The sequence below is a fragment of the Ammodytes marinus genome (genome assembly GCF_949987685.1).
Source record: "Ammodytes marinus genome assembly, chromosome: 21".
In the NCBI taxonomy this organism is placed as follows: Eukaryota; Metazoa; Chordata; class Actinopteri; order Uranoscopiformes; family Ammodytidae; genus Ammodytes; species Ammodytes marinus.
This window is the reverse complement of record NC_137225.1, coordinates 19,137,871-19,259,766: the sequence shown is the minus strand read 5'-3', so window position 1 is coordinate 19,259,766 and position 121,896 is coordinate 19,137,871. Positions and strand designations below refer to the sequence as shown.

Below are 121,896 nucleotides of genomic sequence, written 5' to 3'. Positions count from 1 at the left end.
CACCTGAACTCAGCAGGTAGGCTGCAGTCAGTCTGGTGCCAACCTCATCCACCACATAAACATCTCAGGTTCTGCTTTTTACAGTTGATGTGCGAGACTGCGGCATGTATACATGTACTATGTGACGTTTCTCTCTTTTTTTTTCTCCCCCCTTCTGTCTTGTGGCTTAGTCCATTTATGCGTCAATAATCACACAATAACATTTTATGAAGACAGATTTCAAGATCATTTCATATGTTTTGCTGCTATTTGCAACTACTGACTGACTTCCTAATCCAAAGCTGATGAGCACACAGTCAAACTTTCAAATGTTGGGTCCCTTGACCTTTTAGTGTGTAGCTACATGTGGGCTGTGTTGATTTGTTTTGCTTCATGTACAGAACAAGTCGTGATGCTGACCTCAAACCTCAGCTTTGAGTGTTTATCTGTATTGCCTATTGTCAGATTTATCAGATCGATGGCAGCAGTTTCTACTCGGAGGTGTCATGAAACTGTGATTATAGCACACAGAGCTTGTCGCCCACGGCTCACCTCACCCGTAACAGAGGAAAGCAGAAAACCATGTAGGACACTCAAAGGAGGAGTCAGCGATTCTGGAGCACGCTTGTTGACAAAAAAACAGTGAATATATCCTCAGTCTGCTAACTGTTTGACTGTGTGAGCGCTGAAAAAAATATCAGGTGTTAATACACCGCTTAGGCTCTGTAAACTGGTAAACAAAGGGGGCCCACCATAGCTAGCAATATGCCAGTTTACAGTGCCTAGGCTGTGTTTTAACATGAGGAGATATTCACTTATTTTGACAAAAGAAAATGTTTGACAACAAGCATGCTCAAGAATCGCTGATTCCACCTTTAAGTAAAAACAACTCTCCTGCTAGATTTAGCAGGGAATGTCAGGCAGATGGTGCAGCTTTAACTTAATGCATTGACGCCTTCACCGTGTTGCTGTTTTTTAAGTTGGTAAAAAGTCCCACGCTACGAAATTGGTGGCAGCACATGTAAAGTTTATGAGGCAGTAACAGTTTTCTGTCTGCCACCTGTCTGTCTGAGCTACTGCTGTTGTGAAGCCATTGTGGGAAACTTCTGTGATGCCAGTTTGTATGGGCATCCGCTACCATCCACTGTGAAACCGCCAAGTCATAAGCCAAACTGAGACAGGGTTAAACAGTTAAGAGTGTCGGCCCAGACACTGACACAGACAACAGGAGAATGTCTAGTCAGACCGAAAACATTGTGGATAGAAGTCTGCCACATTGTTTCCCACCACATTAGGTACGTTACACCAGTGAAAGCATTGAAATACTCTCCCATGTATCCTTAGTATCTGTTGATCTCATCACTTGCCACTGCTTTCGTTCATAGTATGTACTTGAAACTACTGTTGCATCTCTTTACCGCTTGTTTTTTTTCTTCCAATGGGGACAGAATAGCAATGAAGAAAACTGCAGTATGTTTGAGGTTTATACTCTTTTTTTAATTGTTGTTTTGTGTCTGAAAATCAAAAGTAATTTTTTTTATTCAATTACAGCAGCACGCAAACATTGTACAAAATGGAACGAATAGCAAAATACAAACACTTAAAACAACAGTATTTACATTAATGTACAGTTTATACAGTGAGGAATGTAATGCATGGAAAATTTAAAAAAAATAATGTTTTGCTTTCAGTGTTGAAAATGTAATTGTTGCCCTGCTGTTAGCACGTAATGCACAAGGAACAAAATGAGAGATATGATAATGTTGAACAAGGCTCCGGTCTCAGGTTTAGGATTATCAGGAAACTGGTCCTTTATATGGAAAGGGCAGGGGTAGTATCAGTGTCTGACATGACAGAGGGACGTTTGGGAACCACCTGTGTTTTACTGAGCCCTCCTATGCCCAGCCACACAGCACACGTCTTCACAATCCTCAGGAGGTCTTGTCTGAACCGAACTCCAATGAAGACGTAGAGGAATGGGTTCAGGCAGGCGTGAGTGTACGCCAGGCTCTTGGCCACCTGTCCTGCTACATCAAAAGCAATTACAGTTTCACAATTGGTCTCAGTCGTATTAGCTGCCTGCGCGGCCTCGTATATTAGCAGACTATTGAAAGGCAGCTGAGAAAGAACAAACACAAACACCACGGCGAAGATGACACGTAGGGCCTTATGCTTTTCAAAGCTCTTGGCCTGCAGCAGCGTGCGAATGATGACGGAGTAACAGAAGATCATAACCAGGAGGGGAAGGCAGAAGCCCATGCAGATCTGCAGAGACAGCACCGTGATCTTGGTGGTGTTGTTTTCGTTGTTCCAGTAGACCAGAGCACAGGAAGATGGTCCTCCGTTTGGGTCCGTCTTGATCTGGGCAAAGATTAACTCAGGGAGGGCCAGGAGAAAGGAGACAAACCACACACCCAGGCAGGCCAGTTTGCTGTAGAACAGCCTCTTTCTCTTCAGGTTCTGGGCCTTGGTGACTTGGACGATAGCGATGTAGCGGTCCACGCTAATGCAGGTGAGCAGGAACATGCTGCTGAAGAAGTTGATCTTATAGGTGGCGGAGACCATTTTGCAGAGGGAGATGCCAAAGTCCCAGCCCTGGTTGACGTCAACAGCCAAGACTGGCAGCATGCACAGGAAGAGGAGGTCGGCCACAGCCAGGTTCAGCAGGTACACGTCGGTCATTGTTTTCAGGCGGTGGCGCACGGTGGTGTAGATCCAGACCACCAACAGGTTGCCAAAGGCTCCGAGAATGAAGATCATCCAGAAGAGAGGGGGTTCGTAGTGGCCACGAAACGCCCGGACCCAGCTCCTGTCACACAGGCCTGCACCTTCAGTCGACCCTAGATCATACTCTGGGTAGTCAGAAGCGTCCTGCAACCAAAGACAGAAAAACTGATCATCTAATGTGATACTTAAAGCTATAGCATGTAGCTTCTGTCATCCCCTTATCAGTAATTCTTAGTTATTACAATAACACTGTCGGCACACCTACATGAGGTAAGCCTTAGGTGATCACGCATGGATTGCATACCTTCTGCAGTAAGTCCAGGTTTTTTCTTAGCAGCAGAATCAACAACTAAAACCTTTCTGGGGCGCTTCTTGGGATTTTTTCTAAGCTCCTGCACCAGTTTGTAAACGCTGCCATACTGAGAAATACAGAGAGAGTTTTGTGGAGCTGATAGGCTTAATCAGCTTTCTGTTGACTTGTTTTAATTCATTCATGTGAAAAAGTTACGCACTGTTGCTTAAAGATACTCACGTGCAACATATACCTTGATTATTTTTAATTTCCTGTCAGGCTAAGTTTTTCTTATTTGGGGGATACGGTGATGTGACATCAAAGGCTGTCTGTGACGTGCACGCTAACCAGAGCGAGCAAAGAAAAAAAAAATGCTGTCAGGTGCAGGTGTTGTGTCTGTGCCAGAGAAACCACACCACTGCACAGCTTCCTGCTACTATATCATTGCCTAGGGGGGCACATACTATCCCGAGGGGGCTCCAGAGACGGGGGCTTTTAAGCAAGAACTCAATACCCCCAAGAAGCATCAAGTTTAGATTTAGGGCAGAGATAAACAGCGAGGTGAAGACGGGGATTAAGTTTTGCGTGCGCACAATGGAAATGTCGATGCTTCTATGACTGCGGCTGTGGCATTTGGGTATCTTACAGATGTCTACCTTTGAAATAAAATAAATAAAAAATATACACATAACAAGTAAGAACACAAATGATGTCATATTTTTCTTTTGAAGGGCACTTAAATGATTTAGTTCACACCGCAACCTGCATTTGAACTTTTACAATATTAAACTCTCCAAATTTATACTCGAAATACATCACTGTGAACAAACATTGAAACACAGGCAATAAAGGCACAGATGTGGAAGTAGTTTTTTCCCTATATGTGATTGTAAGCTGTCAGCACAAACTGTGTCACCTCTTCAGCTTTGTTCCAGGCTTTAACCTACTCAATCATACACCCATCATCATTTTCAATTTTAATAGTTAATGTAATGGCACTGATGTCATGGTGACATAACATTAATCCAAAATAATACTTACAGTTACACCGTAATCAGGCTCTGTGGTCATAATAGTTGTAAATGCCTCGTCCATTTTTATCTGCAAAAAAAAACAGAGGATGTTAATATAAGACAACACACCACAATGTTGCTGCCTTGAAAAAAGATTGAGATAACAAGGATATAATATACCATGACATGTGGCTAACATTAAGCTTAAATGTTAAAAGAAAAAATGCCCGTTAAATGTTCTACATATTTACAGCAGTGCAACAAATGACTTACGTACTCAGTGATGAGATGTGGAGAGCAACCTCTCACTCACAGTTTTTGAATGTGGGTTGTAGCCTAAAACTGGTAACATTACATCTACACTTGCTTATATGGTTTCCCTTTAACCACAGGGTCACGTGCCGATGTACATCACATGTCTCTCTCAGCTTACTGAATAAAGAACACCGCGCACACACACACACACACACACAGTTCCTCCAAATTCAGCTATGTGGCACTGCAGAAAAATATGCTTCACATTAAAAGTGAACTTGTTTCAAGGGTGATCTTTGAACAGTGACTGTAAGGCTGTGCTAGTTTCACAGGGTGGCTGTGACTCTTATAGACTTAACACACTGAACCATGGCCGTCCTGTTGCAACCAAAACAATACACCCACATTCCTGTCACAGTCGATTACATTTGATCAAGTATATGTCCATTTTCGACACACGTTGTGTACACAGGTGGAGCACTCAGCACCACAGATGAGTGATGCATGAAACTGAAAACCGTGATCAAAGACCAAAGCTGGAGGAGGTAGTCGATGTTCAGGTGTTGTAAGAGATGTATCATAGCTCAGGCAGTGTGCGCCTTAAATGAGCAATCATCAAATTCCCTTTCAAAGTGTCCTCGTTCAGAAATAAAATGTGTTCTAACAATGTGAGGCAAGTCTATTCGTGAGGTTTTGTTTTTTTTGGAACTTTCAAGTGTAGGCCTAAGCGGTGATGACATGCCTTGGACTTGGAGCAACCAACATCCCCTTTTTTCATAAGGTTGTGTTGAACTTGTTATAAAACATTTGGGGAAATGCAAATGTTTCCTTTCTTGTTGAGAGTAAGATAAAAACAGTGTTTTTTAATGACCTTACAGTAGGTAAGCCTATGAATCTCAAGTCAGGAGATGTTAGCTTAGTTTAGCATAAGGACTGGACGCAGACGAAAGTTATTTCAATTTGTGTTTTTGAACAGATAAAAAAAAAGATATATGGAGTTATTGAGCCAACTTTAGAAGTGATGAAAGTTTTTAATACCTTTTCCACCTCTTTCCCCTTAGGTTTCCACCACCTATGCTAAGCTAAACTAACGAGCAGCTACAGCAGTCAATTGGAGTGCTATTGATATTCTAGTCTAACTCTCAACGAGAAAGTGAATATGCATATTTTCCAAAACATCAAATTACGCCAAGTCATCCAAGTGAAATTTAACCAGGAGTTCGGTCCAAAAGAGTGGTATAGGCCCTCCAATATAAAAACCAAGACCTTTCTGTGAAGACCGGGAACTAGAAAGTTCATTGGCACCGCCAAGATTAAAGGGAATTGAATAACATGACAAATAGTCACATAGCTGACCACACTGATACATAACATGTCTGAGCAGAAATTCCCTGTTATACCAACTGCTTGACATATGCCCCAAAATAACTGATAACAATAAGCAATCTGATCTTGAGGCCATGAAGGCATGGGATAAACTGACACAACAAGTTAACAAAAGCACATGGTTTGGCACGTGGCATTTTAATTAGGGAAGTGTTTAAATCCACTTCTTGGTTGTTGTTGTTGTTACTGTGAGAGTGTGTCCTACTCTTGTGGGGCTGTATATGGGCTTGTGAAGGCTCTCTGTAGAACAGAGTAAGGGGCTACATCCTCACAGTTTCACTTCCCCAGTCGGAGACATGTATTTGGCTCTCAGCATATTGTGAATGCTTGATGCAGAGCGTGGGGGGTCCTCAGCTCTTCAGATTTCTACCGAATGCTGGTTGCGTTTCTCGGTTTTGATCACAGAGAGGCGCAGGGAAACGGCTGTGTCATGATCAGATGAGTGATTTCCTTCTGGGAACAAGCTTTTGAAGAAAGTGGCAAACCAAGAGGTTTCATTCACACGGCATGTTGGACTAACTGCCATAGTTCCCCAACATTGACTCTATTGTTCTGATGATCTGTGGGCAGATGAAAGGTTGTTTGAGGGCAAAAAAGAAAGTCTGACCTAGTGTGGCAAGACAGAATGGCAATAAACTCACTCGGATGCAAACATAGAAGACCATCATGTTTCAAGTTGTAAATTATAGACAAATAATTAAACATTTAAATCTTTGCAAGAGTATTTACTAGATAAGACTATTTGGCAACACCTAAAGTTATGCATCCATATTATTCACATATTATTTAATCTACATATACAGTAATGACATCATGAAACGTGTTTGAACTAGGATTTTGTCTTGGTCTGTGATGTACACAAAACATCTATGGCACATATGTCTGTCCCTGGGAGAGGGATCCCTCCTTTGTTGCTCGAAGTTAAGTTACTTCCACTTTTGCCACGTTAGATTGCTGAGGGCTAGGGTTAGGGAAAAATTTTAAAATTAGTTCAAATTAAAGTTAGAATTGAGTTGACCTGACATAAAATGTAAAATAACTTTTTATAAAAGTTTTTCAAATGTCTGATCATTCAAGTATGTGTGAAAATAAAAAAAAACGTTATTATTTGCATGACATGTATGGCCTAACCACCCTCTAACTGTTGAGAAGCCACATATTAGTCACCAGTGTAGGACCATGCAGGCAGTGGTTTTAGCTACATAACAGGGTGCAGTAAGCAATGAAAAAAAGAGGGGAAACAAGAGGGGAAACCCTTGAGTCTGTCTAATTAGTTCAGCACAGCATACTGTAAAGGACATTTTCAGCTATAGCTTGATCTCATTTAAAATGCTGCTTCATTAGGTTTCACAAACAATAACCATTATGAGATCGAAATATGTAGCCGCAGTGACTCAACCTACACCTCAAGTCACTTTCACCGAACAATAAACACATTTTCCTCATATCATCAACCTCACGAGGTTAATAGTGCAGTGTTCAACTGCAAAATTAAATATGTGTGTGTGTGTGTGTGTGTGTGTGTGTATGTGTGTGCGTGTGTGTGTGCGTGTGTGCGTGTGTGCGTGTGTGTGTGTGTGTATAGAGGTTTTGTTGAAAATGAATTGCATGTAAACTCATTTCTATCAGGGGAAAGTATGCTGACTCAAACCTGAAACCATGCAGTATAGCAATAAAATGTTATGAGTTGCACTGTGCTTATTTAAACTACCTGCGCTTAAAGAAGTATTAATAATTTGATAAGGTTGATTATAATGACGTCAAGTTTTTGGCAGTATCTTCATGTCACCACGAAATAGCAGACCACACAACACATTTGGCAGTTTTTTTTAATCAGGTTTCACATTATACTCATATACTCTACCTGTTGTGCATCACAGCTGAAAGATCTGAAGGCTATACGTAATTTTCCGAATGTGCTTACGCTGTTTTTTTGAAGATGGGCTATTTCAAAGGAAGAAATCATTGAGCAATTCTTCTCAGAAGTTAGTGACTAAAGTATGCATCTTGATAGGTGTTGCATCTTGATCCGTGCTTTAAAATTGAGTGGCAGACTCTGGTTATAGAGTGATGTTGCGCAGTCCCTGGGATCTGATCTACGTAAATGCTGACACACGTAACCTTTCACAATCTTGATCCCTTGCCTGCAGACTGTCATAGGCCTGTTACTCTGCCACATGTTGATAACCAAGGCCGCCTGCTTATCAGGAGAAAAAACTCAAGGGTTGAAAGGTGAATCACAGAGATGACACTAAAGAAAAAGCCAACTATTCTATCAGTTAATAGATCATCCTTGACTTCTTGACTTGGAAAAAGTTGACGGAACAATCTAAAGCAAAAGCGAGGGACCAATCGACACACTGACCAACTTTGCAATTCCTTCAAAACTACGCCGCTAGACTTCTGAGTGACCCCAGTGCCAATATTTGTACCTAGTTATTCTTAAAGAAGCATGAAGACACTGTGATAAGTAATTTAATGACTTAATAAACCTTCATTTTAATGTGAAGTCATATAAGGCATATAATGATGTTTAACGGTAATGCATAGTGCAACAATAGAACAGGAAGAGGAGGGTCACCAAGGGTCATCGTCCATTGTATAGCTTAATGTATCCAAAGTTTGCTAACACTAGCTAAAGTAGCAACCATAGGCTGCTGGTCATACTAGATAGGGAAGGCTGAAGCAGCAAAACCGTTGAGTATGGAGGATGGTAGAGTGTATTCATCGTTTCACTTTAACTCAAGAAGTAATTATACTATATGCTGTAGGGCCTACAATTTTCCCTAAAGTAACAGTAGCTTTGTTGCCACACAATACGTATATGCGTTTATGGACTTAAAGGTGAAGGCTTTCTCTTTTCCTCAAGAATCACACTATCATTGTCCTTCTCATGATGAGGTAGCCTACTCTGGACATCACGTCATACTCAGAAACTCTGTGGAAATGTGGGTAGTTTCTCAAATAAAAGTCCGCTTAAGGATTCAGGAGAAAAAAACAATCACAACAGAAGCATTCGTTTTGCCAGTGAAACTGAGAAAACCCCTTTGATGCCATGTCAGTGAGTAGGAAGCCACCGTACACCTACACTCTGCTATATTAACTATTTGTGGGAAAGTACTGTCACTCACTGTAGAAGTTCTCAGCAGCGCCAGAGATTGAGTTTGCTTCTGAGAGACACCCGTCACCACTTCCTGTGTACCTCCTCGCTGTGATTTATTTTTCATGTACTGATATCGGAAGCTGTTCTGCATTTGCATCCTATAATATCATCAGATTTCCCATGAGACTTACTTTGTAGCTGCTATAGTAGTTGTATAGATACAAGTATGAATTACCACAAATACCATAAATAAGCAAACAAATGCAACACAATAATATTTTTTCTTTGTTTCTTTACTTTGATATAGAAAAATGTTGGATAAGAACTTGTACAATTTTTAACATGTACCACCCTTTTTATGCTTTGACAGACGAATAAAAAGGTTCTATGGAATATTGTTTTCATAACAAAATGTTTTCTCATTGGTGGCATTTTGTCCCGCCCCTTTTTTTCTGCACCTATAGGAATAAAAGTACACCATGCACACAACTGATGCACACGGTGCGGAAACCATCACAGGCTCAGGATACACTGTGGCTTTAAGAGTTTCACTGAAAACAACAAGCAGGGTTGACGGTTGACTGATTGGTGACCACTTTGTTTCTCACTATCTCACTATCAAGGCAACCAAGGCGTAAACAATGAGCTTGTCTCTTTCTAGACACTTGAGAGAGTGGGGTTGGCAGATGGAGTGATTAAATGTCTTTTGTCAAAGTAAAAAACACATTCTCACACAGACCCAACAGATGTCCTACAAGCGTTTTGAAATGTGGACAAAAAGCCACTTTTGTGTCGCTTTTGTATTGTTTTCTATATGGTTTCGGTTGGACTTATCTAAACAAATTGGTCAATTTGTCAGTATCACTGTAAGGTTATACAGAACCAATTAAGATACCAGACTGATAGGCATCTGTACTGAGGAGAAAACAAAAGCAAAGCACAGGCCTTGTTTAAAATAAATACCAAGGGAAATGATGGGCCTTGTTAATATTATATTGCCATAACAGGCTTATGGTTATATTTATATATGGGTAACGGCACACATTGGAATAAGGGGAAATGAAATGGCAGATAAGGTTGCAAAAGACGTTACAAAAAGAAACCAAATTGATTGAAGTATTAATATAGGTAAAACTGAAACTATTAAGCAAAAACTGAATAGGAGATGGCAACAGCAATGTGAGGAAGGACAGGACAGGACGGTGGTTCTACAGAATCCAAAGGAAAGTGGGAGAAGAGAGTCAGTTCGATCAAGACTCAGATTTGGGCACACAGGTTTGAACAATAGGCCTAGACTGTTTTAATAGGAAAACACGAAACAGGCAGATGTGACTGTGGGCAAGAAGAGACTATAGAACAAGTTATAATGCAATGTGAGAGGTATGAGCAGGACATAAAGCAGATGAGGGAATATTCCAGAAAAGAAAAAGTACATTTTGATTAAATAGATATTTTACAAAAGAATTCCAATAAGTATCATCAAATTCAATTTCATTTTCTTTGTTTGCAAACATATAGGTAATTAATTATTTTAATTATTCTAATTTTAATTTTTAATTTATTTTGGTAGGGAGGTTGTTATTTATTTCACACTCCATGCCAGTAGATGGCAGTAACGCATCAATAAGTTGTTTGCCAACCGGAAAAAAGAAATACAAGAGAAGAAGAAATAAATACTCTACACGTCAGACCCGGTCAGAACACAACACAACAATGAAGTCGAAGGAATTGTCTGTAGACCTCCGAGACATTATTGTCTCGAGGCACAAATCTGGGGAAGGGTACAAAACAATTGCTGCTGCTTTAAAGGTTTCAAGTAGCACAGTGGGCTCCATCATCCGTAAATGGAAGACGTTTGGAACCACCATGTCTCTTCCTAGATCTGGCCGCCCCTCTAAACTGAGTGACCGGGGGAAAAGGGTCTTAGTTAGGGAGGTGGCCAATAACCCGATGGTCACTCTCAAAGAACTCCAGGGGGTTTCTGAGAAGATGGGAGAACCTTCAAGTAGAAAGACCATCGCTACAGCACTCCACCGATCAGGCCAGTATGGTAGAGGTGCCAAACGGAAGGTGATCCGGTCAGAACACAACACAAAAAGGAAGTCGAAGGAATTGTCTGTAGACCTCCGGGACATTATTGTCTCGAGGCACAAATCTGGGGAAGGGTACAAAAAAATTGCTGCTGCTTTAAAGCTCTCAAATAGCACAGTGGGCAACATCATCCGTAAATGGAAGACGTTTGGATCCACCATGTCTCGTCCTAGATCTGGCCGCCCCTCTAAACTGAGTGACCGGGGGGAAAGGGTCTTAGTTAGGGAGGTGGCCAATAACCCGATGGTCACTCTGAAAGAACTCCAGGGGGTTTCTGAGAAGATGGGAGAACCTTTGAGTAGAAAGACCATCGCTACAGCACTCCAGCGATCTGGCCTGTATGAAAGAGGTGCCAAACGGAAGGTGTTGCATTTACAGAAAAACAGACACACACAGTAATAACTCGGTATATGTGTTTTAGACTATGAAATAACAACCACCATTTATTTTGTTGAATCTTTACTTTATTCCCAGATAAACCAGAAAACAAGCAAACCCAAGCTAGCACCACCGAATGAGTGTGGAGTGTCTGAACTTCACGAGGTAAAGAACTATGTAGCATGTTTTCCATAAACAGATACAGTACATTGTAGTACTGTATGTTGTGCCCTCATAATCACATTGATACACTCCTGCTTTACACCTATCTTTATATTTCCTCAGGAGATAGCGAGACTACAGGAGGAAAACGATAAACTGAAAACCAGGCTGTGGTCTTTAGAATCTCAGGTAGAAAAATAAATGCATTTTCTTAACACACAGTGTCTTGTCTGGTTTATGTTGCTAACTCTCTGCCCTGGTTCACTTTTTTTCTCAGGCTATGAGCGCACTAGAGGAGAAAGCCGAGGCGGAGAGAGCTCTGGAAGACATCCAGAAGGTGCAAGGTGAAAAACAGGTACTGTTTGGGGGTTTGACCTGCTAGTAGCATCTTCATTTGTGGCATTTTTAATTTGCAATCCTTTTTTTCCACTTTTTTATTTTATTTTATAATGTGAACATTTGCTGTCATTTGGTTTTACCTGCTAACTTGGACCCCGAATGGTATGTATCCAGCTGACCACAGCGTAGCTTTTTTTTTAACTGTTGACTGAGTTTAGAGATAGGGTCTACACTGTGTAGTGAACTTAACTTAAACTTCTACTTAACTTGTATGTTGTTTCTTTTCCCCATCAAAGCTGGCGGCTCAATCCAAGGAGATCAACAGTCTTGAGGACACGGTGGCCGCTCTGAGGGTGGACTATGAAAGGTCTCTCACTGCCAACGCAGACTCACACAAGGATCTGAAGGAGAACCTGATCTCTTCCAAACACGAGCTTCTGCGAGTGCAGGAGCAGCTGGCCATGGCCGAGAAGGTACTGAGGTCTTTACCTGCAACTGACACTAACACACATCTGTAAATTAACTTGTATAGTGCCCGCCGGTTATTGTTAAGTTGATGAAGCAATTTGTTAGGTGTAATGATCTTCTGTGCTGTTTTCACGTGACATTTGTGCAGGAGTTGGATGAGAAGTTCCAGCAAACGGCAGCCTATCGCCACATGAAGGATATCCTAACCAAGAAGAACGAGCAGATCAAAGACATTCGAAAACGATTGCAGGGGTGAGCATTTATCAATAGATGTATTTAAAAAAATTATCAATAGATTTATTTTGGAAAACGGTATGTTATTGAAATAGTTTGACAGCTATGTAAAACAAGCAAAAACATTGACCCGGCCCTTCATGTGGAATGATATTCAGACCGTTTGTGTTTTGGCTTTCTTTCTAAGAAATTGTTTTAATTCCAGGTTTGTTACGCTGTTTTTATTTTATTTTTTTTGCTTTGTTTCAGATACGAGCCCAATGCATGAGCTCTACCGGAGACAGCTGGATAAACAGGTGTCCAGAGGGGAAAGACGGGTACAAAAATGTACGACTGCAGTTTGGACAAGAAAGAAACCACTCCACTCTCATGTCCCTGTTTAAAGAGGCCTTGTCCATTTGCTGAATTGGACAGATTCGTACTGTCTGCCCGAAGCTTTGTAGTTCTGTCTATGTGGTTGTCTATCTGATGGTTGCAGGTGATGTTTAGCTTTCTAGCACCAGTTTTTGATGGTCGATATGTTGCTGATCAATCTTAGTTCTGAATCAACAGAATAAGAATACAGTAAAAAAAATATATAATCACATATCAACAATACTACAAAGATTGTTTTTCACCTGAGAAACATTGCTAGAGTCAGATCTTACTTTTCCATGGAAGATGCAAAAAAAATGTATGCATGCGTTTGTATTTTCACGTCTGGATTACTGCCATGCACTTCTCACTGGTCTACCCAAAGAAAGTATAGAGAAACTGCAACTTGTACCAAATGCAGCCGCCAGAGTTTGAACAGACATCACTCCAGTTCTAGCTCCCTGTAGCATTGAGGATTGATTTAAAAAATGATTTTACTGGTTTTAAAAGCACTACGTGTGCTATGTATTTTAATTTTAATTTTCTCATCTATGTATTATTTCTAATGATTGTTTTTGTGTGTATGAATATATCGGGGTGTGTCGTGGGAGGGGGGGGGGTTGTTTTAAGCACTTTGTGTTACATTTACTTGTATGAAAAGTGCTCTATAAATAAAGTTTGATTGATACATTGTTAAGCACCCTTGTACCTATCTGACTGCTTGTCCGTATATGTTGTTTAGGTTGTTATCTCTAATACATTTGTTTTATGCTCTGAACGTGCTTTCATTATTTAATTATTTTTTGATCTATGCTTTTGCGGGTTTCTTGCCGGTGATGAATGTGTTTTGTTTAGCACATTATGTTTCTAGAGTGCTTGTATTGTATTATCTTTATTTTGTGCACGTAAAGCACTCTGAGCTGCATTTTATGTATGAAGGGTGCTATACAAATAAAGATTATTATTTTTATTAATTATTCATTTGAGAAAGCCCGCCCCTCTTTTAGTCAGATTTTAAACATTAATGACTTAGGGCTTCAAGGAAAACCCAAGCCAGTTTGTTTATTAATCGTGAGAAGCTTCAAAGTAATGTTTCCAGGCCCTTTGGGGTCAATCTTGCTATAACTTTTTTCACACAAAAATATTTCAAACCATCTGACGTTCTGTGAAAGTTTGATCATCAGAAAAAAATCCAGATTTCTTGCATTTCAATTTTCTGCTCTTTCACAGACACAGACAGTGATCGTGAACGATTTCCCTTCTTCCCCACATAGAGATCATAGAATATTTTTGTCTGGAATCTTTTAACTGTGTACTTTTCGTATTGCTGTTGCTGATGGACTGTAAGAGATTTAAACTCTTACTCTCCAGACTCTTGTAGAGTATGATACATCTATCCTCTATTACACTAGATGTGCATTTGTTTGTATTGTCCAAAGTATGGGGTAATAAAAGCTGTTACCAAATAAATGTATGGTCATTTTTAGTGTGTTGTGTCAGTGAAAGGGCTCATTGTCATATTGGTTTATATTACAGTGATTCTTGAGAAGTGGGACAAAACAGGGTGCAATGTTGAAAAAATACAAACCCTATGTTTCGGCAAATTAAATAACATGTATGTATCCAACATATACTCAGCTACTGAGCTAAGCTTTGACACAACCTCCCAGCTTTTTTTTTCTTTTTTTACCGTCATTGGCCAATCACCACCGTCAGATTTCCTGTCTGACAGTGTTGACATATTTAACGTTTCCTAAACATAACAAATGGAATTTATCTAGTAGCCATTTGGTTTTTCTGTTGATGTTAGGTGCAGGTATGAACTACTTCAGGAAAATAAAATTATCAAAAAATGTCAAATACATCTTCAGAAATTGTAAGTCGGTGTTGACCTGTATCATGGTTGTGACACAGGACTTTCCAGATTCAGAATGTAAAATATTCTAAAACTACAACACTTACCAGAGCCTGTCTGACTCTAATATACTCTGCAGAGGTAGAATTTGACAAGAGGCCCTTCAAAGTGACAGCTGCCCCTTATTTCGCCTGATTTTATTACATTTTACATAATGAAATGTCTGACGGTGTTGACTTACAGTAAAGTGGTCCCACCACTTAGAATCCTTATAAAACATGAATGTGTTGTAGAAAAACTGTTTTTGTTGATATGAGAGATATTTATTTTGTGTTGCTTTTGATGAAAAAAGCTATTTTTAATCATTAAAGTACATTTTTAATAGGTTTTATTGCATGTGAAAGATTGAAACCCTCTCTGTGGACACTGTTTTGGACGTCTTGAGAAGATAACAAGTGTCATATATTTGACATTATAATGATAAAATTAAATTTAAGGGGATAATTGTGCTCCAGACATTCTATTCATAATCCCTAATAACATCGACAATTTTAAATATTTTTAGTTTTAAACATAACAGCAGCTACATGTGGAAGACGGCCTTTTGTCCCGGTTCTCAAGAATCACTGATTAAAGTGTGTGGTATATTTAATCATCTAAACATCAAGTGAATTGAGTAAATATTGAAAATGGCACTAAAATTTGAGCGGTGCTCCATGTTGTATCAAATGTTAACTATAGCCTATAAGGTGTGAATAGAACATATCCATGGTGTATCTATGATCCCAGGAAGTTATGGGGCAAACAACCTATTGATGCATTACCTCCATCTACTGGTATGGAGTGTGGAATAAATTACAACCTCCCTACAAAAAATAATAATTCAAATTAAAATAATAACCCATTAGAATTTTGAAGAAAAAAATACATTTAATCCAGCCGTATTCCAGGCTGTAACATTGAAATGTGGAAAAAGTGAAGCGCTGAGAATACTTTCCGTATGCACTGTGTCACTCGCCTACACTTTAGCCTACATGATATTCTCCTCAGAGCTTTGTTACATCAGGCAGACATGATAACAATGAAACAAATAGACTGCCGTACTCATACTGGCCTGTTAAACCATAAAGTGGTTAACGCATGAGGCAATATTGCAGTTTTCATTTGAAAACTCATTGTAATGAGTCCACATTCTCTTTAATACTATGAGTATGTTTTTTTTAACCATAACTGCATTAATTGAGGAAGAGTTTATCCAGAGATACATTCCCATGTCATTTGAGTGTGCAGCTTTGAATGGTTTATGAAGTCATAATTTGTAGTCTCATCATAATCAGTTTCAGACACAGTTGTGTTTATAATCAGTCTTTCATCTACTTTAAGACTTAAATATATACCATCTATTGCTATATCTATATGATTATTTCATATTTCTGTTTTAATCTCCCATCTTCTATTTGTTACATTTTCACATCACAATGAGGAGGCCTATCCAAGCATGCAGTGGGCCCAGAGGAGGGACACACCATGGATATGTTTTCAGTCCTTAATAGGCTGTATTAAACATTTGACACAACATGGAGCACAGCTCACATTTTTGTGCCATTTTCAATATTTAATCAATTCACTTGATGTTTAGATGATTAAATATACCACAAACTTTAATATAAACCAATATGACAATGAGCACCTTCACTGACACAACCCACTAAAAATGACCACACATTTATTTGGTAACAGCTTTTATTACCCCATATTTTGCACAATACAAACAAATGCACATCTAGTGTAATAGAGGATAGATGTATCATACTCTACAAGAGCATTGCTTCATGAACATCATGTATATATATATATATATATATGTTTTTTTTTTAAATCTCTTACAGTCCATCAGCAACAGCAATACGAAAAGTACACATTTAAAAGATTCAAGACAAAAATATTCTATGATCTCTAGGTGGGGAAGAAAGGAAATCGTTCACGATCACTGTCTGTGTCGTAAGAGCAGAAAATTGAAATGCAAGAAATCTGGAATTTTCCTGATGATCAAACTTTCACAGAACGTCAGATGGTTTGAAATATGTTTGTGTGAAATGTGTTTGGGTAAAAAAAAAAGTTATAGCAACATTGACCCCAAAGGGCCTGGAAACATTACTTTGAAGCTGCTCACGATTAATAAACAAACTGGCTTGGGTTTCCCTTGAAGGTCAATAATGTTTAAAATCTGACTAAAAAAAAATCAAATGAAGACTGATCAGCAACATATCAACCATCAAAAACTGCTGCTAGAAAGCTAAATATCACCTGCAACCATCTGATAAGATAGAACTACAAAGCTTCAGGCAGACAGTACGAATCTGTCCAATTCAGCAAATGGACAAGGCCTCTTTAAACAGGGACATGATAGTGTTTACATAGAGCACTGAGAGAAGTCTGCTAGCTACTGTAAAAGACGTAGAAAAAAAGCACAGCTGAAGAAAGGCTCTTACAGTATTTGTCACTACTTAGTTTGCATGTTCAGCTGCGTGTTGTGCCAAGCTCCCCGCTCCCGTCACTAAAACCAATAACTACTGAAGAAGCCAGATAGAGCAACAATTCCCTGTGGGAGAGCTTTCTTCTGTCTCTCTTGTCCTACAGCAGTGGAACCGATGGTTTCTTGTACAAACTGCAGTCGTACATTTTGGTCCCGTCTTCCCCTCTGGACACCTGTTTATCCAGCTGTCTCGGGTAGAGCTCATTCATTGGGCTCGTATCTGAAACAAAGCAACAACAAAAAAAATAGTGTAACAAACCTGGAATTTAAACAATTTCTTAGTAAGAAATCCAAGGGCCATGTTTGCTTGTTTTACATAGCTGTCGAACAATTTCAATAACATACCGTAATTTTTTGATAAATCTTTTGATAAATGCTCACCTCTGCAATCGTTTTCGAATGTCTTTGATCTGCTCGTTCTTCTTGGTTAGGATATCCTTCATGTTACGAAAGGCCGCCGTTTGCTGGAACTTCTTATCCAACTCCTGCACACCATACACAAATGTCACGTGAAAACAGCACAGAAGATCATTACACCAAACAAATTGCTTCATCAACTTAACAATAACCGGCGGGCACTATACAAGTTAATTTACAGATGTGTGTTAGTGTCAGTTGCAGGTAAAGACCTCAGTACCTTCTCGGCCATGGCCAGCTGCTCCTGCACTCGCAGAAGCTCGTGTTTGGAAGAGATCAGGTTCTCCTTCAGATCCTTGTGTGAGTCTGCGTTGGCAGTGAGAGACCTTTCATAGTCCACCCTCAGAGCGGCCACCGTGTCCTCAAGACTGTTGATCTCCTTGGATTGAGCCGCCAGCTTTGATGGGGAAAAGAAACAACATACAAGTTAAGTAGAAGTTTAAGTTAAGTTCACTACACTACACAATGTAGACCCTATCTCTAAACTCAGTCAACAGTTAAAACAAAAGCTACGCTGTGGTCAGCTGGATACATACCATTCGGGGTCCAAGTTAGCAGGTAAAACCAAATGACAGCAAATGTTCACGTTACAAAATGGAAAAAAATTAAAGTTGTAAAATGGAAAGCAAATTAAAAATGTCACAAATGAAGATGCTACTAGCAGGTCAAACCTCCAAACAGTACCTGCTTTTCACCTTGCACCATCTGGATGTCTTTCAGAGCTCTCTCCGCCTTGGTTTTCTCATCTAGTGCGCTCATAGCCTGAGAAAAAGTGAACCAGGGCAGAGAGTTAGCAACATAAACCAGTGGATGAATTAAAAAACAAGATGCTGTGTGTTTCGAAAATGCAATTATACCTGGGATTCTAAAGTCCGCAGCCTGGTTTTTAGTTTATCATTTTCCTCTTGTAGTCTCACTATCTCCTGAGGAAATATTAAGATGGGTGTGAAGAAGGAGTGCGTGTATAGAGGGCACAACATGCAGTACTACAATGTATCTTTTTATATATAAAAAAATGCTATATAGTTTTTTTACCTTGTTGAGAAGTTCAGACACCCCACCCTCATTCAGTGGTGCTAGCTTGGGTTTGCTTGTTTCCTGGTTTACCTGGGAATAAAGTAAAGATGCAACACCTCAAAAAAATGGTGGTTGTTATTTCATAGTCTAAAACACATATACCGAGCTATTACTGTATTAGTCTGTTTGATGTAAGAGAGAAAATATGAGACCTTTTTATATCGGTCTAATATTTCTTAGATACTGTATGTGAAGATGTGAAGACTAGTATCTAGCTTTATGTGTGAATAGCCAAAGCAATGAAAGAGCAAAGTATTGCATTTCAAAGTGGAATTGTTTTTCTTTAACAGTGCGTCATGAAACCACATGTCAACCTCAGTGAAGTGTGACTACTGAACCGCACGGCTATGTTTGAAGGGCAGGTGGCCTGCCATATAAATCTACCTAAAAATGCAGAGGAATGCTGCACTGATCTCTAGTTACTGAATTCCATGTGGGTATACATATACTTTGAACACATGATTGATGAAAACGACATTGATGGTGAAGTTTAAAAGACTATGTTGGATAGTGCTGTGCATTTTACTCACCTTATCCGCGCTTTTAAAGTCGGTCTTCTCAAATTCAGCCACTTGTTCCAACAGCTCCCTATATGGGCAGAGAAGAAATTTACAGAGAGGAGATTACGCTAAAGAATGCAACAACAAAAAAAGCTTGCAACCTTTTATTTATTTTAGGCATTTATGAAACCTTTGTCTATTAAATACGAGGTATGTTAAGGGAATATTGTCAATATTTTGTGTGCAACACTTAAAGGGATAGTTCAGTATTAAGTGGGGATAGTATGGGAACTTAAAGGCCAGGACACACCGGTCCGACTACCGACCGTCGCCCGAAAATGGAGTCTGCCGATTCAGGCAGCTCATAAGTTGTTCCTCGATTTCTTCGGTCCTCATGATCCCAAGTAGCCTGTTAAATATCAAGCCAACTGCGCGTCACTGTTGTTTGTGCTACCCGCCTCACTTTCGGGCTTCACTGATTCGCTAGCCCTCCACCAATCAAATTGCTCCGACTGAAAGACTGCCCGACGCCGATTGAACATGATGAATCGGCTGAAAAGAAGCCCGACGACATCTACGACGGCCGACGTCACCGAACACACCAAACAGATTTGTGTCCCCGCCCCCTCTAGACTCTCCGACCATGTCCGATGGCCGATTATTAGGCCGGTGTGTCCTGGCCTTAAGGCATAGTAACAGTACAATGCTGACTTCTGCTACAGCGAAATCTCCGCCAAACTCCTTAAAATTACTGCTCTGACCGCTAGCTCCATGAGGTAGCAGTCTTACTAGTCTATGCCCAAGAACTCCATACAACCCCACTTCAAAACTACTGAACTATCCCTTTAAAAGGGTGCAATTGATCTGATAATCTGTGAAATCCCCTCCCATAGCCGTCAATTCAACACCTTAATGTTGATGTTTTTGTTTTTGACAATAATCTTCTATTTGGCGGTTACATGTCTTTGGCAAGAAAACAATCAACAAGGTGGTTCTTGATGGCAGTTTGGCACATGTGCTGAAAGATTCATGCTTGTGGTGAGCAGAACAGCTCTCTGAAAAGCTTAAATGTGGTTTTTTAAAAGCAGCTGAGCACACGTAGACTGTGACAGAGGGGCGTACTCCACCGCTTTAGACGCAGTATCTGTCACGTATATAGGGCTTTTCTTATCCACCCATTGTGTGCATATTTCAAACAAAAGAAAGTTTCGAAAAACAGTCACACGCTCTGTGTTTTAATGAGGTAAAAGGTTACGGAGGTCAGAAAGTTAAATGAAGTTCACCCGATTATTATAGAAGAGCATTCAATACATGTGGGGTTTAACAATGCTCGCACTGGCCCACAGGATTAGTTCACAACATGTACACACAGGTCGGATGCAGAAGTGTGAATTTTCTGACCTTTTCTGACACTGGACCAGCATGAGGTTTGCTGTGAGCTTTAGTTTGTGACGCAAATCTCGACTGCCACTAGTTTCCACTCACTGTGAATTATTGTTCAACCTCAAAACAATCTTTACGCTCTAAGATTTGACTGTATTTGGGACAAAAAACCTTTATATATCCTTTGCTAAAATGTCAAGAGGGCAAATATATAGTGACACCAAACATATTGTGTGATTTATCGTTATAACTGGCATCACACATTACATGCCTGCATTGCTCTTTGCTCAGACTTGTTATACGAAGAAAAAAACAAGTGTCTTATTAACAGCAGCAAAAATGGCCTTTAATGTCATTCTGTTTAAATGTATAGAACATTCCATTTTGCCAAGTTTAAGTATTAAAGACTTAGTTCTCCCAATTCACAAAGCACGTTATTATTATATATAAGCATTTGTGTTTATTATCTCTGTTTACTAGTAATGCAGAGAGTTTAACTTTTAGTTGGAAAAGCTATGATATATCCACAGCTGACACCAAAACTTTATTGGAAACATGTAAAAACTTGAAAGAATCTTTTCATAACCGTTATCTTGTTCACTTAAGGTAACACAAAGGTCAGCTTATCAACAGGTTCATCAGAACGGTTTCCTTCCGAATGTTACACCAAAAAAAACAAGAGTTCTGCAAATTATCTTAAGCAACCGTGACATTGTTTAAAGGGTGATACATTGCGGTTACGTTTTAAATTTTTATTTTATCTTATTCCCCCCTGTACTCATTTATTGTATTGGTTTGAAGGCAGAAATCTCAAAATAAGGTGTCTTTTTTGGGTGTATAGTACTACTGACCTTAAAATGTTGTAAGCAGGTGGCAGAAGTTGTGGTTTTCAGACTAACTGAATGTGAGAACAAAAAGGAAACCACTGTGATGGGAAGAGGGGGTTAAATTCACATGTGCACGCGAGCATGGGGCTTGACAGTGACCTTTTCTCATGGCATGTATTGAAAACACGCAAGAGACCTACACCTGAAAAGTACTGAGGAGGAAGTGGTACACAGCGTTGGAGTTTTTCCCATTAACATGAAGGTGTATCGTGTGTTTCAGAGGCCTAACCTACTTTGGTGTGGCCTTCTGTTAGATTTTGAACTTGTACATCATTTTGAAGCAGTTGAATTTGAAAATGTCTATTATTTAAAGGGCTACAACATTGTCAACAAAATCTGCCAAGTGGTTAATTTTAATATAAAAATTAAATTAATTAATAATAAGAAAAAATCATTGAATATAATTTTAAAAATAAAACATTAAAACAATGACAAGGAAGAGTCTATTAAATCTACAACGAAGAGGGAGCCTTCACACACTCCCTTGCTGCCCTCTCACCTGTTCTCCAGCTCTGAGATGTCGCTCTGCAGTCGAAGGTAGAACTTCTCGGCCTGGGAGAAGAGCTGCCGGAGCAGCAGCACGTTGGTGTGGGCCGTGTTGATGAGCTCCATCTCCACCTCCCCACGCACCACCACCTGAAGACCATCCAGCATCTCCCGAACCTCGTCCACCGTGAAGGTCTCCTCCACCAGCCTTCAAGGACAAACGTACAGCTCAACTGACACACATTTCATCGTTATGCTATATATATCCCTTTTTGTTGAATATGAATATTTTTTTTTGGGGAGGGGGGCATTTTTATGCTTTATTGACAGTGTAGAGACAGTTGAAATGGGGCAGAGAGGGGAGTGGCATGCAGAGAACGACCGCGGAATATGAATCTTAAGAGAATTAAGAGGGTTCTTCCAGCTTTGGGCAAGTTAGATTCAAGGCTTGTTTAATGCTACTCTGAATTACACATTTAATTTAGTTTCCACTTATATGAGAGACCGATTTTACAAAGACCAACATTTTAGAGAAGAACTACATTACTTTTGGTTAGGGACAATTTAGAATAAAACATGACTTACTTGGTTCAGTGAAGAAGTAAGAAAATCTACTTCAAATGTTGAAAAAAAGGATTTATAAAAATAACAATGTGTCAATGTGACCAAACTGGATCAAGACATGCTGGTCTTTGTTATGTTACAAGGGGCATTTGCAAACAATTAATATAATAATGAATTGATTAAATCCCAGTTTTTCTTTTAGAAATTTTAGAAAGATTAATTTAAAAGTTAATTTTACATGCAAACAATTTATTTATTTATTTATTATTATTCTTTCGGACAATTCCACACAATACACAATTTTCTCTTGCAAATATTCATACATCATACTTTGTGTTGTCCGAAGGGAGACGGAAGAAGCCAAAGGCTTATCAGGTCCCACAATGACACCACAAATTGAAACATGACCAGTCACCTGCTCTCTTTGAGTTCCTCAAAGCATGAGTCAATAGTCTTAAGTCTCAGGACCCTCTTTGAACGTGCAAATCGCATGTAGTTGATGACTTCATTCTGATGCTGTTCATTAAATCCAAACTCAGCCTACATGGAAAGAAGGAGAGATTGTCAACAATGGTGAAAGATGGACAACGAGTGAGAGAGAGGAACAAATAAAGTCTGTAATTGAAATCATAACTAGCTTTTAAGCTTGAAGGGAATTGTCCCCCTGCTAATATGTGACAGGGCCTATTCATATGAGCTGGCCAATACAACGTGCTATCCATGGGGATGCTTCCTAGCTGTGTATTCGTCTTTGCATAAAACAGAGCGAGACGTTTAGCATGCTAACACAGGTGGCCTGGCTATCCATAAACATTAACTGGTAGCAGCTACTTACCATGATGGCTGTGGAGCTGACGTTAATGTTACCAAGTTAGCTAGCTTCCAGACTCAGCTGATCCAAAGGGGGAAAATGGGTGTTATAGCCTCCAATTTAGGCCACGTATCGAATAGACCAGAAGCTACAGTCGCTGAAGCTGCTGCGTAAGTCGATGATTTTAGTAAATTATTTTATGTTTGAAGTTTAACTCGGTTTACACGTTCCACTTGAGTTATATCATAGCTAAAAGATTATCCTGCAGATAGGCTAGCCTAGCTATGCGGCTAGTGTTTGCCTTGAGAGTGCCTTGGTAACGGAGAAGAGCGTCATTACCTTGGTTACGAATGGTGCGTTCAATGGCGCCACGTACATCACGGAAACCAAAAGTGGCATGGAGTTATCACAAAAATAATAGATTATTGCAAAGAATATTGGCATAAAAGCCAAGAATCAAACAATAAAAGTGACACTGAGTGGTAACTATCATCTTTAAGAGATTCCACAGAAGCAAAATCGTTTTTCGTCAAGGTCAAAAGGGTGTAGTATAATTTAGATAGATTGATAGATTTTTTAAAACGTCTGGCATCCAGGTTTTTTTGGAGGTCTACCATAAAAAAAAGTTTTAATTTTGATTTTCATTCAATGCTCTGACAAGCGTGTCTGTAACATATCTGTAAGTAAGTACTGAAGAGGACATGTGCATGTGGTACTAATTGTGTCACCGAAATGTTAATTAGGCTTTCTGCAATGTATTGTAGGTTTTGCAGCAGTAGATGGCAGTATACAGTTAGAGGATAATTGTGTGGAGTACAGGTCCTGAGATTGTGTAGATTTACTACAGAGTGTCATCAGCACGGGAGGACTCTGCACTTTTCCCTGTGCTTTTAAGTTCTTTTTCTGTTTTAACAACTGGTCCTGCTGCAAATGCGTTCACAGCAGAATGTGTTCACAGCAGAGCCAAGCTCACAGCTAACCTACAGAAGAGCAGGATTTGAGAAGCTATTTTAGGTCACTTCACTTCAAGTTGTGGGTTTAGATTTGATTTTACATTGTACTGACATTGAGTTTGTCAGATCTTTATATTCAATATTTAAATGCACTCATTTAGGCTATTACCTAAACCTGATTGCCCTTACCTTAAATGTAATATGGCATTAATTATTCCAAAGAGTGCAGTAAACAAAGTTGTAGCACACTGGCTGTTGTAATAACAGTAAGTTAAGATTTAAGAAGTCCCATAGAAAAAGGGGAAAAAATACAGTTTCTACTGTAACTTTAAACACTTTACATAATCATGTATGCTAATATTCATATCTCTCCAAATTCCTAATAACAGATTATCCTATGTTTATAACTAACCTAAGTATATTTAAGTGTTTTTATTTCCATATTCATCACAACACAATTACCCAGCTTGTATCCCTTTGAAACATTTAATTTTAATTGAATAACTGAAGAGGCTCGGCATGGCTGCTTCTCCATCAGTTAACTCATTTGACTCCATGTGAGCCAATTAAAAACTTCATGGAGAGTCTGCTGCACCTTCTCCTTATCTTCTGTCTGAAGCCCGAGGGACACTACTCTCTGTTTTGTGAAGGAGGTTACAAAGAAAAGAAGAAGAACATATTTCTTCCGCCCCTCATGTCTCTCTCTAGCTGTAATTCAATTAGACTAACAGGCAGCGCATGGTTGGTCACCTAATCAGATGCTTCATAACGTGACCACTCTGTGCTGCCCTGCTCAAGTTCTCTGTGCAACATCAGTCAGTCACAGAGGCCAAGATGTTTCCCCTTTACCTTCAATCGCGGTGAGTCAATTACAATTTCAGTATAAGGACTATAGACAACACTGAGTTAAAACCATTTTCTGAAGGGGTACAAGTATCGGTAATAGATTACTTTTTTAGAGTCCCATTCATTGGTGCTGGTGTTCCACGGTGGTCGTTAGATGATGGCGGTTACTATTGATTGTTCACATGTCTTTTAGCTCTTGTGGCAGAACCAAAAGTAATGGACGTTGATGTCATATCGTCAGCTGGTCAATGAAATACTTTAGCAAACTAGCACAGAAATGATATTATAGGAATTTCTGTCATTTCAAGATCAGATGTAAAGAAAATAACTGAGTGAGAGCACAAAAAGTTTACATAATAAAGTTGCATTAAAATGTTGTCAGGAAATGGATACAACAGAAAAATAGAAGAATTTACATAAAGTTGTTCATACTACATTTTGAAAGTACAGAGGGTCTCATTTGCTATCTTAATCAATTTTTAAAAAGTCAAACATCTATAATATATACATACTGTATTACTATGGTGGACCTCAGGAATTTTGATTTTGCAAAGTGATACAGATTTTATAAGTTCATACCCGTTCATACCTTGTAAATTACTTCTTTTTTTGACAACACGACTTTATGCATGTGTGTATGTTTCCACTTTAAATGCTAGCTGACCTTTGACCTCCTGGTATTCTGTCTTCACGTCAACCAATTGGTCTTAAACTTGACAAAAACTTAAGACATTGACAGTTGAATTCTTACCCTGCCCAGAAGTATTGATGCATTGGTGTTTTTTGTCCCCAGAGGGCACAATAATCCTTCTAACCTACAGGCATATGTTTTTATATAGCAGGGCCGGCTACTGGCACCTGAGAAGTTGCAAAAAATGAAGAGGTTGAGCTACTTTATGAAGTATTAGTTTCTATTGCATCGGATCAATTCAAGAAGAAAAGTCCATTTTAGCAAGGTGATTGTCAAAATTGAATGATTGCCAGTAAATCTATATTTATCCTTTTATATTTGGTAAATGAAGACTTAAGCTATAATTGATGTAATTTGCGCAGTTTTCAAACTGTCTTTTATTCATTGATTCCTTTGTTAAAAATTATCTTAAGCCGAAGATTTGTCTGTTCAACCAAGCCTGCAGTAGCATCGCACAATAAACCGTTCCCAGGTCAGTTTAGGGCCGCTAAGCTTCAATTCGAACACTAAAAGAATATGAATGACAACTGATCTGGGGTCAGGTATCGCGATGACTCCGCGCCCCGACAAACCAATCAGCTGACAGCCGCATGACAGGCAGGCCTCGCGCCTGCGCAGTAGCCCACTTGGTGGTATCAGGAATATGGCAGCGTCCTGAGCCCTGTTGTGGGGAATAACGCCGTTTAACTGAGCACCTTTCTGCATCAGCGTGGAAACCCTGAGCAGCACCAGCCGCATTCACAGGAGGGTGGGGGGCTGAGGGACGGCTACGAATAACACCCGTTAGTGTTTTTACAGGTAAATACACCCGCGTCCACCTGCCACTTCTCTGAAAGCCATCTGATTAAAACCCTGATGCTAATGCGACGAGCTAGCTCTCCCCCGTTAAATAACCTGAGGGATGAGCTAGTTAGCCGCTAGCGACACATTAGCCTGCCACAGCCCCTTTTCTGCATTTGGCAAACACACAAAGCACAAATGTCTGGGCTGTCTTGTTTTTATTTTAGTTAGGAGGAGCACTAGCGTCGACTTCGCAGCGACGGTGCTGTCGTGCTTGTTTTTAGCCCCCGACAGTTAACCACGTAGGCCCGGCTGCAATGAAGCAGTTTCTAGCTGTCTTGAGAGCGAGAGCCAGGTAACGATAATGCTGCTTGTCATGGATTTACTTGACAGATCGAAAACCAGCGAACATTCTCAACAACGGATTATTTTAAAAGGCTTTCTTCTTGCAACTTCTAGGCTATATGTTTGTATGTCAAGGCACGTGCAGAAACAATATGATGTTTAGCAAGAGATTGGTTCATGAACTCCTTGCAGAAACCACATAAGGTGAAGTGTAGTAAGTTCCTGACTTTAAAGTTCCCCCCTCTTGGTTGAGCGATTGCTTAAATAAAAAGAGATGACATTGCAACATATGTCTTTATGTGCAGAAAACGCTTTCAAGAGGAAAACCACACTACAAACCAGCATTCTTCTGGCCTCTGTTAAGCCTATATGAAGTATTTTGTCAAACTACTTGTGATATCTGAATGTACAGATGTCAAGTTACTTTATATTCTCTGGTAGACCTCACTTTACTTTTATTGACTTGTCAGTTCAGGTATGGTAAGCTTTATATTCAACATAATTTTAACTGGAGGTTGGTTAGGGGCCATATAATGGTGTAATAATGGCACATGACAGTTTGACCCTTGCACCTTCAATGATGCTGAAGTAGTAATTCCTATTCTTTATCATTCTCAAAAGGAGAACAGGTGATCTAGCTTTTTTACCAACAGCTGTGTGGGAAACAGACAGACTTAAGCCAAACAGATGTGCCTGGCAAAAAGAGCTGTTTGCACAGTTTGAAGAAGTGTCCAGTAAACTTGCCTATGGATCTAGTCGGTATAGCTCCTTTGCGGTCTGTTTTTCAGATAGGTCCCATTTAGAGGTCTGATAAAATCCTATTAGCAGTTCTACTTGCTTGAAGAAGGCACTGGTGTACAATATGGGATTGTACTGACTGTCACAGTTGTCCGCATAATGGCATCAGCTACGTTAGCAGCGATCAAAAGCTGTTTGTCAAAATCTTTCCTAAAAGTTGATGGACGCGTTTGAAACAAGTTTTCATGTAAATGTTGTGTGCTTTGGGCTTGGTACCATCTAAATAGACTTCACTGTCATCCTGTTTACTTTTTATCTTCCTTTTTTTTTGGATATCCATCCAGTGAATAATTTGCCATTGATCTGCATAAAGGCAGGAAGAGCTCGGAGGGGCAATCACATGACCCAAATCCTGGAATCTGTCAAGGCCTTTTTTTCTTTTTTGTACAATCATGACAGTCACATAATGGGCAAAACACTCCACTGCCCCCTGCAGAAGCAACAACCACACTGTGCACTGCTTGCTGCTATCATCTCCTATTGTTCAACCTTTCAGCCCCCCCGCTATGCATACGATTCATTATACAAACAGCACAGTGAATGAATGCATATTTGAAAAACTAAATTGTTGATGCAAAACTTTGGACTGTTCCTTGTGCCTTTTTTGTTCATCAAGTACAGGCATCCATTATGGAGATTTCAAGAACTGGCTATTTTTCTTCATGTCTTTGCCTAGTGTTGTGGAACTTGAACGTAGCTGCTTGTATATTTTGCATCGTGCCCTCTTTGAACACCAGACGGTTGTCCCCTTTGTGAACGGTGTATTCCATCATTTTGGGGCCATAACGCTGCCACCAGCAGAGGAAGGAAAACTGGAGTCAGATATTTCCAGGATCCTGGCAGAGTGCTGACACAGGTTCCCCTTGTCACAGTGCAGCTGCCAGCAAACTACTGCACTGCAAGGATAGAAGACGGCAGTTATTCTCTCTATTTGCTCTAGTCCGCTCTGTGGACTGGTTTGTCTTTGATGCATTCAAATTCAATCTTCTTGAAACAATCTCTCACAAGGTATCCCTATTATTTAACCCAGCAATGCTTTGTGTTTGGTCCCGGTTGGATGAAAAAGAATCTCTTTGGATTTCAGTGTCATCAACATGGATCCTCCTAGTTTTTCTTTGTTGGCATTTTTATGCTTTATTTATAGTGTAGAGACAGAGTTGAAATGGGGCAGAGAGGGGAGTGACGTGCAGAGTACGACCGCGGGCTGGAATCGAACCCGGGTCCGCTGCTGGCCGAGGCCCATGGGGGGGACGCCCTACCAACTGAGCTAAGGGCGCCCCGGATCCTCCTAGTTAATCTATTGTCCAAGTTTGAAAGCGTCCAACTGTCTCAAAGTGAAGTTGCAGTGATTTTTTTTTATTCATACTTGGCCATTTTCCAAAATAGACATATGCCTAACCCATGTTTACAGTATCTAAAGCAATCAATAGCCAGACTGGCTTTTGCACCAGACCTTATTGACACATGCTCAGCTGGTGCACTGTCTTGTTGTTTTTGTGCCTGTTACCGGGTTTTGAATGAGAGGCCTTTACTTTTTTACTCACACTCTGTTTTTGCTGAGTAGGTTGAATCCCAGACAGTGTTTCCTTAAGTATGCATGTGAAATTGCACATGATGGAGGGAGGATATCAAAGAGTGGTATAATAAACTGGAACTCATGTGCTAGCAGCAATATAGATGTTACTGCCTGTGTTGAGGTAATGAGCGTGAAGAATCAAGTCGGTCATGGTCTGAAGCGATGGATGATCACAGTTTACTCTGTATTAGATGTGTGGCCGAGGGAGCCTCTCCCTTAGAGCTGCAAAATGTTGAAAGACTGTGCGAAGTGTGTGTGGCAGTATATTGGAATGTTTGTGTTATATAAGTTCGATGTAGTTTGGACTTATAAAGGTACAGGTTATTTGGTGACTTGCTATAGAGTTTTCATGTAGATAGGGCTGCTTAATTAAGGCAAAAATCATGATTGCAATTATTGTGATTTATATTGAGATCCTGATCATTTAACACAATACTTAATTTGACTTTGGAAACATCATGCATTTAGTCACTTTATTTGAAATAGTTTATAAGTCGATTATCTTATTTTCATGATTTTTGGAAAGTCAAAATTGTAATTGCGATTAAATTTCAATGAATTCCACAGTCCTACAGAGCCATTGTTAAGCATCCTTTTCCTCTGTAATGTAACTAAAAAATCCAACACTTTCCCTCAAGGAATGGTCAAATGAAGATCTCCACCCTTTTATTTTTGTGAACCCTTTTCTCTGTTTACTTTTTGATCCTGCTCATACTAACTTTCCTTCATGTTTTGTAGGTCCTGTAAAAAGATGAATGTCGTCAAGGACAACCAAGACCTGGCCTGTTTCTACACCACCAAGCACTCCTGGAGGGGAAAGTAAGAACACAAACCTGTTTAGTTTTTTAACCTCACCTATTAGATTTCACGGCTGCTGGTTGCATTGTCTAAACTCCTTTGTGCTGACTTACGAAGCAAACTTACTTAACCTTAACTCTTCCCCTCATCGCCTTTTTAAGACACTTTGGTAAAATTCCTGAAATCCTGACTCAGTGCTTCCATTGTGTTGACTTCCTCATCATAGTCAGGGAGAGGAGGCCTGCAGTCCACCGTCAGATGTCTCTGGTCAACACTAGTTACGTGTTTTATAGCCGCACTGCTTTATGAAATATAATCCAGAGAAACAGATACTGAGGGTGAACTGGCTGTTTTAGGCAACATGCCGTCAACAAACTGGTATTCATACATTTCAGTAGGTTTCCAGCAATTTCTTACATGTTAACACATTAAACTGTTTGCTATAAACATGGTATTACATCTGGAGTCTGGCTTACACATAGTCATTATCACAATAGAGCACAGTGCACTGTTTTATTGGTACAGTAGCAAGTTTTCACAAGATATACTCAATTTAAGACGTTCAATAGCATTTCAGATTAGGTAAATGTGACTTCCATGTGTATAATCTTCATTATAAAGATTAAAAATTGGGTATATTTTTGTGAACTCAGTAATGTAGGACAAGTAAGTATTTTTTTTTTCAATTTCTTTTCATTTACCTATATTTTTTCTGGATTTATTTAAACCACAAAGCAAGTTTCTACACACATGTGTACAGTAGCCTATGTGTCATGTGAAATCTTTATAATTTTGTCTTTTTTTTTTAACAAGATTTGAGGTGTTGACCTAAATGTGAATCGGTCTGTTGTCTACAACATCTGATCAAATGTATTATTACCCATTGTGTTCTGTAGGTAACACACTCAAGCCAATATAGATTAGATCAATATAAATTGAACCTGATGAAGATACTTGGTGGTGGCCTTCAGAGCTGGAGGATTTGAGCTTGGAGCCAGTGGGGATCACATTACCAATACCAATACCTGCTTTCTAAGTGTATTTGTCCCATTAAGGCCAGCCAGCCAGCCAGCCATTGACTTGGGTAACTTAAGGAGGGGCTGCGGAGCATTAGCCATCATCGGAGCTTCATCTCACTAATGTTTCCTGAAGGCTCCGTCAAAGACCAGCATTGATGTTTGAGTGGTGCACAGTAACATGTCAGCTGACCTGGCTCCATACATGACCCACCCACGCCTGACCTGGGTCGCATGCAGGCCGGCTTTGGTTGAAATTCATCTCTATCAGCGATTAATAAAAACAAATTATTGATGTTAACATTTGAAGGTCATTAAATTGACTCTTCTAAGATTGAAAGTGTCAGAAAGATGAGAGGACACAGGACAGTATGAGTAAAGTGGGCAGATGAAGAATAAGACTTAAGTTTATTTAGTGTGTGTGTAATGACATTCTCTGGGGTTTTATCAAGCTTAACCACAGTTGCAGACAGTGTTGCCAACCAGTGATACGTTTTTGACAGCGATTCTCATATGAATGTGTCAAATGCAATTCATCTGCTCGTCATGCTGCTTGATAAGGATACAAGCCAAACACAGCTTTAACTGAAAGAGAAAGGGATGGTGTTATAAAGTGTCCTCTTTCACCCTGCTTTATAATAACAGCCCCAGGTACTGTGGGCTACTTTGGTCTTCAATGTGGAGGAAATCATGAAACAAGCGTGTATTTATTTGATCCTTTATCTTAGATCGAGGACCCTGTTTCAGTAGCTGCAGGGTAATTGCAGACTTACTGTAGAGCTATTCAGTGTGAAAGTAAACTTTAAATAGACTCATATGTGATTAGAAGATTATTTTAGCCACTTCTAAAAGGTATCTCTGGCATGTGAATTTGTTTGCCGGTTCTACTTGTATAAGTTGATTTTCTATTAACCGATATCTATTTCTGTCTTTCTTAGTGTGAGTCAATCGGCCAAATCTTTTCAACTCACCGGATGTCTTCCGTGATTCTCCTACTCAATCATTCCCCGGACTATTTTCTGTTAAAATCACAGTAGATCTGAACTATCGCTGGGTTGCTTTGGTGTTATTACTGCATTTTCCCCTCTCTCCGCGCTCATGATCATGTTCAATTCAAGTCTTGTGACTCTGGCCGGTAGAGAATATTAGATTTGTCTCAGTGTGTTCTCCTAATGATGGCATTCCCATGCGTTCAGTGAATGCATTCTCTTTGAGTGTTTTCTCTGACATGATTTAACCTTTTCAAACACATTATTTGTCTTTGTCTTTTTCACTATCTCTTTCACATACCATTACATGTGTTTTTAGGTGTTCCTATCACAGCATGGAGACTGGGTTTCCCCCGCATTCAGCTTTTCGTCCCTGTTTGCGTCAATGGAATCTAGTTTCTAGCGTCTTGTGTAGTGGATTAGGTGGTTGTTGACTTGGCTTTTACTGTATGCTGTCAAACAAATCTTAAAGCTTGGGTTTCTTTGTGAGAAATTCTACTTAAAGAGGAGAGGCGGTGGTTAAAGAGGCTTTAGTCAGATACAGGAAGTTGCCTAATGTGCTAGCGCTACATTATGAAACCTTGGAAGTGGAAGCTCTAATGCTGTACTGTACAACTGAATGGGGAGTCATTACCAGTGCTGTAAAATGTACCTAATACTTGATGGAAGATTTAAAGGACCATCCCACTGTTTTTGATCATGCTCTTTATTTTATGTCACACAGTCAATAAAGGTGGAGTAAGAGATTGTGGAGAATGCTTGCAGTCAAAATCAGTTTTTGTGTAAATCTGTTTATATCTCCTCACCATCAGCTAGCTTTCCGTACTGTGTGTGCGCGCTGAAAAAAAATGATGAGGTTATATTCACTGATTTTGACAAGGGGATTTTTTTGAAAACAAGCCAGCTCCATAATCGCTGACTTGACCTTTAACTATGTGATGGCTTACCTAACACAAGGTAACTTCAGGTCTCTGCTTGCTTAATTTTCATATTTAATCTTTTTTATGAATGGAAATCTGAACCACAGCGTTGTAAAATGGTCAGCAGTCTTGTCAAGTGCACGTGATTTGTTGTAGATAAGCCAAAGCATGCTAAAAAAAAAACCTAGTAATGTGATTTAAATTCCCATCGTCTCTACATATTATAGTGAAGATACACTTATTAACTCTAGCAAACCCACTTTAATCTCAACTCATCCCACCACCACCCTCCTGCATTCAGCCATGAATGTGTTTCATCATGTGACTTTGGCTTTAAACAAAGCTCCAATCTCCTCCTCCGTACCTCTCTCACTGCATCACTTGGTCACAGAGTTGGCTGGAGAGTGACACTTCTATTTACATTGTGATTTAACATGCAACACAAACTGATCACAACTTTGTCCAATTTCTACAAAATCGTATTGTGACTTTTAAAAACACACTAGCAGGAGAGGGTTGGATATTGACTATATGTAAAAAGTCAGCCCATATAGAATGAATAATTAACTAGGTTTGTGCAGACACCCATCGAAGCCAGCCTCTTAGCACCAAGGTTAGTGTGTCCGATTAGTGTGAGGAGACATGGTTTAGAAACAAATTAATACATTTGTACATGGTTTTTATTTTTAATGATGAGGTGCACAAAGAAGACATTTGTATAACTGTGAAAAAGGCATTGGACCGACTATGGTAATGGGCCTGGACTGAATTTAACACTTCAACCTTGCCTCAGGCCGCTGCATGTCCTGTCTGTTTATGTTAGTCATGTACCCCGTCCATACACAAGTACAAATGCATAATGCGGAAGTACCATCTCAATTTGACTTCCTTTTACGCTTCTTGTTTTTGATAGGACTAGCTGGTTACTACACTACACGGCCTGTTAACGTGGCCCAGGCCTTATGAGGATGTGTGAGATAGAAAGGAGCCGAATCAGCATGTTCAGTGTGCAGGCTTATCGTGCACTGGAGGGGCTAAAAGAACATGTTGCACATGGATGAAATGAACATACATGTATAACATATACAGTACCAGAAACATATACCAAAATCTTTAAAAACAATACATGACCAAAACCCTAAAATAAAACCCCACACACACACACACACACACACACACACACACACACACACACACACACACACACACACACACACACACACACACACACACACACACAGAATGACAAAATAGAATTTCACACTTCCTTCCTACTATGTGAGAAAGACCCACAACTGCAACAGTTCTGATGAATTAGCGTGAGTTGTTTCAGTGTCAAAAGAGTGACTCATTAAAGAACTGCTAGAACTAACACATAATAAGTAACATAGTAAAATGACTGAGAACTGACCTAAACTAAAGGGAACTATTGTGGTAAATATATGGAAAATATAGTTAATTCCTTTAGTATTAATGTCAGTGTGTATAAATAAATCACAGCTGCATTAATTTGCCTCAGTTTGGTATTCCATATCTATATATTAAATGGAGATGCTGATAATGAATGAATCCTACATGTTAATCACTTCAAGTCCAGCTCACTGTCTGGCAGTTGCAGCTTTGAAAGTGGCATTTAGTAATCTTTTCCCATCATCTTTTCACCCTGTTTTGCCTATTGTTTTTTAAGCTCTTGCCTGATAAAAAATGTCTGGTGGCCTATCTTTTCTGTCCTCCATAATATATGTTATTGCTTTATTTATATGATGAGATATATTTGAAATATTGAGATCACAAGTTATTAATATCAGAGCTATCGGGGCTGACAGGATCTGTTAGTTTGGCCTTCAGCTAACCCTCCACCCACATGTTTGAAAGACAACCACCACATTCAGCCTTTTGCCCACATTTCACTGCTAATGTTTTGTGACTTTCCGTGCTGTTGGCGGTGTCTGTGATAGGGTAGGCTGTGTTTCTCTGACTCATCCCATCTCTTTTGTTCCAGGTACAAGCGAGTCTTCTCAGTGGGCACGCATGGCATTACCACTTACAACCCTGCCACGCTAGAAGTAACAAATCAGGTCAGTAGTAGTATTATGTATGCAGCGTGCATAGAGGAACTCCTGGGAAATTCTTTGCCACAGCTATCAGCCCCTCACATGTGCTTGTGGAACATGCTGTTCTCCATGGGACTATTGAAAACCCATTAGAGGCGCATTGCTCTTTTGGTAAAGGCTGAAGCGTAGTGTTTATTACCTTCCTGTGCACAGCTTTTTGAATATGCTAAACTAACAGTTCTGCAGGGAACATGTCATAATCAATACACATTAAACATGGAACACTCAGTCAAGAAAATGACTGAACAGAAAATAGAGTCATGGCTGTTTTACAGGAATAACTTAAGGGTGGCTGTAAAAATTGCTGTATAAATGTATTTTTGATTCTGTATAATTTTATGAAGACATATTCAATAATATTACAACTGTGTGTTATTTTACTCTCAATCATTATTGGTTGACCAAACAGGCAAGGTGCACACAGGAGGATCTACAGTTGTTAGCAATTACATTCATAAACACTTAAATATGCTTACAGCACAACTACATTAAATGTTCAGATAATCCTCATAAAAGGTAAATAGGAGAGCTTAACGTAAAGTTTTACCATAGCATCTTTGCTCATGTTTGAACTGTTTGTGTGTGAATACAGACATGTCTTAATCAATGTGCTGTCCCTGTCTGTGTTGCCAGTGGCCTTATGGAGACATCTGTGGCATCGGTCCGGTAGGGAAGGGTCAGGGAACAGAGTTCACCCTCACATTCCGCAAAGGCAGCGGCAAGAAGTCTGAAACGCTCAAGTTCTCCACAGAGCACCGGACTGAGCTGCTCACAGAAGCACTGGTGAGGACAAAATACACATGTTTAAAAGTGGGCTCAGGGACTACAGGTGGAAAATAGCAATTTGCTAAAAACCTGGCACACTACATCTCTCCTTGCTCTAAACAAGGTTGATGTTTCTTTTGTACATTGTCCCTGTTCAAATGAAGTTACTTTACACAAAGTGGCGTTAGAGGTCATAGCTGCGCAGTGTGTTGTTTGAAAAAAAAAAAAAAACTGCAGCAGTGTTTGATGGTGTAATTAGGCTCTTTGACTCACTGTTGGTATGTATCACAAATGTATTCGGCAGTTGTTGTTGTGAATAAATAAACTAATTATCATACTTTTGGGTTTGGTATTTCCCCATAGAGCTAATTAAATGTATTTGTAATTTTGCCATGAAGACAAAACTCCATAAGTGCTTGAAGGGGATGATGAAGCAGCTAGTTGTGTGTAAGTGGTCGCTAAAATGTAATAACTTTTTGTGTCTTCATTTATCTTGTCCACAGAGATTCCGAACAGAGTTTTCAGAGGGAAAGATAACTGGCAGGGTAAGTACGGAGATCTATAAAGAAAAGTGATCCATTGGGTTTTGTTTGCCTCTGTAGTTACAGCTAATTTAATGTCTTACAACCCATGTGCTAAACAGCGTTTCAACTGCTACAAGCACCACTGGAGCGACACGCGGAAGGCTGTGAGTCTAGAGGTGACGCCTGGGGGCATAGACCAGATCGACCCTCAAACCAACCGGGTGGTGTGCTCCTACGACTATCGTAATGTAGAGGGCTTTGTCGAGGTCAATGACTACCAGGGAGGATTCTGCATCCTCTATGGGGGCTTCAGCAGGCTGGTAGGAATACACACTTTGTTTGTTTGTCTATGTTATGTGTTTTCTTCACAAACTTTAAAAGGAATACTTCACCCATAGGGAACCGGCGTTCTATCATTACAAAATCACTATTATTATATAATGAATGAGGTTTTTCTCCCCTCAGTCTTCCCTCAGTCTTCCCTTGACCCAGCTGTCCTGTTAATCCTAACCCTACATTTTCCCATGCGTGATGTCACTCATGGGAAAATGTAGGGTGAGACAGTGAGACCATAAAACACTCTTTCTGCCTTTTCTCAGGCTAGGATGAACCGATTTCAAAAAAAATGTGTTGCACATTTATACTACAGTACATAGGATCTCAGAGTTCAATACACCTTCATATTCCCACCGGTGAAATAGGTCTTTAAGATTTGCGTTCTGTTTTCGCAGCATCTGTTTGCCTCGGAGAACCGGGATGAGATCATCCGCAGCGCCATAGAGCATGCTGGGAACTATATCGGTATCATGCTGCGACTGAGGAAGGAGGCGCTGACCTACGAGGACTTCCAGACGGACCGGTTGGGGAAGTACAGCTCAGACGAGAGCATCACTTCGCTGGCCGAGTTCGTGGTGCAGAAGATCACCCGGCGACACGCGGTGAGAAAACTCTGCTTCTCCTTCCACCAGGACTCGCAGATTTGCAGAAGTTATATTTTAATTTATTTAATATGACACCTTGTTTTTAACACTAAGACGGAAGAGAATTTTTTAATGCAATGATTCTACGTCGATGCCGTACTTCCAATAAAAGGGACAGTGCAGCAGAGTGAAATGTATAACAAAATGAGTAAACATGCCATGTATAGTAAAATAGTAACAGACAGAAACAGCTTTACAAAAGGAAGTGAACCAACGAACAAAACAGCCTGATATAAGAAATAAGTAGAAAAATGGAAGAACAAAAAACTGTGGTATTGCACTAGGTGAACATTGAATTGTGATATTGCACGTGAAGCTTAACACTAGTGATATTGCATATGTTGAACAGTAAGTATACTGTATATATACTATATAATCAGTTGTGTTAGTGTTGTGACCTATCTCTGGTTGTTTTTTTCCTCAGGAGCCTGTAAAGCGTATACTGTGTCTGACAGAGACGTGTCTAGTGGAGAGGGATCCAGCTTCATACAACATAGTAACCATCAAACCCTTCGGAGAGGTGAGCGCTCAGAATATACAGTGACACGAAGCCATAAAAGCTTCAGACTGAAATGTTCACACTAAAAACCATTTTGTTTCGTGTAGGTTTACTGCTGTGAAGATAAATGTTGATTGAGCTGCTTGTCTTTGATTCATTATGTATGAACCGCATCGGTGCAAGTTTAACAGCTCTGATGAAAGGCCCAGAGAGTCTGTGGGAAACGAGTAAACCTTTCCCCTCCCTCTACTCTCTTTTCCTCCGTTTCATCTCCCTAAAGGTATTTGCTCTCATCTGTGATGTAGACAACCCTCAGGTGTTTACAGTCGAATTCATCCGAGGACAGATCAGGAAGTATTCCTCCACAGAAAGGTACACAGACATAACATATACACCCTTTACAAGTCCTTTGTGTTAAATAATTAAGCATAGTTTTGGCTCTTTTTTATAGGCAATTTTAATTATGTATAATAGTAATAATCTATCTATCTATCTATCTATCTATCTATCTATCTATCTATCTATCTATCTATCTATCTATCTATCTATCTATCTAATTGGACTTTTACTGTACTGTTTACCTTATTTAAAACATGAGTAATGTGTCTGCAGCATGGCCTCAACTATTTCCTGTTATTGTGTGTGTGCTCACTGTTCATTGTCAACAACACAGATCGTTTGTAATGTGCTTAGCCTGAGTCTTTCTTTCTACGTGTGTCCGCAGGGACTCCCTGTTGGCCAGTCTACTGGACGGCGTGCGTGCGTCAGGCAACAGGGACGTGTGTGTCAAGATGGCGCCCACGCAGCGAGGCCAAAGATGGGGCCTGCTGAGCATGCCCGTGGACGAGGAGGTGGAGAGTTTGCATCTCAAATTCCTGGCTGCCCCTCCCAGTGAGTCCAAGCTTTTCGTTTCATGAGATCAATGAACTTGAAATTCATTTTCTTTTATAATTTAAGGTTGTTGTTTTTTTGTTTTAATTTTGATGGTTTTGCCAGTAGTCTCCAATTTAGCTGGGGTTTTTATTTTATTTTCAATTTTTACTCATAATCTCAATTTATCCAATACTTCAGTTTTTTACTAGATACCACTGACATTAAACTAAACATAATGCCTGCATCAGCACATTAAAATGGTTATTGTGAGAATGTCAACATGCTAACATTAACATTTACGTCAAGACACTGTTTGTGCCCCTCATGTGCTCCGACCATTACACACAGACCATCCTTTTTTATAAAATTAATACCTTTTGAAAAGCCCAGGAGCTTTTCTTACTATGCAAACTGCTGTTCTTAAGGTTTCCCTTAGTCCTCAAAGACTCCTCTTTAAGTTCTATATAAATATCGTTTTTTAATCCAAGTAGAGGCCTTTAACAGAATTAACTTTTTTTTTTATTCCTATGGTTAGAGGAGAATAAGTTATATGGCTCTGTTTGCTTTTCCTTTTATTACATTGGGTGCTTCACTCTGTGTCTCGAATAAATAGTTATACGTGATTTACAAACTCAGGCTACATTGTGCCTTAGTACAGTGTCGCAGTGCTCTCTTTGAGGTGACATATTGTTTTATTCAATTGTTTCCCTCCCTCCTTCCTTTTTGTTAGATGGAAACTTTGCAGATGCAGTGTTCAGATTCAACGCCAACATATCCTACAGTGGAGTGCTGCATGCAGTGACCCAAGATGTGAGTGTTTTAATGCCCGTGTGATTTATGTCAATCCATAGGCCTAAGCAGGATTTACACTTATTTCCCCCCGTCTTCACCTCTCTGTTTCTCTCTCTCTCTCTCTTTTCCCTTCAGGGTCTTTTCTCTGAGAACAAAGAGAAGCTCATAAACAACGCCATCCTGGCTCTTTTATCCCAGGAGGCCGAGCTGCCGGCTCTCAACACCGAGCTGGAGAGCCATTTCCAGGCCATCCGACGCTTGGTGGCCTCCAAGGCTGGCTTCCAGGCCTTCACTCAGCTGCCTAAGTAAGAACGCAGACGTTATCACACTTAAGGGTGGAGTAAGCGATTCTTGAGAATGCTTGTTGTCTAAATCACTTTTTGTCAATATTCTGGACGTATGGTGTGTGCACTGAAAAAAAAAAATCCAGTGTTCATACACATCTAAGGCTCTGGAAACAGGCACATTTCCAGCCATGATGGGCCCACTATGTTTACATTCCCTTTGCTTACGTACCAGTTTACAGAGCATAGTCTGTGTATTAACACCAGATTTATTTTCAGTGCACACACAGTACGGACAGGAGATATTCATTGATTTTTGACAAAAAGTGACAACAAGCATTCTCCAGAATCGCCTACTCCACCTTTAACCTACGTACTTTTGTTTCTTTAAAGAGTGCTTTTTTATTTGTCGAGCTGCTGGTAACAGGCATGCTCTGTCATTCCAAGGTCTGGTCAAGGGTCTGGAGTCACAGATGCAACGTAAATATGAATCCATACATCTCAGTCTGCCCTTCTTTTTCTTGCCCGTGTCTGTCTTCTAATCCTTCTCGTTTTTTTTTCTCCCAAAATGTTCCTCGGCTGTTCCATCGATCAGCCTTCTCCTCTTTTGCTTTCATCTCAAGCTTTTAGGCAATAGACAGGCACTTCAGAGCGGAGGTTATGTCACTCAGTCGAGCTGTCGGCTTCGATTTATTTGTCTTGACCTTCCTCTCTTGCCGTCTCATAGTCTTTTATTTGTGTTCCTCCATCTCTCTCCCATTATCCACTCTGTCCGTATATCCTCTTTATTTTTTTACAGCACAATATATATAAGGAAACCCTGTAGTATTTCTGGGTCACTGAGATGTATGAGAGGAACTGTATTTACTCTTTATTATTTCGTTCCTGTCACGCAAACAAGCCATAATTGGTTTTTCCTGAAAAATTCATTGCTAGAGTAGTTTGTTGGTGTTTCCCCTCACACACCACCACTGATGCAATACACAGATGACTTTAAACACATGAATTATTTATTATTGCTTTAAGGAAAGCCTCTTTTATATCGTTACATCCACTCTACTAGTTGAGCGTTAGATGTGAAACAACAAGCCACTTCTGAAGCAATGAATTCTTTGTGTATCCAACCCCAGACCTCCTGTTTCAATAATACAGTATGTGTTTGGTTTGTATTCTGTCATGTTTTTCTTTAATGTGTTCCTTAACCTTTTCCAAGGCATTTGTCGTTTTAGTTGTGTTGGTACATTTGGTGAACGTATGTTTCTGTGTTCCAGGTTCAGGGAAAAGTTGGGGGTAAAGACGGTCAAAGCTTTAAAACGAAACAACAACAGTGTGACACATGCTGCCGTAGACATGCTCTGTGCCCTTATGTGTGTAAGTATCCTCTAAATATATAGATATTAATTCACCAAATACATACAAAAATATGAACCATTTCAAATATCTCAAGTTTGGATTTTTTGGACTTAAAACGCTTAACTAGATTGACTGGTATTTTAATTTGCTGTCCGCCTGTCATGCTTTCCTTGCAGCCGATGCACGACGACTATGACCTGAGGCAGGAGCAGCTGAACAAGGCTTCCCTGCTGTCCTCCAAGAAGTTCCTCGAAAACCTCCTTGAAAAATTCATCACGAATGTGGTACGTTTTCTGTTTATTGTCAGAAATAGGAATTAGAAAGTCTTCTTGTCCCTTTTTCATGTTTTGAGATTTTTCTTGAATCCAAAACCATAGCTCTTATACCACTTTTTTTCCTTTATATGTTTCTCTAGGACCATGGGTCAGGAGCTTTGGTCATCAGCGCCTTACTGGACTTCTTAACCTTCGCCCTGTGCGCCCCTTACAGTGAAACCACAGAGAGCCAGCAGTTTGACATGCTGCTGGAGATGGTTGCCTCCGATGGACGCACTCTGTTCAAACTCTTCCAGGTGGCTGACCTGTGTGAACATACTGTCAATTGTAACCTTTTTTCTCTAATAATAATGATGATATAGATGTAGAAAATGCATGAGTTTTAAATAACTTTGTCCTTATCTCTAGCACCCTTCTATGGCGATAGTGAAGGGAGCAGGCCTAGTGATGAAGGCCATTATCGAGGTATGTCTTTCTGTGTGTCAGGTGGTGTTACAGTGTGAATACTCTTGTTTTGACTGGATTTTCTGCAGTGGTAATGCTTTATGATGATAACCAACCTGTGTGTATTTGAATACAGGAGGGAGACAAGGAGATAGCCACTAAGATGCAGGAGCTGGCCTTGAGTGAAGGGGCTCTCCCAAGGCACCTGCACACTTCTTTGTTCACCATCAGCGCCGACCAGCGGATGCTCACCAACAGGTCTAACCTCAACACATCCACACACTCACGCACACTATTTAAGTCATTTGGATGAGTTGGTTTGGGCTGCTAGTGAATTCTCTTTATGTACAGTTTCCATAAACACCCATTGCATGTAACAGTAGAAAAAGCTCAGCTGCTCATGTCCGATTGTTTCCTCATCAGGCAGCTGAGTCGTCACCTGGTGGGCCTGTGGACGGCAGAAAACCCCATAGCCATGAACCTCCTGAAGAGGATACTGGTAAGGCTAAGAATATGCTCCTTTTAAACGTCAGGCGATAGTTGTAAGACGCTGCTCATGACTGATTTTTATGCTCTTGATTTGAATTAAATCCACCCTCTATTTATTTTAATTATACCCTCTATTTATTGTATTTTATGCTATTGTTTTAAATTTATTCTGCCCTCTTTTTATTTCATTGCATATTAAAGTTATTTCTTATAAACAAGTCTGCACTTGTGTTGCACTCTCGCCTGTATATGCATAAAGGTGATATACAAATGTATTTCCGGTTAGATATGCTTGGCAGAAGCTATTATTTGTATAATAATGATGATACAGGCAAAGTACTCCAGGATGTAAGCCAATGCTTTTCTCTGGCAGCAGAGTCACCCTGTTTTATGTGTTTTGTGCTCTTAGCCAACAGGCCTGCTGGCATACCTGGACAGCCCGGACCCAGTCCCGGAGAAAGATGTGGACAGAATGCACATCCGGGACAACTTGAAAATTGCCTCGGTACCTGGACAAACGCATCACACCTGTACATTTTTGCACAACGAACAAAAAGCTTAATAAGAATGTATTTGATATTTGTAATTTTTTATACATTTTTCTGCAGGACCAGTTGAACCGAAACAAGGTGCCTGATTGGCAGCGGGTGGCAGGCAAAGCAGCCAAAGAGGTGGAGAAGTTTGCCAAGGAGAAGGCAGATATAGTGTTGATGCACTGGAGGGATAAAATGGGAATAGCTCAGAAGGAGGTGAGGATTTCTTTGGGGCTGATTTACATCTTATCTATCAGACAAGCTGCTGCTACTGCTGCTGACTCTGACTTGTTGCCCTTTTTGCTGATGCGAAAGTGAACTGCAGAGGCATAACACACTTGAAGCTACTGCTGTTATTTGGCATGAAGGGTGAAGCCAGCTCTGATGACGCCTGAATTTGAGGATGCAGCACATAGAAATGATTCTGAGCTTTGCATTACTTGCTTTTTCAAATTTCTTGAGCACCTTTTTTATAGCTGATTTACAGATTTTTTTGAATTAGCTATGACAGGGGAATACCATTGCAGGACTTTCTGGGTGTTATTTTTGGAGCCATTGTCATAATTACACATAGTCTATGGATGGTGTTCAGGTTGAATGTGTGTGGGTCCTTCTATTAGAAAGAGTGTGGATGGCTTGAGGGGTTAGTGTTACCATATGAACTCCTTCCTTGCTCTTTCATGTTTCTACTAAAATGAAATCTTTTGAATAAAGCTAAAACCTTGGAAACGTACCTAACCTGAAAGTTGCCGGGATTCCTCTTCCTTTTCTATACTTTCTTTTTGAATGGCTCAAAGTGGCTGGAAATCTGCATACTTTGATTGGCTTGCTTTCACTGAATATTTCCCTTTCACATCCATCATGTAGTTTTTCGCCTCTCTTGCTCTATGCGAAGTTGTTATTAGCAATTCATCAGATAGCCTTGATTAATATATTATTCTATTAGATGGTTGGCTAATAATTCTGAATGATTTAGACATAGTTTTGTGTGTCATTTTCTTAGTATGATTTAATCTAGAGATCTGTAACCCCTGTTTGATCCGAGGAACAATAATCTCTCTGTGTTGTCTCCGCCCCCCCACCCTCCCCCTTGTCTTGTGTGGTTTCTCTGCTGTCAAACAATGCAGCAAGACAGAAATAACCTGGTAAGTAGGACTGACCGATGGGATCCATCTTGTTTTCATTTCATGTTCTTTTCCAAAACCGAAACCATTTCTCCACCCTCATGTGACACATTGAGTGCTTTTTTAATTTGAGCCAGACGATGACCAATTACCAAAAACCAGGGGATTTCCGTGTTTCCTCCAAATGGATGCCAGAATACAAAATAATTCAATTATATATTTTACAGGAGACAGTAAAAGTATAATTTAACCTGTACTGTTTTATTATCAATCAATAGTGTGTAGAGTTAGCGGGAGACAAGAGTATAATTGACATAAACAGAAGGACCTTTGCCAAGCAGCCTGTGGGGCCTTGGAACAGAATTTGACAATGCTACTGCCATTTTTGATTATGCAGTGCAGGACATTTGCAGTATTGTTTTATGGCGCCAAAAGGAAGAAAATGATCTACCTTGCAAGTTATAAGAAATGCACAAATGCAAAGCAGCACAAAATACTTCATATGGTGTATCAAGCACATCTTTAAAGTGTTTATAGTTACCGTCTACAAAGGGCAAAGATCTGTCTCGCCTGGCAAGAATTACAGAATGCATCCAATGTTGGGATCCCATCTTGGTTTTTGTGTCTCATAACCTTTGTATGTATCATGGGGACATTGTTTTGGGGTTCATGTTGTTTGTGCCATTTTTTTTATATATATATCTGGTTTTATCCATTGTTAAAATACATTTCTATATATATATTTTTTTTTTGTTATACACACTGGTGCCATTCATTTAATTTCCTGTTTTCTTGTCTGTTTAAGGGTTTGCTCTTGTTTTTGCTATTTTGACCACACATCTTTATTCATGCCATAAACTGAAACATGACTTTGAAGATGTTCCTCAAAAGTTTCACATCTTTGGCTTTGTTTTCAGAACCCAAACCAAAAGCCCGTCATCCTGAGGAAGAGACGGCAGAGAATAAAGATCGAAGTCAACTGGGAGCTTTTCTACTACAGGTACACACGGCATGGCTTTTCAGGTCCTACAGTATAACCAATGCTGTACACCATCCTTACTTGTTCTATTTGTCTTCTCAAGATTCCAGCACGACCACGCGCGGTCCAACCTCATCTGGAACTTGAAGACGCGGGAGGAGCTGCGTGACGCTCTGGAGGGGGAGATGCGCGCCTTCAGCGTGGACCGAGAGCTCGGCAACGCCACCGTCATCTCCTGGAACCACCAGGAGTTTGAGGTTTGCGCTCAGCTGTATACCACACTCACACACTCACTGCGGTCTGGGTCTCATGGAACCCCTTTACATTAGGTGGAGTCAGAAATTCTGGAGAACCCTTGGCTGTGTATTAACATTGGATTTTTGTCCCAGCGCACATACAGTAGGGACAGGTAGTGGATCTTGAGGAGATAATCACTGAATTTCACAAAAAAATTATTTTGACAACAAGCATTCTCCAGTTATAGGCCAGAACAGAATATACAGGGTTATTTCTAATAGATAATGCAAATGATGTGATTTAAATTTGTCTGTAAATGTTGTTTATATGCAGGTGAAATACGAGTGCCTTTCAGACGAGATCAAGATTGGGGATTATTACCTGCGACTGCTGCTTGAGGAGGACGAAAATGAAGAATCGAATGCCATAAAGAGATCGTAAGACTAAAACAACACAACACAACCAACTGTACTAATATGAGCATTCATCTTCTGATGATTCATGCTTTGCCCTTTCTTGTCTTTGCTCTCAGATACGAGTTCTTCAATGAACTCTACCACCGCTTTCTGCTGACGCCCAAAGTTTCGATGAAGTGCCTGTGCCTGCAGGCGCTCGCTATAGTCTATGGGAAGTGCTTTGAGGAGATCGGCCCATTCACAGACACTAAATACATTGTGGGCATGCTTGACAGAGTGAGTACACGCACACTGTTACTGCAAAAACTAATACAGCAATGGCAATGGAAGTGTTGTAATGTTAATAAATTCTAAAATCTAAAATACTTTTCTCTGGTACAGTGTACAGACAAACTGGAGAGAGACAGACTCATCGTCTTCCTCAACAAACTCATCCTCAACAAGGTAAGATATTTAAATATACAGTCCACATTTCTCTTTCTTCAAACATGTAAAAGAAAGGAAGAAGTATATCATTTAAATTAAGTGCCTTTGTCTTACAAAATACAATGTATAACTCATATGTTCATATTGAATATGTAGTACCATTTCTTACATATTTTTTTTACTTTACTCAAAATAATCAGAATATAAAGTCATTATTGGTGTATTTTAGTTTCAATAATATTTATTAATTTTTTTTAAAGTTAAATTAGAAAGAATAAATAACAAAATTAACCAGTCTTGATTAATGATGAAAAACATTTTCTCTTTTGCAGAAAAATGTGAAGGAGGTGATGGACTCCAATGGAGTGCGTATATTGGTGGATCTGCTCACGTTGGCCCATCTGCATACCAACAGAGCCACTGTGCCCCTACAGGTAAAACATTACACAGTTTCTAGTATATAATATCTTTTTAAAGTAATCCACCACACAGAACACTGGATGTTGTAATTTTCTACCAGCAATGGATGCCATTTTAATTCAACATTGACCCACATGTGTAAAATCTTAATTAACTTGTCTGGAGTTTCAAACGGAGGTGTCCTTAATTTCCACAGAGCAACGTGCTGGAGGCGGCGCCAGACATGAAGAGGGAGAGTGAGAAAGAGTGGTACTTTGGTAACGCAGACAAGGAGAGAAGAGGACCTTTCAGTTTTGAGGAGGTATATCATTTCTTTTTTAAATGTCAAGAACAAATTTTTCCTAATTTCAATTGTAAAAGCCAGTTACAAATAGAGTTAAATGTAATACCTGCATTAAACACAACTTGTGAATTGTACTTCACATGGATGGTATACTTAGAACTGATTTATGTTATTTATCGTGTCTATATTAGATTTAAAGTGGCCTGTTAACTTCATTTGATGTTATGTTAACCTTGCATTCTCCATTATATTTCACCACGACTGTTCTTTTGTGTAATATTTTTTTATGCTTTTCCTCCTCCTAGATGCAAGAGTTTTGGAGCACAGGAGTCCTGACGGCGAAGACGAGGTGCTGGGCTCAGGGCATGGATGGTTGGCGCCCCCTGCAGGCCATCCCACAGCTGAAGTGGTGCCTCCTGGCATCTGGACAGGCCGTGATGAACGAGTCCGACCTGGCTACGCTAATCCTTAACATGCTAATCACCATGTGCTCCTACTACCCCAGCAGGTGGGTATAGAAGAAAATACCCCCCTTATATGGTATTAGCATATAGTTCCCTTAAGTGATGTAGTTTGTGTGCTTTAGGTTGAAACAAACATGCAATCTTTAGGCCATGACTTTTAACATACATATTTATTTACTTTTTTACTCAGGGACCAAGATAATTCCATTATTCGTCCGTTGCCTAAGATCAAAAGGATGATCGGTGACAATGCTTGCCTTCCACACATTGTCCAGGTAATGCAAAATATGAATAAAAATTTTATTTTATTTTTTATTAATCTATTTTTTGGGGGGATACAATGGCGTCATATACACTTTGGTGAGATGTTAAATGATATCAAATGCTATGTTGATGGTTCTCCCATTGTTTGTTTCTGTCCACTCCAGCTGCTGTTGACCTTCGACCCCATCCTGGTGGAAAAGGTGGCTAACATTCTGTACCTGGTGATGCAGGACAACCCCAATCTGCAGCGCCTCTATTTAACTGGAGTCTTCTTCTTCATCATGATGTACACCGGCTCCAACGTGCTTCCTGTTGCAAGGTGAAAACGTGAAACAAAACAACTCATTAAAATGTTGAACCAACATCCAAACTTGCCAGAGTTATCCCCAGAAATGTTTAAAGAAATATACATTTTTGAGACATTTTGCCTTTTTATTGTGATATACTTCAAATATTACACCCATGGCTAAGGAGGAATATTGTATGCAATTGCCTTAGTCATACACACTGTTCACTCAAACCTCTGAGACATCCCTGTGGTTTCTTTAGGTTCCTGAAGTACACACATCTAAAGCAAGCCTTCAAATCAGAGGAGGTAACGTTGATTCATTTCTGATACAGATTTTTCTTTGTATCTTATAAACACAAAGTCCTTTTAAAATTCAGTTGTCCTTCCTCCCCAGGCTAAGGGTCAGGACATAGTGCAGCGTAGTGTTCTGGGGCCGGTGCTGCCTGAGGCCATGGTGTGTTATCTGGAGAACTACGAGGCCGAGCGCATCTCAGAGATATTCCTTGGAGAATTTGACACACCTGAGGCCATTTGGAGCAGCGAGATGAGGTAGATATAAGTCTCTATCATGTCTAAATACTGATAAATGACAATGTAAAGTGAACGCACATAGAGTCAGCATGTGGCTTGTGTGTGTAAATATACATTCAATTGTATTTTTACTCATTTTAGGCGGTTGATGATCGAAAAGATAGCCGCCCATGTAGCTGACTTTAGCCCGCGGCTACAGAGCAACACGCGGGCCCTCTACCAGTACTGTCCCATCCCCGTCATCAGCTTCCCTCAGCTGGACAACGAGCTCTTCTGTAACATCTACTACCTCAGACACCTGTGTGACACCATCCGCTTCCCCAACTGGCCCATTCGAGATGCTGTACGTCTCATTTTGTTCCATATTCATCAAAACCTTGTACTTCCTTATCAACAGTCCTGCTTATATTATGAATTATATGTTGACTTTTTTAAGAAAGGCATGTTTACATTGCGATCCACCGCATATATCCCTACAGGTGAAGCTGCTAAAAGACACTCTGGAAGCCTGGAAGAGGGAGGTGGAGAAAAAGCCTCCCTCTATGTCTGTGGATGAAGCCTACGAAGTCCTCAACCTCGCCAAAGGACAGGGACAGTGAGTGGACTTTGATTTGTTATCACTTGGTACTATTTGTCTTGTATCTTTAGGGATAAGTACCGACAGACAAGGAGTATATGGATGAAGAAGTGGGTGGGATGTGGGAGATGTCTTGTTTTTTCAATGTTTGATAACGTGGAAATAGAAAGAAGAACTCATGAAATGTTTGTGTTTTTGTCTTCAGGCATGAGGAGAGTAAAATCAGGAAGGCTTACTTCAGACTGGCGCAGAAGTACCATCCTGACAAGAACCCAGAGGGGAGGGTACGTATTACCATCACTACTGACGTGACATGTATGTGAGGGCTTTCATTCTGTAGCTTTATTCATTCTGATTTCATTTGAACGTGTATCTCTTAGGACATGTTTGAGAAAGTCAACAAAGCCTACGAGTTCCTTTGTACAAAGTCGGCCCGATACGTGGACGGACCCGACCCAGAGAACATCATCCTCATCCTCAAAACCCAGAGCATCCTGTTCAACCGACACAAACAAGGTATGTGGATCAATCAACTTTCTTTCATACATTTTTGCTTTCTATATATTAGTTTAAAAAAAGAGACAAGTTCAAGCCACTCCTCCTCTGACCACTTCACTGTCTTTAAACAGAACTGGAAGCTTACAAATACGCCGGTTACCCCATGCTCATTAAAACCATCACAATGGAAACGGAAGACGAACAGCTCTTCTCCAAGACCTCCCCTCTCCTCCCGGCTGCTGTCGAACTGGCCTTCCACACCGTCAACTGCTCCGCTCTCAATGCAGAGGAGCTGCGCCGCGACAACGGCATTGACGTACGCACACGTTTACAAAATCTTGAAATGCCTACCAGTCTCGATGAAACCTAGCTGTCGATCTCCATTCTAATGTGGAGAAATGTGATAGAATGAATGATGAATTGTTCCCTGTTTTTTAATTAGGTGATGTTGGAGGCCCTTTCCCGATGTGTTGCTGTGTTAACTGCATCCAGCAAGCCTGACGACATGGCTGTACAGGTAAAATAATCACAAAACACTAGTAGTAGTTATTTACCTTTTTTATTATTTAAAGATGGTTAGGTTACTGTACTGCTTGTTAGGATTTTTTTTAACCATTATTATGTGCCACAGGTGTGCGGGCACGTCTGTAAGTGCTACAGCGTCGCAGCGCAGTTTGAGGAATGCAGGGAAAAGATCATCGAACTGCCCAACATCATCAGGGACCTCTGTCACATCTTGTTCTATGGGAAGGTGAGAGAACCGTCTATGTTTAATTTATTTTAGTTTTCAAAGAAACAAAAGAGATGGATAGATAAAAATGGTGTGAACAGACCTCAACCTTGACTCATATTCTCTCCCTTGCCTCCTCTCAGGGTCTCCCGAAAACTGCGGTTCTGGCCGTACAGTGTGTGAGCTCTTTTGCGGTGGACTTCTTCCTCCAGACCCACCTGTACCACGCCGGTGTGCTCTGGCATCTGCTGGTCCATCTCTTCAACTACGACTACACGCTGGAGGAGAGCGGCGTGCAGGCCAGCCAGGACACAAACCAACAGGAGGTTTCAAACAACCTGGCCAAGCTCAGCCTGGTGGCCCTGAGCCGCCTGGGGGGCTACAGCCAGACGCCACACAGCCCGGACGGGAACAACCCTGTGGCAGAGACCAACGGCATTGAAAGCACGCCACCGGAGAACCCCACCATCCGCAAGAGCTTAGCCGCCATGCTAACGCCGTACATATCACGCAAGCTGGGAACAGGAGCTCCTGCCGAGGTGTGTTTAAAAGGGAGGGTTGTGTCAGTAACAGTTTGTCACAAAGTATTTTAACATGTAAGCTGAGTTCAACATGCCCTGTTTGTGCGTCTAGGTCTTGAAGCTGCTGAACAGTAACTCAGAGAACCCATACTTGATCTGGAACAACGGGACACGAGCCGAGCTGCTGGAGTTCCTGGAGGGGCAGCAGGAGGGAAACATCAAGAGGGTACAAGCATATCCTTATTTCTATTGCATCTTATGTTATTAAAAGTCCACAAAAACAAATGCATAAAGTGGTGTGTTGAACTTCAATTTAGAAAGACAGACACAGTACTAAGGGTTAAACCTTCTTTAAGATTGATCGAAAGAGCTCAAATTAATCATCATGGAAAGGGGTTTTAATGTAGTTGTTTATATAGGAAATATATTATAGCTAAACTATATCAAAGTAATCTTTTAAAAACAAGTTATTAATGTCCTCTATGCCCTCTTTATAGGGAGAAAATGATGAAAGTTTTGGTGCAGAGTTTGTGTTTGAAGATCACGGCAAAGAGCTGATAGTCGGCGAGATCTTTGTCCGCGTCTACAACGATCAACCAACCTTTCCTCTGGAGGTGAGTACAAGAACACATTACAACCACATTCAGTCTGACTCAGCATCAGTCTTCTATCTACCAATTGCCAACTGTTTGGAATAGAAAAAACGAACTAAAATAGATCGGATTGTAAACAGCCATGTTCTTTATAGCTTAGGATATTGACTGACACATTTTTTCCACAATTAATAATCAATTTTTTATATAAAATGTACACTATAATGTGTTTTACAATATTTTTTTTTTAGTACCCCAAAGCCTTTGCGGCCAGTCTGCTGGACTACGTAGGTTCCCAGGCCCAGTACCTCAGCACTTTGCTGGCCATGAACCAGAGTAACAAGGTAGAGTCCCAGCAGCATGCGGAGAGATTGCGATTCGCTGAAATGTCTTTGGAGGCTCTCCGCAATGTCATCAAGAACAACCCTGGTGAGATACAACTTTGTCTGAGGAACTAAACGTGTTATTGAGGTGTTTTATGTGAATGTATACATTTTGGAGCATATTTTCTGAGCTGTTCTCTTTATGTCATTTCAGGTTCGGAGTCAGAATGCATCGGCCATTTCAAACTGCTCTTCTCTTTGCTGCGGGTCCACGGAGCTGGCAGAGTACAGCAGCTGGTTTTGGAGGTAGAGTTTATTGGTCCTGATATATCTATATTTTCCTGTGATTCCAAACATGCCCCCATACTAATGTTCACATTTGGTTTCCTCTGCAGGTTGTGAATACAGTGACGTCAAACCAAGAATGCGTTGCCAACATTGCTGAGTCGCTGGTGTTGCCCAATCTCCTGCTGCTGCTGCACTCGCTCCCGTCCAGTAAGAAGACACTCCTAAACACACAACAAGTCACTGGCTTTACATTTCTGCTCTTTTCTGTCTTCTATGTTTATTGCAGTGTTGTATCTTTGGACTAAAACATTTGTATTGGTTTGCATCATTTAGGCAGGCAAATGGTGCTGGAAACCTTACATGCACTGACTTCCAACACAAAGATAGTCAAAGAGTCTATGGCCAAAGGTTAGTATACTTTTTCTGCAGCTTTCTCTATATTTATGTGAATGCACAGATGCTAATGTTGATCTGTTTATTCCCCAGGTGCTCTGATCTACTTGCTAGACCTCTTCTGTAACTGCACACATCCCCAGGTTCGCACGCAAACCGCAGAGCTCTTCTCCAAGATGACCTCAGACAAGCTGGTCGGGCCAAAGGTCAGTGTCTGCAGATAGAAATGTGAAACATTTTTTAAAAGATTAATGATTTCCTGTTTTTGTTGTGTTCTCCACATTAAAATCTATAACCGTGTCTCCTTCCTAATTTTTACCATTCTCCATTTTGCTAGGTGCGTCTGACACTGATGCGCTTCCTCCCCGGTGTCTTCATGGACGCCATGCGGGACAATGCAGAGGCGGCGGTGCACATATTCGAGGGAACGCACGAGAACCCTGAGCTCATCTGGAATGACAACTCGAGGGAGAAAGTGTCCACCACTGTGCGGGAGATGATGCTCGAGTAAGACATGAGGCCGATTCCATTCCCTTTTTAGCCAGTAGCTAGTTGAGCAGTCAAGAGAGAGAAATGTATATGTGACATATTAGAGTATATGTAATGCTAAATGTCATGTTCTCTACTTTCTGAAATGTTTCCAGGCACTTTAAACAGCAGAAGGATAATCCTGATGTGAACTGGAGGGTAAGTGCAATGATATTTTACTCTCTATAATCAGAATCAAAAATACTGACTTGATCCCCGGGGGGAGGTTCGGTTTGTCAATTTAGAATAGAAACATATATAGAAAGAAATATGTATAAAGAATATGTCCTTATGAATGCCACACAGTATAGCCTCACAATCCAAATCTAACAAAAGTAATATAAGAATAAGAAGTAAATAGGTATGTATATACTACAATATGTACACAATGTAAGTACTGGAAATAAGTAGTATATGAGATGTGTAATATGTACAAAAATTGACATCAGAAAAGCGTTATATAAGTATGAATAAAACAATGTATTATGTTGAATATGATTTAATGTGACGACATATTCTTGCTCTGTTTGCTCAGATGCCAGACGACTTCACAGTGGCCTGTGGAACGGGACAGGGCGAGATAGAAGTGGGCGGAGTCTTCCTGCGTATCTTCATCGCTCAGCCCGGCTGGGTGCTACGCAAACCTCGGGAGTTCCTGGTGTCCCTGCTGGAGACTCTGACTGAGCTGCTGGAGAAGAACAACCCCAACGTGAGCAGTCCGCATTATGGTGTTTAGCACTTATTCTCTTGCCTTACACTGGCATTTTCTTTTCTGTTCTTAACACATTATCTGTGTTCTGGTGCAGGGTGAGGCCTTGGAGACGGTTACCACAGCTGCAGTGTGTCTGTTCAGTGCACAGACCGGGCTGGCCGACCAGGTCCCTCCTCTGGGTCACCTGCCTCGCATCCTGGCAGCACTCAACCACAAGAACAACGCCGTGCCCAAGAGCTCCATCCGCCTCATACACGTGCTGTCGGACAATGAGGTGAGGAGACGTATACAAAGTTGAATTTTTTTTAAGCAGCTTTCAGCACTCAATACACCTTATATCACAGAATTGTATCCATTCATTCATTAAAGAGGCTCTCCATGGACTTAAAAAATTAAGCTTAGTTGTTAAGTTTGAAAGATGCTGATGTTTACAAGGCAGGGGTTGCCTGAGGAAAGATGCTGAGATGCATGATGGAAAATGTAGAACTCAGCATTTTAACAATCTGCCTTGTTTTATCTAGCTGTGTGTACGCTCCATGGCTTCTCTGGAGACCATTGGCCCCTTAATGAGTGGGATGAAATGTCGGGCGGACATGGCCGGGTTGGCGTGTGAAGCTCTAAACCGCATGTTCCAGAAGGAGCAGACAGAACTAGTGGCCCAGGTAAACTGTCACTAGTATTGTTTTGTTATGTACTTTTCATTTGATGGCCATGTCAAATTATTAATATTGGATTTTATCAATGAACTGAACAGGCTCTAAGAGTGGAGCTGGTTCCATACCTCCTGAAGCTACTGGAAGGCATCGGCCTGGAGACGTTAGAAAACCCTTCGGCTACAAAAGCTCAGATCGTGAAGGCTCTCAAGTCCATGACTCGTAGTCTGCAGTTCGGAGAACAGGTACGATAAGAATACATGATTAGTTAAAACTATTTAATACAAATATTTTTGTCAATTAAATAATTTTTCTTATTTACATTATACTGGTTGTATGTCTTTTTGAAACGTTTTCCAATCGCTGCTTTTCAGGTGAATGAGATTCTAGCGAGGTCTTCCGTGTGGAGCGCCTTCAAAGACCAGAAACATGATCTTTTCATCTCAGAGTCTCAGACTGCAGGTTACCTGACAGGTAAAGTCTTTACATTGACGTAACCTGCCTTTTTAACACTCAACATCACAAAAACCCTGACTATTACCTAACAAGCCTATCTTTTTTTATGTTTTAAAGGTAAGTCTTGAGTTGCTTCTCTCTCAGCTGCTGTTGATTCTTAATGCTTTGCTTTATCCTAAAACAACACACCTTGTGGCTGACTTCCTCACTTGTGCTTGAACCCAGCGACCCCCCCCCTCTCTCTCTCTCTCCATGTCCTATAACTTCCTGGCTCTGTCCTTCCCTTTCCTCTTTGTCCTCCACGTTTCCTCTTCCAGGCGTTTCCACTCCTTCTCTCATGGCCGCCAGCAGCCCACTGCGAGGCGGGCTCTAGACTCCTGAGCCGGGCCCTCGCAGCCCTCCTCTCTCTTGCTCTGACGCAGGTAGAACTTTGAACCTGACCACGTCCTATTGCCATTCCTTTTCCTCTTAACCTCCATCTTTAACCCACATTTCATTTTCCATTCCTTCCTCTCTCATCTTCGCAGTGCTGAAAATTATGTCATACCATCTTCATCTCCATCCACTATCACTTCATGTCACTCCAGTTTCAGGCATTAACAAAATGCTTCTAACATGCACGCATGAATGCGATTGCTGTCTCATGTGATGTGATGCATCAAAGTAGCTTCATTAGTAAGAAATAGAAAAGCGAAAAAACACAATCTTGAGAGAATCTATAAATCATGAACACATCTGTGGGGAAAATATAAATAAATGCTGCACTTAAGTAGATATTTATTTGCCCGATTATTACACATTCGTTATGATATAATTTCATATCCAGGAACCATTCCACCCATTCTTGAACATTTATTAAAAGTATAGAATAACCACTCTTCCATACATGCAGTGTCTTTTAGTTGAATGCATCATTGTAGTTCACCACTAACACTGCAGCAATCCCAGCCCAGTACTACCTGTGTACTGAATTCTATCCTATCTTCCTACCACCTGTAGGTCCAGGAGTAGCAGGTTACCTAACAGCAGGAACTACCACCACGGTGATGCCCTGCGTCCCACCCCCCGTGGACAACGACAGTGGAGACCAAGGCTGATGGATAAACACACTAACAAACACACACACACAGTCAGGCTCAGGCACCCAGGCTGCCCCGCGGCTTCACGGCCTGCAGCTCAGAGAAAAAAGGACTGTTCGGCTCCCAGACGAGGGCACGGAGAGAGAGAGAGAGAAAAGACGGGAGGAGAGCGTCATTGACCGCCATCAAAATCTCTGCAACACCTCCTCCAGTATCTCTCTCCTCTCCTACAAATGGCACTCAAGTCTTTATAAACACTTTGAAAATTGTTTTAACGAATGACCACATTTCTTTATTGTTTTTTTTTTTTTTTTTTTTTTTCCTGTGCTACTTTTCTTGTTTCTTCCAATGACACACAGAAGAGTTTACTTTTTGTATGAATATATTTTTTACTATTAGATTTCAGTTTTTTTTTTCATGAGAAAGACATTGGAAGACTGAGGCTCATTGTAGGTTATATGTCTCTTGTCTATTGCCTAATTCGTCTTTGTCGTATCCCCATTGGCTACACTTAACCCCTAAATTATGCCCAGAGGATTCTTGGCATTGTTTGTGTGACACATTTGTGCACAGGACCTATCCACTTCTCACAGGAATATGTAATTCATCAGTCCGTGTAAAGGATTCTCGTATGGAAATGGAAAAAAAAAATGTTAAAGGCCATGTTTTGCCAAAAGAAAATGTCACTCAAACTCCTCGGAAATGATGCTGACCTCTCTGACCTGGTGTGGTCACGTATAGTTCCGTCCACTCTTTTCAAAGTTGACACAGCTACGCTCGCCAAACGTCCTGCCTCTTATTCCCCTGAACTTAACTCATAGCTCATTCTTCTCTCTCTCTTTCAAAAAGCCTCCCTTTCTGCCTCACATGTTTTTTAAAGTAATTCTCCTTCCCTCCCCCAGAATGCAAAAAGCACTAGAATATTTATAAGTGAATAATAACCACCGGAAATGAGCTTCTGCTAAGACATGACGAATGACTCTGACTCTGATTTATGAATCTATGTGACTAAGACTAGTGCAATTTGTGAAATGTTCAATGTAATATTGCGTATATAAACTTTCTATATTGAATGTACATTAAAAAAAAAAAATCAGTCGCACTTGTACATAAAATTTTAAGAATAAAAGGGAACCCACAGTGTTGTTCTTTTGTATTTACATGTGTTCATGTGGAATTGGCAGATTTGAAGAGACTGTGCTTTTTATGGTTCGGTCGTTTAATAATTTTTACCTGCAAGTAACCTTAATGAATTCAAATCTTATAGAGCCAAAGGTACATGTCTTGGATGTTTTTTTGTAGAAATTGCATTTATTTTAGCAGTTAAAACACTAACTGGATGTTAAATAGCCTGGTTCTCTACATTGAGACTCAGTATATTTTAGCACTTTGAAGCCAAGAAAATTACCAAATAAATCCATAAATTACGTTTGTATTCTAGAAAGTGTTGATAAGGCCTTGAGACATAATTTTCACCATTTAAAAATAAAAATAAAAAGGTGGCACGGCTAAAGATTGGCCTTTGACCTTATTATCCTGGCTATCCTGTCATTTAACATTATATAATTTACAATTCAAACTTACATGCTATTACCTTTTGCTTTGCACATTCCACATAATCTCCTAAATTCCTTAACTTTCTAATTATTCTAAAAGCAAATATATGGCTTTGGATTTGTAACTGGACATAATATATTTTTTGAAGGATGTTATTTAGGTAATATAGATAACATTATTTGTTCTGGTCTTTCCATTTAAACCTAGCACCATTCAATTTATATTTAGGTTTAAGTTTCTAATAAGGATAATTAATCATGTTTAATTTGTTTTAGTTCATGTGATCTGAAATTCAATATTCTGAAGAGTATTGCCATACATATGAATTAAACCATTACATAATGATCTTGAACTGTTTTTAATTATTATTCTCCCTGGGTTTTTAAAGTAATGTAATGAATTACTTTACAATATCACTCGAACGTTGAATATGATATTTAGTTGCTGCGGAACTTTTCAACACTAGAGTCCGACGTCACACGGTCGAATTAGGAGGCAACACCGGAAGTTGCGCCGTTGGCGCGAATGTCAACAACAAAGCTGAATTTTTATTCTCGACAGTTTATTAGCATTAAACTATAACAAAATGTATATTCATGAATTACTGGAGACTAGTAACAGTTTATTTAGCATAGTATAGACGTTGCCTCTTTATTTTTCTGACTGTCGAGCAAATTAATACGGGGTAAGTACCAGTGTATTTAGCTAACGTTAACGTGAAGGACTATTTTTTAAATTAAGAATAAATAATAGCACAGTCACTGTCAGACAACAACATTAGAAGTGGCTCTTACTTTTTCATTGGAGCAAATAAGTCATGTTTTATGCTAAATTGTCCCTAACCCAAAGTAAACAATGTCGGTTTTCTCTACAGTTTTGGTAAAATTCGTCTTCAATTTAATTTCGAGTGTCATTGAAAAGAAAGTCATAAAAGTCTCAAATGTAACTTGTAGGAACCCTGGTAATGAACATTATGTATTTTCTTTAATGGTCCTTATTCACTGACAGGTTGAAAATGTCCAAAGGAAACAAGGAAGGCTTCATTGTGAAGTTTGTGGAAAGTAAAGGAGAAAAAACAGAATATGCTGTCAAGGCTTATGAGGTAAGCTCCATTATCCATCTTAAACCATATTCAGGATTTCTACAGATCTTAAAAGTTAACGTGTATTGATCACACTTTCACAAAACTATAAGACAAAGATATAGTGAAATTAAAATTCACTAACTCGGGGACTCCAATTTGCTTTCATATCATCTAGGTCTTTATTTGTATTCATAATCGTCTTCAAATGCTATTAAAAAAGACTAATTAAACTTGTCAAAACCTAAAGATACCCCTGTTACCGTTTTGATGACATTTTTCTCCACTGCCCAACTGTCTCTTGGTTTGTTGCTAATGTTTGTGTTATGTTTACGCAGGCCATTTTAGAGCTGCAGTCTGAAAAGCACTTGAAAACTATCAATGAAGATGATGTCCTACAGATGAGCCAGAACGACAAATCTCTGTTCGTCTTCAGCAGTTTCACCACCCCGGCCTTCCTGCACTGCAAAAAGGTTTGAATCAGAATTTGAAGCAAGCGAAACCTGGATCCTGAAATTATCCATTTAATTGGTGAAACGCCAATGTGGATAGTCATTCTTCTCCCTCTCACTGTTTTTTTTATCCGTCATGTAGCTTGGCTGCAGAGTGGTGAGTCCACTGGTGGTGCTGTACTGCCTGCAGAACCAGCACTGTGTCCCCAAAGCAGAGAAGCCCGTCTATAACATGGCCATGGCTGACATCACTATCTCCTGCACCAGCCTGGATAAAGCAACACGGGTAAATTCACTGAGTCAGTAAATAAAATAATCCCAAAAGGACTTAATTCATGTGAAAGAGTTTATTCTAGTAGTACACTGATGTATATCCCAAAATAGATGGGGGGGGGGGGGGGGGGTTAAGAATGAGTAAAAAATAATTCAGCACAGAGTCGTCTAAAGGGCACTTTATGTTTGTGTTTGAATGTCTGAATGCCTCTATCTACAGAACGAGATGATGGATCTGGTGCAACTCATGGGTGGGCGGGTCTATCTGGACCTAAATGTGTCCGTCACACACCTGATAGCCGGAGAGGTCGGCAGTAAGAAATACGTGGTAGCTGCCAGTCTGGGTAAACCCATTCTGCTGCCCACATGGGTCAAAACCTGCTGGGAGAATTCTCAGGACAGGTATGTACTCTCGTTAAAACTGACATGTTTTACGATCTAACATCTATTGTTTGATTGATTAAATTTTATTTCAGACATATCAAAAAAAGAAAAATTAAAAGCATGAAAATACAATAAAAAAATATGTTCAAATGATTTCACAAATAAAAATAAACAAAAAAATAAACAAATAACATATTGAATTGATATGCCTGAAAAGGAGTAGGAAGAAGTATAAACTTATTTATATTGTGGAAAAACACATACTGGATTTTTCATGATGTTTTCTTGTCTAAATTAACTCTTTTTGGGGCACTACTTGTTTTAAAAGAATTCCTGAAGGTTCACCGGTTATTACCAAAATGAATGCATAAAAATTTTTCTTCTGCCACCCTCAGTCTATTCAGGTATACAGATCTAGCCATTGAGGACTACCTGTGCCCTGTGCTGCGCGGCTGCACTATTTGTGTGACCGGCCTCTCCAGCATGGAGCGTAAAGAGGTGCAGCGGCTCTGTGAGCAGCACGGAGCCAAATACACCGGTCAGCTCAAAATGAACGAGTGTACACACCTCATCGTGAGCGAACCATCAGGCAAGTCACCAGCACTTTCAGCAGATGGCTCATTCTTTTTCAACTAAAACTTATTTATTTACCATTTTTATTTATTGTAAAATCCAAATGGTTAAACAGACAATTACTTGAAAAGGCATCTTAGCTAATATTCTCCTAAAAAGTCAGAATTTTAAAATCCGGCTGTATTCTTGAAAAGGTTATCCTCATTGGTGTCACATTAAATCTGAGTACAAGTATTTGTTCGCAGGTCAGAAGTACGAGTGTGCACGGAAGTGGAATGTTTATTGCGTTTCGCTGCACTGGATCTTTGACAGCATAGAGAAGGGCTTCTGTCAAGACGAGAGCAGGTACACCGTGCAGCGCAATGCGGCAAAGGCCACTCGACCGCACACCTCAACACCTACCGGAACCAACAAGAAGGAGGGTGAGTCTCAGATATATGTGTTGTTTCCTGCATTTCAAAAAAAAAAATTTTTCATCCATGGTATGATAAGGATGGCGTATAATGATTAGTCTTATAACAAAGAATCATGCTTTTTAACCCCAGAGGGTCCGTCTCTGTTGGGGTTGAGCCACATCTCTGTCAATGCCAGCATGACAATAAACGACACCGCCATGACCAACGGCATCATCAGTCGCCTGGAAGCCCCAGACCCCATGGACAGTCTGGATCTGACTGTCTGCCCTGCCGATGATATACTGGACGGCTGTAAGGTAAGGACAGGAATATTCCTTCTCATAGAGATTGGAGATTTCATTGTGAAATGTAAGGTGATTCACTAGTGTTAAATGTTGTGCAGCTCTATCTGTGTGGTCTGCCTGGGAAGAAACTGGAGAAGCTGCGGCGTCTTGTGAACGCTGCAGGAGGTCTGCGCTTCAACCAGCCCAGTGAGGAACTCACACATGTGGTGATGGGAGACTCGGACCAGGACCTCAAGAACTTTCTGTCCAAAGCAACACACAGGTCTGAACAGCAAATATTATTACTTTTTTTGTAGTATGAAATGCATCCTCCTCGCGTATAGTATCTATTTAAGATCGTGTCGGTTCTAACCCTGTCAATACACAAAACTATAAAATATTATCGAATCCCAAGATCTCGAAAAATATGAAGTGGAGAGAACAATTTAGCAAATGTACAGTATGTTAAACCATTGTGATCTTACTGTTGTCTCTATGTAACCTCCCAGGCCCCATGTAGTGACAGTGCAGTGGCTGCTGGACAGTTTCACCAAAGGCAGTGTCCTCCCTGAAGCAGCTTACCTCCACCCTGACTGCCTGCCCCCGGCTGTATCCGTGCCTGAACATCACACACCAGCCTCCCGGGTCTCAGCTGGTCCACCTGTGGCCAGCCCTAGCACCCCCAGGCATAGGAGAGCTGAGGAAGATCTGCTCTCTCAGTACATGGATGATGACCCTACAATAGGTTAGTATTTACATTGTCTTATCAGGGTTCCCATGGCAATGAAAATCCTGGAAAAATGACCAGGGGCCTCATTTATAACGGTGTGCGTAGAAACCATCCTAAAACATTGCGTCCGCAGAAAGCCAAAAATGTGCTGCGCAAAAAAAATTCAGATTTATAAAACTGTGCGGCGCACAGTTGCACTAATCTTCCCTTTATAAATACCCACCTGCGGTGAATTGTGCGCAGACGATCTCCACCCCGTGTCCTCCCACTTCACCTCCCAGTTTCATCCCACAATCTACCATACATGGCGAATGCTAAATAGCTCCTGAATATGATGACGCACTTAATAAGCACGGAATTTTGACTGACATGAGGAAAAAAGGGAGGCAACGCGGCCGCAAAGAAAGCGACTGTGAAGGAAGAAAGCCTGTGAGGTCGTGCATGTGCTGCAGAAACTGGCACACACACACACACACCCGCGCGCTTATCACATATCATGATTGGCACAGTCGTTGTAGTCTTTGTAAAGCAGTTTCGCCCAACTTTGCACTGTATGCAATATCATGTAGGCTATTAGCGTAGGCCTGTAGTAGCCTACTATATGTAGGCCTATATAAAATATGGTGTGACAAGTGAAATAATGCCTATAGTCAATTCGAGAGAATTGTTTATCTCCCGTGAGATCCACACATTTCCAACAACGTCAGATTACAGTGTTTCCCCTAGAATTGTTTTTAGGCCCGGTGGTAAAAGCTGATAAAGAGTATGCGCGCGGCGTGCGTACCAAATTTGTAGTAGAAATTGACCAAAACTAACTGTATTATGGATGAGCCTCTTTTGACAGCCCGCTACAAATCAGGGCATAGGGTTATGCCTTCACATTCGGTACGTTTGTACATTTTGTGTTTCCCTCAGGATTTTTTGAGACTGCTGGGGGAGAATGGACCTTCTAGTGGGGTCTTGGGGCATGCCCCTGCGGAAGAAAACCTTTACCTTTTTAAAGTTAAATGCATCAAACTGGTGCACTTTGAGAAGCTAAATCTGATTTTATTTTTTTTGCTCTGTAAACAGCTGTCATATGTCCTGCCTAAAACAATTTTATGGAATAATTTGGAGACACAAGCCATATAAACTATTGAAGAAAAACACATAGATATGAAAATAAAATACAATAAACACGAAGACCTAATATAGACAGGTATATCCTGTCTAGTATTAATTTCTGGAATAATCTGGATCATGAAACATTTTCTTTAATTTATCAAATATTAATTTAAAATAAATGAATTAACCTAGGCTACACATCATGATTAGCCTATCAATCAAAATGTGTGCAAAATAAGCAACATTTTGTATTCTGACCCATTATATTTCATGTAGCCTAGTTCTCAATTTAAAACATAAAAATAAAGTAGCATTGAAAATACCAAAAAATAAAGCTTGTAGGGCTACTATAGCCTGCTGTTTTCAAGATAACTTGCTGCGCTGTCTCAGCTGTTGATACAGATTGGTTGCCATGGCGACGTAGCAACTTTAACTTTCTAAGTTTTGCTCATCACTTTTTCCTGTTCAACTCCCTGTTACTGAGTCCTAAATATCTCCAGTGTAGCCTATGCCATGGACCTATAAAGGAAGGTTCTTTCTCGTCAGTTTCCCTGTTTGACATGTGCGCTCCGAATGCACACGTGCATCGCGCGGCGTAGCGCAGAAAAAAAAAAAAAAAAAAAAAAGATTAATATTTTTTTTTTTTTTTTTTTTTTACTTTTTTTTTTTTTTTTTTTTTGGGCAGCTGTTGGCCAGGCCTGTATAATGGTAGGGGAAACACTGGATTATAGTTAGGCTATATCTTCCAGGGTGAATTGTTATGGGAAAGAGATGTGTGTAATGATTTGCTAAATTCATAACATGATTTTATCTAACGAAATTACAGTTTTAATTAATATCTGTTGGGCTTAACTTTGTACAAAACTACTTTTTACACACCTCTTAAAATTTGCTCTCCCGCTGGCCACTCACGGAAACCTCCCGACGTATAGGATATTATTATAAAGTAGCGCTATAAGATTCAACTTGTAAAATATAACCCAAAGCATGTAGACCTAGGCTACTTGATAAGTAATTCAACCTACATCACAACTGCATGCCATAGACTACAGTAGCCATATATTCACAACTATAGGTAAGCTTATATATTTTATTGACTAAATATATTGGGTGCCAAGCATCATTTGTCTGTGTTTTTCTGATGACTGAGCTTTATTTCGTGGTGTTGCCATTGAGTGTCGCTGATTCCCCGAGTCAGGAAAACCTTGCGGTAGCTCTACGCATGGTCGAAAGTTGGCGTGGGAATACGCACATTTCGCCGCAAAGAATGTTTTTATAAATACCAACGTTTGCCACCGCACATTTTCCCGTACATTTCTTTCCGTCTACGCAAGGTTTTTGTGCGCCGCAAGCTTTATAAATGAGGCCCCAGACCTGGAAATCGTTTGAAAATAACTGAATGTTTTGGCAAAGTTTTGATTTACACTAAAGTTTTGCTAGTGTTTAAAGCATGTTCATAAAAATTCCAAAACACGTCTTACGTTATGCAAAATAGTTCCTTTGAGATAATATTTTTTAAATTATTGCTTGCTTGCTTATCCACAAGAATGCCTGGGGGAAGTACATGTTTAATAATGTATGGCTTCTTAATGACAAATCTAACATTCTAACATTTTGAAAATGTAATGGTAAATATGTGTGTGGGAACCCTGTCTTATGCAGTTTACACCATAAAGTTTGTATTTTTGAAACTAATTTATTTTTCCTCTAGTTGACATGCCCCCACCAGCAGAGGGCAACAGCAGGAGGTCCCTGAGTGCAGCCGCAGAGCCAGAGCCATGGTTACCAAACCAGAGCAGAGGACCAGAGGCAGACTCCAGCCTGCAGGAGGCCAGTGAGGCGGGCCTGTTTATGGGGAAATGTTTCCTCCTGGTGGGCTTCGGCACAGAGGCAGAGTCCCAGCTCTCTGTACTGGTGACAGAGAACGGAGGCCGGGTGCTGATGGGCAGAACACGTGTTGTAGCAGATTACGCTGTGGTGCCTCTGCTGGGCTGCTCTGTGGAGGCCACAGTGGACGAGGTGGTCACTGATACCTGGCTGGTGAGAATAGTTATTGTACTGGTTACTGGCATTTATGGTGATTTTAGTGTCATTTTTTTATTTGTCAGTTAATTAGTTGGTAGAGCAAAATATAATGATATTTTAATAAAGGGCTTCTTTGTCTTTCTTGTCTAATTTTTAAGCTGAAAACAATTACTTAATCAATGTACTGTCAGAAGATTATCAGGTTATAGCATCTCATATGAAAACAACTCAGTTTAATATTTTAAATTTAATATATTTACGTTGTGGACTGTTGGACTCTATCGTCTTGAGATGTTGGAACATTTTTTTCACATTCAACAATCCCTCAATCAAAATGTAATTGTTCGATCATGTGATAAAGAAAAATGATCATCCGTTACAGTCCATCAGTTTTGTGTAGTATGGAGGTGCTTTGTGAATTTAATTCCTGGTTAAAAAAAAATGTGATTCTTTTTTGCAGGCCATGTGTGTGGAGAAGGAGTGTGTTCTGCGGCTGAGCTCCAACCCTCTGTTCACTCCTGTTCCTGTGATGGACGGACGTTTTCCTCTCAAAGACTGTGTTCTCTCTGTCAGCCAGTTCACCGGAGCAGAGAGGGAATCTCTGATGGCTCTGGCCAAGCACCTGGGAGCTAGGTACTGGTTACATTGCACTCTGACCACCACACATGCTGTTTAACTTTAAGGCTATATGGTATAAGAGCTGCAGGAGGCAAGATAACACTAACATTTTAATGTGCTTTACATGTGTTTAAAATAGAGCAAAAAATACTCTAAAAGTGTCAATCTAGAAACGTGACTAGATTCATAGCTTCTCGGTTTAATAAACTAATTTAGTTTAATAAAACATTTGAGTTGGATTCTTAAATGAAATATTAATTGCTTGCTTTCATAGTTTTTTCCACAGTTTTGTTTGTCATCTGCTCTATCATAAAATTATTATTACAGGGAATAGTTCCCTGTAATAATATTACGTTGTAACAAATTAACAATACCAGTAGTTTTATGTTTATGTTTATGAATGGACATAATTCTATCTGTAGGATCCACTGCTTAATAAAAGTAGAGGAAGTAATTCTTTCGTGTATACTTTTACCTGCGGGCACATGGTGAACTACATGTCCTAGATTTCACCTTTTCTTCCATCCCTCCTGCAGTGTCCAGGATTACTTTGTGCGCCTGGCCAATCAGAAGAAGGGCATGCTGGCCAGCACTCACCTGGTGCTGCAGAGCCCTGAAGGCACAAAGTACCAGGCAGCAAAGAAGTGGGGGTTTCCAGCCGTCACCATGCACTGGATACTGGAGTCTTCTCGGACCGGACAGAGGGCGGAGGAGGGGCTGTTTCTAGTGGACCTGCCACCCTCACCAGGTTAGAGAAGTGTCTCGATTAAAGCAAATAAGTTGATGTAAATCCCTGTTTTATTTGTTTTGGATAGGTGTAAAACACATGATGAATCACCAATGTGTATTTGTTTGTTATCCGTTAGATAGCTGTCTGATAGATAATTTGAAAAAGTAAAATAAAATAGATTTTAAAGGAAATTTTGCAGTTTGAGTAACCTGACTGAACGAATATATGATAAAGTGTTTGGGTGTGATTCAGCAGTGTATTTTTAGCTTTTCATTGTGTCCTGTGCTTTGACAAAGACCTTATTTTCTTCTTCAAACAGAGAAGGATGAAGAGAGTTTTGTGGGTGGCTCCCAGAAGCTGTGCATGCCCCCTCCACCAGCCCGTACGTCTCCAGAGATCCCTCTGCTGGGGCCCCGGGGCGGTAAAGCCGTCACCCCGCTGGATCTAGGGCGCTTCAGGAGCAAAGTGTTCCGTCCGGTGATAGGCGACTCCAAGCCCAAAGACGACCCCAGCACCCCCAACCAACAGCAGGAGGGCAGCCGCAGGAACCCGCTGCAGAAGGAGCCCTCACTGCAGCTAGACACACCCTCTCGCTTCCTCAGCAGAGACCAGCTCTTCAGGCCCTCCTTCAATGTCAAGGTGGGCGACAAAATCTATTGCTTTATATTTAGGCTTAGAGCTAATAAGAGTGGGGCAGTATCTAATTTTTGATACCTCTTTAACCTTTCACAACTAATACCCCGGTACACTGTATTACCATCGAGTAATACCAATTTCTACCTCAACGATAACCTTCAGTATTTGTTTTAGTTTCTTTTTACAAGATTGCATTGAACTGATCAAGATGAAGTTACCTTCACCAAATACTCATTTTTACAGACCTTGAACCCATCACAATGTAAGTCAATACAACCTATGTACCAAACTTCTTTTTGTTAAGGATGCATTTGGAGCATTGGAGACTCCGGGGGGGAGATCCGACCCGGGAGAGAGGGTGGACACCCCGGTGACTGATGTCATCAACAGGAACATGAAGGTGGCTCTGGCCAATAGTAACCGCTATGGGGTCGCAGATATGGAAGCCATCTCTGCTAGCCCCCAACTAACGAAGGCCACTGAGAAGGAGGTAAAGTAATTTACAATGGCTTGCATTTACTCATGGTTGGTGTTTTTATCTCAGAATTGGTCATATAAAATGTACATTAGCTCATGGAGGATCTCCTTTAATGACATAAACCTTTACTCTCACATAGAACAGGATAAGCTCATTTATATGATATCGATATCACTTGACATTTGTTTTGCTTCTAAGGTCCCAGAAAGAGACACGGGCCCTCTGACTGGTCTTGTGATCTGTGTGGGGAAGAAGCTGAGCAAAACGCAGAGTGAACTCAATGCCATCGCCGCCTCGCTCGGAGCTGACTTCAGGTCTTCAACATTTTTTGAAAATTTAAAACTTAAAGGATAGACTTGCTACTCCTGACATGCTCATATGGACAATACAAGGGATACTGATCTTGGAAATCATTCTTTTTGTTCTTGCAAGTAGCAAAGCGACCTCTTCCTAAAGCAAAGCAATATCATTAAATTCTTACTGTGGAAAAATACATTCCAAAGTTAATTTAGGGCTTCAGCAGTCCGAATTACACAGATCAAGTGTCTTTAGTACAAATTTCCTGCTTTGTGTAACAGTCCTTCTGCTCCACTTGTCCTCTTCCTGGAGGCACATTTTGAAAACCCAGTTACTGTAGAAGACGTTCATTGTATTTTTCTAATTCAGACTCCTAAAGCTTTATATCGGCTTGAGCCGAGAATTTGTTTTTGCACAGAAGAAGCTGTTTGGATTTTGTCCTTCACTTCCATTGAAATAGCTGTAAAAAGAGAGTCTGGTGGTCAGTATGGAAAGAGACTGTGATTACAGCCAGTAACCCTTACAATGTTCATACAAGCACATCAAAATAATAATAATAAAAAAATATATTTAAAAAAAAACAGAACCTTTCCTTTAATTTTTAGCTGCATAAATATGAATGCAAATTGTACAAACACTTCCATTTGTTTATCTTGTTTTTAGGTGGGCGTGTGACGACACAGTGACTCACTACATCTACCAGGGCCGTGTGGGGGACAACACCCGGGAATACAGAGGAGTGAAGGAGAGGGGGCTGCATGTGGTCTCCCAGTACTGGCTGCAGGCTGTACGTTTCCTACTAACAAATAGAAACAAAACCAAAGCTCTACTTTTCTACTCCATTTGTTCTTTACGCTGTAGTGCAGAGACTGACAGCCTTTTGTGAGGCAGTTAATACAGTTTCACTTTTAAATGAATTGGGACTGGAACTAAATATTGTTTCCAGTATTTAAAACAATTATTGATCATTTTGCTAATGAACAGTTTGATTAACAAGAATAGATAATGAAGAAAACATATTTTAAAAACTGTTTAAATCCCCAAAATGTTCTGTATGAAATGAGAAAAGCATCTAATCATCTCATTTACCAAGCAAGAAAAAAAAATATTTGGTAATTTTTCTTGGAAAATGACAAACACACTGCCTCATCTTCAACAAAATACATAAAGTGATTTTCAGAATACACTTGATTTAATTTGAATCTCATTGTCTTGGTGGAACTTGCTGGTGGGTCTTTGTGCCTCCTCTTATCACTCAGTATTCATTTAGCACATTTCCCCTGTGGGAAATAATAAGTATCTTCCTTTCAAGAAAAAAACTGAATATCTAATCAAAAACTGCTTTGATATGCTAATTCCGCAAACAGATTAGAGTTTCAGCCATGTTTACCCTCATAATCATTTCCATTCAGTTACTGTTATTCTTGTAGCTGATAAACCCCTGTGTACAGATGTGTGTTGTGTGCGCTAACAAGCTCCCTGTGTGTTCTCTCGCAGTGTGCTGAGGAGCAGAAGCACATTTCCGAGTCTCTGTATCCGTTCACCTACAACCCCAAGATGAGCCTGACCCTCAGCCAGGTGCCCACCAACTCGCAGAGGTCTCCACCGCCAACACGAACACAACTCAAACAAATAGCTGAAGCAAAGGACGGCAAGGTGGGTGTAAATATGTGATTTCACCTGTGGCCATTTCTAAGTATTCTGTTATTTTTTATTGTCTCATTGTTTCCACATTATATTAACTTTTCAATTCCCCCCCCCCCCCCCCTCTCCACAGTGTGATCCCAACAGCACACAAGAAGCTTCAACGTTACGTCGTGTTAGTGATGGAAGCGTAGATCACGAAGAGATACAAAATAATGCAGATACAAGTGGTGGTTGGTGTCTTTTTTTTCAACTTTCATTTAACTCCACAGAATTTCTGCATGTGCTTGATATAATCAATCTTTTTCTTTATTTATGAACACTGATTCTTTGTTGTGTTCAGATATTTCAGAGACTCTAGAAATGAGAGAGAACCTGCACAGACAGCTGCAGGAGATCATGTCAGCCACCAAGCTGACGACGGGGAGACGTACCTCAGTCAGACTCAGCAGGATGGGGTCAGGAGGGACTGACTCTGGCCCACAGACACCTGACATGACAAGGGTGGGACGCGCTGGCAACAGACGCACTCTGGAGGCTCTGAGGTAAGATAGACATGTAGTTGGACTTTAACAGAGTGACTGAGAAGGACACTACGCACAAACTTTCTTATGCACCTTCTCGCCTCCGTATAATACTACATGGGACTAGGAAAATGTCTCGTATAACTTGAGACTTTGTTAATGGTTGACTGTTTTAGAATTTTATTTAAAGTCCAAATTGTGATGAAGCAAATATTTGTGTGTCGGTAAAGAACAATCCACCCCATTCTGTCCTGATTCCAGGGTTTCCAGAGAAGCAGCCATGGACATAAACACGGAGCCGTCTCAGAGTGAACAGATAGTGTGGGACGACCCTACAGCCAGGGAGGAGAGGGCCAAGCTGGCTGATAACTTACAGTGGCCCGGTTCTCCCTCACAGCACTCTGAGCCCCTCCATCCTCAACCTCCTCCCACCACACAAAACGTCCCCCACTTAGGAGAATCTATGACAGACTCCGAGCTGGTGGAGATGGGTAAGAGAAAACAGAAACCCATTGTACCAACTGCAATTTCAATTTAACTTTCTAATTAGTGCATAATCAGTTGAAAATAAAAGTTTAAACGGCCTTACATGTATAGTGGGTGTCTGCAAGAAATACACCTAATATATGAAGAATTACTATACATAAATAACTAAATAAATCTTCTCTCCATCTCTTGATATTGTGGAAAGACTTGAGGCAGTGGTAAATGATGCTATCTTTAGTATTAGCTTCTTGTCCTTGAAGGCCACCGTACAATCTCCAAACGGGAGGGGTTAGCTGGGAGCGTTGCATTCTTCCATCACTAGATGATGCCAAAATAATACACTTCATTACACCCTGTACCTTTTTTAACTAATTAGACTTTCACTGTAATCTCTGTATCCTCTCTTCCAGCTGCATGTGACGTGATCGACCAGCACATGGCCCAGAAAGTCAGAACGCCTCCAACGCGGGGGAGAGAAAACGACCTACTCACACCTGAAGCCCCCAGCATCGCCTTCCCCCTCGCCAACCCCGCAGTAGCTCCAGAGCCACAGGTTAACATTCATATTAACAACATGTTTCCAAAATGCTTTTAAATAATGTTTGTTGTATATATTTATTCAGTACATCAGCAGTAATATGTAGCCTATACCGTCTCTTCCAAACAAGTATTTTTGTGCTGAAAGGTTGTTTGTGTCTCTTAGGAAGAGGAAGAGAAGCAGCCACCCAGGTTCCAGCTGTCGTCCCTCAGCCCTCAGGAGCGCATTGACTACAGCGCCCTCATAGAGGAGCTTGGTGAGTATTTCAACTCATTAGGGCAATAACCTTGTCATCATGCTACAGTTAAAATATATTAATAAATAAATGAAAAGGCCACACCATCACAGGCCTTTAGTCAAAGGAGGTAATCCCTGATGTCTAAAATGGAGGATCTGCCTCCAGGGTCCAGGAATAATTTCTCCTGCTTATGCTTCCTAAAGTGTATTCTCAGATAAACAACTGCACATCTTCAGTTGAACCATCACTAAGATTTAAACGGTCTTCGCTTACTGAAGTCTCCTATTACAGGGTTCCCGTGGATCCTTAAGAAGTCAAAGGGCAATGAAGTCATTCATCTAGAAAATAAGGCCTGAAAAATTGTTTTCTGATGTTGCAATTTAAAAACGGAACATAATTTGTGTCTATGTTTAAAATAATTTATGAATGCCTCTTGCACTGAAGTGATGCTAGCAAATTTTTTCTACAATTTTAGTTATTGTAAAATTAATCTTACATTTCGTACCAAGTTGTATTGCAAAAAGTCTTTAAAAGTGTTACATCTAAGTTGCATCAAGCTGTAGGGACCTGCAGTTCTGCAAATTTTTTTCATGTTAAATCTGTCTTTGGTATTCTAGGTGGTGTAGTCCTGGACAAGCAGTCTTTCGACCCCAGCTGCTCCCACATCATCGTAGGGACTCCTCTGCGAAACGAGAAATACCTGGCAGCCATGGCGGCCGGAAAATGGATCCTGCACCGCTCCTACCTGGAGGCCTGTCGCTCTGTGGGTCGCTTCATCCAGGTCAGGATCTGAAGATTTAACACTGTATTTGAAGGAGTCGTTTTCATTTATTTGGTTTGATCTGTAACTTAACAGTTTATGTCCTGTTTTACCAATTTCGATGATCCGGGTTTTCATTTGCAATTTTATTTGAAAATTCGTAGGATTGGTTATTTCCAACTTAAAACACATATCCATTATCTATAATAAAAATAAAAATAAATCATAAGTAAAAAGTAATTATGGAAGCAAATCACCTTGATATTTTATTTTAACCAACTACATGTTTAGCAAATATGATTTAGATGAATAGGACATGAGAAATCTCCATCTCCCAAATATTTTTCAACCATGTTTTTCTTTGTCTAGGCTTTTAAATGTTTTGAATTAGCTACATTTTTTACAGAAGGTAGCTTGTGGAACTATGACTAAACTGTCATTGACAAGTGTTATTTTTAATGCAGAAAAATGTAATAAATGTTCTATGCCCGTCTCTTCCCCAGGAGGATGAGTATGAGTGGGGCAGTAGCTCCATCCTGGATGCTCTCCCCTCCATCACATCCCAGCAGAGGAGGCTGGCGCTGGCTGCCATGCGCTGGAGAAAAACCCTCTATAGACGTTCTGAGGAAGGGGTACACAACAGTCCTTATTACTGTCATCTGTATTGTTTTTTTTTTTACTTTTTGAATTTTTTAAGTATATATACTAATAACAATAGTATGATTTTTCTGGTTGTCAGGGAGCCTTCAGTGGATGGACAGTCATGCTGAACATCGACCAGAGCAGAGAATCAGGCTTCAGGCGGTTACTGCAGTCCGGCAGGGCCAAGGTTGCTTCTTGTTCATTTGTCTTATTTAGTCCAACATCATTAGTGTTTATACTGATTACCATTGCTTTTTTTTTTTTTTTTTTTGCAAAAAGCAAATTGTTTATCGAGGAGAGCTTTAATGAATATATCTCCCTGCAGGTCCTGCCCAGTCCCTCCCCGTCCTTGTACAAAGAGGCCACTCACCTGTTTGCAGACTTCAGTCGACTGAAGCCCGGAGACTTCAGAGTGGACGTGTCGGAGGCTTCCTCCCATGGAGTCACATGTCTGAAGCCAGAGTACATCGCAGACTACCTCATGCAGGTCAGTGGAGCTCTGGGTATAGAATATCACTGCACTGAATAAACAAAATCATTATTATTTGTTCATATTTTTATGTACATGTATCATGATTTTGCCACATAACTACATGCAAAAAGTAACGTTGGTTATAAGCATTATACATATGAATCCAAACAAATGTTGTATTCATATATTCGAGCATTGTTGATGCATGCCAGAAGAATGACATAATAACTATGAATCAAGTCAGAATAAAGTTAGACTCAATGGATTCAATGTTAACATGGGCCTTTTTCTTCATTCCTCCAGGAGCCAACCCCACCTACAGACCTGTACCACCTGACTGAAGCTCCCTCTGAGGAGAATCCAGGCACGCCGTCACGTAAGCGTAAAGCAGCAGCAGAAAACAGCAAGCTGAAAAAGACACGTCTCAACTGAAAAGTCATTTCAAAATATTATCATACCAATCTGTGAAAATGGTTGTACATAAGATATTTTTTTCTTGTTTTTTTATCACTTCAAAATAAAATGAATGTAGCGCTTGTTTTGTCACTGTGCCTTTCTCATTCAAGAGCTTTGCAGTCAGCTGCTGTCTGCACTGTTACAGTGGCTGTGATGGACGGCTCAATGATGGGCTGCAGAAAATGTTGAGTCATGTTTTGTAATTGGGTGAAGTGACATTCGGTAACATCCAGGGGGCAGTACTTTACTGTATGAGTTAGGCCTGTGTTAGAAGCTATGAGATTCTAATGTGCTGTTGTATTTATTCATTTATTTTAACTACAATTTCCAAATATATTTAATAACTTTATTGACTTATATTTAGAATATTAAAACCAAAACTCCACTTATTGTGGCTGTTTCCAGCAGCTCTTTCCTGATTAAAAGGGAATATTATGAATTACTTTTTGATTGTTTCTTTCAAAATAAATGTTTTTATTCAATAAATAAATCCTCGCTATTCTATTTACAGCCGCTCTTGTGTTTATACTCTTGCTCACTCTGTAACAAGAAGTCAAAGACACGTCCATTAACTGAAATTACTGTTAAAGCAAAAACACTCTCAACCTAAACACACCCATGTGATTGTGGGCCGCTTGTATCGGCTGCTTAATCTCCCTGTGCCGTAAACACCAGATTTTGTTTACCCGGTGTTGATTCAGGCCTTTTGGTGCTTCATTGTGGCGCCTCGTACCAGGGTGCCAGCTGAGGTAAGATGCCCCTGTTCCCTCCCATATGGACGGATAAGTGGTTTAACCTCATAATATATAGGACCAGCTGACGGCTTCCCCATAGATCCAGGCCTGAGCTGCTGTTTGAGAGGGTGTGGGATTAGAGGAGGAAGAGCTGTACTGACAGAGGAACATGACTCAGACTACAGGGGCCTCTAGGGGCCTCCAGCAAAGCAAGGGGCCACCGTGAGGTCACTGGTGGAGGTTCAGCTTGTTCCATTTGAGACCTGAAGAGGTAATACTACAAGGGAGGGAAATAAAATCACTGTTCCTACCTTGGTAATATTCTCGCGACCCCAGATTTATCTTCTGGCCCCTTCAAAGGACCCCAACCCCCAAATTGAGAACCACTGAGCATGAAGCACTCTATACCAGACTGATCAAAAGTCTTGTGAAATGGTTTTAATGTGTGTCTATTTTTGTACATCTCAAACTAAATTTTTTAGTAAAAACCATGATTTAATCGACAGATAAAATATTAAAAAGAAGATAGTTAAAGAAGCCTAGTTTAGCCTGCAGGGCATTTATTATCTGCAATTTCAGTCATTATTATCTTGGATATATGAAGCAAAATTATATCAAGATTATCCTCCCTAATAGTTTCTCCCACTCGTTTACTATCAGAAAGTATGATTTTGAGAAATAGCTATATTTCATTCAAGGTTTTTATTGGTTAACTTTGTTAGAAAATATGATTCTGGGGACCAAATAATGTCTGATTAACTGGTTTTATATGATCAAGCTTCTAAAAAAAAGGCAGATTTTGGCATTTCAAATAGCTTCACATCGTTATGATTTGAGGGATTTATAGACATAACGCTGTGAATGAATGTGTACCAACTGCTCTAAAATCTTGCCTACCAACCACCCCGCTGTTAATGTCAACTCGTCTTTTCTATAGCATGAGCAAGAAAAAACAGCAGAAAGGATTTAAATCATTTGAATGGTTCGGGGATGTCTGAACTGTTTTGGGTCAACAGGTGTCCCGTAGAGGTGGTGGGCTAATCTCCCACTATGCTGACTGGCGGATGGCCAAGAGTTGTGTGTTCCATCGCCCCCTCCCCTCCGGTAAACTTTAAGCTTTTCTTGTCGGGACAGTGGATTTCAGCACGTAGAGAGGGAGAGAGAGAGCGGGAGAACGCGACTCTGCAGCAGTCCTCATTAAAATTCCCTGCCCGTACGCTCACCACGAAATCCTCCTTTAGTGGGTGGCACCGGCGGCGTCCTGCGCGCCTCTTAATTGCGCACCACGCACCATCGAGCGACCACTCAGTTCCATCACCGGGGACCGCGCATCACGCTGTCTCTAAGCGGGGAGTTTTAGCTTCATGTCCCGCTAGTATTTGTGGCAGTAAGGCTGAGAGAGGAAAGGTGGACGCAGAGACCCTGAGGTCCAGCGAAGGGTGGCGCCCTATAGGCTACGCATCTCATCCCGGCGCTTTGGACACGCTGTGCCACGGTACACAAACACACACGGTCCTCTCCTGGCTCTTGTAACTGCTCATGATTGTGACATTTCTGGTTGGTGTGGACTGGCAACATGTGCGCCTGGATGCTGTGAAGTGTGACACGGCGGCTGCTTTGGGTGCTCATTTCTCTCGGATACGCCAAGTACCCGACGTTACGACGCACCTTGTTCAATAGGTAAGTAGCCTACATCAGTTTATCTCTCTACTTCTTCAGATCAGACCGATCACCCTCCACTCTTGAGCCTGCAGGTGCTGTGTGTTTAATTGGCTGCTCTCTCAATACCTCAGCGTAGGCTTTTGACTGGGTTTAGCATCCGATTAGTTCAAATCCTGGGTAAAGGTTTCCAGGCAGTGCCACACACATCACTGTCAATGCTGCTGCATCGTGTATTGCATTGAATGGAGTAGAGATGTGTGTTGGTTTCATGACAGAAACATGCCAACACCAGAAGATGACCATCTGCTGCTGGTCAGCTCCTTCAAAGCTTACTGGACGATACTGTGTGCTCTGATCATGTTCTGTGTATAATTTAACATTGTTTCAGTGTTTCTTGACAGTCTTATTATCATGGGCAATTAAGTAAATATTTTCTGAAATGTTTTTTTTAGACTTTTGATGACACTTTTTTATTCTTTATTCTTCTTGTCTTTTTTTAATTCTTGGATAACTAAAGGTTAAAGATCTCTTGCATTGGCTGATGGTTTATTTACAACAGTGGTAGTGCTATTGCTAGTTTCCTTGTCCAACTAAAGTTTTTGAGGCAAGCGAAAGCAGTCTATCTTGCAGCCTGAAGACCTCTGCCCTTAGTGCCCTTCAAGTGGTTTATTTATTTATCTGGCAACATGGCAGCAACAAAAGCAGATAATAGAAGAAACTCTCTTAAAACGTCAGACCACCGCGAATGAACCGGCACCACCATAGACCCCATTGGAGTGTGAAGCTCCAGCTTTTGTTTCTGAGCACAGTGGGACCGTATAGGCCACAGTTTAAAGTGTGTTCTAATTGAACCTGTCGGCCACTCTCTCCATTGTGACAGGAATGTTTGGTTGCCTGTTCTGTACAGAGAACCCCCCCCCCCCCCCCCGTCCCTTTGTTCTGGGGGGACAATCCTCCAGTGCCATGTGTGTGCTTTGGGGTGGGGGGAGGGAGAGGGAGAGAGGTCAGCGGGGGGATTGACATCTGTAGCTGACAGCTTCCCCGGGGCAAAGGGACATGCTGTGATACCATGAATAGGTATTACAGAACATATGAGCAAAGCACTTATCACTAATGAGGACATTTATTATTTGGGCGCGATGATAAGGAACCGGTTTTATGTCAATAGAGATCGGCCTATACCATGCAATGCTGCAAACTCATTTATTCAATATAGCTTTGTACCATATAGAGCTTGGTACATAAATACAATGTGTTCCATAGATTCCTCTTCAAACAACACTGAATGGATTGGTTTTGTAGTTCATCTTGGGTCAAGTTGTAGTCCAGTCTTTATTCGCAAATCTAGTGCAGAGACAAGGAGGTGAACAATCAATTAGTTGACAAAAATGCATCACAAACTATATTGCTATCAATAAGATCATCAGATCTCAAATGATCAGAAACATATAATAGAGATTTCCCCCTTGAATTGGTTAAGAGAAAAACTCCCCAAAAATTGTCATGAAAAGCTCATAAAGTCAAGCCCGGATGTCTGACATAAAGAAGACATTTTCCATCTTAATTTAGAGGATTTTTCTTTTTAGGTTATCACAAGGATATCCTGCCAATTCTTTCTGATATTGTTCTTTAGGATGGAGGCCAAAGTGTGTGTCAGTCATTTCAACACCTTCCTATATGGTGCAATATCTATTGTAAACGTTTGGGAGGATTTTCAGAGGGCAAAGGCTGAACAATCTCCACAGCTGCTCTCTTATCACCACCAATGTCAGGAAGTCTACATGAACACTGGAAAACACCCGGAAAAGATCGGCTATCCCATCCAGAGGAACCTTAAACAAACCATGTTCCAGGAAAAGGGAAAGTCTGGTTACTGAACCGATGGGAAACTGTTGGGGAATGTGGTCATGGCGGTGTGAGCGGGTTTCATACGAAGTACTTGTCCCTCATGACTGGTAGAGAATGGTACACCATGAGGTGGAATGTAACCCCCCACAGGCCCCTCAATGCTACACAGTATGTGCTTAGGATGGACTTCGCACTTTCCTCCTGCGCGGCCAAAACAGCAATTTGCAAAAACAGGATTTCGCCAAAGCAAAAAGGGGGAAATAAAGCCAGCCTGTGCCTGTGTTTTCTAAATGCCATGTGCAGTATTAACAAAGGCCTTCAGCTGCTTTTCGAATGACTTTCATTAAAGCCGAGAGGGGGCTCATATACAGTACAGGAGCCACGGGGGGAGGTGCCACGCTGAAAAGCGAAAGCCGTGCTATTCAACCTAGATGAAAAAATAAATACCCCCCCACCCCCAAAACCAAGCCGCTTATGATCCTATCAAATAAAGACTGTTCCCATTGGGCCAGAAGGAGCCTGGGTAAGTCGTGCAGGGAAAAAAAACCTCTCTTTTGAAGTTGTTGACATTTGGAAGCCATTGTACTGAAAACAGTGGTATCAGAACAGGCTCCGTTTGCACATTGGGGGGTATCGGAGAGAATGAAATACTATGCAGCGGTGCCTCAGGTAAACAAAAGACTTTAGTGGAAGCAACCCCACCTGCCCTGGCCACGCAGAGGCCACAGGAAACGCACACAGCAGATGAAGGGGGACCGTTGGTAATGAATAACTAGCCATTTCCATGATTAAAGGGGGCCATGATGGGCACGGGGAGATAAGAGTGCGATGACCGTCCGAGCATGAGGTGTTTACAAGGGGAATTCCTCACATTCCTCGGCTGCAGCCATGCCACTCCAATCTGCACCTCCACCCACTGATGGTCACCCTCTGTGCCCAGAGGGACCCAAGGGGCCAAAACGGCCCAATGAGATCCTTCTCAGGAAATATCCGCACTAAATGTGTTTACGTAAGGCGATTTTTGAGCGTTGCTGCAGATATTTTTTAGGAGAATGTGACGGACCTTATACAGCAGGCTGAGGAACACGTGAAGTAGATCCCTCAGAGAATTTACGGTTCGGACAAAGGCTTGATTTTAGCTTAGAGATAAAAAGGGGGTTTGAGTTAAAGCTGGAGCCTGTAGCTTTCTACACACTCAAGCTTAAGCAAAATGATGGCGTTTTCAGTGTTCTTATCACTTTGATCTTGTTATTTTGTTGGTTGAAGTGATGAAATTAGATTTCATTGCCGTTGTGATTGGAGCAGGAGTGATGCAATGCGCATTTTGTTCTAGCCGTTTGTGTTGGGAGTCCCCAACCACAGCAAAAGTGTATTTTCCCATCAGTCTCATATGTACTCTGTGTCTCTGTGTTAGCAAATTAACAAACTGAGCTAAAATGTGATCATGGTAGGCATTATGCTTGCTGAACATCATTATTTTAGCATCGTCACTGTGAGCATGTTAGCAGCATGCTGATGAAAGCGCTGCCAGAAGAACTGCTAGCTGCTTTGTGATCAAAGATTTTACCAGTTTACGTCAAACAACTGGATGAAGTCTGTAGCATAGTTCCTAATGCATCTGTAAGTAGGAAAGCTAGACGAGGGGCGCCTTTAGCTCAGTCGGTAAGGCGTCCCCCTCCCGGGCCGGGCCCAGCAGCAGACCCGGGTTCGATTCCCACCCGCGGTCGTTCTCTGCATGTCACTCCCCTCTCTGCCCCGTTTCACCTCTGTCTCTCTGAACTATCAAATAAACCATAAAAATGCCCCAAAAAATATCTTAAAAAAAAAAAATAATAATAAGGAAAGCTAGACGATAGATGTAGTCCGTTGCATTAATATTTTATAATCAGGCAATAAATCAACATAAACATGTGGATATATTAAAAGTTTTTCGGTATACGTTATTAGCCTATGCTCTGAAAGTGCAAATGCTTAACAAATCTCGGGTGCCTTTTTGTATAAAGAAGTCACAAGGTTGGGCTTAACTCAAGTCTTTAAATTAAAAAGAAATGTCAAAAATTCTCAGGCAAGAGGTCCAAGCTTAAGTTAGGTTTCAACTTTGTGGTGTGAAAAGTGAAACAAAGAAACTCCTTGGGAAACAGAGGGCTTGTGTTTTAGGATCATTTGTCAATTTTTTTTTATTGCACTGGGTGTAAGAGGATTATGAGAAGGCCTGGTGGGAGAAGTCATCCAGGGGGGGGCAAAACGTTACCCAGCCCCGGCAGCCAGCCCCCACGTGATTGAGGGGGACAATGCTAGCAGGTGTCAGCCGGATGATTACGGGATCTCGGGCTAGGTTCACTTAAATGTGGATTACTCAGAGCCTCTAATGGACGACAGGTTGTGACCCTAGTTTGTGATAAGGCAAATCGCCACTCTCTTACCCAGAAAAGTGCTCTCCTATCAAGTAAACAGAAACCCCCAAAAAAAGCAGCTTTAGTCTCTGGTTTCCCTGGCAACTTCTTCAATCTGGATATTTGTTCTTTCAGCGCTGAACTTCCACCGCTAAACCCAAAAAGTCTAAAGATCCTTTCATTTATGATTTGTAAATACTTGTCAGGCCTACTTTTTGGATCCAGCGAAATTGCATTCACAGGCTATTTCCTATGTGTCTAGCCACGCTACTAGCTTTCGAGCATGCACTCAGTTCGAGTCAAACCTCATCTACGAGCCAGACTCATCTGATAGAGGCTGCAGATTAAAGTGGCACCATATGCTGGGGACTGAGGAGAGCCGTCGTGACGCTGGAGCTTATTATTGCGCTCTGTGTCACTGTCAGCAGCTAATTGTTGTGGAGGATTGAGGTGAGGGTGGGGGTAGGGGGGGGTGGATGGGGTGACTCCCATATCTTGTCTTAAATGCTTGGTCATCTCTGCTTTACCCTGCAACCTAAATCGAAACGTTTCCCTTTTCCTGATTACAAAAACGAGCACTTACTCTGCATTTGTAATCACCTTGCTGAAACCAGCGTTTGATTTTTGTCATTTACCCTGCCTTCGTTTGAGCTATTTCAGGCCAAGTTGCACCACTGTGAATGCCAGGGAGAGAATATCTGGAGCTCTGGAGTATATAAAAACCATTGTTTTGTGTCTGTGCCCTGCCCATGCCGCATATGGCTCATTTCATGGCTGCTGGAGAGCCTGATTGATGGGCTGAGGAGTAGTGGGGCTGACGTTCCCCTTCTACTGCGCTTGGCGAGGCGGGAGCCAAGTCCTCGGCGAGGTCACATGAGGTAACAGTAAATATATATAGGATGATGGAGGAAGGAGAGGGGTTCATCAGACTGTGACAGTGAGGTACGCTTCCTGCTAAAATGCTCTTCATAGCAAAAGCACATGTTAAAGGTGGAGTCAGTGATTCTATAGAAAGCATTTTCAAGAATCAGACTCCCCCTTTAAGTTTTTTTCCTAGGCTACATGACATGCTTGTGTGCAAGTCAGAATGGTGATTACGTGCGCTTCTGATGTCTTTTTTTGCCAGAGGTGTCATGGGAGCTGACATTTTATTGTAATCATTGGATTAACAACCTCAGGGAGAACTCCTCAAATATGAGCCCAATTAGAGGGCCGTTTATATGAAAATGTGCTCCCATTCTCCGTCTCGCTCTCCAGTCTTTGAGATTCGCGGGGCCCCAGGGGGCTGCAGAGCTGTCTGGTAATCTGAGACTGCATTAATACTGAATACGACGGAGCGAGGTGTTGTCCACGCAAATTAATTTCTATACACAGAGAGAAAAAAATTGCAGAATGACACAGTGGGATTTCGCCCTGGTATGTGTGTGTGAATGAGTTTGTGGCAATTGGTAGTGGTGGCATTGGATGGCGTTTTTTGGCAGCTTCATCACCATGGAGACTGTTGCATTTTTCGTCGTGCAGGGAGGACATTGGTGCTGGAGCCAGTGCAGCGTTGGCAGGAGAAAGGAGCAACATGGCAACAACACAAAAAAATCTACTGGGCAGACGTCTGGCATTCTGTCAAACAAAGCACCTGGAATTAAAAGTGTCCTCCAGCGTCTATAATTATACTGACACAACATGGTTCATCCACTAAACCACCAGATCCTTGTTCGCACCCAGATTATCACATATGTACGGAGAGAGTGGCACTGCTGTGAACGATGCTGTGAATGAAACTGCTGCTGTAACTGTTGGAATGACCCCCCCCCTCTTTCTCTTTCTCTTTCTCTTCTCTCTCTCTCTCTCTCTCTCTCTCTCTCTCTCTCTCTCTCTCTCTCTCTCTCTCTCTCTCTATCTCTCTATCTCTCTCTACTGAAGAGAAGAGTGTCCTTTGGGGAGAAGAGATGACTTGACGTTTTGGGTTTGTCAGAAGCTGCAAATAAATTGGACACACTGTTCGCTTGCGCCGGCTGTTTGTGCTGTAAAAACACCGCAGCCCGCCGTGGTATATATATACGATATGTCAAACATGCTGTGGTAACTGCAATGATTTTTCTCTCCCCCCCTGACACTGTAATGAGAGTTTATGCGTTTGGTGCTGTTGCAGTTATTCCATCGCTTTTTTATGATTCCTTTGCCAATGTAGACGCAGACTTAAGGGACCAGTGTGTTAGCAAATTTGACCTCAAAAGAATCCTTACTTTGCTTATTTGCTTTCTTGCTAAGATTTGGAGAGGATCAATAACACCCTTCCTTTGGGGATAAATTATATAAAATAAGTATGCTTATCTATCTATCTATCTATCTATCTATCTATCTATCTATCTATCTATCTATCTATCTATCTATCTATCTATCTATCTATCTATCTATCTATCTATCTATCTATCTATCTATCTATCTATCTATCTATCTATCTATCTATCTATCTATCTATCTATCTATCTATCTATCTATCTATCTATCTATCTATCTATCTATCTATCTATCTATCTATCTATCTATCTATCTATCTGTTTTCTTGTCTGCTGCTATAAGTCATCTTTTGCAGAAACCGTCACCACAGCAACTCTTAAAATATTGTCGGTGAGGTTTGGCCGACTCCCCCTGGACACTCACTCCATTCTTTACTCCTATACACTAATAATAGCTTCCGCTGCTCATCCCGACGTATTGTCCCATGACCAACACAACACAGTAGAGAGAGGCAGCAGCAGAGTGATGGAGAGAGAGGCACCTGCAGAATGCTCTCTCAGCCCGTGATGATGTCTCCCCGCGGGGGCCAAGCGCTTGACATTTAACCACGATAGCCGTAAACAGGCTGCTGGAATGCCATTGACATTCATTTTGTCTGGCACCGTTTTTTTTTGTTTTTTTTCGATGGTGGGGTTTTGTCTCTCTCCAGCTCTGCTTCATGGCGGTGTCAACCCCAAACATGTCTAGTTTAAGACATGTTTGTACCGGAAAATATTAAGTAATGTTGGATTGGACATCAAATTAGATGCAGCAGTTAGTGCATTTCTCAAAACAATTAGTGCAAACTGCAAAACCTAGTGGATAACCTGCAAAAGTACGTCACTTGCTCAAAATGGATAGTCTATTCCTCAAAAGCAAGTATTCATGTCAATGAAACTGCCAGTGTCATCAAAATGAGAAGTCTTGACACCATCGTTTATGAACAAGATAGTCAAATGGCTTTGTCATGTTTTCATTATGACAGTTTATTCTCTCAGTGTTTTCCAATGCAAAAAAAAGGTCAGAACTCGGTGACACTACCTGAAAATGCTCAAGACAGCACTATACACTATTTGTACAGCCATTTGAAAACTACAGTAAAGTTACACATTGCTGTAGTTAGGGGAGTAAGTGAGTACAAGACACTGAATATGTATGTTTCACATTTTTACTGTATATGCTCTTTGCAATTCTACAGCATTGTGCAAAAGAAAAATACACTTCAGTCTCTTATTTAGAACTAACATAAAAAAACACCCTTTTGGTAGAGCTGTGCACAAATGTGAACAATATAACAGGACATATTGTAACTGAACATATATAGGTAAATCTTTCTGGCACATACAGATGTTCCTGTTTGTCTGGCCACATATTTTCATCTACATCACAACGGATATTATCCCTTGCAATGCAGCGAGGAAAGTATCTATGATAAAGAAAAGGTATAAAATTTGCTTGATAGAATTTGATAACTAGTTCAACAATTTTGTATGTAATGACTCAAGCAATGAAATGAAGACTATTAGTTTTATTGGGAAAGACTATTCAGCATCCATAAGTATAGTTCATTTTGACTGACATGACATAAGCAAATGACAATGTTATAAAACAGCAGAGAATTGTATGAAAGCAACTGATACATGTCCAAAAGCATTTGCAATTTGTTCAGAGGAAGGAGAAATTGCTACTATGATGTGCTCAAATGACTAAATGTTGCGGAGGTTGAATTAATAGTTATGAGAATTTTCATTCTGATCTGAGAAAAGCACCAAAGCAACTGAGAAAAACTGTAAGACTTTCACCCTCCATCATCAACATTGGGAATATCATTTGTAAGATTGTTCTGAATCTATGTCCGGAAGCATTAAATCAGCTCAACATTGGCAAAACATCTTACTGTAAGACACTTTTTCCCCCCCTTTAATCTACATTTATTTTGTCAGTGGAGGGGCGTGGGGAGACTTAGATTTATGGTATCTCAATGGACCTTTCTGATGAAATACAGTTATTATGTTCTTCATGTTGTTACGTGTTTGATGGAAGAACAAAAGGGGGCGTATGGGTGTATCATCTGGGCTTCATCACTTAATCATGGATGTGAAGCTCACCAAACAAATCACCCAACCACCCACCCACAAGCTCAGCTCTTCTAAGCCCCATCTCCACCCTAGCAAGGCGTTTCAACCACCACTTCATCCATAACATGAAACACTGCTCTGTGTGTGTGTGTGTGTGTGTGTGTGTGTGTGTGTGTGTGTGTGTGTGTGTGTGTGTGTGTGTGTGTGTGTGTGTGTGTGTGTTGTGTGTGTGTCACAGACCTCATCCAAACCATGTCATTGTGGCTTGTTCCCCCCACTGTTTACCTATTCATTAATTCAGCCATGAGTGATGGCACAGGCAAACCAAAGCCCTCCATCCACTGGTAATTAAACGTCTATTGGTGTGACATTTTTCTCCTGCAAGCATTTTTAAAAAGACACATGCGCACACACACACACACACATACTCTGAGATGCTGCCTGTGAGTGTCCGGGCAGGCGTTGGTAATTACTGTGCTGAGTAGTTGCACTGATTGCTTCATTATTTTTCAGAAAATGCATCTGCGAGAGATATATCTGATGGATGTTGCACGCTATGACAGTAATCCAAGCTTTAGGATCCTTATGAGAACATCATATTCTCCAAACTTCGAGGGAGGAATAACTTTGTTTACTAAATGCATTTAGTTTTGAAGTTAGATCCTTCTGAGAAGCCGTATGCACCTGATCTGTCCTGATCCTCTTGCGTCAGGCTTGTGCAATTCTCAGAACAATTAACCGCCATTGTGCTGTTGCTCAATATAAACACATCAATCCTCTTCCAAGCCCGTGTGCTTCCCGTTTAGGTGTGTTAGAGTTACGAAAGAGAGGTTTTTTTTCTCAGTGTCCTAAGAAGACTTCCAAACTCATGCAGAATAATTATCTTTTGCTCACAGCGGTTCAGCCGGCCCGGGGCTGTGAAAAGGACAGCAATTATCAACGGCGTGGCCCAGTTTTCACAGGCGAAGGATTATTTTTGGACGCCACAGGATATTAATGCCTGTTTCTCATTGATGGTTTCAGCCGTTGACAACAATGATCAATCACAATCTTTGAAGGTTTCCAAGGTAGTGCTGCAGATGAGTTGTTTTCATGTAGCTTAGCGCTTTGAACTTATAGTGCTGGAGTTATTGATTTGTTGACAGTTTGTTATTTTCCATAAGTCCATAGCATGCTGCTAACGCCCTAAGATCAAGCTATTTGAAGAAACCCCCTTGTGATTGCAGTTTTTCACTTATTTTCTGAATAAATAATTAATTAATCATTAAAATACCACATAGATTCATGAATATTTTAAAATATCGTAGTACAGCCATCAATTGTATCAATTTGACAGAATAATCATAAGTGTGAGTTATGGAAAGGGTTTGACATGTATTACATTTGGACACTATCAGAGGTATTTCGTTTTACTACAAAGATCATTTTAAAGAAATGCCACACAATGTTGATCACTTGTTCTCACTTTATAGTTGATAAATTATTCAAAGTATATATATATACAGTATATATATATATATATATATATATTTTTATATTCTAGAGATATTTCTTCACACATAGTGCTTGTTTGTTTGATACTTCTGTTTTTCCAGCCTTTGGAAATCAAGATTCCCCTCAAACTCTTCCAATTCCCTTACATCCCGACGGATGTTTGTTGCTTCCCTGACAACATGACTTTCACCGCAGGGTGCTGTCTGCTCCGTGATATTCATCCCAATCATGTGTCACAACTCTGTGCCCCCTGCAACACCTCCTCCACTCTAACTGGACTCCCACTGGACCGGCCGCAGTAGGATGTCACTTTTTAAATGTCAACTCTGTCAGCTCCCGATACCCTCATATCTTCTGTCATCTCCAGGTATACATCAGTCCCATAGGCCCAGGGTCATTACAGCTGCTCCTTTTTCTGTCAAGTTTTTCACTGTGTGTGTGTGTGTGTGTGTGTGTTGCATCACATGCTATTAAGCCTCTTGGTAATTGGTGTATTAGGCCTATATAGTGTGTTTGGAGAACTCTGCTGCTCATCCGTGAGTAAATTCCCCAGTTTCAGGCCAATTGTCCTTGTCATGAGTGCATCTGCCATCGTCTGTCAGCCCCCATCACAAAGAGGAGGCCCTAATTGATGCCATGATATCTGTGTGTGTGTGTGTGTCTGTGTGTCTGTGTGTATGTGTGTCTGTGTGTGTCTGTGTTCCTACAGTGAGCCAGACACACTCTCAGGACTAGCAGCTCTTGGAGTTAATCCGTCTCACTAGTAATGTGGGGGGTGGAGTAGAGGAGGGGGAAGAGAGAGAGGAGAACAATACATACATCTCTCTCGCCCTCCTTCTCTAGACACGTGGTCGTCGCCCGGGCGGGAAACTATTTGGACTTGGGACATATTCTGTAGTTGTATGTTGCTACACTATACTCGTCCCAGCCCGGCTCTCATAGTCTCCATGGCACCCCTCAAGGAAACGAGGTACAATACATCCCCCCTCCCCCCTTCCGAAAAACATCCTTCCCTCCCTACTGCTTCTCATTCCTGCCATTGTCACCGGACAAGAGGCTGCGTCAAGAGGTTAAAATTAGGCATGTGTGCGTGTGTAGAGTGAGGAGCTTCCTGGATTGTCCGAGGTGCGTGCTTTACCATTTCTGCAAAGTAGTATGTAGTATGTTTGCCAGGGACAGGAAGTGATACAATGGACACAAAATGTATTTCCTCCTTTCGAGATGCAAATTCTTGTCCACAGCAGCACAGGATTTCTGGGTCTACCTCATGGACATTCCTGAATGCACCAAAGGGCTTTGTTTCCTGTCCGAGCTCCTGTGCGGTACATAGACACTCTCAGTAATATCATCATGATACAGGAAAAGAGTAAATTCCGAAGACTATTGTGATTGTCACATTTTTGTTTCCCTTACATCTTGAAATGCATATAACACTATTGTTCTGGAACAAAAGGGATTCATCAGTGAGCTATTTCCTTTTTATGGTTGCCTTAGATTCTTTTGTTTCCTTGATCGCGTTTGAGTCTCAGTTGTAAAAGACACTCAGCGAGTTGTTTATCGACCAAAGAGTGATGTTCCCTTCTTACATCAGTGAATTTGAAACGTTTCTAGAGGCCTTAACAGGTAAAACAATACAGTATTTGAGCATAGAAGTTAATTAATTCAGGTTTTCTGGGCATCTCACAGTCAAAATGGTCAAGATTTAAGATTATTTGTTCAAATCTCCTGTATTTTTTGCTACAGAAAGCAACAATTAGAGAAATCTTTTCTTTCTTTAGTTCAAAGCTTGTTAATCGGCTCGTGACCTATTTGATTCAGCCTTCGACCCCACAGGGGGCCCTGATCCCTAGGTTGGGAAACCTCTTCTCTATTGTATTGTAGGATCTATGAAATGTTGCAGCATCTTCAGTAATTACGTTAACTTGAGACACGTCAGACTTGAAATCGCTCAAAACAGCCCCGAGTTTTGTTTTTGCCCTCAACCGGCCGCGTGTTGAAATAAGCACATTGCCCCGCCCCTGTTACATCTGTTATGTTGGTTTGAAGGGATTACGCGTGTTCATGGTGTTATGCCCTCTGTGTTTGTGGCAACCCCGGGCGCCTTATTTTGCATTAACACCCAGAAGAGTATAGAGCTGGGCCCATCACGCCTAGAGGGTACAACCCTGGGTTTTGTCATCCTGTAACCTCTACATTTTTAATCTCTCGCCCTCGAGGCAAATTAAACTGCCTTCATGTTCACGCATGATACTTTGTTAGACGACATGAATCATTTAGACACGCGGCTCAACTGCTAGACTGCGTCCTTCTTTAGTATATGTGTATATCCATCCTTTCTTCAGAGCTTGTCTGGATGTGCAGGCAGTGAGTGGTGTTGACCTTTATCGATGGATGAGTCACAGAGTCTTAAGGCCACTAACTCTCCTCTCCTCTCCTCTCAGGAACGGCGTCACATAGGGGACTTGTAGCACTTTGACAAATGCTCCTTCTCAGTTTAATGTTGCAGCAGCAGTCGTGCTGCAGTGCACTAATTCTCTGCAGGACTCAAAGTCTTGACTCAGTGTTTCAATGCTTGTGCTTGTATTCCTGCTCTCTGTGAACTATTGCTAGCTTTCTCTAACGATTTACCTGCTCGGTGTAAGAGGGTAAAGTGCGTTGAGGCAGGCCTTGTGTTAGCTGTGAAGCCTGCTGGGAGGCTGCAAGATAGATGTTGGCTGACAGCACCCTTGGCGTTGCAGTGCTACTGCTGTGTCATGCTATTTTTGCCGTGGTGTTGGCTTGTCTGTTTGTCTCAATTTAAAATGTCTGGAGAGGCGCTCTTATTGAATACCTGGAGCTAAAAATAACGCCTGGCTCACCAATCAGAGCAGAGAACAGATTGAACAGTGAGATGTGATTGGATGGGATGTCCCATGGAGGTTGCTAACTGTTTTTCAGTGTTTTAGCAGTGATCTAAAACAGGCAGCAAAGCATATTCATGAATCGTAATCAGAATTTGAAGTTTCACCAGGCAAATTCCAGCCACGCTTTTAGTACAGATTCTTTTTTAATGATTCATTATTTATTCAGTGATCACTCTGCATATTTCTCCCTCTTTGTAGCTGGTGGAGATGGGCCTAAAATCTTCTTCATCTTTCTCTCAAAAATATGTATGTTGCTTTGCTTTCTTGCATTTTCTTTCAAGTTTCATTCTGTGCTGAAAAAATGATTTTATCTAAACGTATATATATATTATTCAGAGATGTGGCGCCCCTCTCTTTCGGTTCCAATTTGTGATTTTAAAAAAGTAGGCCTAAGTGTAAATTCGCACAAGAATTTCTCCTGGAGCGGTTTGAATAAATTCATATTAATGCTCAACGTTAGGCAAAACTTCAGCATATATGTCATTCAACCTCCAAAATAATGAAATGTTGCTGGACTCATGCTGAGCGTTTTATAAAAGCACAGCTTCACCAGCTGAGTCATTCTGTTTTCTGCTCTTAAAGCGTGGCAGTTTGCCCTCAAGGGCAGTTGAGCAGCCAACAGGTCAGCAGTCACCTTTATTGGCAGAGAGTCAGGTGTGACAGGTGTGACACCTGCTGCAGACAGATTGTCAGATGGAGGACACGCCATGTCAAGGGCTTTACAGGGAATCACATGTCATGCTAAACTCAACCACACCTGTACATGGTCACAAATATATCTGCCAATCAAAAGTTTTGGACATAATTTGAACTTTTTAGTTTTTTATTTGTTAAAAATAGTAAAATAGACAATGATATCGGTGAATATTTTTTAATTTATGAAAAAAAAATCTAATCTCAGTCTCATTGGTTTTGGGAACAAAATCAAAAATTTTAGCATTTCTTCACTGTAATGTACCTTTAAGGGGTCAACAGTACATAAGGGAAAGTGGACACTGACTCATTCTACTGTGCCGGCCCATCAGCATATGACCCTGAATTATCTTCTGAATTTGTTCTGTACTTCTGCTCAACTTCATTAGTCTGATTTTTATTCCAGGGCTCAAGTACAGCTTACATGCTTTTTTTGACAATTTCCCCATTAATAAAATGTCACTCTTCATTCATAATAATAGCTTGCCTTTTTCTTTTGTGAGCTGACATTTGCATGATGAATGGAAATTGCACACTATATGCTAATTTCTCAGTTTTTTTTGTTGTGTGTATTACCAATGGCGAAATGCAATGCAGGCCTAGTAAAAAAAATTAAGGCTGCATTACTTTTTGGTTTTGTTTTTGTTTGTCTGAAACGTGAACGCTTGCTTGACGTAATTTGAGTACAAAACAGTACAGTAGAATGTATTGTCCGTGCACATGTTAAAATGTGCAAAGATATACACACTCATGTATTTATAATATGCATATGTATTATTCAGACAGAGTTTTCATGCTTACTTGTTGGTTGTTAATCTTCAAATCATTCGTCTTTTTGCCTTTGAAACAGCCTCTTTGGTTTCAGGGACTCGGAGCCTGAAGTGTGAGATAAGAGAAAGGGGGAGAGGAAGATACTTATTCGGATGAAAGCATGACATGACATTAAAAAGAAGAAATGTGGGAGTAAAGAGAGATGGTAGACAAAGGAGAAGAAAGGCCTAGAGCAGCTCTGAGTTTTTGCTTAAACATTGTGCCGTTTTAGAGGCGCTGTTGGAGATCACTTTACTCAATGGTAACAGCTCTCTTGCTTCTGACGACTCCCTGCTTCAGGGAATTAGACAGCCGTGCACTTACGCTAAGGCCTGCCAAGGATCCCCGCCTGGAGTACACACAGCAATGAGAGCTATACCACCGAGCAGACACACAAGACGCTTGTCTCTCGGCCTCTGGGAGTCTAAATCGAGAGCTGCAGTCAAAACAACATTAGTTGAGTCTCAATCAATCTTTCTTAAAGGTGGAGTCAGCGATTCTGGAGAGCTCTTGTTGTCAAAATCACTTTTTGTCAATATCAGGGAATATCTCCTCAAGATCCGCTACCTGTCCATATTGTGTGTGCACAACAAAAAAAAACACTGTTAATGCACAGTTTAGGCTCTGTAAACGTGCATGTTGCTAGCTACGGTGGCCCCTCTGTTTACATACCCTTTGTCTACATACCATGTTTATAGAGCATAGGCTGTGTATTGATACCAAAATTGTTTTCACGGACACACAGTACGGCCCAGGTAGCGAATCGTGATGAGATATTCACTGAATTTGCCTACAAGCATTCTCCGGAATCACTGACTCCCCCTTTTGAAAGGAAATTCTGAGGCTTCATCCATTTAGTGATGATAACATCTTTGAATGATGAGGCCAAATAGCCTACATTATCAAAGGTCTCCCTGCCCATATTCCTGGTGTAAATTTAGATCTTTGACAGCTATTACGTAGAGGATTATGTTCTTGTTATCTGTAACTGTGGCTTCATTGAGCGGCGGTGGTCCGATAATCAATATGGCCAAGCCAGAGAGGTGTAGACTTTACATATCACTCCATCTGACAGCTTCCGAGACGCACCGTGAGATGTAACAGTTCTAGGGATTTGGCGGCAGTGAGACAGAAGCCAAAAGATGGAGGCTTTGATCAAATGTTTTGCCTGGGGCTTTTAAAATCTGAAAGACTGGAAGGACAAAGAAAAGGTTGCATTCATTTTTTTGCACATCAATTTTTTTGTGTAGCTCAGTTAGGGAACATAGCTCCATATGCAGTCTAATAAATCTCTTGTGCTAATGATCAGGAACCTTGTTGAGATAATTTTTCATATTTTTACATACTTCCTTTTTTCACCCGTTCTCTTTTTGGTAATGCAACACAATAAGCAAGTTGTCTTTCCACACGGTACCTCATTTCACTTAATTAGTGCGGAATCACAAGGAGGAAGGAAGAAAAACGTGTGGGGACGAATCAAATATCCTCTGTGAAAACAACACAGTCTGAAACAAAGCAATCTCCTATCGACTGAACCTTGCTAGAAAGCACTTAAATGCTTACATTTTATTTGGTTCCCTTTTGGTTTGATTTTGCACGCTCAAAAGTCAAATAATCTCCTCTTGCTTCATCAGATTTCTATGTTCAATATTATTTCCAATATGGACATGCTGTAGATTTTCTGTCCTTTGCAGAGCTGTGATGCGTGAAAACATAACATGCATTTCCAGGAGTGTTTGTATCTTATTTAGATCTATGCCCTTAATACCAAACACTCAAGTGCCATTCTGCATGTGTGAAAGACAAGCGTGGTAAATTTAACTGTCATCCTACGCCCCCCTTTCACCTATTTGGTGGAATGGTTCTTCTTTGATTGTGTTAGCGGTTGTGACAAGCGTAGCGGGGGACTGTGACACTGTGTAGTTTCACGTTACTCTTCATGGTCGGGCGAGCCTCTCACGGTCACGTCAATCACTCAGTCCGGAGTCAAGTCAGGACGGAGAGAAAAGACAGAGGGAGAGAGAGAGTGAGGAAGGAGATGGAGGGATATTTACGACTCAGACAGCAGCGAGGGGGTGAGCTGCATCCCAATGTCTGATCCTTTACTAGCCCTGGATCAAGAACTCTCTCAGGAGAGACGATAGAATACTAGGCTTGTGTAAAGAGCATTTTTGCAGGTAATACATGTCCGGAGGAGGAGGTCTCCAACAAAGCCAAAGTATCACCCACCAGGGAGGTCTTCCTGAAGAAATTCATTAAGTCTGATTTAGTGTTTCGACATTACCTAGCAACTTATATATCTGTGATGTTATTATGTTGAGATAATTTGTGATGAAGCCAGCGATGTAGTTTACCGTTTGAGGGTTTTGGCGGTGCTCACTTTCTCTCAACCCATTCTCTCCTATTTTATTTTAGTTGGTTTTGTGCTTCTCCAATACACGCCCACTCCCTTTCTTTAAATGTGTCCAATGAGGCTTTAGCAAGTTGACTAATGTATACCTCTAGTAAGTAAGTAAATAGTAATATTGTTGATTTAAAAAAAAAAAGACGAAGATCAACCTTCTTATCATGTCAAACCAAACAGCAATTTGGGCACAAAAACACAAGCATCATAGCCACTGAACTTTTTTTTCCTGCATGCTGCTGGCCTGTCAGTTCTGACTTCATCCACTAATCAAATGCATTCACTGACAGCACTCCTCCTTCAATCAGTCCAGGCGCTTGATATTCAGTCTGCGGTGTCTGCTTTCCAGTGATACAACGAGTCGGTCACAGTCCTTCCCCAGGGCTCTGTTACCTGTCTCACTCTTTGTTCCACTCACTCAATCCCCTGCAGAATCCATCAGACAGTCTGGCCTTCCCTTGGTTTTAACGACTGCTCAGTTTGATCCAGCGGAGTAGCCTCAGTCTGATACTTTCTCTTGCACTGTAAAAAGCATAGAAAGGGCCAGCGCTGGTTCGACATGGCCCCCTTACTGGTAGAGTCAGTGATTCTGGAGAATGCTTGTTGTCAAAATCAATTTTTCGTCAAAATCAGTGAAAATCTCCTCACGACCCGTTACCTGTCAGTACTGTGTGTGCACTGAAAAAGAAAAGCTGGTGTTAATCCACAGCCTAGGCTCTGTAATAAAAGTGATTCTGACAACAAGCGTTCTCCAGAATCACTGACTACACCTTTACGTCTTGACTTCACAGTGATATGAGACTCGGAATAGAGTCTGATAAACCCTAACCCTGACTTGGACTGGATTGCTGTACAACGTGGCTTGCTTGAGACTAAAAGCCTCAGTTACTGACTTGCAATTTACTTAGCCTATGAATCAGTCTCGCACAGCCAGACCACACTAGCTACTAGTAGTACTTATGGATTGACTCAACTGGGCAGGAAATCTAGTTAGCCACCATTCATCTCTTTGTCCATTCTCACATGTTCACACACCTACAGATACTGTAGGGCCTTGGCCACGAGTCCTCTGACAAATTACTTCTAGTCATTGGTGCTGTCTGTGTGTGAGTGTGTTGAGTAATGAAGAAGCCGGTGATGCTGTTCAACGCCTCCACACAGGTGCTCTGCTCTTACTGTGTGGGAGTCTAGCACACAATGAGTTAGAAATTCATTCATCCCGCAAAGAGCTACAGTCGGTTTCATCTTTGCTGATGTGATGCAAGAGAGCTGAGCTGTTTGACAATGAAGATCCCTCCTATCTTCTTTTTTTAAAGATATTTTTTGCATTTTTATGCTTTGTTGACAGTGCAGAGAGACAGAGGTGAAATGGGGCAGAGAGGGGAGTGACATGCAGAGAACGACCGCGGGCGGGAATCGAACTCGGGTCAGCTGCTGGGCCCGGCCTGGGGGCGGGAGGGGAGGGGAGGGGGGGGGGGGGGGGGGGACACCCTACCAACTGAGCTAAGGGCGCCCCTATCCCTCGTATCTTTGATTATACAGTATATAGCAACGTACACTTAGAAACGTATGTTCCTGTGCCTGTGCTGTGCCCGGTGGCTTCTACATTAATGACTATTGACAAGTGCATCATCTGTAATGTTACTCTTTCCTGCCTACTCAGTACTGACATATAAAATATGTTAACCTGGGGACTATTGCCAAGACATGGATATGAGCTGACAGCTTGCTCACTGAGCATATTAAATCTATCTGTGTAAGCATGATGTTGGCATCGGAGATATATGCACATATGCCTGGAGGCGTTTCTCTTGTTAACCGTTTCATATCTGGAGATTTGTTTGAAGATGCTCTATGTGCATAGAGAAGAGATTTACTCAGGTGTCGGTTACCTGCAGGTTTATGATTTTCGGTGAAATTTCTGTTGGTCAATGTTCAAAATCAATTGGCAAGTTTGATCTATTTTTTTAACTGTAGCACAAGTGAGCAGCAGTTTTTCTAATCCGCCCCTGCACACCTCTGACTGGCTCACTTGTTTTTAGGTAAATAGCTCAGTGGGAACAACAGCGAACCTATTTCAATAGCAGAGATGATGGCAGTGATCCAGAGGTCTTGAACCAGCCTACTTTAGCTCTATACTCTTCTAAAACATATTTTTGAATATCAAAATGTAGCCTGTAGGCTTACACTATGTTTTTGCTAAGTTTGTATCTTGCTCCTTAGTGCTGGTTGGTGAAAAGTCAAAGGAATTGTCTGTAGCAGCTTCTCAAACCTAAAGGCTACTGTAGTAAACATCCACTTCTCTACTGGCCATCTGTATGCCCCATGTGAACCAATTACTCATCTTTTAACCGAAGGGATGATGCAACGATGATATGAATAAGTTAAAAAATTAAACTATGTGCTTTTTTCCCTCTGAGGACCACAGAGGTGTTTATTTTGAAGTTAATATACGTATGTTGTTTCACAAAGAGTACACGCACAGTATAATAATCTTTTTCACATGTTTCCTGCTTTTTACGTAACCAGGCGAGGTACAGTGGTGACAGTACAGCTGTAATAGGAACGGTGATGTGTCTCCTCCGGTCACGGTGAACGGCATGCTGGGAGCCTAATGTTCTTTTAATGGCTGGTGTGTTGCTGTACCGCGCGGGGCAGAGCTCGGGGGGGGGGGGGGGGGGGACACTGATGACGCTGATTGATAACCGGCACAGCCTCTGCCAGCCTTTTAATGACGCAGCAGCAGCAACTCATCCTGCCAGGCTTTTTACCGTGCGTCCAGGGCCACGACTGACAGCTCTCACACATGCGGCCTCTCCACAGTGACTCAGCAAAAAATGGCCGCCTTCAGGGGGGCGAGGGATTAGCAAGCTCCCTTGGAAAGAAACCCTTTTTTCCTGCTTTGTATTCTCGCTGCTCGCTTTTAATTGTGGCCCGTTGTTGTGCCTGGAATCGATGCTGGTAATCATTCAGTTGTTGTGTGTATCCTGGCTGGACAATTTAAGTTATCAAAGTCTCTCTTGGGCTTGAGTCACTAGTTTTTTTTTAACCCTCCCTTCATAACAGAATTGTTCATAGCTGTAATCAGTAATCAGCTTCCCTGTTGCACAATAAGCCCCAGTCCGTCTTACATGATCGGTGCTGAGCTGCTTGCTGTTTTGCAAGGTCACGGAGACGGCGTAAAGCTTTCCTCCTGAATTACAGCCACAGCCTCCGCCAGGTTTAAGGCATCGTCAATGTGAACATAAAAAAACAACACATGGACAGAGCAGCCACACGGCACTATCAGGGAGTGTTTGCTGATTTCCATCAAAGGAAAAGCAGACACCCTCTCCATGGGCATGTCCCCTGGGTCGGTGTGGAAGGGCAGGGCCGAGGGAAGCTGGTTTCACACAAGCTGATATGGAGATAAACACTCTGAGATAGCATGGGCTTTGAAGCAATGGATTCAGCACCGATGTTACCAGCTTGATCATATAGTACAGCCACAGAGGATTTCTGCAGTTGGGTTGGACAGTCAGGTCACATTATTACGACAAACAGACCGCAGAAGAGTTTGTTTGTATACCAAGCATACCAAGATCACCTCTTCAACAAGGTCTTGTTTCACTTGTTTGGTCCGCCGCGTATGGTAGGCTACACACCCGAGTATGATTGCTGTGTTCTCGCCTTTACAAACAAACCTCAGCAAATGTGGAAAATAACCAAACACAGCAGGTGTAAAGGGCCCAAGGCAGAGTTGCAGTTTGGGGGGGTAAGCCCCCTCACGTGCTGCCCCTCCAGTTTCACCATATATACTGAACATCACAACCTTCTGCCGGCTGGTGCCCCACCGCAAGCACCTTCTCTCTTTTCATTATTTTTTTCACACACAGACAACCTGAGCCTGCCACTGTGTCCAATTCTTTCAAAAGCTGCAGATTTCACACTTCACCTCTCTGTACTCTGCACCTCCTCCCTTGGGCAGAAGCTTTGGAAAAGTTCATAACAGAGAGATAAAACCAAGCGTGAGACCGTGGCATCAAGACTGGAGGAAGAAGAAAAGCATCAGTTCGAACGGTTCTGATTGGACAGGTCCAGTTATCAGTTGTGATGGCACAACACTGTAGTTCACACCGTGTCTGTCGACTCCCACACTTCCCTCCCCTCCCTCCTCCTCCTCTTTCCTCCTTCTCTAGTTATGGAAAGGTTTGTGGGCGAGCAGCCAACCAGCTGCCTTGGCCCCTATACATAACCGCAGAATGGAAGGAAGTCCAATATTAAAAGCATTGTTATCGCTGCAGCTTGTGGCCACAGAGAGGTGGAGTGAAAGGCTTATTTCATTGTGACGGCTTGGGTGACCTTGGCCTCTACTCTGTGTGTACCCCCTCCAGACACAGTATTCAGAGAGCTACAGTCTGGGACCTCCAGGGACCAGGGCCTGTCAGCAGGACCACAAACATGGAGCCTCTGTTATTGAGACCATACAGTACTTTCACGCTTCTGTTATTACTCACCCTTTCCCGGTTCTGCTTGAGCCCCTAAAAGTCCTTGTGAATGAATTTGAATATAATGTACTATAAATGTTGCCATGGTGACTGCTGTCGTCTGCGTGCATGTCAGTTGCCATGCAACTTTTTTTTTTGCCACTCTCCAGTAGGAGGCTGGGCTGCTAGGTGCAAAGTGCCACAGCGAGTGTGTCACTGAAATGCACTATAATTGTATCCATCTATTAAAAACTTATCTGTGAATCCTTCTATTATTGTAGAAGCCAGTGTTGACGTCTGGTGCATTTTGTATGTAATCATAGGTGCCATTTCATTTTAGAGTAATCATTTTTCGTCATTTTCAATTTTGCCTGTCTGGAGGCAGAGTGGATCTAGCTTCAAAGGCCCATGCAGTTCCTTTTTCACAGCAGCAAACATTATTGTTGGCTTGAAAAGCGTGTTGAAATCATACACAGGAAGTTGCCCTCTTATCACCTTCCAGCGAGAGAAAACTTCATAACGGCAGAGAACACACACTGTTCACTGGGTGCCTTTGCCCCCAGGTCTTACCGGTTTAGAAAACCGCACTGCATTAACAAAGAACACAAGGGCTGCATTGGGACCATGTTCTTTCAGATAAAACTGAAATGATAAAATATGAGGTTTTGAAAATTCAGACACCTGAATGCTACAGAGAGGCTGGTAGAATTCAACAATACAATACAATTCTTCACAAAGAATGGACTCTTGTACTGGTTTATAAGCCGCCAAAGGGCATTGATGACATGACATACATGTGGGGTACTGGAAAAACTCTGATACTGGATTGAAAATCTAGTATTTCCATGTTAACCCGAGTCATCCAAAAAAGTTTGAAGGATGAAAACACATTTAAAAACACAGTTTATGTTATGAAATGTTAAATGATGAAGATATATTATATATATAAGGTTGTTCACTATTTGTAGTTCTTTAATCAAATTTACGTGAGCTAATTTGTGGCATTGACTAACTTAATGCCTTTGTACTACAAAAAAGCTTCTAGAGGAAACCAGCTGAGTCCCAATGCTGAGAAATAGCAGCTTTTCAGTCAGTAGTCTCAAACTGTATGTTTGGCCAAGTTATTATAAAAAATTCCCAGGCAAACATGATTTTTCTTGTCCAAGCCTTTTGTATGTGTGTGTTATTGCAATGAATCAGGGGACGTCTTTCTGTAATGTAGTGGTGAAGTCTTATGTAGTGAATAGACTAACTATGCCTCCACGGACACAGTAGGAATCCCAATGTGCTCCAACAAGGACATGATTACGTCAAAGATAGTTGATGGATGAGTGTTAAGTGTTGCAGCAACACCACCGTTGCCAGTCAACCTCGCATCCTGTCTGGCGTTGTGGCCTTCCAGCGAACTACACACTCATCCCCTACTATCTTCTACCTGCACATGTGAACTACTACAGTAGAGTAGTCTTTTGTCCCCCATAGCTTGTTCTCCTTTTCACTTCAAAAACCTTTCTTTTGCTCAGTGATAACGAGTATAAATAATACCCTTCCCGTGACTATCTCCACTCCCAACCCCCACCCACCTTTCCAGAGACTCACCCCCTGCACCTTGCAAATTAAAGAGCGTGTCTCCGAGCCTGCGTTGGCCTGGCGGTGCTGATGAGGTGTAATCACTGTGGAGAGGCTCAGCTGCTCTCTTCGCACCCTGCCATTGAGCTCATTAAGCCAGGCACACGACGCTAAAGGAAAAAATGTTAAGCCTAGAGAAGGAGAAGACTAGTTGCAATGGTATGGAGTTGCTATCACTGCAGATTTAGAATAATGGCATTGCTTTGATTGGATGGGAAGAGGGTTTCGAGACGCATGCAGCGAGTTTGTCATTTCTTCAGATGTGAAACTCAATTTCTGCTGCTTCCACGAGTGTGCTTGCAGCTTCATCTCTTTTGCAATTACTCCCACTGTAATACAATGCCATCATAGTCGAAACTGTGAGTTAAGATCGCCGAAAGCAGCGAGCATCTCTGTTTTCGTTTTGGAATGAGGAACAACATTGTGCGCATTTGTCATCCAAAAGTGGGCCCTCATAGCCAAATGAATTGCTTATGTTACATTATTGTTTTCATCCATTCTTTGCTTAATTTTTCTGTGCTGGAGTAGAGTAGAGCTGAGCCAGAAGGGAAATAAGGAAGTGTTTTTCCAATGTGTTATTTGGTACAAGGCTGCGCTCAGTATTTCATGCTGTTGATTTCCGCCTGTTAAGAAGCGAGGACACGGAAAGTCCATTAAATTATCATCGCTTTTATGTTGTGCAGCTGGCAGTCATTCAGAAGAAGAAAGAGATGGATGGATGGATGGATGGATGGATGGATGGATGGATGGATGGATGGATGGATGGATGGATGGATGGATGGATGGATGGATGGATGGATGGATGGATGGATGGATGGATGGATGGATGGATGGATGGATAGATAGATAGATAGATAGATAGATAGATAGATAGATAGATAGATAGATAGATAGATAGATAGATAGATAGGTAGGTAGGTAGGTAGGTAGGTAGGTAGGTAGGTAGGTAGGTAGGTAGGTAGGTAGGTAGGTAGGTAGGTAGGTAGGTAGGTAGGTAGGTAGGTAGGTAGGTAGATAGATAGATAGATAGATAGATAGATAGATAGATAGATAGATAGATAGATAGATAGATAGATTTTCGTTTTGTGCAGCTGTTATTACTCATCAGCAAGCTATTAGTTCGATGAACATTTTCAAGTTTTCAAAAATCTTAGTTTTTTTTATTTATTAAGAAAATGGCTGGTCTTGCATGGTTGGGGTTTATAGCTCCCAATAGCTGTGGAGCATTAAAAGGTTGCTACAAAGGCAGCCGTAAAAGCAGGATGACTCAGATGTAGTGTGTTGCTTCCCCTCAGTCTACAGAGCCAGGCTGTGTTCATGAGAAATAAAGGATCTGCGCCCTGCCACCCTGTGCATCTGCTGCCCGTCCCACTCATCTCACACATCTGCCACGGAAACACAGGTCGCCTGCTACCAGACCCCTCGTCCTGGGGGGCGCAAATCCAATCTCACATGTCACACTCACAAGAGATTATTCTAGGGGTGAAGGGTGCTTAGGTGTGTGTGTGTGTGTGTGTGTGTGTGTGTGTGTGTGTGTGTGTGTGTGTGTGTGTGTGTGCGCATGCGTGCAGGTGCGTGTGTGCGTGTGTAGGTTTGGACACGCTTCTTTAGATGTATGTGTCTGTTATGTGGATGGTGCAGGTGAGTGGTGTGGGAACGTGTTGCCCAAGGGCATTCAACAAAGGGAGGCAAACATGCAAACACAAACACACACAGATCCACATTTGAACAAACTGTGGACTTTCATTCCACAGACGGCCATCAGTGAGTCATTCTCCTAAAGAGCACCTATGGGGACTCGTCTCGCTGTGACACACATGCAGTGGCTGTCCCAGAACAAGGCTCACTAGTCAATGTTTAATGCCCCATAATTGGTTTTACTGACCAGCACAGCCTGTGCTGATTTGAGGCTGACCACCATTGCAGTCCAAACTGGTCTTTTATTGTGAGATTTTAGTTGTGTGTAATCTATATTATCAGCTGTGAGAGGTGTAACTGTTGTCTTGCAGCCATTACGAGGATTAAACAGTCAAGGTTAATCCGCACCATCTTTCTTGGCCGTGTCTACTCTACTTATAGCTGCACAGATACAATCACAGTATATTGCACTCATATGTGAGCATGACTTGAATGTGATATTGATACCTGAGCACTGAGTTTCATCTTACCTCTCTCTCTCTTTTCTAGAGAACCATGAGCACTGTGGAGGAGGAGCCGGATCACATGATATCATGAAGAGAAGCCTGCAGGTCCTGCGCTGCCAGCTGCTGAGTGAGTAGACCCTGTAGACCAGGGGCATCCTGGTTATGCCATCAGAGGCACAGAATGCCAGTGGGCAATGCATATGCAAAGTAGAAATCGAATATACAGTAGTCCTGATACTATCTTACATATAGGGATCTAGGGGCGTAGAACACACAAACTATGTACATTTTTATAATGGTTTAATAACCAAAAAGATTAATTATGTGAAAGAACAACAACATTGCAAGATGAGGATTAAACACCTAGAGGAGACCCATGACAGTGGTTGATCAAATCAAATCAGTTTTATTTGTATAGCCCAATATCACAAATAGACATTTGCCTCAGTGGACCTTACATTCCATACAGTATGACACCCTGCCCTTACACCCTTAGTAGTGGGGTTACTTGGTGTTTATGATGCATTCACATCATATTGGGTGAATGGCGCCTGAAAACAATGGAGAATAAGCCAGCTAGCCTGGCTCTGTCCAGGGTTAGGGTGAAAAACCTAACAGCAGCTCTAAAGCTAATGTTTTAAGCTTAATTAACAAGCTTAATTAACACACTATATAACATATATATAGCAGATAACCACAGTTAAAACCATATCTTGTAGTTTTAAAACCTTGCTTCCTTTTTTAAAAAAAAACGTTTGATATAGCGTCCAGGCTAGCTGTTTCCCCCTGCTTTTAGTTTATTTGGGCTTCCTTATGCTAAACTAAGCTAACTACCTGATACCTGTCACTATATCTTTATGGACATACATGAGAGCTGTATCTTCACATTTAACTTCTGGCAAAAAAAAAGTACATATTCATATACACATTCTCTTGGTGTTGAATTAATAAAATGTTCAGATACTGTTCTTACAGTGCTGTATCCCCTACGTTCTCCTAATATTTAGAGTCTGTGCTGATTTGAATTCAGAGGACAGGATTGAGGCTCTGGGAGTGGATGTACAAAGCCCTGGCAGGCTCCCAGCGCAGAATGTCACATGAATATGGAACATCGTGGGTCGGACTGGGACCCACCGGGCTCCTGGACGGTTAGCTAAACAGGCTGATGATATCTGGTATGCAGCCCCAAGCTTCACCTCAGCTGACGGAGCCAAAGGCTGTCTGCAGACAAGTCCGCCTCAATCCCTCAGAAGTGATAAACTTGGACTGGACTGTGAAGTCCTTTAAGCTGTAGCAGAGGTGGAGCAGGGTCATGACTCATGTTGCAGTTGGTTTAATCCAAGGAGTGGAGGTCTGAGTCAAAGCTGTGGACTGGCTTTGTACAGAGTTTGTATTAGGACAATATTTTAGAGTTGTTTTCTGGGGGTTTGTCCAGGTATCAGTGGAAGTAGTAGTAATTTATCTTGGTCCATAAACAGTTTTCTAGTTTTTTCAGGAATACACATAGAAATAACTAAATAAATCACAAAGGCATGTGATTTCAAAGGAAGGAGGAAAAAAAAGAAAATGCTGAACGACAGGTGAAGGCTGAAGCTTTAGCTTATTATATCTTCCCTTATTACAAATCATAATATTGTGGACACTAGTTTAGGTACAAATCAAAACAAAAACTATTTTTCAAATGTATATTCTTTATTCAAAAATGATCAAACTGACCATTTGTACCACCATGTTTTTTTTTAATTTAGATTTAGTCTTTGAAAGGCAAGGCAAGTGTATAGCACAATTCAGACACAAGGCCATTCAAAGTGCTTTACAGGGGCATGAATTAAAATACATTGAAAGCATAGCACTGACTTTTGCTTTGTGTTTAGTTGGAGATCCCTAGTTTCCTCTGGGCAAACAGAACTGAGAAGTCCATCTGAAATCCCTATCACTGTTCAGTACACAGACATTTCTCATTTCTCTGTCTCTGGACCAGCGGGCAGATGTGCCTCGACATCCTTTAGCTGGCAGGCAAGAGACGAGATGCTGCAGATAGAGGAGAAGTAAGATGGATGTAGAGCCGCATCATGACAGACATGGGAGCAGAAAGAGTTTGTTTTACTCTGGTTGCCCGCCTCTGTCTTCTGTCTTTTGTGTGTTGGTGCTCACCATACACTTAGGCGATGACATAATGGCACCTGAATCAATGGAGAGAATTTACTCGTTTGTAGAAAATTCGATTTTGAAAAGGAAATCTGTCTTCAAACCTAAAGCTAAACTCCTTTAAAAAAGTACATAATAACTTCAAAGACCAGGTGGTGTGAAGTATAGATAATGCCACAGCACTCGGTAGTGTCATGCACAGATTCTCTGAGGGCGAAACATTTATGCTTAATTAGGACACACACAGAGCTGTACAAATGCTGTACTCTGATAGACTGTAGCAAAAACAGAGCGTCAGATTTTCCCATTAGTGTGCCCCTTCAGAAAGAAAGTGAGGGGCTCATGTACTACTAGGGTGCCCCTATCATTTTTTGCCCAAAGGACATACCATAAGGGCACCTGAGCCACTCAAATGCCCCTGTCACAAAAGTCAAGAGGTTAAATACACTGGTTTAAGTAAGGTTTTTGTTTTTAAAGGCTCTTAACCGCTCTGAACAAAAAGTGCAGGGTCGGTTGCCCCCTCTGCACGCCACTGGCTCTAGGGTAATCTTCTATATTTATTTTTTCTTGCACAATTTAAGTGTGTTCTTGCCAACAGTCTGTGGTCTTTTTGAAGCCACCAAGAACAGTGAAAATGTGGGAAACACACGCGGTGTCCATGACTTTAATGGAGTTGTGTAACTGCGGGCCCTGCAATTCAGCGTCCTCCCCAGATTCCAGCCAGCTTCCTGTTTAACGTCTCTCCATCCTGTTGGATCCTTAGTCCGCTGTCACACAGTCGCCGAGGCTAAATCATTATCCCCCCAGTAAACAGCACTAGGACTCTTTGTTGTTCTTGTTTTCACATTCTCCCGCCGCCCGATTCCCAGATAAACCCGCCTGTGTTCAAAGCCGCTGGTAACCTGACAAACAATTTGTGGGGCATTCAAACAGGAAGCCATTATCCTTTTTCGAGAGCTTTTCCCTCTTATCTCGGGGCTCACATCTGTAGTGCCCTCCTCCTCCCCGCTCCGCCTCTCCACCACCACCCCGCCCCGCTCTCTCCTCTAGTGGGCCACAGGATGGGCCCTATCTGTCCATTTCCCCCCACGGGACAGACACCCAGCCTAGAATGGGGCAGACCAAACACACCCAGGAGCAAAACACCAGAGGAATTTGTCTGTTTATGCTACAGTAAAGATGACACTCTATTTATAAGCAGTGGACATGTAGGCGTCCCTACATGAAGATGAATTCCAGAAGAGTCTATCGTGGTGGAGTCAGTCATTAACGTAATCTGTTAAACAATAGAACATGGTATTCTGTAATGAGAGGGCCCACATTCATGGGGGATGAGAGCACTCATATGACATCACCGAACAGGAAGGAAAAGCGCTTTGTTTCCTTTTAGGGTGAAGTGAATGATGAGAAGTGTCACCCCTCAGTTCAACTTATTGCCTTTCGCCGTTTGTTTCTGTCTCTTAATGCTATTTTAAAACCTTAACAACAAAACAAGTGTCTTCAAATAAATGTCAAAAGCAACCCAAGCATGTACAGTATATTACCCTGGAATGTACCATTCTGCCTTAAAATGACTTCTATTTGAGGTACTTTTAAGGTGTGAAGAATGTATTGGCATGTTTCAGAACTGACTTATAAGTATATAAGTGTTTTAATGAGTGTATAATGCTAGAAATAATGCTGTATATAATTGCTAGAAAATAAAATGTATATCTATAGGAGCGGTTTCTACAGCAGAACAGACAAACTAAACGGCTGTATGCTTTTTAATATATAGTGGGTGTCCTGGGGTAATGCACCTGTTGGAAGGCAAAGATAAAGAATAATAAAAATATATAGAATAAATAACTAAATACATCTTCACCTCCTCACTTGATATTGTAGAAAGAAGAATGTTTAGACTGTAGCAACTCAGTGCACTTTTTCCACCAATGAGACCCAGAAGTACAGCTCATTAATAGGAGTAGTTGTGAGATGAGGAGTGCTGGTGGAAATAGGTCCACGTGTAGTATAGAAGTACTGCCAATTTTGGTAGATGCAGTAGTACAAATGGTGACAGAAGTAGCCTAATGGCAGTAATGGTACTGCTGTCGGGCTATGGGTGGTGTGTAGCGGATCCACTGTCTGAAGGGAGTCAGGGCCGATAGCGCTGTGTCCAGGCTTTATGATCCAATCTCAGCAGCAGTTAGGCAGACAGCTTATGAAGGGTTTTGTCCGCCTGAAGCGGAGGGATCTGATCAGTTTCTGTGGCTCGCTCTGACGGCTCGTCAAAAGCTTAAAATGAAAGGCTCAGACTACCTTCAACAAAACTTCCCATTTAAGGCTTATGATTACTTTGGGTTTTGTCTGTCCACCTTTATCCTCGCAAAAAGGAGATATGAATTCATTTGGTATTGGATAGCAGAGGTGTGTGTGTGTGTGTGTGTGTGTGTGCGTGTGTGTGTGCGTGTGCGTGTGCGCGTGTGTGTGTGTGTGTGTGTGTGTGTGCGCGCGTGTGCGTGTGTGTGTATACGTATGTGCTGTAAAGTCTCATTGGTATTCTGATGAGCGCGGCAGATAAAGCCTTTTCCATTTACCCCGAGGGATTTCGGGGGAATCCCATGGAGGTCTCTCTGCCCTAGTGGAGTGGTAGTGTGATTAGCATAAACGAGGCCAAATGTGATCCACGGAGGGCCGGCTGGGTGGGGAGGAGGAGGACATCCTTAATTATTAGTTATGGCTCAATGCCCTGGGGGTTTCCAAACTAGCAGTTGTGCATGTTTGTATCATTAGATAATAAGGTGGACATACAGAGTTTACCTTTAGTTCTTGTATTTACATGTCAGGCAAAATAGTTTTAAAAAATGTATATGCAAATGATTATATTCCTGGGGAAAGGTCGTTTAAATATTAAGGCAAAAAGTTTTTGATTATAAATGAATAGTTGACTGAATTTAAAAAATATATATTTTCATGTTAGAACAGAGCCACCGAAAAGGTAATCCCAAGTAACAGCCCGATTAAACAAATTGTATTTATTTTAAACATGTAACCTTGGTTGAATTCTCTTTCTCTTAGGATGTATGCATCCCATGCATGCTGCTCCGTCATCTCAGAATAAAGGAGGAACTGTAGCTGTAGAGTTCATACATACAGCCTGACCAACCCCTCGCCAGCCTTATTGATGGATGTTTTTTGCAGCTCCTATATTTGGCTTCCCGTAGAGAGTCCAATTGGAGTATAGTGCCTCTGATGATGCGACATGTCACGCCTGGCTCCAACACTTGCTACATAGGCAGATTGTCGCCGTACACCCACAGCCACACGTAGCATGAGGTGACCCCTGGAAGAAAAAAAGATAGATATCCTACCCTCCATGGCAAGAAGGATTGATCATGCATCCAGGCTAGTGCATAAGCACTGATAGCCCGCATACCGCACACTAAGTGCTACACTATGATTGATTCGACTAGAAAAGTAACGATGCATGTGTGCCTGAACGATATTGTTCTTCTGGAATATAGTCTTAGCTCATGGGTGAAAAAAAAATGTTTGAAAGCAGAATTTCATCAGCAGGAGTAAATGTTATGGTGTTTTTTTTCTTTTGTTTTTTTCACCGGTGTAACTTTAGATACAGTGACAGCCGCTCTGGCCCCTGTCCCCCATTGTGTCTAATAATGAATGATAGGTGGGACAAAGCCTGGATTGGATCACTGCGCAGGATCCCGCATTCGCAACATGATTTATTGATGTCCCTAATGGCATCAATGGAGGACTTCTTCAACGAATGTCACCAGCTAAATATGCGTTCAGAAGAGCCCTAATTCAGCAGGTTTTCTGCATAAATTGCCCCCCTCCCCTCCATACATTCTGAGCTTGGTTAATGGAAAACAGGTTGACGCCATTAGTCAAATGAATGGGGGGGCATAATCTCATTATTTTGTTACCTGGGCGTTGATTGTCTCCATGATATAAGCATGTGCCATTCTGAGATGATGGGCTGGGTGATGGAGATAGTGAGGGCAACAACAGGTTGGTGTGAGTGATAACAGTGTAAGCTGCAGTCATACAAAAGCGTAGGACAAGGAGAAAGACCTTTAACTTAATGTCACCATTGTATTTGACCCCACCAATTTAATTTGTGAGCGAAGATTCAGAGATTTCTTGTTGTATGCCTTCTCTTTTGGTGTCATCGAGACTCTTTTGGTGAATGTTTTATTTATTTTTTTGTGCTTGCGAGAAAATATCGTGTCCGGTTGAAAAACAGCCAACAGGCTCGCTGGTGAAAACAATCATGCTGAGTAGACAAGTGCTGCTTAGGAAGACAAATGGTGATAAAGAAGTGCCTCCTATATCCTCCTATCTCTCACACCTTATTTTCCTTTGAATGTCCTTTTTGGTCTGTGGTGTAATGTGTCTGATCCACCCTTATTGCTTTTGTCCATGTCTTATCACTGATGAAACACCCACACCACGTATCCCTCTCTCACTCCCACAATCTGACCCCTGGCCTGCCCCGTTTGCAAATTGTTCCCACCCAGCCCGACCCCGCTATTCTCCACTCTTTTTTCCATCCAATTTTCTCGTGTTCTTCGCAGCGCTTTAACTCAATAACGGATGTTCATGAAGCTCAATTCACTTCTCGGGCCCTTTCAATCATTTCTCTAGTTAATTCACTGGCTGTGCCGCTGCATGTCTTTGTGGAGGCAGTAGCCGAACTCTCCGTCTGCGTTCAACCTGCTTAAGCTCTCACTCCATCCTCTCCAGACGCCCAACACGGTGTGACAAATGACACCCATTTGCCTGGGCGTGCAACACGGTGCATGTGTAAAAAAAACACATGGATATACACATGTAATCCCTGCACAGTGCACACAGACACAAATTCAACAAGGTAAACTATACCGTAGGTCAAAGTAGACAGGCTGGAAAACACCATGCCACAATGCCATTATTATAGCTTAAATGTAGAAATGTTCAGTATTTAGAAATCAAACAATCTTAACAAGTTTTACAGAAAAATAAAGAGGCTGTTTCTATTGGACATGAGGCTCTGTCTATATCTCCCATTGTGTTCTTACTGTGTTGTGTTGTAGTCAAGACCATGCCGTGACCAGAATGTATCAAGATTAAGACAAGACTAAGCTTTTGAGGGATTGAGAACAAAGGCAGGGAGGGACTGAGTCATTTTTTTTTTCAAATTTCAGATTAGAAGTAAATCAAGTTGTTGGTTGCATTTGTAGCAGGAGGTTTTACATCCAATCGCAGTGGTGATGATAACCAATGAATCAGACAATGCACAGGCAATTTAATTATATCCCCAGCAGTTGTGGTAACGACCTGCCTTCAAAAAGTGTTCTTGAGACCTATCTCAAGTTCAACAACTCTGCCAATTAAGGCTAAACGAAGATTAGTTAAGGTTTTTCTTTTGCATTCCTTTCGAAAAAGGCCACGTCGTTATTTATTCATTAGTTTTAATTAGTCATGAATTAGCAAAGCATGGATCAAAGGGGTCCAACGTTCATACCATCCATTAAACAGCCGTAACAATTAGCCATCTTACTTTAGTGTACAAACAAGCAAACTTACTTGAAAAGCAGATTCCCCTCTTTTACATTTTAGATGCGAAAAATGAATATCAATCTCCATGTTGGTTTACAGAACATGGGGAAAGCACATGCTTCTAATCGCCTGCACTAATCAGAAGACTGTGTTCCTGTTTATGTGTCTGCCAGATTCTAGATTCTACCTCTTTTTTTTCCTAAAGGGAGTCTGGGTGTTATGTTTTATTCAGTAGCAGCAGAGTGTCGGGTTGCCAGGTTGTGACAGCAAGGTTTTGGGCGCTGATTAAAGGTATGACTCTAGCCTGACCACAGCATAGTTAATATCCTCGCTCTTAATGGGCCTCTATTATGGCCCCTATCTACCTTGCTCACAGCTGTAAGGCTCTACATTACACTGTGGCTTGTGATGTATACCTTTCCAATATTATCAGTTATTATTTGATATAATATGATTTAGTTTCTTTAGATTTAGTTATTTTTTTCTGATTCATTCTTTATCTTTTTCCGTTTTCATTATAGACTAACTTGTGAAACGTAATGTGTTGTGAGTGACCATCACAAATGGCCTCATCCCTCTAAATCTGCCCTAATGTGACTACTATGCACATTACCGATGATCAACAATAGCCCAAACACTTAAGCTTTAGATCGGTTGTCTTGTGTTCCATTTCCCTGCCTGTAAAGGATCATCTCAGGAACAGACGAGCGGTCATAAATCAGGGCTGGCCATGTGTGTTATCTCGTCAGATATGAGTCTGGAGTGGGCTCTCCGTGGATTACAGACGTGACAGGCTTGGTTAATGGAAGACAGGGCCCGGACCCTCTGTCCAGGTAGCCTGTGTGATTGAGTATGGAGCAGCATGATTAATGATTCAGAGGCTGAGTTTAAATAGTCAGTGCTTTTGGGGGTTCAGCACGAGGTGTGTCTTAACAAAAAGCTAAAAAGATGCGGGAGGTTTTTATGGCAAAGAACTGTAAGACTATCATGATATTGATGTTGATATCCTGTCCCTTTCTACTCCTTCTGTTTCTACATGCTCAACAGATTTATTTTGACCGTCTTATCCCTCAATTTATTTTCCTCTTATCTCTCCCTCTTGGAAATGGAAGCTAGGTTTCCATAGTTACTGAGCGTAGGTAAACGATGATGGCCACAACCTCTACGTCAGATTGGTGGCTTTAGACTCTGTGTGTGCACAGCAAAATCGGCAGTGTTAATTCAACACCTATAGAGTTAAATTCAACACTTTGAAAGTGTGTATATAGGTCCACACCAGATCGAGTAAAAATAACACTTTTAAAAGTGTTAAATACTTTACACTGTGATTGAGTTGAATCAACTCTCTCGATAGTTGAAATTTAACACTGGTCAACACTCACCAGGGTTAAATTTACACAACACTAGTGTGCAGTGTTAAAATCTAACACCCATCAGTGTATTATTTTTTAACACTGAATAGAGTTGCTCCCATTTAACACCACATCAGATTTAAAATTTAACTCGATATCTAACCCTCTAAAGAGTTGATTTATATATTTTTAAAAACACTGTGGGGAGTTATAATCCCTAATGCTATACATGGTCAAATATTTAGCTTATATTATTACTTCTAAATCATATTCCTACAGTACGGTATTATTATAAGGAAGAAAAAGACAATGCAAAAAGTTTGTATTTCAAAATAAATTGTATTTTCAAGTACACCATTTAACACAGCATTGGCTTTAACATGTTTCACAGCTGCCAGCCTCAATAGCACAGGTCACAATATGGCAATATGTACATTTTTTCATCCATCTCATTAGAGTACTGTTTCTCACAGGGTCACACAATATGGCAATGTGGCACAATGTATACTTTTTCATCCATCCCATTAGAAAACTGTTTATCATAGGGTCTATAATAAATTAACTTATCAACAGAAATAACAGAAAATTAATCATTCCTCTCCTGGATACAGTAGGCATTAAGGTGCTCATCACAATAAAGAGTATCAACTGTGCCAGTCAAAATGAAAGCTTGATCGTCATTTATAATGATAAGGTTGATCTTTCCAAAAACAGGCATTTCTATATTTCAGGGTATCTGCAGGTTTCAGCAAGTCAAATTTAAGACTTTTTAAGACCTTTTTAATACCACCTTGAATGAAATTTAAGACCTTAAACCCGCGATGGTGGGGGGGATCCCGCTGTATTACAACTCAAGCATAGCATGTGTGTCACTCAATGAGACTCATTCAAGTTTACTTTTAGTTTGTTTATTGAACATAAAGTGATACTCAGTGCTCTCTGGTTCAAAAACTGTAAGTACAAGTGCAGTTTAACAGCATGTTTCCGACCAAGAAGTATACAAAATAATTTACAAAAATACAAAATATACAAACAAATTTAGTACATTGAGTCAAACAGCAGTGTGCTCTGTGGTTCACAAAATAACAAGTGCAGCTGCAAACCTCTAACGCAAAAAAAACTAATGGACCTACTGCACACACGTTATGAGCCTCAGGTGAGCCTCAGTTCTGTAGCCTTAATCCCCAGTTCTGCCTCTATGCTTTTCAGCTCACTTAATTTTTCCTTGCATCTCTTCCTGAGGATGTTTGATTTTGTAATGAGCTGAGCCATCAAGGTGCCAGACTTACCCTCAGCTTGCTCGGCAAACAGGTCAGCATCTTTCTCCAGAGAGCCACATACCTCCAGAAGAGTTTTCTTTTTCTTTTTAAGCTCAGCGATGTGTTCTTCTGCAGCTTTCCTCTTCTGCCCTTGTGCAGCACCTTGGCTCTTCCTCTTTTCCAGGTCAAGGTGTTCTCTATATTTTGACCTTGCTGATCCCACCGAGGTCAGCAGCTCCTTGGTGAGAGGTACATTGGCAACCCCCCCACAAACGGCAACGTAGTCACATACCAGTCTCTGGGCAATGACACTGTCCTCCTTAAGGTTTACAGTCTCCACCTCCTTATTAATCGAGAAGCCTCTCTCGACTGTTGCCTGCCCATGGGATAACAGTAGGATCTTCTGACAGAAACCCCAAAGCTCAGGGTAGGGTTGGCTGAGAAAGCCATGCAGAAACACATCAAGCCTGGTTTCTATGGGCCGGAAGGACAAAAACTGCTCACTTTTAGCCTCGACAGACAGGAAGTTCCCAAACTGTTGGATAATCACATCACCTGTAATAAAGCAGATGAAAGGAAATATGTGAAATTTTATTTAGATGATTAATTATGATACAAGTCATAAGGTCTTATGTCCAATTGTTCCTTATAATCAGGAACAACATTAAAACTATTCTATGAACTATTCATACCAGCAGAGACACCTCTGGACAACTGCTTGTCTTGCAGGAATTTCTGCACTACACTTCTCATTCTTCCCTGGCACCAGTCTGGGTCGGAGTACATGGCTGTGGGGTCCAGGCATGCCACCTGTCTCACAATAGGGTACTTCAGGGGGCTCTTGTCCTGGACTTTCTTTAGGATATTTGACATACCCTTCACGCAGTCCTTCCTAAACTCTAGGGCAGTGAGCTCTCCTATGCTGTTCTTTCTCTGGAGGTCCTGACAGATGGGTAATGTGTTATAAATACAGCTGAATGGCCTAACACAGCATTCTCTCCTGCCTGGTGGATATGGAGCATCATTTGATAGAAAGTAAGTAATAAGTAATACATCTAAATTACCTTGAGGGCTGCCTCTGCACCCAAGCCTATGTCAGCTTCCTTTAGGTTGACCCAGATCTTTTGGTCAGCGACATCCAGCCTCACCATCTGCAGTGGAGTGATGTTTTGGATATGCTCCCTCTTGACAAAACGCCTAAGCATACTCTGAAAGGGTAAAAGGAATTGTTATATAGAGGGGTAGGTACCTTGATAATGTCATGATAAACATTTCTATATTAGTTATTATTTATTTAAAATAATCTCTTAACATCATCATAAGCAAGTATAAATAAATGATGAGTGACCTTTACTTAGCAAAAACATAATCTTTCAGTCATTTTATGTTTTGATTAGGGAAGAGTTTGATGAATCAAGCTACCAAACAGCGTCTCCCATTTTTGCATGCTCATACACACATGCCCGCACACATACAGTATGCCCACACACGCTCAACTTGTTTTGCTTTTCTTGTTGATTCTTCATTATTAATTTGATTACCTTGAACAACTCCACCAAGTCCTTGCTAAGGAATGGCATGACTGGTTCGTCAGTCTGATACTTAGTCAGAAAGGGAGTGAAGGTCCTTGAGATGGCCATGAAGAATTGTAGCTTGGGCAAGATGAGTGGATCTTGCTTGGCTGCTTCAATGGTGTCAAATGAGGCTGTTCCAGGGTTTGGAACCTTCTTTGTCCTCACTGCATCCACGTACGTCACCAGTGAAGGCCATACCTTTAATATTTCATCATGTATGTGTGTATTATTTCATCATGCATGTCTATTTTATCATATTGTGCAGCACCTTGTAATTATGTTTTGATAAGTGCTATAATATAAATAAAGTTTTATTACTATTACCTCTATGGCCCTCTCCACAACTGGCAGGTTTTCAATCCACCTATGGCCACAGAATGGTAACGGGAAGACTGTGGATTTGGTGAGGGCAACGAAGTCATCCCTCCTTGCTGGTGTGTTATGAAAAAGGTAGTGCATCCCCCTCAACACCTTGGTGGAAGAGAGATGAATGATGAGTTAACCGTCATCTCTGATGGAGAATGACTTTTACCCATCCATACACACACCGATAGCACTAGTGGGACTTCTTCACTAAAATTGTTTAAAGGAGCAATATATTGCAGGCCCATTCCCCCTGTCATATCAGACTGTAGAACCAGCACCGCCCATTAGACCACACACAGTGACAGTGATATCTTTTTCTCACAGGGGCAACTTGAGTCAAGGAAGGCAAATGGGCTGTTGCCCGGGTAACCAAAGCAACATCCTGAGCAAGTCCCTCGACTGAACGTTAATGTACATTATGTGTAAATAGTATTAAACATCTGTAATAATATTAAATCAAATTCATGCTCTTTTTATATTCTGTCTATTGTCCATGTTTTGAAATATTCAAATTTCCCTTGTGAAACTAATGAAAGATTGCTCTTAGTTATAATTGTCTTACCTTCTCCAGTTGCCACATAGAGAATCCACATTTGAATGCGTTATGTAGGGTGTGGAGGCCACAGCTACCCACATTCACCAGCTGGACACCACCATACTGCTCAGCGTGCTCTTGCTGTAGAAGCTCAAAGAATTTCCAATTTACATTGGGTCCATCCATGGAGATAGACACCATGTTCCTCAGATTCAGCTCCTCCACACACTCCTGAGAAAGACATGACTATGATTATAATGACATGATTGCCAATGGTTCAGTGTAATTTAACATTATGTCTGCACCAATCCTCAGTTAACATTAACTCTCTCCCTCTTCCATTCATCCACTCCCTCTCCCTTCCCTTATGTCCCCATCTCTGTGCGTCTAAATAATGGGGTAGAAATGACTAGCCTACACAGCATCAATACACACACATGTATGAACTTAACTCATTTACTCACACACACACACACACATGTATAAACACACAAACATAACACTCAAAGCTGCAAGCACTTTATATTCATCTTACAGCCACATTATACCTTATAATATGTATTTGCATTAAACATATGCAAGCACACACATGCCGACACGCGCACACACACACACACACACACACACACACACACACAAACAGTATGTACGGCCCCCAAGCACACACACGCACGCGCGCACACACACACACACACACACACACGTCATCATTCCATATTTTAGGCCTACCATTATACTGAATAGGCCTGCATAATGAAATTGCCCAAATAGATATAAAGTTAACAATTAGTAATTGAAAAAAAAAAGTATATTAGGCTACTTACTTTGAAGTGGTGCAGTAAATCTCGGGCTGTTGCGTGTCCCATGAATTGCGAGCCCAAGTACCGGGAATGCACTTTATCTCCGACCCAATATCGGACGTGCACGTCAAGTTGCTTGCTTTTAGTGGCGTGGTTCAACGTCTCATCAAACATCAAAACAAAATCAGCCTTGTTGACGCTGTGGATTAGCTCGTTTCGGATGAAAGGCGCTAGTCCGAAGCGAGTTATATACGCCGTTTTGTCCTTTCCAGCAGTAAAGGTGCTCGCGATTTGAGAGTCAGGGAACATCAAACCGAAGAGATCTCCTATCCCCTCATTCGAGTTGTAGGACTGGTGCTTGACCACTGTGTTTAGAATCCACAACACCTCCGCTTTCAGTGTTGGTGTCGCACCAAATGCTACCCTCAGGTCAGTGCTAGCAGCGCGGACCGTTGTCTGCGGCGGTGGCCCCGGGGCAGAGATGCAAAATGTAGAAATGTTTGTGGTCTGTGTGTGGCTCCTGGTAGAGGTTTTGTGTTTTTGGCTCTGCATATGGCTGACGAGAGCCTTAATCCCCATGGTGCCGATCTTGAATGTATTTTTGCACGAAATGCATCTGGCCTGTTCTGGGTTGGCAACGGACGCCAGCCAACCTCGGAAACGGACGTCGTCCAGCCAAGTGACGTTGAATTTGCACTTACCCATTGTTGCAGACTAGCTAGCAAGCGCGCAGACATCCGTTTATATATGCAGCTCGCAAGAAAGTAGCCTCTCTACATCTCCTTCCCGAAAAGTCCCGCGAGAAAAAAAAAATTAAAATAGTCCTGCCCCGACAAATTTAAGACCTCCGAGTTATTTATTTAAGACCAGCATATGACATTTTTGACGAATTTAAGACTTTTTAAGGCCTTAAATTTAGAAAAATGAATTTAAGACTTTTTAAGACTTTTTAAGACTCCGCGGACACCCTGATATTTGTTGAAATACAAACAAACATACTAGTTTGATACTCAGTTCCATAGTTCTTCACCCACTTGGTAGTTGACACATCAGAGTATGAATTCAAGTTTAACATTGCAAGTAAAGTCTCACCACCTTCCAAATTATCAATTGTTTCCTTCCTTACTGGACCAAACTCAAACCTCTGAAAATTAAAATTCTCCCAGTGATAAGCTAACTGTCTCTGGTGTTGTTTTACCAATGCTTTTGTGATATTTTTGAAATTCTTGACAGATCTTTTAAAGAAGTTATGTTTGGCTTCAAACCTCATACACCATACATGAAGGAGTGGGCCTATTTTACGAATACACCTGGGGTAATGTATCATAAAATGATGCTTCGGAATAAGTCTTCTCTCAGGAAACAAAGATTTGAACAGCTTGTGATGATCATTAATTAAATGCTTCAGATAATATGTCATACCGTTAGTAACAACTGGTGAAAACACTATATTCACAATTTGAATCAAGAGGAGGAGCAAGTTCCAAAAACTGTTATTTCTTTGACCCTACCATTGCTTGGACAGTGCTCTCAGCAACACCCGATGATTGCAACTGTGCTACAACAGAACCACACGTTTAACAAATGATGCTTATCAACAGAGACCTGGGTGGCCACTGGAGTTACTGTACAGACTGAATGAGAAGTTGAAGGCACATCATCTTCTATGTGCATGTCCACATTGTCAGTAGTAATTGTTGAAACAGTGTCCCGGTGCAAACGAATAAGGTGTTTCTTGAACCCTGAATGAGTGCAAAATAATGAAGAACACCCCGGCTGTCCACATTTCAAACGTAACGTCTTTCCTGGATATAATCCATGGTGAAATCTCAAATGCTGACAAAGCAATACAGAACTTCTGTGGAGTACCTTACATATAAAACAAATCAACATATTTGCACCCAAGGATGTGTATCACCTCAAATCTGTGTATTCAGCAGTCTTGCTCTGAGCTCCTTCACACGGGGAGTTTCCTTGGTACTTCCCACATCAATGTTGAACACAGTGGTTTGGATGAAGGTATAGAAGCTGTTGAGGGATTCATGGTAGTTCACGCTGAAGATGAAGTGTGCCTTGAAGAGTTCATCGAAAGCTGCCAGGGATGTCTGCGCCTTGCATGGGATGGCCTTGTGGTCAACAATGACATAGAATCTTTGGATGTTGTTCTTCTGTTCACCGACACACAGGAGGAAAGGCTGTCCTGGTTCCAAACTCCCAAGGAAGGTCTCAACACTGACTCCAATCTGCAAAAACAAAGAGGAACAAGGAAACATTTTAATGACCTGCTACACTGCTAAAAACATATGCAGCCCATGCACAAGTGGCACAGAAGAACTTAAACATTGCTTACCGTCAGATATCTCACAAGATGTTCGACAGCTTGATATGAGCTTATTCTAGGACCCTTCTTGTGTCCTTTTGCAGTGGGGGGAAGTAGGTGAAGCAGCAGTAGTATGCTTGACAGGTCACTGTCCCAGTCTAGGGGGAAAGCAGAAGAAAGTAGAAGATTGTCAGAAAGATTTAAATCTGAAAACAACCTTAAATAAAACCAGATTATGCAAAATACATAATTTGGAGCATTCAGGTAAGTAATTAAATGTTTTAAAAGAGATAATGAACCATGCTTACCAGACCCATCGGAGCTTTGATTTCCAGACAAGAGGTCTTTGACGAACTCTTTAGAATTCTTGGAGTCTGCCAGGATCCTAGGTTTGAAGTAGGTGGGCCATTTTGCCAAAAATCTGCCAGAAGCATCCTCTCCAAACATCATGGTGAAGTCTTTGTCAATCTACAGAAGAAACACTTTAAGTCCTTGCAACCTCTCATAGACATAGGAAACCATCCACAAACTAAATGTCAGTATTTTTACGCTTGTTTAAATAAAAGTGTAATCCTCCAGTTATCATTGTTCACTTTAAAATGAATTAAACAATGGTATGTCTTTCCTACCAAGCCAGGGCTATCGAGGAAACGTGGGAAAACATCCAGGACTGTGGAGGAGTTTTGATGGTCTCGAACCAGTTTCTGGCGGTATTGAAAGGTTGCCCTCATCTTCTCTTTGACAATTGTTGCATCAGTCGTGTGCTTCAATAAAGAAATCGCCTCGCGGCATTCCTCGCCAAACAGTTGCTTGTCAGTTAGTAGAAAATCCCTCTTGCTCTTTGGACCATCTTGATATGTAGCGGTGGTTGAGCATCTCCGGGACTGGACTGCAGAGCTGCGTTGGACTGTCTTTATCCTCCATGCCAAATAGCCAGACCCGCTGTCTGCATCATAGTAGTGCTCCTGTAAAATCCCAAAAGAACAAAGATAAACATAACTGATGTATCACAGCATTACAGGGCAAATTCAGAATAACCTACCTATATCAATTTATCATACGCCATTGATTTACAAACTTACATATCCATTTTTTGAGTAAGGATCCTTGAGGTACGGAAAAAGAGTAATGATGCCAAGAGCATATTTAGTTCGCACATAGGTTGGTGGGAGCCTCCTTTAAAAGAAGAAAATATATAATTTTTCAAGCTTTAAATTAGTAGTAAAGTATTGAATCAGTGTTAGTTTCATTATAATTAATCAAAATATCTTAAATGTCAAACTAAAATAAGAATATGAGAGAACAAAGCACATTAAAGCAGAGGTTAAACTCAAAAGTAGACTTTCAATACAAACAAATGATGTGTGTAATCATGTCAACTGTTAGTCCTGTGCTTATTTTTTTTATGATACTATGTCCTTTTGTTTACAGCTCCCTTTTGTTACTATCTCACTGATCATATTTACGCCCGTCAGTCCTGCGATTGAACTACCAGCTATTAACAACCTCTAACATGCAGTTTTATTTGTTCAGGGATGTGTTCCCATTGAATACGTTTTGCTGTAGAGATTACTTTTTGTAATATTTTGCTTCAGTTTTATTTTCTATCACAATGTTTCTGTTTGTTTGATTATTCTGACACAAATTTGTTTTGTATAGAAAAGCCAACTTTATTATATTACTGAAATAGGAGACCACAATAATTAAATACCTTTTAACTATGGAACAAGGTTATTTGAGGAAAACATCCCTTATTGTTTCTAAAATGTACACCTACATCCTCTATACATATATTATTTGTAGAGACATGATGAGCACTAGAGAGAACATGACATGCTTACCCATGAACTTCAACCATGTCAGCCACCAGTAGGTTTACCATCTGTCGCCGTGTACCTTCCGTCAATGTCTTTGTTTTGTTATATTCATGCAACACCTCTTCTCCCCCTGGCTTGGACTGAAGTATATCTCTCACCATCTAAAGACAAAGAAACAAATACATTTTAATTTTAACCTCCCCTGCAACAAGACCACAGTACAATGTCTATGATTAGTTAATACATTAAAAAAAAATTAATTTATATACCGCCTCTGCTGATTCCCGATCGGCGTGGGTCCTTTTCACTCCACTATCTTTCTCAAGAATGATTGTTGCATCAGATGAATCTGAAGGCACAGAGGATGAGGTGTCTGACACAAGCGACTCCGATGAAACATCTAATTGATCTTGATGAAGCACAACTGCAAGACAGTTAAAAGAAATACACACAACTGAATAAAAATATTGTTTGAGGCCCCTTAACAAATGCTTTGGCTTTTCAGGTTAGCTGACTGAAACAAACATACCTTCACAATACATACTATTACAGTACATCTGGTTACTGATCCTTATTTCTCCCTAACAAGACTAAATCTTACCTGTAGACTTTTCTGTAGAAACAATGATTGTAAGGTCCCCTGCTTGTAAAAGGTCCTCAAATACATCTGCATCCACCTCTGTCCCTGATTCATCTGTCAAGTATAACTCAGTCTGCAGAGGAAGACCTAACTTTCCTATTACTGAGAGAATATCAGATTTAGAAAAATGGTCCTTTGTATGCTTCTTTTATTGACACTTTTTTATCATTAATTATTAATCAATAATTAAATGGCTTTTAACTATGGAACAAGGGTCTATGACATGTACACAACTTATTCCTTGTTGTTTCTAAAATGGACACCAACAGTCTCAAAATATATTAGTAGAGAAATTAGTTTTTTCTTATTCTACATTTTAGATATATTACCAATTGCATTTTAACTTGTCCATAATACATGATTACAATTGGTCAGCATAATAAACAACAATTGATGGATGGGGCAATGTAACCGTATTAAAATCAAATCACATTATAGCATGAACTAACATTTTAGCAAATTATTAGTTTACACCAACAATCAGGGCTGTGTGAAAAAAGTAGTACCAACCTTTCTGAAGAAACGAGCTGAAGTCTGCATAGCCTTCTTCAGTCTCTGCCACCTTAACGTACTTCTGACTGCCACCAAATCTCACCTTGACCAACATTATGTCCTTAAAAACAAAGTACATTCATGAATAGTCCACACCTGTTTCAGTAAAATGTTCTTCTTTGTTGCCTATATTATGCCACTGGGTAGCAACAGTCAATGTCGTTTTTCTAGCTTAGCCAGTAAACAGACTTGACTGTGCACACGCTAGCTTGTATGGCCACATGGCGGCCCTGCTAACAGTCCTCGATGCACGTATTCTCTAATTAGCATATTTATACATGGAAATTGATTAAATCACTAACCCAGTACATAACAATGTCAATAAACTCACTGTACATGTGTTTTTAAATACCTTGACTTCATAGTTTGAACAGAAAACAACTAAAGTGCAGAGAGCAGAGTGGAAACGTAGCTTACCGCGAGGAGTCCCGACCCAAAGAGGAAGTAAAGCTCACGGAAGCGCAACAAGTGCGGTAAAATAAAAGGCGCTCGATACTTAAGCGATAACCCCCATCATTTTCCTGTATGTAAAAGTATCTAACCTTTACATGAACCCCAATATACTTAATTAAACAATTTAATACAAACGTTCGGTCGACATATCAGCAAAAATAAGAAGAATATGGAGGAAATATGATAGCGGAAATCCTAACCAGCCACCTTCAAAATAAAGGTCTGAGCTACCAGAGTACATAATCCTTCCAAAATGTAGGTTACATGCCGGTTCGTAAACTAAATAATACAATAAATAAAGCGCAACGAGTCACAACATCACATTACTGTACTAAACTTATTGTTGAGGATAGTTTAAGTGGTCAGTGATACCAATCCAATACCATGGAGCCAAATAGGCCTACAGCATGAAGTGGCAAACAAGCATCTAACTTGCTCTAAAACCAAATTGACTGTTGTGCGCATTGTTATTAAGCTTGGGTTGCCATGCCGAATCAGTGTGTTGCTTATACTTTTCTTAATAAGAAAAGGGGCCGTGTCCACCTAACGCCTTTCTCCGAGCACACAAGCCTTTTTTCAATAGATTCCCAATGAGACGCGGCTGCCTCACTGTATAATGTTACTGCCTTGTTAGCTAAGCATGGTTTGCTGATGCTAGCTAAACAATACTGATGGTTAACCTTAGCTTCTTGTAAAAAATAGTAATACACATGATTGGCTATACATTTGAATTAAATATACATATTTGCTTAGACATACTTACACATGGATGTTCCTAGCCACAGTTTGAGGGATGTCTGATCATTTTCCAGTCCAAAGAAAAGAGTGTCTGGCTAGACTCCCGCCTCTTTCAAACAACCACCAACGGTTTGACTTCTGAGTATATTTGAAATCAACACTGTAGAGTGTTTTGCAGAATATGAAATTTGACTCCCTGTATTAACACCAACTCTTTTAGAAGAATAACTCTCATGTAGTTAAATTACACTAAACCAGTGTTGAAACAACTCTATATGTTTTACACTCCACTCCAACACTGAATATCTAACACTTTGGATTTTGCTGTGTGTGTGTGTGTGTGTGTGTGTGTGTGTGTGTGTGTGTGTGTGTGTGTGTGTGTGTGTGTGTGTGTGTGTGTGTGTGTGTGTGTGTGTGTGTGTCTGTGACTCTTTTTTCAAATGTAAAAACAACGCAGTCCCAATTTCTGGCCTCAATTATCTCCCTACAAAGCTCTCTATTGCTGAGTCCACAATGATAAAACCTTTTCTTGTCAATGTCAAGGGCAATTTCGTTAACAACCTTTGACACAAGCAAGATAGATGATTACCATAAAAGTTATTCAATTCAAGGTTTTTGACATATGTATTTGTGATTCTAATGTGAAGTGGCAGACTTTTTTAAATGAGATTGAATCTGCACGGATCAGTATAAACATTATTCCAGTGAGTATTAATAAGGCTGGGGCGATATTCTACATTTTTCTTATTGTCCCATAAAAAGAACAAAACAGCAGCCAGTTGCACAGTATGAAATGTTCCTTTACTATATGATCAAACTCACTGAATTTAAATTTTAATCGCTCCCACGTGCACTTTCCTGCAGGCCTAAAAACTCAGCATTAAACTAAACATGTCGCCAAGCTGAAAATAGTCCCAAACGAATGCACTATTTCCCCCCTGTTTCAGTTGTTTTCAGAAATGACTGAACCGTCTTTGAATCTTGAATAGCGTTGAGGATAGGTGCCACACACAGGTTTAAGGGGTGTTGAGACAACATAATGCATTGTTGGTTTTGGTGTTTTTTTTGTGGGATTTGTTGAAAATCTGAAAAATAATATAGAATATTGCCAGATTAAAGCAATGACTCCATAAAAAAATGGTTTGGGCAAAATAAAAATGAAATACAAACA

General features: G+C 41.0%; 6 protein-coding genes and 1 long non-coding RNA gene across 10 annotated transcripts; 3 read left to right on the top strand and 4 right to left on the bottom strand.

Annotated features, from left to right (window-relative positions):
* Positions 1 to 1,537: 1,537 nt before the first annotated feature.
* LOC307267937 (C-C chemokine receptor type 9-like) lies at positions 1,538 to 4,343 on the bottom strand. Of its 2 annotated transcripts, none has more exons than XM_080050422.1 (3): positions 4,289 to 4,343; positions 4,040 to 4,099; positions 1,538 to 2,850 (listed from the first exon to the last, which is right to left on the bottom strand). In XM_080050422.1, the coding sequence occupies exons 2-3, from the start codon at positions 4,091 to 4,093 to the stop codon at positions 1,792 to 1,794; spliced, it is 1,113 nt and encodes a 370-aa protein (XP_079906548.1). In that variant the 5' UTR covers positions 4,094 to 4,099; positions 4,289 to 4,343; the 3' UTR covers positions 1,538 to 1,791. The 2 variants fall into 2 exon arrangements, with proteins under 2 accessions (XP_079906548.1, XP_079906549.1); XM_080050423.1 differs by having other exon boundaries at positions 4,285 to 4,340.
* Positions 4,344 to 10,453: 6,110 nt separating this feature from the next.
* Positions 10,454 to 13,361, top strand: LOC307267570 (uncharacterized protein). Its single transcript, XM_080049929.1, has 7 exons — positions 10,454 to 11,209; positions 11,321 to 11,389; positions 11,510 to 11,575; positions 11,664 to 11,741; positions 12,022 to 12,198; positions 12,342 to 12,445; positions 12,677 to 13,361. Exons 1-7 carry the CDS (start codon positions 10,469 to 10,471, stop codon positions 12,693 to 12,695), a joined length of 1,254 nt encoding a protein of 417 aa, XP_079906055.1. The 5' UTR covers positions 10,454 to 10,468; the 3' UTR covers positions 12,696 to 13,361.
* Positions 13,362 to 16,527: 3,166 nt separating this feature from the next.
* lztfl1 (leucine zipper transcription factor-like 1) lies at positions 16,528 to 23,585 on the bottom strand. Its single transcript, XM_080050323.1, has 10 exons — positions 23,322 to 23,585; positions 22,902 to 23,026; positions 21,936 to 22,130; positions 19,197 to 19,254; positions 18,625 to 18,696; positions 18,447 to 18,512; positions 18,274 to 18,351; positions 17,810 to 17,986; positions 17,554 to 17,657; positions 16,528 to 17,392 (listed from the first exon to the last, which is right to left on the bottom strand). The coding sequence occupies exons 1-10, from the start codon at positions 23,322 to 23,324 to the stop codon at positions 17,374 to 17,376; spliced, it is 897 nt and encodes a 298-aa protein (XP_079906449.1). The 5' UTR covers positions 23,325 to 23,585; the 3' UTR covers positions 16,528 to 17,373.
* Positions 23,586 to 26,431: 2,846 nt separating this feature from the next.
* Positions 26,432 to 56,841, top strand: dnajc13 (DnaJ heat shock protein family (Hsp40) member C13). 2 transcript variants are annotated; one of them, XM_080049882.1, is made up of 57 exons: positions 26,432 to 26,585; positions 30,025 to 30,105; positions 35,012 to 35,087; positions 35,757 to 35,906; positions 36,392 to 36,433; positions 36,532 to 36,732; positions 37,144 to 37,350; positions 37,817 to 37,912; positions 38,172 to 38,263; positions 38,616 to 38,782; positions 39,495 to 39,574; positions 39,692 to 39,861; positions 40,288 to 40,320; positions 41,112 to 41,211; positions 41,370 to 41,477; positions 41,609 to 41,764; positions 41,877 to 41,933; positions 42,049 to 42,170; positions 42,336 to 42,411; positions 42,811 to 42,906; positions 43,010 to 43,150; positions 44,062 to 44,079; positions 44,976 to 45,058; positions 45,141 to 45,294; positions 45,608 to 45,711; positions 45,807 to 45,966; positions 46,072 to 46,134; positions 46,449 to 46,550; positions 46,733 to 46,837; positions 47,125 to 47,327; positions 47,474 to 47,558; positions 47,712 to 47,866; positions 48,097 to 48,142; positions 48,231 to 48,385; positions 48,509 to 48,710; positions 48,847 to 48,962; positions 49,150 to 49,228; positions 49,325 to 49,460; positions 49,574 to 49,758; positions 49,885 to 49,959; positions 50,074 to 50,193; positions 50,316 to 50,711; positions 50,806 to 50,919; positions 51,191 to 51,307; positions 51,538 to 51,715; positions 51,824 to 51,915; positions 52,005 to 52,104; positions 52,231 to 52,305; positions 52,384 to 52,496; positions 52,628 to 52,797; positions 52,935 to 52,977; positions 53,354 to 53,527; positions 53,625 to 53,804; positions 54,052 to 54,192; positions 54,285 to 54,428; positions 54,558 to 54,657; positions 55,639 to 56,841. In XM_080049882.1, the coding sequence occupies exons 2-57, from the start codon at positions 30,038 to 30,040 to the stop codon at positions 55,734 to 55,736; spliced, it is 6,819 nt and encodes a 2,272-aa protein (XP_079906008.1). In that variant the 5' UTR covers positions 26,432 to 26,585; positions 30,025 to 30,037; the 3' UTR covers positions 55,737 to 56,841. The 2 variants fall into 2 exon arrangements, with proteins under 2 accessions (XP_079906008.1, XP_079906009.1); XM_080049883.1 differs by lacking the exon at positions 40,288 to 40,320.
* Positions 56,842 to 57,809: 968 nt separating this feature from the next.
* On the top strand, positions 57,810 to 73,176 carry topbp1 (DNA topoisomerase II binding protein 1). Of its 2 annotated transcripts, XM_080050302.1 has the most exons (28): positions 57,810 to 57,960; positions 58,284 to 58,377; positions 58,695 to 58,829; positions 58,951 to 59,094; positions 59,302 to 59,483; positions 59,861 to 60,054; positions 60,284 to 60,460; positions 60,584 to 60,750; positions 60,837 to 61,000; positions 61,227 to 61,462; positions 64,263 to 64,591; positions 65,037 to 65,209; positions 65,731 to 65,942; positions 66,244 to 66,563; positions 66,865 to 67,050; positions 67,237 to 67,352; positions 67,999 to 68,122; positions 68,833 to 68,991; positions 69,113 to 69,212; positions 69,323 to 69,524; positions 69,765 to 69,994; positions 70,400 to 70,542; positions 70,693 to 70,783; positions 71,383 to 71,546; positions 72,029 to 72,157; positions 72,265 to 72,354; positions 72,493 to 72,654; positions 72,943 to 73,176. In XM_080050302.1, exons 2-28 carry the CDS (start codon positions 58,291 to 58,293, stop codon positions 73,069 to 73,071), a joined length of 4,545 nt encoding a protein of 1,514 aa, XP_079906428.1. In that variant the 5' UTR covers positions 57,810 to 57,960; positions 58,284 to 58,290; the 3' UTR covers positions 73,072 to 73,176. The 2 variants fall into 2 exon arrangements, with proteins under 2 accessions (XP_079906428.1, XP_079906427.1); XM_080050301.1 differs by having other exon boundaries at positions 72,265 to 72,654.
* Positions 73,177 to 111,319: 38,143 nt separating this feature from the next.
* Positions 111,320 to 112,575, bottom strand: LOC307267504. The gene is made up of 3 exons (XR_013845403.1): positions 112,472 to 112,575; positions 111,995 to 112,138; positions 111,320 to 111,485 (listed from the first exon to the last, which is right to left on the bottom strand). It is a non-coding gene; the product is annotated as an uncharacterized lncRNA (long non-coding RNA).
* A 2,593-nt stretch (positions 112,576 to 115,168) lies between these two features.
* On the bottom strand, positions 115,169 to 119,957 carry LOC307267503 (uncharacterized protein). Its single transcript, XM_080049836.1, has 10 exons — positions 119,952 to 119,957; positions 119,493 to 119,595; positions 118,944 to 119,084; positions 118,612 to 118,766; positions 118,367 to 118,503; positions 117,608 to 117,701; positions 117,155 to 117,490; positions 116,834 to 116,993; positions 116,556 to 116,683; positions 115,169 to 116,448 (listed from the first exon to the last, which is right to left on the bottom strand). The coding sequence occupies exons 2-10, from the start codon at positions 119,587 to 119,589 to the stop codon at positions 116,125 to 116,127; spliced, it is 1,572 nt and encodes a 523-aa protein (XP_079905962.1). The 5' UTR covers positions 119,590 to 119,595; positions 119,952 to 119,957; the 3' UTR covers positions 115,169 to 116,124.
* Positions 119,958 to 121,896: the final 1,939 nt, after the last annotated feature.

What these genes read in the sequence shown, in the direction of transcription:
- LOC307267937 (XM_080050422.1), bottom strand. Translation starts at nt 4,093, where the DNA reads ATGGACGAGGCATTTACAACTATTATGACCACAGAGCCTGATTACGGT. An exon ending in AGCCTGATTACGGTGTAACT is followed by an intron (nt 2,851 to 4,039) that starts GTAAGTATTATT and finishes CTTTGGTTGCAG; the next exon opens with GACGCTTCTGACTACCCAGA.
- LOC307267570 (XM_080049929.1), top strand. Translation starts at nt 10,469, where the DNA reads ATGAAGTCGAAGGAATTGTCTGTAGACCTCCGAGACATTATTGTCTCG. An exon ending in GAGTGTCTGAACTTCACGAG is followed by an intron (nt 11,390 to 11,509) that starts GTAAAGAACTAT and finishes ATATTTCCTCAG; the next exon opens with GAGATAGCGAGACTACAGGA. An exon ending in AGGTGCAAGGTGAAAAACAG is followed by an intron (nt 11,742 to 12,021) that starts GTACTGTTTGGG and finishes TCCCCATCAAAG; the next exon opens with CTGGCGGCTCAATCCAAGGA.
- lztfl1 (XM_080050323.1), bottom strand. An exon ending in GAGGAACTCAAAGAGAGCAG is followed by an intron (nt 22,131 to 22,901) that starts GTGACTGGTCAT and finishes TTGTCCTTGAAG; the next exon opens with GCTGGTGGAGGAGACCTTCA. An exon ending in TGGTGCAAGGTGAAAAGCAG is followed by an intron (nt 17,987 to 18,273) that starts GTACTGTTTGGA and finishes TCCCCATCAAAG; the next exon opens with CTGGCGGCTCAATCCAAGGA.
- dnajc13 (XM_080049882.1), top strand. Translation starts at nt 30,038, where the DNA reads ATGAATGTCGTCAAGGACAACCAAGACCTGGCCTGTTTCTACACCACC. An exon ending in TGCTCTGTGCCCTTATGTGT is followed by an intron (nt 41,212 to 41,369) that starts GTAAGTATCCTC and finishes CTTTCCTTGCAG; the next exon opens with CCGATGCACGACGACTATGA. An exon ending in TGGGAGCTTTTCTACTACAG is followed by an intron (nt 45,059 to 45,140) that starts GTACACACGGCA and finishes TGTCTTCTCAAG; the next exon opens with ATTCCAGCACGACCACGCGC.
- topbp1 (XM_080050301.1), top strand. Translation starts at nt 58,291, where the DNA reads ATGTCCAAAGGAAACAAGGAAGGCTTCATTGTGAAGTTTGTGGAAAGT. An exon ending in GCCTGGATAAAGCAACACGG is followed by an intron (nt 59,095 to 59,301) that starts GTAAATTCACTG and finishes CTCTATCTACAG; the next exon opens with AACGAGATGATGGATCTGGT. An exon ending in GCCAAGCACCTGGGAGCTAG is followed by an intron (nt 65,210 to 65,730) that starts GTACTGGTTACA and finishes TCCCTCCTGCAG; the next exon opens with TGTCCAGGATTACTTTGTGC.
- LOC307267503 (XM_080049836.1), bottom strand. Translation starts at nt 119,589, where the DNA reads ATGTTGGTCAAGGTGAGATTTGGTGGCAGTCAGAAGTACGTTAAGGTG. An exon ending in GACATGGTTGAAGTTCATGG is followed by an intron (nt 117,702 to 118,366) that starts GTAAGCATGTCA and finishes CTTCTTTTAAAG; the next exon opens with GAGGCTCCCACCAACCTATG. An exon ending in ATCTTGTGAGATATCTGACG is followed by an intron (nt 116,449 to 116,555) that starts GTAAGCAATGTT and finishes TTGTTTTTGCAG; the next exon opens with ATTGGAGTCAGTGTTGAGAC.